The sequence below is a fragment of the Tinamus guttatus genome, unplaced genomic scaffold (genome assembly GCF_059628265.1).
Source record: "Tinamus guttatus ecotype Peru unplaced genomic scaffold, ASM5962826v1 Tinamus_guttatus_pri_ptg000451l, whole genome shotgun sequence".
NCBI lineage: Eukaryota > Metazoa > Chordata > Aves > Tinamiformes > Tinamidae > Tinamus > Tinamus guttatus.
The window spans coordinates 1487098-1631276 of NW_028288985.1; the positions used below are offsets into that span (position 1 = coordinate 1487098).

General features: G+C 37.5%; 3 protein-coding genes across 5 annotated transcripts; 1 reads left to right on the forward strand and 2 right to left on the reverse strand.

The window, feature by feature from the left end:
- Positions 1-8389: 8389 nt before the first annotated feature.
- CCDC66 (coiled-coil domain containing 66) lies at positions 8390-29330 on the forward strand. The gene is made up of 18 exons (XM_088532050.1): positions 8390-8433; positions 9078-9142; positions 10872-10894; positions 11661-12084; positions 12660-12798; positions 12969-13072; positions 13623-13747; positions 15235-15360; positions 18292-18545; positions 18903-18987; positions 19586-19747; positions 21228-21375; positions 21810-21932; positions 23130-23608; positions 24817-24854; positions 25093-25379; positions 25736-25863; positions 29192-29330. Exons 1-18 carry the CDS (start codon positions 8423-8425, stop codon positions 29273-29275), a joined length of 2805 nt encoding a protein of 934 aa, XP_088388176.1. The 5' UTR covers positions 8390-8422; the 3' UTR covers positions 29276-29330.
- A 1340-nt stretch (positions 29331-30670) lies between these two features.
- On the reverse strand, positions 30671-59843 carry TASOR (transcription activation suppressor). 3 transcript variants are annotated; one of them, XM_010218935.2, is made up of 24 exons: positions 59384-59840; positions 53024-53169; positions 51834-51926; positions 50861-50933; positions 49418-49509; positions 48919-49077; positions 47754-47881; positions 47150-47181; positions 46439-46544; positions 45866-45969; positions 45659-45762; positions 45348-45420; positions 45131-45205; positions 43919-44635; positions 41943-42388; positions 39388-39532; positions 37972-38028; positions 34762-35702; positions 34105-34227; positions 33420-33579; positions 32643-32751; positions 32301-32479; positions 32057-32215; positions 30671-31405 (listed from the first exon to the last, which is right to left on the reverse strand). In XM_010218935.2, the coding sequence occupies exons 1-24, from the start codon at positions 59769-59771 to the stop codon at positions 30861-30863; spliced, it is 5154 nt and encodes a 1717-aa protein (XP_010217237.2). In that variant the 5' UTR covers positions 59772-59840; the 3' UTR covers positions 30671-30860. The 3 variants fall into 3 exon arrangements, with proteins under 3 accessions (XP_010217237.2, XP_088388166.1, XP_088388167.1); XM_088532041.1 differs by lacking the exon at positions 30671-31405 and adding an exon at positions 31433-31684 and having other exon boundaries at positions 59384-59843; XM_088532040.1 differs by lacking the exon at positions 37972-38028.
- An 8137-nt stretch (positions 59844-67980) lies between these two features.
- Positions 67981-94950, reverse strand: ARHGEF3 (Rho guanine nucleotide exchange factor 3). The gene is made up of 10 exons (XM_010217017.2): positions 94709-94950; positions 83004-83111; positions 75946-76116; positions 74190-74252; positions 73767-73863; positions 73596-73672; positions 72139-72396; positions 70304-70474; positions 69261-69447; positions 67981-68603 (listed from the first exon to the last, which is right to left on the reverse strand). Exons 1-10 carry the CDS (start codon positions 94802-94804, stop codon positions 68257-68259), a joined length of 1575 nt encoding a protein of 524 aa, XP_010215319.2. The 5' UTR covers positions 94805-94950; the 3' UTR covers positions 67981-68256.
- Positions 94951-144179: the final 49229 nt, after the last annotated feature.

Sequence of the window (144179 nt, forward strand, 5' to 3'; positions counted from 1 at the left end):
AATATACATTCTGTGAAACTGAGATGGCACTTAGGAAATAATCTAACATATTTGAACAAAAATCCTATCAAATGCTTTAATAATACTGCCCTACTTTGTAAATGGAAAACTGAAGCAGGGAGGGAAAAGGTTACTTCTCTGCTATACTGGAACAGCAATGAGTGTATTTCAGCTTCTGGCCATATGGCTGTTTCACAGACCCTCTTTGGACTCTCTGAGCATTTCTGGCAGTGCATTAGTAGCATAACATCCATCTAGCTCTATATTTTAAATCCCTAAAACCAAGCCAAAAAGCAGATACATACACATATACTCGGCTAAGAATAATCATATAAAATACCAGAGGAAATATTTTTAACGCTGTTAGAAACAGAAAGAATCATTACCATGTAGTCTTTCCTTCTGCATCTTTAGCAATACTTCTTAGAAACTTTGATTGCTCTGGCAATGAACCCACTGAAACCAAGTTATTTGCTATTTAGTATGAATAGGGTGGCAGAATTTTCTCATACTACTATGATCCAATAATATGTTGTTCTAATATTACCATGTATTGTAAAAACAAACTTTAAAATGCTAGGTATGACATAATATTACAGAAGACCTTTTCAGAAACTTAGAATTTTTGATCACCTGCACAGATTTGCACACATACAAAGCAATATTTTGTACATATTGGATTTTTTTTCCAGAGTATAATAAAGTAATAAGGTAACAATATCAGATGAATATTTGCATTGCTGTAGTAAGAAAAACAATTCCATAAGAGTAGACTGGTTTAAGCCATAGTAAGCAACATAATGATTTGTTGTCATGCTTATCATTACAAGGTTATTCGCAGCCATAGTGTATTTGTCTTTGAAGCCTACAACATTTCTGAAAGCTATGACACATTTTTGTCTCCTTTTCTTCATAAAACTCCTTTGTCTGTTCACAAGGAATATCCTGAATTACTGTTGTTCCACTATGCTTCTATTTAAGCTTATCTAATTCAACAGCACCAAGCTTTCAGAACTAACAGGAAAAAAACATGGTATGTGTTTATGTATGTTTATGCATATATATACTTATGAACACGCCCCATATATTTTTATATATGGGTTTATACATATATATTTATATACATGTAAAGCTATAAAGGCAGAAACAAAAGAGTTGGCAAAGCTTATTCATGCAGTAGGATTTAATCATAAACCATTCAAATATAAAGCAAAGATTCATGCTGTTTTCCTAATTTTCTGCAAAATAATTTTTGCCAAATACAATGAATGCTTTTTTCAAAGATTAATAAGAACTATTTTAAAATGAATTTACAGCTTCAGAAATTCTAAAATATATTCAAAAATAGTAATACACAGCAAGTAGCATTTGTTGAGATCAAAGTTATTTTGAAAAAATATTCAAATCCAAACCCAAACTGCATTAAAATGCAAGTTACAGCTAAGGAGCTTTGCTCATAAAACTTGACAAAAGGGGGTATTTGTATGAAATATCAGAAAAAGCATTTCAACTATAGAGGACGTCATTTTCTTGTTTGTTAAATCTCCACTTGTTACATTGAACTTTCTGTGCTTCAGCTATACCGAGGAGCTTGAGAGGTTAAAGGAAGACAGATAAGGATGAAAACAAAACATTGCCATTCTAAAACCCTTTCTAAATTTCACAGAATTGCAGAATGGTTGAAGTTGGAAGGGACCTCTAGAGATCATCTAGTCCAACTCCCAAGCTCAAGCAGGGATACCTAGAGCACATGGCACAGGGTGGCATCCAGGCAGATTTTGAAGATCTCCAGAGAAGGAGACTCCACAACTTCTCTGGGCAGCCTGTTCCAGGGCTCTGTCACCCTCACAGTGAAGAAGTTCTTCCTCACATGAAAATGGAACTTCTGTGTTTTATTTTGTACCCATTACCCCTTGTACATATTGATTAGATCTCCTCTCAGTCTTCTCTTCTGCAGGCTAAACAGCCACTTAATCTTTCCTCATAAGATAGATGCTTCAGTCCCTTAATCATCTTTGTCGCTCTGTTGCACCCGCTCTAGAAGCTCCATGTCCCTCTTGTACTGGGGAGCCCAGAGCTAAACCCAGTACTCCACGTGTGGCCTTCACAGAGCTGCTGACCTGCTGGCAACACTCCTTCTGATGCAGGCCAAGATCCCCTTGGCCTTCTTAGCCATGAGGGCACATTGCTGGCTCAGAGTTAACTAGTTGTCAACCAGGACTCCCAAATCCCTCTCCACAGAGGTGCTTTCCAGCAGCTCCTAATCTGTACTGGTGCCTGGTTCCTCCCCAGGTGCAGGACCCTGCACTTGTCCTTGTTGAACCGCAGGAGGTTCCTCTCTGCCCAACTCTCCAACCTGTGTAGGTCCCTCTAAATGGCAGCACAGCCCTCTGAAGTGTCAGACACTCCATTCAGTTGGTATCATCTGCAAACTTGCTCAGGGTACACTCTGTGCCTTCATCCAAGTCATTGCTGAAAAAGCTGAATAGCACCAGGCCTAGTACTGATCTCTGGGGGACCGCTGGCCACAGGCCTCCAACTAGACTCAGCTCCAGTTATCACAACCCTCTGAGCTCGGCCAGCCAGTTCTCAACCCACCTCACTGTCAACTCACCTAACCCACACTTCTGGAGCTTCCTCATGAGGATGTTATGGGAGACTGTGTCGAAAGCCTTACTGAAGTCAAGGTAGACAACATCCACGGCTCTCCTATTGTCCATCCAGCCAGTCATCCCATCGTAGAAGGCTATCAGGTACACCAAATAGACCACACATGCCCTAAAGAACACAATAATATTTTAACTATTTTTTTCTGAGTCATGTCACAATTAAATTTTTTATTGTATCTTTGCTATGTGCCCACTGACTGTTTTAGGATATATAAAATTTCTACAGTTCTCCCTTTCCAAACAGAAACTTTTGGGAAAAAAAAAAGAAACACATGACATTAGGAAAAAATACATGACTATTTTGAAGAACAAGAGTTTTTTAACCTTTATCACTCTGTCATAAAAGAAAGCATGTCATAAAAGAAAACAAGGTCTTCCTAATACCACAAATGGATATACAACTTATAGCAAGATAAATGATAATCATCTCATCATCTGTTTGCATTTTGATTATTTTATTTGAGGGTAAAAATCAACCCATAGCTGTTTTCTCAAAGCCATACAGAATCTAGCCCTGATTCTGAATGTTGCTATTCAGAATTTGTGATACTTATTTAATGTCTCCTCATTTTCTGATATTACAGAGTTCCACTCCTTTGCTTCCCTTCCCAGGCTGAGGAAGCTTGCAACTCAATATTAAGCTTACTCTAAAATCCCTGAACATTTGGGTTTAAATCTTGAACACAGGAAAGCTCAGAAACTGGCATATACCTTTCACATTGCAGGTATGAGCCATTACAATATGAACATCTGCTTTTATTCCCTCTGCCTAAGACACAGAAATCAGTCTTAAAAGAAGTTGCGCTTCTATGTACATAGAAAATGAATAAAGGAGGGGAGATAGGTATTTGCCTAGCACTTCATCAAATGCTTGATCTCCTTTTGGTGTAGAAAAGAACTTCATTTTCTCCCATTCTCCACTGTTTGTTTTGGGCAGTCTGCTGCACACTGCAAATTTAAGATGACATTTTGAAGTTAAAGTTTTTAACAGTTTTACTTTATTAGTGTCTGATTTACTATAGCTGTTTCCTGCTTTATGATAATCATCCATCTTTGACAGCAAGTAAAAACAAACATCATTACTGTCTCAGTTGTTTGGTTATTATTTTCTGCTATTTCTTGTTAGGGTTTGGTGGTTTTACTTTGGCTTCCATTTCTATGTATCTAATTGCATATTGATTTATTTGATTTACTACTTCTGAGGACATTTTCTGCTGCTAGTTTTATATCTGCTGTGAGGCATTTATTTTATTATATAAATGCTTTTGCGATGCAGAAAAACCTGATTAGATCACTTGGGGCAGTTACTATGCATGCAGTTGAGGAATGCATCTGTGCCAATATTATGATAGCTCGATCCAAAAACAAGACTCCTTCAAAAAGAGTAATAAAAAACTTGACAGCCTACTGGATTTTTATCACATCAAAAAAGAAGGGGGGAAAAAAGAGTCAAGCTCATTAATTACAAATACATTAGACCTGGAGCAAGAAACTCCTAATTGTCAAAACATAGTCCCAAGATGCTTGCCTTATCTTAATTAAGCACAATGTAGACTAATATAAAGCAGAGCATCTACCTAAACTTCCTGCCACACAGTGAATTTCAGCCTAGGCATATAAAACTATTTGAAATTCTCTGCATCTTGCAAAATGTACTGAATAGTTGTCAGATTTCTGCATAAAGCATTTCAGACAAGGCTTGAGAAGTTAAGAGGCTCATTTGTAAGTATTTTGCAGAGGATGGGATACTTTGCTGACAGGAATGAAAGTGGAAATCTTTACTTTCACAGTATTATTTTAAACCATACCAAAACACACTTTTGACTTTCTTCTTGCCCCAACATTTGATAGGAAATATGTGAGAAATGAGCCTCACATCAATTTATCGTGTTTGGACAATCACTGTATATGACAGTATAGCATCAAGCTGTTGTTTCGTTGTAAGAAAGAATTTAGAAAGAAAACAGGGTAAAAGCCACAGGCACTTAGGTACTTTATCAAGGAAAAAAATGGATTATGAGTAATTTTTTGCCTTACTATGCAATACTTTCTATTTCTACACTTTGTATCTCTTCACCAGTAACAGTAACAATACTCCCTCTTTACTTAGAAAAACTTTCAAATAAGGTTTCTGAAGAAAAGATTATTGTAGGCTTCAATTTATATCAGTTTGGGTGGTTTACTCTTAAGTTTGTCTTCCCACTTCAATGTTATTTGGTAGTGCATTGGCAGTAAGAACATAACTTATATACATTCCTAATATGCTTCTAGATGTTATATATAGTATATATTTCAAAACTTAAAAGGACAAATCTTCCACATCATAATCATTTCAAGGCAATATGCTCTAAAAAGACCTAAAAATACCTCTTAAGCCAACTACAAGCATAATGGTCATTTAAAACCATAAACATGAAGGGACAAAGCATGTAGCAGCATGTATTATGAACAACAGTAAATGCAGTGTGCACATTTCTTGACAATAAAGACCCTTTTCAAATTTCAGGAAACTACATTCTTCTGCTACATATTCTAGAAATTTCCTACTATATGATTTTTTTTTTAATGTGTAGTAATCTATGATACCAGACATCAACTCCAGTTTATGGTCATCACATCAGCTCCTGTTTGCAATACTATTTTAAAAACAGAACAGGCAGCCTCAATTAGTCTGTTACTATTCTGCACTCTTGTCTTGAAAAATGATCATTTGATTTGAACAGTCTATTTGGCACATAGTTCATACCTTCACTTCATTAATTGTCAAGTGCACTAGCTAGGGATTAATACAATCTCATGCTGGCATTTGATTGCACAAAGTTGATGGTTATTCTTAAATCTTTTCCTACAAAGCAAAGCTTTTGTAGGAAGCAATAAAAAAAAAAAGTCTAAAACTTTGAATTGCAGGCAAGGCCAAAAATGTTTATATTCACATTTAACTTAGGATGATCTGAAATTTGTTTTTGAATCTGTCTGGTAGTACATGAGAAATCTTTATGATTTGAGTGCTGCAATTCTTAAGGAGTGATCATTGTCTTACTGCTGATCCGTAGAGCATTTAACACGTTTTTGCTGAATTTGCTCACATGTGCACATATTTCCTATAGTTGAAACTGCTAGATTTCATTCAGAATAATATACCTCAGGGACATTCCAGAGTTATTTTTCTAGATATCCCAGCAAGACTACAAATACTGAGAGGAAGGATGATGAAATCAGTCACTGTGAGGTAAAAGGATGCATTTGTCTTGAATGCTGCAGCCCACATTCTGAAAATGTTTGAGACTCCCTTCCCTCAAATTAAAAGGACCAAAGCACCACAAGTAGACAAACTCAAGCGACATTTGTAGTATATTCAATTTAGCCATTAAAAAAAAAAAAAGTCCCATCCAGCAACAGTGCCGTATATAAATCTTGCTACAATCCAAATGCACACCCAAAGGAAGCATATTATCAGGTGAAACTTTCGGCTTTATTTCTATTGTAATTACATTTTGCATCCCAGGCCCAAACTCAACCATTCTAGCTTCCAGAAGCTATCAGTAATTATGTTAAATTTAATCATTGTGCAAATCCATTTTCCCACCTAGACACCAATTACAATATTTGACTGGTATTTTCATGAGGACGTAAGTGATTGAAAAATCAATAGGACTTGTTCTCTTAAGTCACTTAAGACCAGCTATTAATGGCACTTCGGTGTCTAGAGATCAAGACAGACACAGATACCTGGTGGGACTTTCACAATACTCACCCCCCACTGAAATCTCATCCTCTTAACTTGCTTATCCAGGCTATTAGATAGTTTAATTAATGAGTGATGCAAGTGCTTTGTATGGTGTTTCATGATACTTAAGAAAGAGGCATGTACCCTGAAAGCACTTTTATTCAGGCCTCCCGAATGCTTTTGTTCATAGCAATTATTGCGACCTGCAGGGAGGCAAGAATTTTGAAAGAAAGTGAATTAAAAAGCCAGCTTAGGAGTAACGTGGCATACCAACAGCATCATCAGGCACGAGAGCTGGAGGATGAATTCAGGGAGGGCAAAAAGGTGACTTTGTTCTAGCCTCCTCAATTTGTGCTTTTATTCTTGAGGTTGTTAACAACAACAACAAGCTTTACTAAAGCATAGTTCTGCCAAACTGTTAACAAATACGATAAACTCAAATCTCCAAGAATGCTATGGAACTGATGGGCTCTAAATAAAAAAGTAATCACCTTTTGTTACTTCTAATTTTCTACACTCATCAAGACTGAGCAGTAATGAGGTAGTAGTATTATATTATAGCCTTCCCATAACATCCTGGTCTGTATGAATTCTCTTGTATCTCTCATGCGTATTCATTTAGAAATAGCATTAAATAACGAACTTGATAGAGAATGGATTTGTTCTATTACATTGAAAGAAACCTTAACCTCTGCCCTGCGGTGAGATCCTACAGCCAAAATTTTGATTTAAGAGCTGGAATTGCTTTATAGGAGCAATGTTCATTGCTTTTTTAGTTCTTCTTTAAAGACTTGTAATGAATTATCTATTCTGTGTAAAACGTACTTGTCAAACTTGTTTCATTCTGGAACTTCCAGTTGCACGTGTATATAGTACCATTTTTTTCTAGGTAACTTTGAACTGTAGACAAAGAATAGGGTAGCATAGTGTTCTCCAAGTCCTGAAACCACCATGATTTGCATGAAAAAGGCTATTTTGATAACATCCTGGACACTAGCAGGACGATTTGCTACAAGCTTACCAATTCTGTGGACATCTGATAAAGCAAGTTAGAGAACAGACTGTCAGGTACATACTTGAATTATTCATTTTAGGTGAAGTCTCAAACAGGGGCACTTAATCTGCTATATTTAGAAGTTTAGATTGACAGCCTGTTAAAAGAAACTATTTCTTTGCATTTGTCTAGTAAAACAGCTGGTTTATAAAATATTAAAATTAATAATCCAAAATGAAATTCATTGTTGTTCCTGAGGAAAAAAAAATCTGTATGACAATCTTTCTCAAATATGCTTGAAACTATATTGCCACCTACTGTCTCAAACAGAAACCCAAAGCAATTCTGTTTGACATTTTGTTAAAAATGATGTGAGCATCTTAAAATCATGAAGGATCAAGTAGGGTCAACTCTCTTTCAGTTTTGCTTGAGCAAAAAATGGCCCAGATGGAAAGAGATGAGCAAATAAGATGGAAATGGCTACTGAAGATGGCTTAGCTAGCCCCTTGCCCATGATGGGAGCCAACCTGTAGCAGCCCTTTGCACACAACCATGAGCTGGAAAGGGTTGGGATGGAATCACACACAACAGATTTATGACAGTGAATGTCAGTCATCCAAAGGCACTTATTACAGATGCAATGCTGAAAAATACTGTGAATGCTACAAGTTGACTTGGAAGAAGGAACGGTTCCCTCTTCGGCACCACTTCAGCCAAGAGGCAACTGCCTACAGGACAGCAGAACTCAGCCTCTCTACAGTTATGTTATGCTTCAATTAAATTATGCAGGGTGCTGAAAGAAGTGGACCACGTGGTTCAGTTTTATTAAACAAGTTATTTCTAGTATTTCGAGCCTAAGTAAAAACAACGTGAGCTAACGGCTTCGTGCACGGAGCTAGGGAAGCCCCCCCCGCCTCGGCCGCACTCCGCAGTGTGCGAGCAGCCCATTGGCCGGGCTCCGCCGCCGCGGGGAGCCTATCGGCGGCCGCGTCCTTGCGCGGGCAGCAACGGCCGTAGAGAACGCGGAGCGCCATGAACCTGGGGTAAGGCGGGAGGGCGCGGGCGGCGCCGCCGCGGGCCCCGCAGGCCCCGCGCCGGAAGGGTCGCGGGACGCGTGCCAAGGGCCGCCCCGGGAGGGAGCCCCCGGGGGCCGGGAAGCTGCGGCGCTGCCTTGGTGCCGCCTCCGGCCTTGGCTTCAGTGCACAAAGGAGACTTTTAATAAATAAATAATAGTAAATATAAAGGTGGACACTCGTTCCCTCAACTGCCTTGTGCCCTTTTAGCAGCTGGCATTAGTTTCCAGCACTGCTGCCATGTCAACGAGCAAGCTTTATGCAAATTGCATGGAAGTTTGAGATGGCTAAGGATGAAAACAAAATCAGAGGCAACCTGATTCGAGACATGCATTACTTTAAAAATCGCCAAGAGTGACGTTGTGAACTTACCAAATTAATGCATGGAATAAGGAAAGCCGTTTGATTATTTTACGCACATACCTAACTGCAAAATTTAAAGAAATCACAAATAACACTTCTGATTTTTTAAACCTTTACAGTAAAATTTGTTCTACTTAAAAGTAAACTATGATACTGTACAGTAAAACAGAATTTTGGTTTTACTATTAATGTGAGAATGTTATCATTAGCAGTCATTCAATAGTTCAGATTTTTCTTTCTTGTTTTTACAGAGATGGACTGAAGCTTGAAACTGAAATATTGGATGGAAAGCCTAGACTAATTTTAGCTTCTTACGGTATTTTTAAAATTATTTTATCAAGTAGTCTTTAAAGGTCTTTAACTTAAGATCTAAATCTTACAACTTGATTCTTTCCCCATCTTTGGTTTTTCTTTTGTGCCTAGAGAGACCATTATAGATCCTTATAGATGGGCATACATCATTTGAGGATATCAGTAACTTTGCTCTACTCTGCTTAATTTACAGAAAATTGCCTCTTATCAGTAGTTACACAGCTGCAAAACAATTCAGGTGATTAATAAATTCTAGATCTTTCATTTGCTATACGTATGCTTATATGCAAGCCTAAATCCCCTTTCCACCATTCTGCATACAAGTCGGGATGCAGAAATTCTCCATTTTGATGTGTTCTGAAATGCATGTCATTTCTGTGTGTTTACTAGATGCCTGTCCAGCATACGGGATATTTTAAGTCAATAAAAAAATACCAATGTACCAGAAACAAAACCTTACAACACTCCCATACAGGAGTGCCACAACTTTAACTGTAGCAAAGATCATTTGCAGGACAAGGCCAGTGCACATTCTAGGGTGCCTTTCTATTGTGTGATAAAGCATTAGCCTTGCGCCTTGGACAAGCAGTGTTCCCGAATAAAAAATTATGTTTATACAACTGATTTCAGGCAGTTACTTTAATAGGGTTTTATCAAAAATTCTTTCAAAATGCATTGCTTGTGAGTTTCCATTTTCTGCCATGCCAAATTCTGCACATGTTTTTAGGGGCTCAAGTAGGATTATTCTGTAGTAGCTTAAGCTGCGGTATATTTTTTCTTTTCAAGAGCAAAGAAAATAACCCATAAACATTACTTCGGAGCTCCCAGTGTTTAGATACCTCCACATTATCAAAGCAGTGGACCTGCTTATATTTATCCTTTCCACAGAGAGATGTGGTTCACATGCATTTGAATTCCACCTTAATTGAATTCTTAATTGGTAGAAAAAAGCCAAAAAGTGAATTACCTATTCAGATGAACATTGAATGCTTGAGAACCCGAGGAAAGAGCCCCAAAACACTTACTACTGAAACATCAAAATGGTGCAAGGTTTAATGCCTGTCTTCACAGGACAACAGTTAGCATAGCATACTTCCAAGTTAACTAGTGTTTATCTAAATAGCAAGTAAATGATAAATATTATTTAATGACTAGATTAGGTATTAGAATCGGTTTCAAAAGTACTTAATATCTTTGAGATTGTTACCTTTAGGTGTAATTTGGCTTGCAAGACTGAGGAGTTTAGGAAGTGGATAGAGGAAACAATAAGAGATGGAGTAATAATGCAAGTCCTGTTTCTTTAGCACTGGGGAACAAGTTACATTATATAATAGAACGGTGCTGGATGCAGGGACTATCCTGGAAGGATATGTCACAGAACAAAATCACAGTGAGAAAACAGTTAGAAATAAGCCCTTTGCACAGTGGTGGTGCTGAAAAGTGGAATGAATAGGAAGGCAGGATGACTGGCACAGTAGTTCAATTAGATCTGTATACAACTGTACACAGTTACTGGAATACATCTAGTTGTTTCTCAACATGCCTTTGAAGTAGGTATACTGAAATATATTTTAAATAGTATAAATAATAGAGAATAATTGGGGCAGATGTTATGGCAAAAAGTTTTTGTTGTACAAAAACAAATGTAACAGTTTATGAATTCCTCAAGATACATTTTTTCAGGAGGACATTATTAAACACTTCACTCATGTTCATGTTTGTTTCCCTAACAGGTACATCAAAACCCGCAGTGAAGGTAAATGGAAAAATAACTTCGTTGTTGAATCATACATAGTTAGACTAGTTAATTTATTCACACAGTTAAAAACACCTTTGAAGCATCTCAATATTTGCAATCAATGCTGTTTATGAAAAATTGATGTTTATTTCTCAGGTTCATAACAACTGTTAAAAAGAATAAATTCAAAGTTCTGTGAATTACTTTAGGAAAATGCTTTAGCTTAGCTTGTCAAGTTAATACAGGGGATCACTTAAATGATAAGTTTAAGAGCTCTCAGAGAAACTCTGAAAAAAACCAGAATATTAGAGTATATTCAAATGTCTACTCAGTTGTGCAGGTCATCCTTATCTGAGCAAATTGGAATGAAAGGAGTGAGGAGATAAAAAGCTGAAAAAGGTTTCAATACCTAGGAGATCATTACACATGTACAAAGAGGCCGCTGAGAAAGGTAACACCATTTAGGACAGGATGGAAGAATAGAGATTCCGTTAGTACGGACTGTATTGTGAAAATATAGCACATTTTCAGAAATACCAAAGAAAAGGAGTGAATGTTTGAATTTTTAACATTATGCTACATGAGACTAGTTTTCAAACTCCTGCCTCTAAATATTCCAGTATAGGTACCATCCTCATCTTAGTTATTTCATTTTTACTGAATTATTTTTTGTTGATATAACAAATAAAAAAAAAGTGACACTTACTTTAATTGTTGCTTCAGCACTGAGTTTGCTACCTTTGTGAAGTTATTAAGGTCTGGTGTAATGTTACTGTTTTAACAGATGGGTAATAAAGCCAGAGTCACTAAACATGCCTTGAGAATAAGGCACACCGAGCATGTTCCGAGGTCAACACAGAATGCCCTTATCCAGCATGAAAGCTTAACAAAACCAAGAAGCACATCAAGTTTATCCATGACAAGATGTGATAGACTGCTAGTTACTGCAAATAACTCCTCACATGAAGCCCCAACTAAAGATAACTCTTTGATTTTCCAAAGAGATAACAACAGCAGAATGCTTGATTCGGAAAATCTTGATGTTAAAAAAATCAAACAGAAAACTCAAAATGCACATACATCAGCTGAAGACCTAAGAAAAAGCTTAGTGTGTTTAACACAAGAGCAGCTTGAACAGATTTTGATGACTGTAAAAGAAGGAACTAGAAGTCTCTCTGAAGTTCATAATGAAAAGCAAGAGGAAATGGGTAAGATTCATCATCCTTCAAAAGTGAAATTTTCTTAAGATAGTTGAGGAAGTTTTATATCATGGAAAATGTGAAAACTTAACTTTGTGTTCATAATTTACAGCCTGTAGAGTTGTTACCCTACAATGATCTCAACAAAATACCATCTGCTGTAAAATTGCCTACTGTTTTTAGAAATCAAGTATTTAATAATTTTAACAGTAAAAAGTAAGCCTGAGAACTGCTAATGCGTCTTCTCACGTTGTATCCTTCCTCCTATTTCTGAACCAAGGGAAGTCTTTTCTTTGTCATCAAGAACAAGATACATTTCAATTACAATTACCAGAGTCACCAAACTCTCCGCTCTTAGCCAAGATTGTTTATTATCTGTAGTATTATAAAATATTCTGTGGTGTAGTCTATACACCTTAGGCATACAAGATAAATTGAAAATAGTTTTGCTAAATAGTGAGGAAATTGCAAGTTTCTGCTCTTACTATTTACTCAGTGCCAAAGAAAGTTTAGTAGACATTAATGAACCTATCATGTAGGCTGTCTACAATTTACTTAAAGACTAAATATAAATTCTGCTACAGCTACTGACAAGACATCAGAGGAAAACACTATCACAGTGCTCCAAAAAGCTGGTGAAGCTTCATCCGTTCCACATGAAGCAAGTTCCAATTCAAGCAGGAAACAAGAAGCATATCCACAACCAGGACAGAAAGCTGTTATGTATGTAGATCTCTACTGTTGATTATCTACAAAAAATGTGTCTGTACTAGAGATTCTTAATGTAATTTATAATCATAGTAAGAATCTCTTTAATTAGCAATTAAGAAATTGCATGTAAAATGAACAGATTGGCTTTTAAGATAAAATATTTTTTCTTCCCTGTTTTCCAGAAAGAATTCATGGAAACCTGCTGACATGTTTAGTACCTTGGGTGAAAGAGAAGGGGATAAAGCCTTATTAGAACTTAAAAAGACCCAGTGGAAGAAGGAATTAGGTACTTAAAAGTATAGAACACTTATTTCTGATCAATTTCTTATATTAAAGTAACAAAATGCCAAGAAACTTTGCATTCCCTAAACTTTTAAAAATCTACTTATATCACAGCCATTACTAATTGGAAAGCTATGTACTTTGTCAGGCTACAGACTGATTAAATTTGCTGAATTTGAAAATTCTACTCAGACAAGAACACTGATCACATCATCACGATAGTCCAAAGCTGATATAAAAACAGGAAGAATTTATTTACTTACTTGGTTATTTCTGATGGTTTTCTCTCTCTTCCTGGGTTATCTGTAAACCTTCACCATTTCTTAATCTTCACAGAGAGACTGCCCAATTACCAGGGACTAATCAGCCATCCTGTCTGAGAGCAAAATTATCTTTAGACTGCCTGGTCAGACAATTGTGACTTCCTTTTGTAATCAATTTTCCAATCAAAATTATAGACATGCATTGTTTTTTTCTGAAATGCTGTTACCTGTGTATACTGAAAAATTTTAATAGAGTTTTTGTTTGTTTGTTTAAAAAAAAAAAAAAAAAAGATGAGCAGGTAGCTCTGAAGAAGAAACTAAAAGAAACTTTGGAAGGAGAGGTGACTGATTTCTGGAAGAGACCTGGCAGTGATAAAACCTATATAGAGAAAATGGAAACAGCTGACCCAGATAAGGTAGGCTAGCAGTAAGCACAAAAAACAATCTCACTAATTCCTGGTTGTATAATTATTTCCATTGCTTATTGTTTTTCACCAATAACTCTGCTTGTTTACATTTTAATAAAGCATATCATTTGCTTTTTACTGTAACCAGCCTTTTTAAGTATGTCACTCTGAACTTGCTGTAAGCAAGATAAATATACTCAGATGAGAAGGCTTCTCCTACAAAATTGATTGCTATTGAACAGAGGTTTATGGTTGTAACTACTGTCAGTAACTGCAGTAAAAGCAAATTGCTTATGTGGCCTACTCAGCATTCCTAGAAATTTCCATTCTTGGCCCCATAAGAATTTGTCTCGCTCCACAGAAATACTAGATACCAGATTCATAGCTACAAGTTTTGGCTTAAGTTTTAATGAATAGCAGCTTTTACAAATATAATTTATTACATGTTAAAGGATATTCTATGCAAACAAAACAGGACAGCTAAATAAGTCTTAAACCACAGTGGTCACTATTTGCAGACAGTGTTTCCAGCTGATTCAATTACTACTATTGATGAAAACTGTAGAACTATTTTAAGCACAGAGGCTAATGAAGTTCCACTCAGTGTTTCAAGTGGTCCAGCTGGGCAGTGTTCATATTTCAGTTCTTCTGACTTACCAACTGTCAATTACACAGCACTTGTGTCCTAACACAAGATTTTAAATTGCGTGCAGTTTTTTTTTTTTTTTAATATATGATTTAACAGGCACGTATCTGCTGTAGTTCTTTTAAGCCAAAATAATTCAGTAGACTTGCCTTTTGATTCTCTGGAGTACTTTATCTAAATGAATTATCCTCAAAATAATGACACTGAAGAAAGCATTTTCAGGGCTGAGCTATAGCATTGGAGGTGTGAACTGCAGCGTTACATAGTTTTTAAGTGTAGATTAAAGAAATAGAGATATGGGAATATACTAGAAATAGAAGACTACTTTAAAATATATCAATTGCATACTATTCCAGATATAGTTTTCAATTATTTCTAGTAGATACTCCTAAGAGGCATGATTTTTGTCTGTTTGCATTGAAAACTGTCAGTGCCACTGGAGTATAAAGTTTTTAAGTAGTATAGATACATAAGTAGGAACAGAAGAAAGAAGATGGCATCTATCATATACTGGAAGCAGATCTCTACTAATTAGATAACAATGCTGATTCTGCCAACAGTGCAGACTGAGCTGTGAACTATAGCAAGAAGAGAAAAGTATTTTTATTCTGATTGTATATAATGAGGTATAGTTCAAGCTAGAATAATAGCTTGAACTTATTTAACAGCTTTGGTTAAACTGAAGCACTGTTTTAGAAGTGTCACAGTTACAAACTTACAGGCATTGCTTTCGTAAAATAGCAGCCAGGTTAGGCCTAGTAGTTGAAGACAAAACTTTCTGCCTTTTTGTGGCTATACAAGGCACTAACACTGTGATACAACTAAGTGACTTTTATCTATCTTACCCTAGGAAGCTGCACCACAGGAACAACCTTTAAGTGCTGTGAAGCATGAGCAACAGAAAGAGTGGATTGAAGAGTTAGAGAAAGAGAAGGAAGAAGTTAAGCTACAAAAAGAAAAACTAATTATATCAAAGGTACCTGCAGATTAGAATGATGTTTTGAAGTAAGAAGTCTTTACTACATCAGCTTTTCTGTCATTCTCCCCGCCCCTCCCCCCAGTCAAACCATATCTCTTACAGTCCTTATAAAAAGTCCACAAGATTTGTTTTTTTAATATAAAGTAACAAGAAGTGCCAGAACTCAGCCAGTTCAAACAACTTGCTGTCACTTTTTGAAAGAGGAGACATGAAAAAAAAGCAAGTTCATTGGCATTCAATGATGCGGACTAAGTAGGCTTCATTAGAAACACAGGCTCCAAGCTTATCCAGGTGATAATACTTGTAAGCAGTACAGCACAGCTGAGATTTTTCTTGATTACAAAAACTAGTTCTCTACTCTGAATAGTTTCTGAGAGGAAACTCACCTGTAACTGTCCAATGATTCAGTTGCCTATTCTATCTTCAGGTGCATCCCATATGTTTTTTTCAGGTCTCATTAACACCTCATTTGTTTTGTTGCCATCATAGCATCTGATTCAAATTGATTTTATTACCTCTGAGACACAAGGATAACATTTGAGGCCTAATCAAGTAGTGAAAAAAAAAAAAAAACCTGTAACACATCCAGGATTTCAGCATAAGCCTTTAGGACACTTTAACAAAGCAGTCAGCTAATAACTCTTCCAGTATTTGGAAGGCAAGGAACAGTCTGCCCTGTGTCTCATGTGCTGTTTAGGGAGCATGCTGCAGAGATAAAAGCTTGGTGGTGTAACCGTGCTTTATTGTTATTCTTTTTTGTTTTTTTTTCCTTCCTTAAGAGCTGGAAGCACTAACTTTTGAAGGGTGTGGTAGCAGTGCTGGCCAGACACTACTTTGTAAAAATAAATTTTTAGCAAATTAATAACATTATGATAGCCAAGAATGGTCAGTATACCTCTTACCCTGGAGGTTTTCATACAGAGGCTCATTTACCAAAGTTTACATGCTTAAATACAACGCACTGACAGAGTGAAGTCTGATCAGAAGGGCAGAGAGTGTCGATAGGACTAGACAGGAAATTTCTGACCCAGTTTCCTAATAGAATATTTTTCTCTAATCTAAAACATATCCATAAAACAAAGTTACTTTCCTTTTCTGTGACTTTGGATTACTATTACACTGATAGTAATCAATTTCCTTCCTTTTCATAATTAGACTGGTGTTCTTGGGGTGCTCCTTCAGGGGAGCATAGGGCTCATTTTATGTTTTTCACTCCCTGCTGTCCATCCCATCTATCATGTTCCACAATGTTGCTAGGCAAAAAGCTTGTTTACCAAAATTTGCCTGAAATGGACATTCACAACCTACAGTCTACTGAATTAAAGGCTGAGTTTTTTACTTCCAATTTAACAATTTACAAATCTTGATATAGCAGTTAATTTCTTGAGAAAGAAATACTTAATTTTAATTGCAGAATTTATCACACTAGAAGAGGGCTTCTTTCTCCATCCCCTCAAAAATCTTGGTGCCAAGATTGGTTACCTGTTTACACACAACATCAGTCCTCCCCAAGCTGCTGAAGGAAACAGATCTATTTTGCAAATGGAGTTTTATAGCTGTGAAAGGAGCTCAGGTGTGAAACATTTCATCATTAGCTGCCTTGTTTTCTAATTAGATCTCCTTGTTGTTGAGAGATGTTTACAGTCACCAATGAGCCACCATTGCAATTTCACTTCTAACCTTTTTTTTTAAAAAGGAATTTTTAAACATTTAATTACTTTTTCTTTGGTGTCCTCGTTTTTTTAATGTGTGTGTGTGTTGTTACACTCTTATCCCTTTTGCATATTATACCCCAGGATTACATAAGAATAAAATACATTTCCTCACAACGCTGATCTGGTCTTTCATAAAAAGCAGAGAAAAAACTCAAGGAACAGCAGGCAGAATCAACTGGATTCTTATTACTTTGGACCTTCATTTTCTTGTCTCTTTCAAAACAGATGTAAAGCTTTTTGACAATTTTGTTAAGAGGGGAATTATTCCCAAAACCTTCAAGTTAATGTGTTTGTTAGTTTCTATTTCACAGAAGGCAAATCTTGAAGGAATGGTCCCTCCAGAAAAAAAAAAAAAAAACAGTCTTTTTAGTCAGAAGAGAAAAATCTTCTCTATATGTATAGTAAAACCTTAGGTAAAATCTTAATATTTTTGATAGAGGTACCTTAGAATGCTCACATGCCAACACTGAACTAAGAAAGTCCAGGTGTAAAAGGAAGAAGGGAGATTTAAATCTGAGATGTCACTTCTGTGAAAATTCTATGAAAATTCTTCCATAAAATAGTTTTTTTGTGTGTGTTTATGTTTATTTGAAAATAATGGTTGGTGTGGATGGAAAAGATCCCGAAAAAGAACTTACTTTATAACAGGCAGGCTTGTCCACCTGAAAATATGAAATAGGAGAAATAGGAGCATCTCTGGTATAAAAGTAGGCCCAGAGTTAATACCTAAGATAAGACAGTAGTCCCGAATCACAATAATCCTGCTACTGTCCAGAATCAAAATTCAAGCCAAGATAAAAGATCTAATTTGTTTGTGTCACTAGAGAGAGAATATGAAATTGAATAATAATAGCTTGAATAATTGAATAGAAAAGCCTGAATTCAACTTCATTAAAATTTTGATTATTTAATTTTTGCACTTCCTAGTTGCTGGAAAAGTAGACGTTCTGATAATATAGTATTGACATGTTATTGCTGATAAAGTATATCGATCAGCAGTGTAATTTCTGATTTGATTTGTATTTTAACAACAAACTTAGTGACTTTGTTTTTTCTGTTCAGGGAATTAAATCCTGTGTGCGTTATAGCTCAATAATAGAGGTTTCAAATGTTCCAGTTGTACAAAATGTGTATTGTCTATTTTGTTAATCATACTTTACATAAACAGTGTAATTGAGTCCATTTCCGTGTTCTGTTGTTCATGTTTGTTTAGGCTGAAGAGCATGACAGATGGGCAATGCATTTTGATTCTTTAAAGAACCACCTCGATGCTAATGCACAACACCCCTTAAATGGAGCGTACAAAAAGCAGCCTGAAATTCTTTGCCCATCACCTGATCCTAAGGAGCTGACTGCTTTTATTCACCCTTTTTCAGCTGCAGCTTTAGGCAACCTCATGCCCTCAAAGGTGGAAAATGCCGAAAAAGCTGCTAAAAAGAGTCCTGTGGAACACAGTCAGAAAGTCAGGTGAGTGAGCTTTGTAAGAACAATCATCTTCTCAGTCAATTAATTTCGTGAATCTATCTCCTTGAAACTTAAAACATATTTGAAAAACATTCTGCAAATCTGTAAACGTTACTCTTAGGTAACATTTTTAGGTTTTGGTATTCAGAAAAACTTTTCGGTTTTAAGGAAGATACTGATGTTTCTATTGTTCACTAATAAAGTTTACTGCAGATAGTATTACTTTGTTCTTACTACAACTGATTTCATAATAGTAACTTTATAAAATCTGAGAGTCTGAATTTGAAAATACTGTTTGAAATTTGAAGGTTTGGGGATTTTTTTTTTAATTAAAAAATTCAAATGTTTCTTTGTTCATAGTTTCCTTCGTTCAATGACAGCTCTCCTAGATCCTGCCCAGATTGAAGAGAGAGACAGAAGGCGGCAGAAACAGTTAGAACACCAGGTAAACCTCTGTTTTAAACTCAAATGCTATTTTAATGAAAAGAATGGATGAAAAGTAGTGTTGTTGTATCTTTAGAGATGTAGTATCGTTAGAGCTGTAATGGGGTTTGTGCGCAGCTCTTCTGCAGTCTACTCTGATCGATAGGACTGATGTTCGGAGACATATAGTCTGTGACTTTCAAAATTTTACCTGTTTTACTGTCATATATATTACTCTACCGCACTCTAATTGTATGTAAATCTTCATTAAGATGTCTCTAGGGCAATGTAAAGAAGTCTTACAATCAAACTGTTACTCTTTCTAGATCAACGTATTAGCTTACAATACATAAGCTAAAAATCAGACCACCATTTCCTTACAAAAATACCATCACAGAAAGCTACTTCATTTGTATCTTAGCACGTCACCTCCCAACTGCTCTTGGGAGCTGGTGATTTTTTAATGGGAACAATAAGACAACTACTTAGCTTGTGAGAAATAGGAAAAAAAGGAGTATTTGAAATAAATTTTACTTAGTAGAATATCTAATTTGTACGTATTTAAATATGTATATGTGTGTGCGTGTGTTTTAATTTTACTTTTTTAATTATAATGCTAGAAAGCAATAATGGCTCAAGTAGAAGAAAAGCGGAAGAAGAAACAACTGGAGGAAGAGCACAGGAAATGGGAAGAGCAAGAGGAAGAACAGCGTCTAGCCCGGGAAAGAGAACTAATGCAGAAACAATTTGAAGAAGATATGCTGAAGCAAAAACAAAAGGAAGTGGGTTTTTGCATTTTGTTTAGTGCAAATAAATGGAAACTTACTGACTTGTCTGTACTTAGTAAAATTAGATATTGTGAATAGAGGTAAGACCCATGAGGTGATCACTGCTGAAATACTATTTTCATATACTATTTTTAACTGCTGTGAAAAGTGGCATCATATTTTGAAACTATGAAGGGGATTTTGCTATGTGTCCATTACAATTAATGCAATTATTATGAAGTAAGGAAAAATCTCCTTCAAAGTTTCAAAACGGTAATCAGACTTATAGAACTCTGTAATAAAGGTAGTTTCTGAGAAGAATGGTATAATTGTCAACTTGCACTTCAGAAATAGTATTTCTTCATCTTTTTGAAAATAAAAACTATTTGTACTTTAGATATTTGAAACAGAAATGTGTTTCCTCAGTCATTATACTTAAAATTACATACTAATTAAAGGCAGGTTTTTGGACAAGGCCTTTGTCCTTGTCTCCTTTTTAGGGAGAGAAATGGATTACAACAAGCAGAAATTCAGTTGTAATTTAAAATAATGCAGAAATGTGATTAATAATTTTAAGTACAAAAAATGACACATCCGAAAGTATGCAATGGAAGTACTTGAGTTGATGATTTTAAGATGCTTCAGTGCCAGAGCAGTAACTGACTGGGTGTGATTTTACTGTGGATTAAAGATTTTTTCAGAATATATTTTGGAAAAGTCAGAAAAAGCCCAGGCATGTTCTAAGGTTAACTTCACAAAGCTCTAGCTGCTCATTTTAAACTGACAGTAACCTTCTTGACCTGTGACTGCACATTTTGCTTTTTATTACCTTCTTGCTCCTTACAGACGGGCTCATCTGATGTTTTACTTTCCCTTTTGGCACAATAGCAGCTTTCAGTGTTTTTTTCCTTTCTAGAACAGTAGGAGAATTCTGTGTTGCTGAACAGCGATGCTCCCTCCCCTAGAACTGCAGCAGTACTGGATCAGTTTGTTTCTATGAATTTGCTGGAGGGAGAGATGTAGCCTCTGTCTGTAGATAGGAGAAGAAATGACTAAAAATTGGGGAAGTCGGTTTTCCCTGTAGCTCCTTCAAAATGCATCCTGCTCTCAACTGTTTTTCTTTCCACCTGCAAATGCAGTAGGGAGGTGGGATAAGATGATAGTGAAGTTTTTTTAGAGGAATAACTGCTGTGGAGAGAGAAAGTTTGGAAAGGAGGTTTTCCTTGGCCCAGACTCCTGAACCTTAAACCCATAGTTTAAAATGAGAAGCCTCAGATTAAGGGATATTTTGCCTTATTTTAGGGAGGCTTCTACTATCACCTTCCTGTGGACATAGGAGGAGGGAGATAGACATTTAATCCTGGCTTCTTTTATTTTATTTAAAGCACATTGTACAGGAAATAAGAATATATGTAAACCTGAGGGAGTATGTGGAGATTGTTTAGCCCTGTTTATTTTACTCTCAGAATAAATTATGGTATATTTTTTATTATAGGAACTCATGACCCTTAAAACAAATGAGCTCTATCAGACAATGCAGAAAGCTCAGGAATTAGCACAGAGATTAAAACAAGAACAGCGCATTCGAGACCTGGCGCAGAAAGGACATGACATTTCAAAACTCCAGAAGAGTCTTGGTGGTGGCAAGTACCAATTTTTTTATATTCAGTTTGCCTGTTCTTTGACATTGGCACAAGTGTTGTCTTTCTTGTTTGTTTGCTTTTGTTGACAGTTTTGTTTTTGCCAGTCACAAAGTCTGCATTCATATTAGGACCAGAAACTGCTCCTTTGCTTCAGGAACCAAGTTTCATTTCAGCTTATTTAAAGTTTTGCATGTTAACTGAGAATATGGTATGTTATTAAGCTTCAAGTGATACTTTTTGTAAGGAAGGGAAGGATATTATCAGAAATGCATATGGAATATTCAGACCTAAGTAATGTCAACTTGTTTTTCAACAAAACAAGAACAACAGTAGGAGCTGAATCATAGTTCTATCTTTGAGTTCAAAGACTACAATAACTTAATAACATGGTTTAAATATATATATATTTAATTTAGTCATGTGTTTATTTTTAGGTGATACTGTATTTGAAAATTATAATACTGTCATTTCACATCAAAGTCATAATTTTTCTAATGAAATTATCAGTAAAGTTGATCAGCAAACTTCTCCTCGGAAGGACACTGCTGTACAAACAGGTATGCAGCACTTTAATAAAATAAATAAAATAATAATTTTAAGAAAAAAGCATGTTTGTGTAACTTTAGTTATAGACCGCTGTCAGAGTGGAACAAAACTAGAAAGGAATGCTTGGATGCAGGCATATTAGATTATCACAAGTAAAATATTCTTGCAATTTCAGTTAATATTGTGATATAAATGTTGGCAAAGAGCTTTGTTTGGATTTCTGAAAAAATCCTGCACAGTGGCTTGCTATCGCTGATTATATTCTAAATACATGATGCATTTACGTAGTTGTTACTTAGCTGTTACAAATTAAAATCAGCCAGTCTCATTCTGCTTTCAGTCACAGCCACAAGTTATGTAGAACTAAAATTCTTAAGGCACTTTAGCATATATTGTAATATTCTTTAGTCACATGCTTAAGTAACATGCTCTGGTATCTAGCTGAGTTGCATTCCTAACGAATCCTTAGGTATATTAGAAGAAACGTTGTCAATAAATGTGAAATTAGAAAATAGAAAAGCCAAGACTTGACATTCAGACAGCTGTCTGCAGTTCCTGTTAAACAGCCCAAAATGCTGTGGGTGCATCTAAGTAGTCTGCCTTGCAGCCTTCCTCCTGGTGATGTATCACAGCACTAAGAAACCCAGATCAGTGTAATCTGGTAACGGGGTCTGTATCAGATGGGGTCTGTAAGAGCAGATTTAACACAAACATTCAGTCACTTTATGCCTTGTATTTAGAAGTGAAATGAATTTATTAACTTGTCATCACTTGAGAAGTGAAAGCTTTCTTTGATAGCTGTTGGCTTGAGCAAATTTCTTTTAACGGTGCTGATCGCTATTGGAAAACAAATAATGTGAAAATGAGTTATTCGCAGTACCGTTGTGAATATAACCAAAGCATTATTGCTAAATAATTAAATAGAAGTTGTGTTTTGTTCTTTATTGGCTACTGAGGCAGAAACCGAACTCTACATTTTAACATAATGTAGTTTCCTTCTACTTAAATTTTTGTTGCACTGATTTGATTTTGTTCTACTTTTTTGCTGTTTATTTTGTTTTCTGCTTCCACTTTGCAAATAATAAAAAACATTATAAGCTTGTAACAGTCATTTTTGAATATAATCCATAAGTAAGGATTGATGTGCAGACAGAAGTCAAAGAAGTCATTTGAATAGCTTATATAGAGTTAAAATACATTTTTTTTAGATGACTTTATTATGTCAACGTATGCTCAGTCAGCTGAGGAAAGAACCAAGTGTTGCGGATCACCTGATATTTCCATAGAATATAAAGACACATCTAACAGCAAAAAATGCCAAAAAGAAATGCTCTGTACAGTTAAAAAGAAAATTGCAGAAGAGGAGAATGATGGCATTTACAATGATCTGTATGAACAATTTGCAAGAAAAGAAAGACAAGTTAAATCTATGGAAAAATGTGGCAAAAGACCTGACTGGAACATAAACAAACCTAGAAAAAGATACATTCCAGCATCAGAAAGATATCCTAAACAGTTACAGAAACAAAGGGAAGAAAACAAAGTAAGACGACAAATGGAGCTGCTTCAGTTGGTAGAGAGAAATACCCCTGGGAATCTCTGCCAGAAGAAGGGCAGCCCTTCGGAGAGGTCTCCGTCACCTCAGCAGGACGTGAGCAGGAAGACTAAGGGACACGCAGGCCGCAAGGTAACTCTTTGTGCTGGACCCCAGTCGTGGGCGTTTTTGAGACTCACTCTGTTCCATCTGGACAGGATATTCAGTTATTACTGTGCTTTGGTAAAGAACAGTATTAGAGCAATGTTTGAACATCACGATTAAAAGACTGACTTATATTTTGATGTTATTTCAATCCTCCAAAGTGTTTATTCTCTTTAATTTATTTGTTATCATTGATTCATTATATAAAGTGGGATCATCGCTGAAAGCGATGCACAGGATAGACTGGTCTCACTGATTTGCCCATTTCTGTCCTGTAAATATTTTGCTCTGATGATAGTTAGGTCTAGCAATATGGTTATTTAAAAAAAAAAAAGTACTGAGGATGCACTGAACATGTAGCAGTGTAGCCTATGGCTGGATTAAAAAAAAAATACACTTAAACACTTAACAAATATATTTCTGACTGTGTGTGTCTGTGTATGTGTGTTTGTACACGGCCATACAGCACCTTGCGCTCTCACACTTTCCAATGAAAAGGTCTCATGTAGAGGTGGCCACTGTTCAGCCATTTTGTACTGGGCTACCTAAATATATTTTAGAAGCTGTTGGAATAAAAATCTATATGTGAACTGGGTGTTCATATAGATGTTTTTCAAGATGTGAAGAATTAATTTGTTAATTGTTGAAGAATTAATTTGTTATATGAGGTTATATATATGCTTTCCAGTTCTATTCTTGAAAGATACAAGAATTTTGTATGCCAGAGATGGCCAATAAGTTTTAAGCAGAACAGTAAGGTAATTAAAGATTGTCTTTTACTGTAAGAAGCGTGGGCTATGTTAATATTTTTTCACTTGCAAGCAAGAGCTGTCACCTACTTTACCTAGGGTAAGGACTTTCTCCTTAATAATTATTATCTTGGCCTGAACCTTTCAGGTCTAGAAATGCAGCTTTCTACAGACCTTGGGAAACAGATCAGATATGTTTGATTGTGCTTAGAGCTGTCATAGATATAGAAAATAAAAGCAAATTTTTAGCTCTCTGTAATTGGTTCCATTCAGTTCATAGACACTACAAATAAGTCTTAGTGCAATCTTTGATAAATGTCTTTATCCTGAGCTCAGGTCAAACAGCCTTTTGGAATTTCAAAACAAACTTTTCTGGAAAAATGAAAATGCTTAATATAAAACATGAATCTATTTGTTCTACTGTTGACTATTTTTATTTTCTTCTAGGAAGAACAATTACATAAGAATCATTTGAATGAAGAAAGGTAGGTTAATACCCTGCATCAATGAAATGCATCATCGATAGTGAAATTGATGTTCTTTTTTTCTATTCTGTTTTATTTTTTAAAGAACTTGGATGCACCTGACTGTCTGTTATTAGAAATACACAAGAATGTCTGGTCAAAAGTACAACCCTCTGAATACTCCTTGTCTCTATTGCTCAAGCAAATTAATGACGTTGCTTATGTATTTTTTCTTTTTGATGGAAATTCTTTCACACAGATCTGAATCACCACCTGTTCCAGCAGTTAAGAACAGATTACACCAAGGACAACAAAAACAGACACATACTTCTAATTTCCTGATGCTTAACAATAACAGTAGAAGAGACAAAAGTACCAACATGGACACACAGCAGAGGAGACCCCCTGCTCCACTCACCGACCCTGGGAGGCCTCCCTCTTCCCACTTTGTTCCCTACGTTCGAACAAACGAAGTGTATTGTCTTGATCCAGCTGCACCAGTGACTAGACCTTCGACACACGACCCACAGCATCAACAGTTTAATGGTATTGAAATGTATTGTCAACTGCTTCATGTAGAAGAGAAGAAAGGTTATGAATGTCACTTAGTTCTGAGTGCTACAATTTGCTCAACTTGGTATTTCTTTTTAGTAAACTCTACAGTAACGCAGGTGTGGCACAACAGCATAAAGAAAGTTTATGCATTATAAGTTTTATAGTCTGTATTAAAAATAATAATTAAAAAAACTCACAAAAATCACACCATCAAAAATCACTGTATTAGATTATAGTGTTTGTAATCTAATAAATGTATATTTTCACAAGCCATTATTACTACTTCCAAATTAAAACCAAATTGCTAATGAGTATTACTAATTTATTTGATATGTATTTACTTTTAGATTCTTACTCAACATCGCGGCAGATATTTAGCTCTGATCATGTTAGAGATCCTCTTCTGAATCCTGATGTGGTTAAAATCAGAGAGCGACAACAAGCAATTCTCAAGGGATTGTCAGAATTACGCCAGGTAAGTTACTGAACAAACATGAATGTTTTAACATACGTAAGTCAGAATGAACATTGCAAACTACTAGACGTGAGCATTAGCCTTCCATTCATTTCACATCATATTGGTAAGTTATGGCTCTTCTGTTTTTCCTTTTACCTTTAATTTTGTTTTTCGTGTGTTTTCGTGTGTTACGTCCAGCTTCAGACTCTCCTTAGCTACATATGAGACTGTGAAGCCCCTGAGAAAACTGATACCAAGAGGAATGGCTTTACTAGCCTCCGTGTATTGCTAATTAGAGTTGCTTATAATATGGATATTTAAATTTCAAGGGAAAAATAATTTTTTAACCTCATACTAGAGCTTTTGTTAATAAAAGTGTGCTTTACGAGAGCTCATCATACAGAGCTATGCAGCTGCTGCAGACTAGTTAAACAGGTGGTGCTCACACACCTATCCTGGAAAAATATTCTACTTCACACATTTGGAGTTTGAACATTTATAAAAATCTTTCTAAGATCGCTGTTCCTTTGTTCATGCTTTAAAATGTCTGTTTATGCTTAAAAATTCACGGCAGAGTGTGGCCCACAGCAGATTCAGATTGCAGACCTAAGTCTGCATACAGATTACAGGGACTGTTTCTTTTAATGCTGCTGTGGTCTGGGAGAGAATTGCGAGACAGAACAGAAAGGTTTTCTTTAAGCTTACATTTCTTTCTTGAGGAACATTCAAAAATCCAAACATGTCACTATCTTCTCTGTTTTTTTTGAATGGCTCCAAACCAAAAGCAGCGTTTTACTAGTAGTGCCATTCTTCTATGTCCCTAGGCAATAACTTGCATAAATGATGTAAATAAAAGGAATAAAGACTGACAGACTTTGGTGTAACAGAATAGCCAGTGATTAAGTGTCTTAGTTATACCTGCAGAGCTTTAGGAAGACCCAGTTCTGCTGTGCACACCAAATACCACAGGAATAGGGATGAAGGATTGTGGTACTCCTCAAGATGAAGTCATGAGGGGACACAGTGATGGCCTGGTTAAGCTGTAGGTCAAAAAAAATACAAGCACACTAAAAGATTGATAATTTCTAGTGGCTTCCATGTAGCTTGGACTGGATCTGATCTCTCCCAATGCTCATTAACACTCATGTTAATAAACCACAACCTTTAAGTGTTCTGTATCCAGGCTTCATGTGCAAAGGGCATGCTAGTTAAGAGTGAGGCAGCTTCAAAGCACAAAATCATCGTTGTTCTGGCTGGAATAAACAGAAGCCATGAACACTAATGAGCTCTAAGGAAGGTGCTAATATGCGCGTTCCCAAACTTGAGACACAAGCTTGGAGGCATTCTTGCTATATAATGTGTGTTCAGGGTTTATACTGGCTGAGAACTAACATTAGTCTTTCAAAGGACCTTGGTTCTAAGAATGAATTAATTTTAATCACATAACGTTCTTTTTCAAATTATCCTAGCAGCAGCAGAATGCATACAGGACATTAACTGTTGAACTCAGATACTCTTATTATATACTTCTGATGACAGCTGCTTTACATTAGTATTTCATTGTAAAAGGAAAAGTAATGCAGTGCTTTGAATGAAACATAATTTAGATAAAGAAGTCTTTTATTTTCAGGAACTCTGAAGTGATTTCTGAAATCCAAATAGGTGGGAGTGGTCCTTTTGGCTGGGGAAATTCGAAACGTATTTGACCATTTTTAGTCTTTGAAGTACACATTCAGAGTGACAGATAATACCACCAGGGTGGTCCAGTAACATCCTAGCTAGGCCATGCACACCATACAGTAAGAATGGACTATAGGTGACAAAAAAAGAGCCTCCACATTCTTGTCCTCCTTCGCCAAAGGGAGAGAGATGGTGTCAGCGCAGCAGCGAAGTCACCCTTTGTCTTGGCTGCTGCCCTGAAATCTTTTCCTGGGTTTGAGATGATAGCAGTAACAGGAACTACAACAGACTTATTTTCCTCATTTAAATGAAAGTAGTGGAATAAGCTCAAGTTTCCTCATGCAGGAAAAAGAAAAGCCAAAGCTTTATTTTGTAAAGTAGAGCATGTTTTAATAAGGAATGAGAACACTTGCGAGCAGCTTGCAGCCTGCAAGCTTGCAATCTCGCCAGCCACCCGCAGGCCAGCAACGTGCAAAGAAAGATCTTGCTGTTTGTCCCTGTCTATATTCTTTACCTTTCTTTTGTCTAGGCAGATTTTTATCACTTTTGCAAACCATGTGAGCAGAATTTGTTCTGGTTTTCATTTCATCTGGTTATTTGTTCCATCTGGTTACATTGCTGAATCATTTAATTTAAGACAAAATTTATTACCTGCATTTGTGTTGTATCTTGCTACTAATTTCGAAAAACACTTTAGAACAGTGTCAAAAGGACAGAACAAGTTCACTGATCCATTAACACAGTAAATAGCAGTTAATGTTGATAATCTAAGAAAGCAATTCATCCAGTCATTGAAAGTAAGCAGCTGGTGCACTTGGATTGACATAAAATGAAGTACCTCAGGCTTCTTTGCCAGTTTAAACCCAGTGGGCATAATCTCACTCCTTTTTTGTCTTACTGAAAATACTACGTCAAAGTTGTAGGAGCACCTGCAGGCTGCTTAAGAAAGGAGAAATACCATAGTAATTCTTACATTCTTCCTAGCAAACTGCTTTTGACTACCAAAATGGAGGGAGAGCAAGGGCCATACACCTGATCCTGTTAATTACAGAGAAGAGTCATAGAATTCTTAAGGTTGGAATAGGGGTTGGAGGGGGTTAGAGGGGTTGGATCCCCTCTGGGGATCATCTAGTCCGACCCCCCTGCACACGCAGGGTCACCTCCAGCACAAGGATCACCTCTCGCACAGCCAAGGATACAGTTCCATCTTAACATGAGGTTTAATCATTGCATTGTTTTTACAAGACCCATTAGTAAAGCAGAAAACTTTTGTATAGCAACGTCACAAAAATTTTGCTACTCTTAATAGTTTATCTGGTAATGCTACCCTTTATGAACTGCTGCTGTTTATGGGTTTAGGTTTGGCTTTTTTATTCAAAAAACACTTTATATCAGAACATGCTAACAGCTTCACAGAGCAGTTGGGATCTGCTCTACCACATTGCTCTCACTTATATCCCTGGAAACGTTAGCACAGGCTTCCACTTTGGAACACAGTTTTTTTGCAAAGACAGGAAATCTTCTGAATAGACTGTGTTGGATGACATAAATTGCATATTGAAAAAGCTGTGAGCCTAAGTGTTTTCAATGGGTGACACAGTGTCACTATTAGCTGCCGCTGTGAGAACAAGGCCGAACATTCATATTTACATTCCCTTTATTGCAGGGCCTCTTGCAGAAACAGAAGGAGTTGGAGACTAGCTTAATTCCAGCTATAGCACAAGAAGAGATCTTTATTTCCCCACTTTAAAAGGTATACACAAGTAGATTTTACTTTATGTAAAGGCAGAGTACGTTGTCTAATAATTTTTTTTGCTGTTTTAACTTATTACAGAAATTTTGACAGACTATAGGGTCATGTTGTGTTTCAGATTGACAATGTTTTAAACTAATGGTGGGTTCCCTTGTTGAGAATGGCCTTCAGGCTGACTGAAGATATCCATCCACTTAGGAAAAACCACTGTGATATGTCTGTTATTAATAAGAGTGAAAGTATTTGTATTTTGATAAATAAAAAGAATTAAGATGTGTTTTGAAGGGCTTGGCTAGTGTTTTTTGGTATTTTTACCGATATGTCATTGCTTCTACATTAATTATTCAGACAGCTTCTAGGCTTAGACAGTATGTCTATTAACTCAAGTAATCCTGGCTTCTAAGTCCACCAAAATGTGAATTAACTGAATCAAACTTTATTTTTCCTCTCAACTGAAGCAGTACAGCACCACTTACAGCACACTGCACTGGGCTGCAACCAAGGCAGTAGAACTCAGTTTAAGAAAGCTTACTTAAAAACAAGGTCTGGACAGGTCAGTGTTCAAATCTTCCAAACTCAGCTAAATGTTATTTTGGATTCAAAAGATGAGAGAACTCTACGTAAAAGCATTTCTCTTCTAGATAACTGCAGAAGACCCATAACCTGACATCATGTTAGCTGATCTGAGCTTCAGCGTATTTTAAAAATGCCACAGAGCTCCTCCTTCCCAGCAGCAGCTGCTTCTAGACATAGCCTGAACATGATGATAAATCACAAAACAAGAGTTTAATAAAGGTAAAACCTTCATCTCTAGGGTTTTTTTTTTTTTTTAAAGCTACCACACTACCACCTTCCCAATGGTATTTGTCCTAAATAAAAATGGCAACATACACGTTATAAGAATCATATTGGTTTTGTAATAAGCATGAAACATCAGATATTAAACACACAAGATTGCTGTTCCTGAAATAGTTTGTGTATACTTTATGTATTTGGAAAACAATATAAAAACACAGACAATGCAAATTGTTAACAAGTTCCTTGTGCATTAAGAGTTTATTTTGTAATGGAACTGCACCATTGGTTATTTTAATTGAGGTATTTAGCCAAAATCCAGTATATTTTCATTAAAATAACTACACTGCCTTATAGTATGTAAAAACACTTGTACAAAATTTGTGTCAAATGTCAAATAAATACATAAATTTTGATATTTATGTAAAGGGATTTGGATACTATTACAATTAAAAAAATTGCTGTTTCACATATTTTAGGCAAACATTCAACTTTACATTAGAACAGACTTCAAACTGAAGCCCAAGTACAAGAAAAATACAAATGTAGAAACTTAAAAGTGCCAACAAACAAGATAATTCAAGTACAATAAATGTTAAAAAATATATATTTATTTCAGTTTTCAGATGCTTTCAACAAGTACAGGCCATCATGATTTAAATAAGACAAGAAAACATTTGAGATAAAGGGAAAGAAACATTTTGTTCCAGAATAAAATAGAAATTGTTAATCCACCATTTTAGAAACAGAAAAGTCCACAGCAACTTATAAAAAGATACTTGTGAATTTATTTCTGTTTTGAATATGGCCTGGAAGAGTCCCAATTTCTATCCCAGCTACCAGGCAATGATGATTTTTCCATGTCCATGCTCTGACTGCAATCAGATAAGTAACTGCCCCCTTCTTGGCTTTGACTTGTAGAAATTGGGTATGTTGTTCCCAGAAAAGTCTGATGAGTGAGTACATTAAAGTGACTGAATTGATGGGACATGTTTAATTGTCTGCTATAAAATTGCAAGTTATTGAAAGGAACTTGTTCCACTGAATTGTGTTTTTCTCCTTCAGCAGAGCATATTGTAGAAACTGGTATAATTGGTAGTATCCCCTCCAAGTCAATTTTAGAAGTCTCTTCCACCAAACCAGTTTGTGCTTCAGGAGACACCTCTGTAACAGATATGCAGCTTCCTTTTGAAACTAGTCCCTTGGCCTCTCTCTGCAAAGCTTCAAAATGAGTATCATACTTAGAGGCATCATTGCAGATTTCTATTTGTGATGTTTCATCCCCTGAATCCAGAGACATGTCCTCATCCTTTTCATCGTTTGCTACAAGAACTACATTAGAAAAAGAGAGAAGTCCTATTCTACTGAAATACAAACTTTTATTAAAAAAGCTATACACTACTCACAGAGTGTTACGCTTCAGGTCTGTAAGTCCAATATCACTTAAGTCTTGGTCTTCTGCACTCTTGTTCACTTACTCAACATACACACTTAACCCTCTGTGTGAGTGTCCAGTTACTCCGATGCTAAAAGCTTCTGCGCACTGTGTTCATGTTTAGTGTTGGGAAATCCCAACTCCCAGCTCCAAAGGGGTTAATGTCAAAACAGCATCTAAAGTTATACAGTAGGTCAGTATTTGATCAGACAATTAAAGGACTACAATTACTGGCATTTCAGTCCTTAGTTTCTAAAACACTATGATTAAGCTTATCCCTTCCTGTAAACAGAACAGAATGCCACTTTGGCACTCGTCTACCTTCTCAGATACCATGTTAGACTGTAATTATGTATTTAAAATCTCTTTTGGCATTCCATCCCGGCTGCTTTCCCCATCACTTAAAATAGAAAAGAGTAGCTTGAGAGTTGGGTTTTCCTTGCCCTCTGTAGTGTTCTTTTACAGGAACAGCAAAGCCACAGTTTCAAAGACCTCCACCCCATACATCTAAATAGACAGGGAAAAAGCTTTATTGCTTGTAATATTACCTGATTGTCTTTCGTGAACATCAGAGGGAGGGAGGCTGTTTTCTTCAGTAACTGAGTTGTGATACCCAACAAGACTTCTAAAATTTTGCATTAAGTCATCCACAGTTGCAACTACTATTCCATTGTCAGCATAACTGGAAAGTGTTTTGAGGTTCTTTTCTAAATGCATAGAAGGAGATTTTATATTAGTGTGTGCCACTTGGCTTCCTTCCTGAATACCAAGTTTCTGTATTTTACTTTTTACCTGTTAAGAAGACAACATGTCTCTGTTGTATATTTTGAGCCTGGAGCCTGATAAGACAGTCTAATTCTGGAGCATTTCGAGTTTGAGAATCACAGTTATGGTAAGAAAGAATTTCAACCAAGTGCTTCTTTTGATAGGTATTCAAAAGTGTCAGGAGACTCAGGGCATTAGCATTCATTCTGAAATAGAAACCCATTATTGAAGAGGTACTTGATTTAAGGTCAGTCTTAAATGCAGACCAAGAGATGAACATAACATTGAGTTCTATTTTATTAGATTTTTTAGAACACAATTTAAAAACAGAATCATTTTATCTGCTGGTATTTGAAGAACACTGCTTACCTCCCCAGCTCTTTAAGTTTTTTATGTATTTTGCAGTGAACTTTCCACTGCCATTTTCCATCAGGAGTATTGAGATCCTCAAGAAACTTCAAGAACTGTTTTAGTTTATCTGTTTTGGAAATATTTGAAATAAAAGTTAAATTTTGTGGTACAAAAGTCAAAAAAACTATGTAAGTGCATACATAAAAAGCTATTCTTGCAGTTACTATCTTTAGTAGTTGCACAGACATGAACATTACCTCCAGTTCTTTAGGTTTTCTTCTTCCTAGCAGGTCAAGTTATTGACCATATTCCAAAACTGAGTCTTTTTTTTTTGGTAGGTCAGATCCATACCACTGGTGGCTACTTACATAAAAGTTGAGTTCTACCATGCATGATCTCTGTGGCTAATACCAGCTTCTTATAAATCATCACTCCATTTTAAAGTGTTTTTCCAGTATTTTTGGCTAGATTATTTATGGACAAAGAATAAAAGGTTGCTATGCAGAACTACACAGTCTTAACACAGAAAGGAAAGACCAGGTTGCTTAATAATTACCATAGTCTCCAAGTTCACATGTTCTCCAGAAATGTTCTCCAAAACAAAAGCCAATCAATGAGGTAAGAAAGACACTACACTAGCTCTGCAAAAAACGCTTGCAATAGTGTCTTTGATAACTATCTGATGGCAAAGTTAATTCTTTACTCCTCTGAACAGAGCCTCTTGGTCAAATGCTGAAATTGAAACTTAATAAGGCAAAGAAAGAAGACGACACGCACGCTGCCAGCCCTACTTACCTACTGTGATGGACTCTGGATTAAGGACAGATTCATCTGACACAATAAAACCCCCAGACACAAACAATTCATTGTAAGTGTGATTTTTCACATCATCCAAGCTATCGACACCCGCAAAGCTGACACAAGAAAGCCTCTTCAAAGTTACCAAGCCAGGTATCTGTTTAAGAATGTTTCAAATCACAGATGTGTAAGCAAGGAAAATAAAATAAATACATCATAAAAGAAAACGGAAAAATTTTTCTCTGCTACCTAAAATATCAAATACTAAGCATCAAACTTCAAAATACATTTTCTGAGTTACTATTTTGGACCTTCTGTCCAATATGTGCTCATAACCCACAGATGTCAGGAATACCTTGTCACTGGACAGCTGCCTTCACTTGCCACATGAGCATCACAGAACTAGAAGTAAAACTAATTCAGCCTCTATATGTATAAACTACACGTTGGCATAACTAGCAAGAATAAATATGCATTAAAACATGTATTTGGAAGCAGGTAACATTGTTTCATGATGTAGCAAGCAAGACTAGATACTGTTACCACCAGTTTTGTTTTTCACAAAGCAACTAAACATAGCTCTTTCTTTAAATGCTATGAGAAAATAATCTTATTCAAAATGAGTTCCCCTTACTGTATTTTAGCAGGCATTCTTTACAGCACTCCTTTATTTGTGAATTACCTTATGGATGAGGTTGGCAATGTCTTCATTTTGAATAATTATCAACAGTTTATCTAGCGCAGCTCTTCTTTTAAGGAACTGTTCTGGACAGCACTCTGTATTACCTAGTTTTGTCAGATACTCCTATACCAGAGAGGGGTTGGTGAAGAAGAAGCAAAAAGGTGGTTAGACCAAAACAATCCCACAATGGTTTTCCATTCAAATGCAACTCAGGGACTGCTTTTCTTGTCTTTCTGATATATTAACAAGAAATACATAGTGATATAAAAATAGGCTGCTTTAGCTAAAGTCCTTCTTACAGAATAGCACATTAAGGGGCCACTGACGGCCTACCAAACCTGCACAAGTTCTCAAATAAAAACAGAAATTACTATTATTTCACTTGTAACTTTAGTCTTATATAAAAGACAGCAACCTCAATAAATTACCAAAACTCTTAATTAGGAAAAATTAAGAGATATGTGCAAGCTAAGTAAGACTAGCTTGAAATCTCGAAAATGAAACAGGACAGCCTAGTTTGGCAATTCAATCAAAAATCTTCTTTTGAAGCAAATTTCTAACCATGTTCGCAAGTCCAATCTTGTGCATTCTCATTTGAAACACCCTGCATATCCTTATATTTTAACATGTACTTAGGATGCACTAGAAAGTATTTACCTTGATTTCTTTGCAGAGTGTGCTTTCCTCCTCTTCATGAATATAAAATTTCACAGTGTTCTTCTGTACATCTTTAATAATTTTGACCAAACTGTTAAATACTTCAGGTTTTAACTGGCTTATAAAATCAGAAAGGGCTGGTTGAGTTGAAATGCTTAAGTTCTCTGGGGATTTCTCAGTCTTTTCTGGTGGCTCTATCAGATCACCACTGGAAGATGTCTGATCAGATGTCAGCTCATCCTCTATTTTGGCATTCGCACGATCCAATTCCTCCTTTCCTAAGGGCAAGCTTGATGAACACTGCTTGCCAGTATCTGCATCCTTCACATTATTGCACAAAGGTTCTGATGATAACGCCGTGCCCAAGTCCCTGCCAGCCGGCAGGGCTTCTGATGGAAGAGTCAGGGCTGGGGCAGTAACCACATCTGCACTCTCAGGACTGGAATTCACTGGTGGGAGATGCCTGCTGCATGAAGAGGACAAAATAACACTGTTCAGCTTCTCACTCAGTCTCTCTATATATTCTTGGACAGAAATCTCTGAAGCCTGTAAACACAGGTATTCAGAAAGTCTCGTTATCCTCTCTTGAGCTGAGAAGACCGGTGTGGACATTCCACTGACATACGCAATATTCTTTTGCTGCAAAATTTCCTGAATCTTTCTTGCAAAGAGATTATATTCTTCTAATAGTGTAGTCTCTATTATTGCACTTATGGAATGCTTAGCAGTAAAAGGCTGATCCGATAGCCCACACTGATCGTCAAGTGTTTCCACTTGTCTTGTATGAAGTCCATCTTCTGCTGTCTCCTTTTGCGTGTCTTCAAAGTCAGAGTATGAAAACTGATAATCAGAACTTCTCTGTCTATTTATGACCCGGGGGTCATTAGGAAAAGCATCCTTTGGCTGTATATACACCGGTGATTCCTCTGGTGATTTCAGACCTATATAGAGAGAGTCAATCATTATCATCTCATATTTGAAAAACGGACAGTAATATGTGATTGATAAAAACATGGAAAGGCAGTTTTCAGATGGTATTAGTCCCACCCCCCACTCAATTTAAGTATACAAAACAAGTAGCTGAGAATCTAGAAAATCTCTCATACCATACAGCAACAAATTCAAAGTTTGCTCAGAAAAGCAGGATGCAAGCAATTCTTCCAGAGATGACATTAACCACAGCAGCAGGGTGACAAATTGAGATATTTCATTTAGCTGCCAGACAGTAATCCTGAGACTTCCAGAAAGTATATTTAGCCACACACCACCTTAGAGAATTAAACTGCAAATTTAAAATCCTGTATGTCCAACCTCACAAATCAGAAGCTTTTTGCATAAACGTTTGATACAAATCTTACGATACTTATTGATCTGCAGTATGCTGTAACCTCAGAGATCATTTCTGCCAGCCAGTTTACCACCTGCATTCAAAACTTTGTTAAATTTGCTTCAAAAAAAAAAAAAACATACTTCCTGATCTTCATACTGTGAAAGTTTTAAGACATATTCAGATATTTATATGTATTTCTGCATGTATGTGTTTCATAAATATTTTGCTAAAGGGAAAGCTAAAGGGAAAAAACCTGCCACTAAGAAGATGCCCTCTTGAGGGCCACAGTGGCAGCTTGTAGACATTTTATGCCATTAGAGAGAAACCAAAAATGTGGTTTCTCTTCTTTAATCAAGGAAACTAAGGGCTTTTCCTTCACCCTTCAAAACAGATTCATCAAATAAATTTTTAGGTTTCTTTAAAAGCAAAGATAAATCAGGTCATTCAAATTAGTTCTATTTATTTTACTTTGAACCTGGTTTTCTGTTGCTGTCCTTCATTGTTGACATTTGCATAGTCAAGTATTCTAGCTGTAAAAGACTTGAAAGTGTGTTCCAAATCATAATGTTAACAGAGTAAACTCAGTTTAACCTACCTTGAGACACAAGGTGCTAAAGAATAGATTGTTTCTCATTCTTCTTGATCTGCTTGACACTTACAAGCTATATCACTATTGTCTTCAAGAAATATTGTACTACTGTACTTAACAGAATAGAAAGTTCATCTATTAAAGCACAATGTATGGTTTTGAATACATCCTTCCTTAGTCATGCCTGGTGTAACCAGCTATGTCAGAGAAGTTAGAAAAATGACAACCTGAACACAATCTTGGAAAGAAAGGCTATTTCACAGCTGCCAAAGAAAGCTACTGTCCTTGCAGACATCTTCAAAGCTTTTAAATGAGGTCATTCTACAGTGACTCCAGAGAGAGACAGAGTTCTTGGGCATTTTTGTTTTGAAATCAGAAACTCAAATAATACCTGACAAGAAAGCTTAGAGCATTCTGTTTCTTAGTATGCAAGATCAATGTTCATCAAACTTATTACTGCATTAGTCTTCTCTTGCATGACAAGGAAGAACATGCAAGAACAAATTCTGGGCTGAATGTCTGAAGCCAAAAATCACTCCCATGCATTTGCTGGGACACACGGGCACAACCTACCTTTAGAAGCATAGCTCCGGTTTGCTTGCGATTGTCAGAAGTTTACATCATGTAAGCACGAAGCAACGAACAATGACATGGCACAGTAGCAGCCCCGAAGAGCTGAGGACCTACGACTAACTCTACTCGGACCTTTCCCGAGGCGTAATCAGGGCAGCAACAAGATAAGCTCCCCATCAAGCCAAAAGCTACAGAGAGTGAAGTTCTCAGAATAAGTTCAGCTGAATATGACCTCTGTGTTAGAAGTAGAACATATTTCTCTTTAAAAAAGATGAAAACGAGAGATTGCTAATTTGTGTAATTGTGTAAAGATGGAGAGGTAAGACTGATATTCTCAGAATTCCCTTCTACAGATACCCTGCTACAACCAAGAGGAACAGGCAAGTCACCAGATGTACAGAGCCAGAAAAGAACAGCAGCTTCCTCTAAATTAGACCACTGAATAGATCATAAATTCCTCGGGATGAAAACTCAAGGGCTCTTGATACAGGAAGAGATGCCAAATAAAATCGGGCACCAGTAGCCTAAAATTTTAAAGGCTCTTCTGACCCTCCTAGAGCCTTCTTGATGTAATTCAATAAAATGAATTCATTCCCTGAAGGCCATATTACTGATCTCATCCTAAGTGTTCTAAAGAGAATTCCACAGTAGGTGAGATATTAGCTGCTTGGTACTTTAGGCCATAATGACATATGCAAAAAACATCCACTCTTCTCACCTGTTTGCTTATCTTCATGCTTTTCCAGTTGATCCTCTTGACCTCTTCCTGCCCCTCCTGAAGGAGAGCAGCAGTTAGCATTTGTAGACTTTCTAGGTATTTATACAGTACCTTTTACATGATCATACTGCAGATACTAGTCAGTACTTATTGTAGTAAGAGCTAATTTGAAGAAGTGATCTCCTTAAGAAACTTAAGAAATCCAGCAATGCCCTAGTCTTTTACACCTCTGGAGAACAGCAGACTTTAAAGCAGACTTCAGAGAAAACTTTACTTTCTAGTAAGAATGGCAAAGTGCAAGCACCTCTCAGATGACTGTGCGAAGTGGCAACAGTCAAACCCTTGTGCTAACTCCTACATCCATGTGAATTTTTGAGCTGCGTAATCATCGCTTTGCTTGTTACTTCTGCCATCTTATGTTTGCAATTTCCTCCAAGAGCAAAAGAAACATATTCTACCCAAGCAACTTTACAGTCTTGATTACTTAGCAAAATGACAGAACAGATATTTATGTTCAACATGAAGAAGCTGCAGATGCGATCCAAAATTTCCCAACCATTTCTCTGAAAGCTCTATGAATACTATGGAGGGAAAGGTATTTCCCCTGCTCTCCTCCCCTCTCAGGCATGGAGGGAAAAAAAAAGAAAAAAGAAAAAGAAGAAACCTGCAGAACAACACAGCAGGATGGATATGAAAAGAGCATAAAAGAGATTCCAGTATTTCTAGAAGATTATCAGAAATTAGGCACTTTTTATTCAGTCTGTAAAGTTAAACCCTTCTATCTTGGATTGGTCATAAGAGGGCTTGATTTCCAGCTGCGAATTTAGAACTCCTGATGATTGCTCCTATCAACCAGTCTCCACACCATCCAAATACATCCTGTTAAGTCTTCCTAAGAATTGATTCTGTTGACTCATCAAGTAGTAGAGTAGCAGAACAGAAACTTTTTTATAATATTCAAGAAATAAAAGTTTACATAAAGACAAAGACCACATAGCACTTCTAAAAGAAGAACTTGATGCAGTAAGAAGTGGACTACTTTGTATATGGATAACACATGCTTTGCATATGGATGACTTTTTTCATGATTTTTCTAAATTAGTAGTTGAAATTATACTGAAAGGTCCAAGTTCAAACACCAAGTTCAGAACAGCTGCATACCTTGACTGATAAATACATAAGAATCAGCATTCCTGAATGGTCAATATGTACCCAAAACAAAACGTATCAACCAGTACCTGAAATGTTTTCATCCAGGACATTTCCAAGCTATTCGAATATTAGAAACAACTGCACAGTAGGTCATATACTTGTGTACCAAAACACGAGACCCAAGAATGGGACAAGAGATACAAACCTTTAGAAAACAATTTGTTGCACCATGTGCAGCAACGTAAGAGTTAATCACCCTCTTACCTGTAATGGGAATAAGTTTCCAGTGCATCCCAATTTCTCCTGTGCTATTTGAGTTGGAATGTTGCCTGCGATAACTATGTTCTATAGGTGTACTGGGGCAGGGACTGTATTCTTCAAAACTACTAACACTTCCAGTGCTTGCTTCCTAAAAAACAACAAAATTTCAGTTCAGAACTGGTTTTGCTTATTTAGTTATCAAGCTTACAAACACTAAACAGATGAACAATAAGAATGTGCCAGAGTTTACCAGTGTAATGGAAATCAGCCAAGTCAAGCCAGGTCAAAGACAGAAGTATTGAAATCAGGTTTCATTTTCCTATTCAATAGTTTGACATAGACATCTTTGCTGATCATCTATCAGTAAGTCCTAAGTCTTAGAGAACAGAATTGGAAGAGGAATAGAGAGAGGAGGGAAAGGTAGTGTAAGAAAACACTGAAGCTGCAGCTTAGCCTATTTTTTTTAGAGCTATCAAGCTATGAAACGGTGGTATTTTTGAGAAACTGCCTGTAACTACATCCTTGAACGATCCAATTTCATCTTGAATTCCAGATAGTTAAAAGTTCTCATAGCAAATAGCATCACTTACAGTGAAGGCAGAGTCTTTCCTGCTCAGTGACTTAGAAACTGGGCTTTAGGTAGAAGTACCACCCATAGAGACCATAAAATAACTCCTCTGTCACATGAATATCACCGAATAGCAGGGCAATGGGGAACTCTTGAGCCCTGAACTCAGGAGTTTTTTTTGAAAGGCGGGCCTCACAGTTCTATGAAACATGGTGAGCGTGCATGGAACACAGCTACCCCACAGTGCTCAACATCTACATCATCGTATCTACACAAGAAAGCCCTTCTGCTAGGCACATGCCAGCAATTCTTTCTCAGTCACACACTGAAACAAGCACATTATCTTTTCCTCAGCACACAGCCAAAAAATGCTCACTTTAGTGTTATGCAAGCGAATGCCACTTGCTAGCCCTGTGAAATGCCTGCTCCTTTGTGCTATGTCACAGAGAGTCTCCATTGTGGAGAGGCTGGGCCATGAGCAACTTCCAAAAACTGGAGCTGGGGCTGCAATCAGAGCAAATGTATGCTTGATGCTTAGGGTGGAAAATCATGAAGAATCACCCTTCAATACTGCTGACAGAAAAGGTCACTAACTTGCAAAGAGTTAAGACTAAGAAATTTAGGAGTGAACTGCTGCTAACCCACTCCACCACCTTTCTTAAATATGAGAGAGCTTATTTAGTTCCAAGGACAACTGACTGACTTTTGGCAATCTGCTCCCTCAAGACAAAGGACAGGTATTACTAAAAGGAAGCCCAACTCTCACTCTGCTTCTTTAGAACAACTGTTGCAAACCCGTGCAGAAGGATGTTTTAAGTCACCGCCAGGCAGCTCTAAACACCAAATACGGAATGCAGTTTCACCTCCTTCTCTTTCTTACTTGAGTGGAAAAAGGTCTCGAAAATACTCTGCCTGGGACTGATAAATTTATTTTTGATTTGTATTTTGCAGGAAGACGAGGAAGAATTCCAGACTTCTAAACTTGGAGAGAGATGATGTCAACTTAGCTCTGGCAGGAGCCTGGTCCCTAAAACAGTTCCAAACAACAGAAATAAGAAAATATGTCTTTTCTGTGACTTAAGATGGGACATAATCGTAACAGTAAGTCTGATGTAGCCAAATTGCCTCTGTATCGCCTCTGTAAAAAGACTAAGAGGGGAAATCCCAGAGGAACTGAATAATGATGAAGAGCACTGAACCATGCCACAGTTGTCATCCACCTGTCATCTTTTCAGTGGAGTGAGGTGTCAGAAATCACAACCAGCTAGTAACAGTCAACCGTGAATGGCCTGTCCCAGGACCACTACACCAAGAGGGCTCATGTGGAACAGCAGTTGCTTCCGCCTTCCACTGTCCAGAAAAATTACAGCAAAGCAACTAACTGCAGAAGATGCTCTCAAACGTCTCCTTACTTTGTTTCAGGTACAGGAATCCCCAACACTCTACCTAGATCAAGAATTAGCCCAAAGGATGGAAGAAGCCAGAAAGACAGGATGCAAACTCATTTATGGGTAATGCTGTAACTGCTTCATTAAACCACCTGGTAAGCAAGGCCAGAATATCTGATTTTCATGAGTTTAAAAAAAAAAAAAAAAAAAAACTTCAAGGCTTTGGTCTCAGCAAACATGTAAAGATTATGATATAGCACATTCAGTAACAGGTAAATTTTGTTGCCTGCTGCTACAGTACCAGGTATGATAGTTACCGAAAAGCTGTGTGAGGAAGACTGGCCAGTTTGCTTTGTATCTTTCTGGTATTCTCAGTTAAAGCTTCTTACAGAAAGAAGAGACATAAAGAACCAGGAATATCTTTCACAATAAAAAAAAAAAAAAAAGTATTTTCTGTATAAAACCCTGTCAAGCAAAATTATCATCACAAAAAATCAGTACTTATTGGTTTTTTGATGCAACAAAATAGAAGTTTTTTCATTCATTCTGATATCTATGAAAAATAGTACACTTGTTACTACCCACATGGCAGTTTCACTTACTTGCATACGTAGCATATGTTCAAGGCCTACTTCATTAGCTGGAAGCCGCAGATCAACATCAACAGGGTAGGGGAAACATGCTGCATCAGTGTCCAGTATCAGTGGGCTCTGTGGGTCCTTAAAGTTAACATTTTCAGCCTGAGCAGTATTAGGAAGCTCATGACCATCTTTGTCTTGTGCTGGAATGGATTCATATTCATATTTTTGTCTCGTATCCTCTTCAATGTCATCATCAGTGCTTAATCCTAAAGCTTGATTTACAGACTGTGCCAACGATGAATCCAAGCGTCCTGCACTAGCTAGTGTTTCTAATAGCACTTTAACGAGGCCATGTGTGTCAGTAACCGCAGGGTCAGATACATCTTGCAGCCTCAAGTCAGTATCATGTCCACCAAGACCAGTAATAACTGAGAAAACAGAGTGTGGCAATTCCGAGGTTCTGCCCCCTTGGGGTGGGGGAGAAGGGGAAAAATAATCCATTACTAAGTTTTAAGATAAAAGCAAAACCAAACCCCCGAACACCTACCACCATTTCACTTTTTCGTATCAGTTCATACAACACACATTATGCTCTTCATACCTATTTTCAGTGGGGAAGGTAAGAAGGCATTTTCTAGAGCTGAAAGTCTATCCCAGATTAAATAATTACATTCCTTCCAATCACTCAACACCACGCTATTTTGTATTTAATTTTGCACTCACATCCTATGAACTACATTTTTTACAGCAATTTTGGACAATAGTCCCTCACTTACGGCGAGAATAAGATTTGAACAAAATATTCACCTGTCTCCTCTATCATTATCACTCCAAAAGCTGCTGAGTAACTGAATGCTTAATCTCTCCAACTTGTTTTAGACTAAACATAACTATAAATCTTTACCATTACTTTTTAACACCAAACACAACCTAGAAACAGAGTTGTTATTCTTCTGCTAATCTCCTTTTCTTACCTTTTCTTATAAAATCAAGGTCATTTTCTTTGAAAGAGATAGGCCAAAGAATTACTTTAAATCTTTGATTAACCCCTAAATTCACGTATCAAATACAGAGTGATTTCAGTGCTGACTAATTAAAAAACTGCTTATGCATGTAAAAAACTGCATGTTACATAACCTCACAATACTTCAGGTAAATTTTTTTGCAGGACATTACTTTTAGGATTATACAAAAACATGGAAATTCAAACCCCATGGGTGGTGGTATTTTGGTTATTTGAAGGAGTTAAGTCATGGAGGCTTACTTCTAGTATCTTCTGAATTAAACACATGTACCACAACAGTATTGATATAAAGCCCTCTGCCTTCTTCCAGCTAATCTTCTCCATCATTTTCCCCCTTTATGAAGAAAACTTGAATCATTGCCCAAAAGAGGGGTTGGTCAGGGAAACAGAAATGAGGGTTTTTGGGAGATCTTAGGTATCAGATAATATCTTAGATAATTACATTTTGGATGCAGATCTCACGTACAAAATCAATTCCGTTCTAAAACTATTCGGTTGTTTCAACTGTTCTGCTACAAACATTATCATTTAATTCAAAACTTAACTGTGTACATGCTTAGAATTAAAATTTCATTTTCAGCCTAAATGTGCTAGGAGTTAATGTGGGGTTTTGGAGCCATTATTAGAGCAATGACAGAGGTTAAAGTCTGCAGAAGACATTTGATATCAGAAGTCTGCTGAACTGTGTAACTTTTCAAAAGCTTTCATAGAGTGCTAACAAATGTGGAATTCAGTCTTCTTCCCAAAGGGAGAAGACACAAACAGCTTCCATGACAACTGCTGTTTACTTGTCTTCTTGAACATGACAGCTTACATAAAAACAGAAACTACATCTGTACTGATAAAACTTGAGTCAATGTTTAAAAGAAGCAATCATACATTAAAATACCCATAATAAGGAAATCAGCTTATGAAGGCTGAATTTTAAAATGCTTTTAAGTAAAATAGTAAAGAGGAACTAAGTGTTTCTTACCTTCATACTGACAACTGTTTTCTATAGAGTCACTTATTTTGAAGTGTTTCCGCAATTTTTCAGACTGATTTTCTAGCTTCCGTTTTAGACCACTTCTGTTTCCAAGGTCTGCAGAATCAGACTCTCCATCTACATTTTTTTTCCTACACTGGATTAAGTTGATCAGCTCTTTGAGTCTATCAGGATCATAATCTCCTGGATGAGGGGCTTTGTGTTTGGCAGCAGAAGCTTCGCATTTTAAACCAATTCTTTTCCCAGATTTTGTATTTGCCAAATCAGCGTCGTCTTCTCCAGCTTCATAATCTGAGATGGGACTGAACTGTTGAAGTTTCTGTTTGCCCTCCATCAGTTCCTTCGCTCTTGAAACAGGCAGTTGATATGCCTCACGACCAAAAATATAGTTTTGCAAGGAGCTGTCAATATGAGATTTATTTTTTGGAGCACAATAAAGAAATTTTTTCTCATCCAACCGTGATTCATATGGATATAAAATAAATTCTCTGTATTTTCCATGGCTACTAGAGCATCTTTTCAAGTATTCATGTATATATTTTTCCACAATAGTATTGAAATCTGCAGTAGTGTCCTTACGAGACTGGACTAAAGCAAAGTGTAGAGACTGAACAAACTTCGTGAATTCCGGAACGATCTCCTTGTTTTCCTGCATCACCGTGGTAGCTGAATTTTTCTGTGCTCCAAAAGGAACATTTTTTTGCACTGCCACAGCAAGAAAGTTAAATTGTCATTAGGATGAAATCATAAATTTACAAATAAATTGTATCTAGTTAACAGTACTATAAATATTTAATAAAATAGTTTCAAAGGACTGTGAAGAGATAACCCATACCAAGAAAGGATTGTTTTGTGAAGTAATCAGCCTATCTAAGAGTCAATTTATGCACAGGCATGAAGAATTGCCTGATTTCATCATTTTGTAGTAAGCTGTATCCTAGATCCACACATGTAACTTCTAGTTTAAATTACTTCACTGGCTGTTCTAGAAGGAGGTCACTTGGAAGACTAAGGTCAACCAAGCACAGCCCATCTAACGGCAAGAAGCAGGGAAATGCAGCCCCTTTCCATGCAGTCCTGCCCCAGCCCGAGGCAAATTTCCGGGCTCTCTGAACCCTTCTGCAAGGGCATTCAGCTTTATTGCATACACCAGATTGAAGTGAGTGGGTACACGGTACTCTCAGCATTAAATGAACTTACTTGAGCTCCTTACTGCTCTTGGTTCTGGGAACAGAAACAATGCATGTAGCATGCGGGATCGTCCAGCTTGGTGCTCTAGCACATAAACACAAAATAAAAACTGTTAAGAATTAGAACCCCCCTGTACTTCAAAAGACAACATAGTATTCAAAAACCAAAGCTGCTGAAAAAGATAAAGAAAAAAAAAATCAAGCACAAAAAAGCTGACTGTGCATACCATAAGGTGATGTCATTTGCCAAGGAGAAAGAAGAAAAAGAAATCCTCTGTCCAGAAGCGGTTTAACAAGAACCTGTTTTTTAAGCAGAAAAATATTGTCTCAAGCAATCAAAGATCAAAACATTTGCTCACTAGCAGTATTCTTACTCCTCTAGGCTGAATTCCATAACTGACAAAGTGCTGCAGTGATGCAACATTCTAGAACATGTCAGCTAAGGAATTCTAGCAAGGTCCTTTTATATTCAGTATAGCTCAATTATTAATTAGTAAAATTATTTTGAGAAAGGAATAATTGAATCCGTGCCACTCACAAGTTTCTCTTTCTCCAGCTTTTGAAGTAAACTCTCCAAGTGAGTACCGGAACGAGACTTTTCCACAACTTCATAAAGACTACAGTACATTCCGTTCTTTAACACTGGCATGGTGAGAGGAAGAAAAAGAAAAAAAGAGAAACAAACTGCAGTTCAGAAAAGTTTTCAGAATTTCTGAATTTACCAAATAAAGTCAGAACTCTTTACCTTCTTTTGCTCCTACGTAAGTTTCCTTATAGAACAATGCTGGTGACATTTTTTTCTTCAACTGATCAATGCTCACAACTTTATCAATATCAAGCTTCTCAGGACTACAGACAAAGGTTGAAGGGGAAAGAGGGGAAAAAAAAAAAAAAAAAATCAAGAACTCTTTTTCCCGAAAGTCCTACCCTCATTTATCTGGTGAAAATTATCAAATGTGCGCTCTTAAAAATCTGTTCCTTGGGCTACCTTGTGAGCCAAGGATCTTTATACCCACAAAGATGGATGTCATTTAAACAGAGAGAAAGAAAAATCAAACTCTTCAAATAAAAAGAGACAAAGCTGACAGTGTCACAACTAACCATAACTAGTTTGTGTTTAGTACACAAACTAAAACAATCTCTGGACCCTCTTAAGTGACTCAAGAGTCCAGATTGGCACATTTGGAAAAAAAGGTCTAGCCAACATGTATGTTAGCCTTTCAAGCAAATATACAGTATCCACAATTCATCAGTCTTGAATAAGAAGAGTTCACACACCAATATTTTAAAATGTTATTCTTTAAACAATAATACTCACAGCTTGCATGGAAGCAGAGGACGTGTGGCTGACTTCAAAGAAACATGGCACAAAAGTTTTCCTTTATTCCAGAGCTGTCCCCTCCATAATGTATAGTTAGTTTTATCTAAATTAAGATTGAAACAGAAAGGAAAATAAGTTAAACCATGTTAGGAGAGACTGAAAGGAAATGGTAATATAGGCTGCCAATTCTCCAAAAGCAGTTTTAAGGACATAATATTAAGTTAAAAGAAAGGTGGTTTGCTATTCTATCTTCTTTTCACTTGCTGGTAAGTGACCTGTACCTATCTACATAAGCAGGTCCCCATTCCACAGATGCTGGCAGTTAACATCCTCTTTCCCTACTTCTATTGCCAACCACCTTCATACACGCATTTTGCTTGAATGAGGGTTTAAAGGAGGAGAAAATATCAGATCATGTGAAGCGCCTCTCAACAGAAGTAGGAATAGAAGGCAAGTTCTTACTATGCTCCAAGTAGAAGAGAACAGAAGAAAAAAAAATGCCCAGTTGTTCGCTAGCTAATAGAAAATAACACTTCAAGGTGATTGCTGGGATCAAGAAGATAACTCTACAATCAGTGTGGTACAGCATAAAAATTGAGTGAAGACAATTAAGCAGTGCAAATGAAACTACATGGGGAAAATTGTCTAATACATAAATATCTAATATTGCCTATATTACAGAAGTGAAACACTCCAATATATTCTCACCTGTACTTCTATCGGTGTTAAAGCTGTTGCATCTAGCAAAAACAAAAGACAAACACAATGACTAGCTGGACACAGAAGCTAAGCATTACATTAACTTTATTAGACTTGCAAACCCCAGTAATATGTTAACATCAAGTTATTTTTCCTGCAGCAACTTCCTTGATGCTAGGTATCTTGTATAGCTATTTTTAGTAGTTCAGTCCCCACATTTGGGTGTTTTCATATGAGTGCAGTTACCATTACCTCTGTAATTAACTGCCTATTTAGGTATTCTTATTCAGCTAGTAAGAAAATACTAGCAAAAAGTCCCCTGACAAAGTATATGAAACATTTTTTAGAATACCAAGATACTCCTGTGCATATTTTTATGTCTTCAGATTTCCTCTATTGAGCAAAATACACTGCCATGTAGTTTCCATGGGTGAGAAGAGCAGAAACATTTCCTGCAAGACAGGCCAGCTATACCTCTTGTTCTGAACTAGAAATATTTATGACCCTGTGACAAATCTGTGCATTTCAAAGCTGTTCATCAAGAACAATTCTAAGTCATTATCTAGAGTTATATGTGGAATGCCATTTTTCATAAATTCATTTCCTAGCTTACCTCGATGGGGGCAAGAATTTTGGTGCTTGCACCATTTCATCTTTGTAAGTAAATGAAACAACCGCATAAGGACAGACGTGTCTAGGTCTTCGTCTTATCTCGTCAAAGCCATATTCATAAAAATAGTACTAAAAAAGAAGTGAATGTGATGTTAAATTAGAAATCTGGTGAACTCCATTTTGCAACTAATGGTTCATGACCTTTCTTCCCTGAATCACACGCTCTTTGTTCCACAGGACTAGCTTACAGAATCTACCTCATGCTTAACTATTTGAATAAACCAAGTGAAACAGTTTAATATTTTGAAACATATTATGCCAAATATTAACTGATTTATATAAAAAAAGATATTGAAATAAAAAAAGTTTTTAAAGAAAGGTTTTGTCATGGAAGCAACTAAATACTATTGTGAATTTCTTCTTCAGCCACAAAGCTCCTGTATGAAAGAAAACTGTTAGTAAGGCAAGCCTTTTTTGGACAAAAACAAACAAAAACCACATTCATTTCCTAGATATCTGGCTTGGCAACAGCTCTGATTTATAGAAATCAATGGAAATTGTAATATTAAACAGAAAATCTTATAGTCGGTTGTCTGAAATCTATGGAGCTGAGGGACTACATCAACAGCAGGATATATAGACAAACACCGGAGTGATGGAATAAGTAAAGGACTGGGAGATTCAGATCTAATTCCATCCTTTTCTCCCTCACCATTTCCAAATCTAAGAACTCAGTAGGAATTCTTTCCTACCCAATGTTTACCCTCTTAGGAGTCTCATTCAGTGCCCAGGAGCTAGTTCTACTTCTGCACTTCAAACACCAGGTATGAGTCGTCTCCCCTCCCCAGTCTATATTCCAGTCCCATGTCCCTTGCCTAGCCGTTTTCCACTCCCACCTGTTTCCTGATCTGAAGGAGAACTTCTCCATAAGGTCCGAAAGGGAGCAGGCATACACCTGAGAAACAAGAGAGGCTGACATCTTGTTCTGTAATTCTTAATACAGGCTATGTGGGCAATAGCTGTGGGCTACTGTTCAACATGCACCAGCCTGCATCTTTAGGGAACGTGTTCAGCATTGGTTAAATGTTCAGGAAATTCAACAGTTTAGAAGATGTGTTTTTACAATTCTTATATAAGAAGTTAATGCATGCTCCATGTTTCTCTACCTGAGTAAGTTCATATGCTCGATAAGCCAACAAGGAAGTTACTTTGCTTGCATTTTTCGAAACATGACACTCGTGTTTTGGGGTTGGATCTAATGCACTCTTTATTGTTGATTCCATTGCTTTCACACCAATGTGGTCATATATGCTTTTCATTTTTCCCTGCAATAAAACACAAGAATTATAAAAGTCATCTTTTCCCTGAAGACTAACAAACTGATTCAAGTGCAAGAAAATGAAAGAGAAAGCAAAATAAAACTAGCCATAAAAAGTCATTTATGAAAGTAAGTTCTCTTCATGCTTTCAAAGAAAATGTATATTTGTGTTCTTCATAAACATCTACTATTCTTTACTTAAACTCAAAGCCAACACAGGATTCTAAACAGAGTAGTTTTTTTAGATTCTCTATAGCAAATAGTTGCATGAATGGAGGTAATAAGTAAGGTTAAAAGCGACCTTTATTATATTTATAGGCTTTCAAGAACAAGTAAGATAAATTTACCTTTATTATTTTAAAAATTATCACATCTCCAGTTGCTCCAGCTTCTAGTGGATTGGCTTGCAATAGATCAGCATACCTGGAGATATACACACCTGAGAGGCATATATATAAAAAAAATCATACTCCATTTTAAAATAATTTTAGTAAGTATCAGAAGCTCTACTGCATTAGAGCTCAATATCTTCCAGTCAATAAAGATAATAGTTTTTCCAGTAATATAATCAAATAAAGGTATAAGGACATGTTCACAACTCACAATTTAGAGATATCAGAAAAATTGTTTACTTGCACCAACTCTTTTATGACTGCACAAAATACCACAGCATAATATGGATGCTATCTCAGTTTGAAAGGAACATAGGTGCATTACTAGAAGTTTTGCAACCAAGCGAACAAGTCCTACCCAACAGTTCTACAGACATTGTTTTGAATTCTTTTAACAGCTGATGCCCCTTTGTGCAACATCCAATTGTGCAAGGTGGATGCAGTGCAAGGTGTGCAGTGCAATATTCTCTTAACTATTTGCTGAGAAATAAGGCGGAAATCACTGCCATCTCCACATTACACTGTTGACAGAAATTACACTGGTTTGTCACTGTGAGGTTACACTTGCATAGAGAAAATGGCAAAATGATTTGCTTTTAAAAACATTAAATTATTTTGCAGATCTTAAGACTTCAAATAAGCACTGCTATTTGTTGATCCGATTGAATGAATCAGATCAAGTAACTGTAATCTAATTCAAGTACTCAGAAAAGCATCCATTTTTTCTTAGATTTCTCTCATTCCAAGTCTGTATTTCACAGTTTTGATAAACTGTTTCAGTACCTTTTCTGTTTAAAACAGAGACCCATATTTTATGTATATATATATATATGCACACACACACAAAGATCTGTTTAAGCATTCATATTTTCACCTCTGTATAACGCTCCTCTGCACACACTCAGAGCACATACAGGACAATGAGGTTATTTCTCAGTTCCCTATCTGGAAAGCTTTGCACTTTCATTATGAGGCACTATTGCACATCTTGTAACAACACTCATGTCTCTCTCAACTGTCCAACATTATTTAATTACGTCTTCCTCATATTTGTGGATTCAACAATTTCACTTGTATCTGCATCAATGCTAAACATTCCCATTTGGTATATGCAAAACCCAGACAGCAATAGTTCTTAGGACTCTGAATTTACTAAGGAGAAACAATGTATTGTTTTGACTTGGAACAAAAGGTGAGCTACCTCTTCCTTTTGGGAAAGAAGTTCAGTAAGATTATCAAAAACAGAACAATGAAATAATGGCCTGAAGCTAATATTTTTTGCTAAAAACACCTAGCTGTGGTTTTCCTAGAGTAAGTGCAAAATGGTCAGAAAGGTTATGCAACTGCATCATTTGCCACAACAAATAATTTCAATGCATACAACCAGAAGATAGTTACCCATGGCAGGGCTGCCAAGAATTGTTATTTTGGAGTGGCCCACATGCAGCCCCTTTTCACAAATGCTTTGTACCTGAAGAGAACAGACATATTACTTTTGAAGCAAATTTATCCAGAAAGCCGGAATATGAACAGAACAGGAAGAAGCATTATTACAGAGTTCTGATTGACCTTAAAAAACAAAATCACCCGGAGCCAAAACTAATCTAAACTGCTATATAAACTGCTAGAATGTATGAGTCATGAACACTCAAGAATTTAGACAGACTTAACAGTATACAAAAACACAGCTTCTTTAGGCCTTAAGCATATTTTGAGCATTACTTGTTTTTAAATAAACAAAACAGAAGTGAACCTGCTGAAATCCTGTCCTTACTATGACAGAAAAACCACAAACCCTTTCTTTCCCAGATATTAATTGGAGGAAAAAAAGAAGAAAAAAAAGGTATATTTCCTAATATTAAGGCAGGTTTTGTAGGGCAAATGCATACTTAGGGGCACTCAAATCCACTAAAAAAGCACCTACGTAACCTCTCATTTATACAGTACAATTCTTGCCTAATGAACACGTCTCACGGGCATACACAAGAAAGAAGGAAGTGAACTATGGTTGTTTTCATGTTAAAAGTAGTTTTAAAAAGCGCTCTTTAAGGTACCTTCTTCTCAAAAAAAAAAAAAAAAAAGAAAAAAAAGGAAAAAATCCCCTCACCCCCATTCCATCTATAAATCACAGTCTAGAGAAGACAGTCTTGCACAGATATGCAATGTGGGTACCCTAAAATCACCGAGAATAAAGGATTTAAACCATGATATAATAACATACTTCCCTGTCTGCATCTATCTACATGTACTGCTGCTGAATTTTGAAGATATAACTTAAAGATTAGCAGTAAATGTAATAATAAAAACATTTGGCTTGAGAAAACACCTCTAGAATAAAAAGAAAGCATTTTTATATGTGATGTTTTCTTACCTGAGGTCGATCAACCATCAGAAATGCATAGGTTTCAGAAAGCTCTTTTTCTAGGTGACCATCAAATTTCAGCTCTCTGCGTTTTTCTGTGAACTGTTACCAGAGTGAGCTCTCAGCGTAAGCAAACAGAATATGGCTACTGCATTTAAGTTTCAGTACCACCTACTGTTTGAAGGCCCATGCAGATTCAAGCACAAGAAAATACACAAAAGGTAACCTGAATGATGTAACTGTGTACTAAAATTCAATCTAAAGATTTTATACAGATGAGAAATATCACTAGACTAATATGCCTAGATATTTTCTTAAGGAAGACATACATCGCTCGGAAACCTGTGTAGTAATGTTTAAATATTTTCTTTGTAGCATGACTAGCAATAAGTGGCATCCAGCTCAGTGCCTTCCATGTCACCTTTCAAATCTCATTCCAAAAACTGCCTTATTCTCTTTTTAAGAGAGAACAATCTCTCTTAAACAGTGCGCATACTTTGCAGTTACATGTCATTGCTACTGAACTAGTCTTCATTAGCTGCAATATCCCTAAACTATAACAATGTATCAACAAACCAATCACACATTCTGCAACTCCATCCTTAAAATTTTGTGACTCAGAGCTGAAAAAATAGCAAAATAATCTGTTTTACAGCAATGAAAATCAAAGCTGGATTTTTTTTTAGAGCTATCACATACAGTACAGCAGACGTGCTTCAACTTTAAAGCTAACTATACCTAAAGCTTACTAGTTCAAGATTATTTATGCAATGTTTCTCAGAAAATGACAAAGTTAAAGGGATCGCAGCACGGTATCAGGCAAAGCACTTCACATGATGCTTCTGGCATTTCAAGCATGACACCACCACCTCTTCTATAGGGCACTAAATATAAAATGCAAATGTTAAGATGAGGTCAAAAGCTCAGATTTTGAAAATAAAAAATGCACAGTTAACAGGTCCCTAACAGCTTTTTCTTTTAATCTTTTTCTGAGTATCTGGTCCAGAAAAGATTTTAACTCCACACAGTAATAAGACCTGCCTGAAAAAATAGAGGCTTACATGCTCTCAGATGCAGTTTTGCAATTACTTATCAAGTATATAACTTGAAATCAATACTCTCTGGATAAAATGAGGGGAAAAATAATTAAAATTCATTTGACTTGCACCTTGTTCACAAGGAGTCATAAATATACTCACTTCCTTTTCCAATAGCTCACTATGAACCAGGCTGGCTCTCTTGTAATTAAAATTGGCCACTGAACTTGGTTCCAGGTAAGATGAATGAAGAATTTTCAAGATATCTTCAAATTCTCGAGAGCCCATAGCAACTGGCTGAAAGAGTGCTATAAAAGAAGAAGAAATAAGACAATAAGCACCAGTTCATAAACCAAGAATTTCCAGGCAAGTTTTCCAGTTCATCTGAAGCTCATGCATGAAGTTGAATGGTTCATAGCTCATTTTAGATGTCTTGCACTGTATTAACCATTTTATAGAATTTAGGCTAGAAAGTTGAAATTAAAGTTGTTAAAAATCACAGGAACGTAAAAAAAAAAAAAATCTAGTCCTTGGATATTTACAAGAGTTATTTATTAAGTGAATTTGCCCTTTGAAGGCAGCTGATTCAGGCAGCTGTTCTCTAAACAACTTTTAATTTAAACAATTAGCCCTTTAAATTAAGAACCAGGAACAAATTATTTCACTAAAATCCCCAACAACATGCTTGTATCTTAGTCTTTCCTTAAAGCCTTTAAGGACTTTTTGCTTGTTTATGGTAAATAGTCTAAATGTGGACACATTTAAACCATCTTAAAACAAGAAGTCCAATAAACTATTATTAAAAAAAAAAAACACTGCCTGTATTTTAATTTTATGATCTTGTACTTCCTGAGTAAAGTATTCTTCTGACTTAAAGGACTAGGTAAGGCTGAAGTTCATCAACACTAGCTGTTTGTCCAGATTTCCTGCTTCCTTATCCATGAGGACTGCACCCCCCTTTTCCTTCCTTCCCCCTAGAAATGCACAATCCCAGCAGCTCATTTCCTATTGCTGAGCTCAGTGAGCAGAAAACTCTACAGGACTAACTAGAAAGAATGACCACAAAGCCCAATGTCTTTCCCACTTCCACACCCACGTCTAGGAAGAGGTAGGCTGCTACAAGAGGATGTTAGTACATGCCATCCTTTCAAATATAGTCAACTACATTTTAAAATATTGTTACCTATTTTCTCATTGCCCTTTTCTGCTTTGAGTACAGTTCTGAAGAGTGAATCAAGACAGACGTACCAGAGCACACCGAGGCTCCCTGTTCTTCCACTATAAAGAACCTATATAAAATACTATACAATCACTGGTCCTCAAGAGTTTCACCTAACCCATTTAACTACATTATAAAGTAAACGAGAGTTTTGAAAGTCAACACCAGCAATTAAGTAATTAAGTAACATTTCTGAAAATGGTAGATGGCATTTTTTGTTTGTCAATTTCTTAGAGGTGGACAGAAAGTAAGTTTTCCTGCTTTTGTTACTTATTATTCAAGAACATACTTTCTTGTACTTCACCAAATGTATGTATTATGTAAAACAAGCATACCAGATACTTGTGAGGCTAAAAGAAAAGCTGTTGCCCTCTTTATATGAAAGACAGATCTAAACCAAATTATTTTAAAGAACCTGGACATAGAGGACATGTAGGACACGAAAACAAAACTGATCTAATTTATCAGATCAGCCCAATAACAATAGCTCACATGCACCTTCCATTAAAAAAAAAAAAAGAGTCAGATGATCGGATGTTGTCCATCATTACATCAGCACAAAAAAAAAGAAGGAACATGAATAAGATTTCTGGAATGTGTAAACCTTATGTTCTAAGAACATTTCCAAAACCTACTGACAACTTTTCACAGATACTGGAGACAGACAATCTACACTTGGTTTGAAAACTACACAGCACCAACCAATTCAAATGGGAACTCTTAACAAAGAAAAAACAGCAACAACACTGTTTATGGACTTAAAAGACATTCTCATGGGTGGAAAAAAATTCAAATGCGTTTCCTGTTCAAGGGCAGCCTGCTAATTTTAAATGTCTTGCATTGTATTTCTCAGTTGCCACATGATGGAAGGAGAATGGAAAAATCTGCTGGCAATTGGATAAAGCATAATGAAAAAAGTAAAAATTAAGCCACTTGAAGCCTTCTGAATTTCAAGCCACCATGTTCAGCAGTGAAAAAGAATTCACTGAAGTTCATGCTGCAATCTAGTGTTTTTCTCCTCTAAGACTCCTTGAACACACTAATCATGTACTTCATCATAAAAAAGAAATCCCCCCATGCTGTTTTCCTAGGATTTTAGGCACAGCAGGCTTTGTAATGGCCTATCAATGTTAAGAGACTGTCACATCCTCCTGAACTCCAAAGCATTACTTAAAGTGGTAAATACTAAGGCAGCAGTTGTTGTCTAAGCATTGGCAGAAATGCTGACTACAGGCATCTCCAAAAAGCTCTTGGTCACTATGTAAGGTTTTGTACTTCATTTACAGAAGGATTTAGAAGCAGGAAAAATAATCAAAATCTCTAAACTAGAAAATCTGTAGCAGGCATAAAATCCTATCTTCATATCCAGTGGATGAGGTCATGAAGCTTATCTCTACTACCTAGGTTAACTTCGCAGACCAGGAGCACATGCCCATGCATTTTTTAGGCTCACTATATACTCATCTGACCCAAGCATACCCAAGAGCTTGGGTATGCTTTTTTATTGGTCTGTGCTCATCAGATATATATTCAAGCAAAGACTAATTTGTAGGATCTTTATAACATACACAAATGAACGACTGTGGTTTTTCACAGCTTCTTCACCGGAAGAAGCAGAAAAGTTTCATATTTAGTTTCTCGTTGTATTGAATTATTTTTAAAAAGTAGAAATTGGGTTTAACTAATATAATATTTAGTCTAGGGACCACTATTAGACTGCAAGTTTGGACATATGAAATTCTCTAAAGTCTGTAATATTTCTATTTTGGAGCCATTTGATGCTTCAAAACTTGTGAACACTGACCCTGGAGCTGACAGGGGGTTTGCTTCTTCTCAGCTATGTAGTTCTTTTGTTTTTAAGCCAGAACGTGAAGAGGGAATACAGTGACACTCTCTTTCAAAAGTCTTGGACTAACTGTTAAGCAAATATAAGCAAATTGTTTCTTTTATTACAAGTCAGTGGAACGTTAGTGATGTTCTTCAGAAACAAGCACTCCTATTTCACAAAGTCTGACAAAGGCATTTCCTTGAAGTCTTCATTTTTTAAGACCAAGACTGAGAGTCTGCAGTGTTAACGTAGCATCCTGCTGTACTTATTCAAATGATTTATTCAGCCTGGGATGTCTTTCATTCTCGCAGATTTTTAGTAGTTCCCAATTTCAAAGACAGCTTTACCAAATCCTTGGGGGTTAAAAGTAATCGGCAGATAGGTAACTCTATCAAGATACAGAAGACAGATGGCAAGCAAACAGATAAAGCTTAACAAAATATCAAAGTAAAAAAAAAAAAAAAAAAAAAAAGGCTATACTTCCAAGCAAAAGCTGCTGAAGCTTTTGCAGACAAAGGCAAGGCCTTTTTTCCACTTAGCCTAATGCAGGAAACTTCATTAATTCATGCTGAACTACTGAAACCAATGTCTAACCTTAACAAGCAGTCTCATAAGTCAATAGGGGCTATTTGAACCTATTTTTCAAACTGCCTTTGGGCATGAGGACCGGGATCCTAAAGAACTAACTCAGAAAGTCAAAGGACACTCTTCTGCTGCTTTAACTTCCAAAACCTTTTCCCCCCCACTCATCCTATTAAAGAAAAAGCACCACTGAAGCGCCAAGTAGATCGAGGCTGCTGGGAAGATGTGATGATCAAACTAGAACAGCTCACAACCACTGGTGATAGTACCACAATAAAAAACAGATAAGCAACACAAGAGACACAATAGTGCCCTGCTGTTATCTGCATTTATCAAGAAAAAAAAAAAAACTTTCAAGACTGGTTGTTTTTCAGCAGGAAAACAAATGCACATACACACAAAGACAAACAAAATAATAATAATAAAAATAAAATCTCATTTAGAAATAAGTTTCTAGAAATCTTCAACTAGCAAAAAAAATATAAAGTCAAAAGTAAGATTCTTCCTGATAATCAACCCCAGTTAGTTTTAAATGCATGTTTCTGCAAAAGATGCATTTCTTCACAACTGCACAGTTCTTTGTTGACCCTCATTCCTTTCATTTATCTCCAACTCTAGCTGAAGACTCCAAAAAGCCTGAATAAAGGGCTAAAATCTGTTTTCTGGATTTTTTCCCTTCATTTTCATTGTGCAGATTCAATTTTTAATTGCTTCAGAGTCAATACTTGTTCCCAAGAAACATTCTGGCGCTTTAAGGGGAAAAAGGAGAAGAAACAAGGATCTCGTGGATCTCGTGTTAACAGAGTTATTTCCTGTTGGATAGTTTTTATAGTCTGGAGATGGCAGAACAGCCTTTCACAATCAGGCAGCTGGCACCTCTCAAGATGGTACATCAAAGAATAAAATCAAGATTTAATAAACAGAACATGAGCAACTCCAGTAGAAGGACAGATGAGACTTGCATGTGTATTCCTTTATGTTGAAATTACGAATATGGCCAAGCAAGCTCTTTTGATAGGGACAGATATTATGCTACTATCTTATTTAGCAAGATGTATTTCAAAATTGGTATTAAATTCTCACTGTATGCCACTAATGTGTCATATTATTCATATATTGTTAAGAGGCTGATTTTTTTAAATTAGTTCCAGAATTAATTTCAATTTTCTTAAATATCAACAGCACTTTAGTTCTCCTAAAAGATCATGTTAGCAGTTTTTCTCCTAGCTCACTTTTGCTAGCCTTGCCTATACCATACTCCTAACGCTCTATCTCCTAACATGTTATCACATGGTAGCACCAACAACTGAAGAAGCCTCAGCAGTTATAAGCCTGCGAACAGTGATGACAGACTGCAGGAAGATCTGTCTTGATAATTCTGGAAACTAAGTGACAAGTGGGATTAAAGATAAATGCCCAAGAAGCTTTCTGTAAAGAAAAAGTAAGCCTGTAAGAACAGGTCAAACCACCTTGACTTTTGCCAAGTGGCTTCTAGAAATAGGGTAAGAATGGTTTCCCCTTGTAGAGATGTCCAGCGCCTGCATTTAAACATTTTACATATCATAAAGGATGGTTCTGCATAAGCAAAGAATGGAGCAGTTGATCTAAAAAGATATTTCAGATTTTCATTCATATCAGAACCAAGTACTAGACAAAAACTTCAAATGTCTTTGGTTAAGCACTAAGCACTTCAGAGTTATAGTTAAAAGGAATTCAAAGATAATCGCATTTGGCTTTGAGATACAGAACCAAGAAAGGCACTATGTTTCATCCAGACATTTTCCATCAGATGAATAGCAAGAGGCTATTTTTTCCTCCAAATCAACCCAGTCCTTTTTACGATGAACTTCTATCTGCTATCCCGCCTTGAATGGTGGGGAAGGGGAAGAGGGGGAGAAAAGGAAAAATTACTGCCAAAAACAGAAGAAAGAAAGGGTAAAGACTGGATAACAAAATAAACCTACCTTCATCTCTTCCTTACAGAGGAAAGCATTTCAAGAAGGTACATTTTGACTCTTCTCTGAAGAACTAGAAGCCTATGCAAACAGGTTTTTGGTGATCATTAGGTACCAAGCTACTGACCGCAACTTGCAAAAGGTTCTCAAGAACTGAGATAAGTTTCAGAGAGAAGGCAAGACGTGACCTCAAGGCCACTTAACAAATTAAGATAAGCAGAAGCCAACGCTGCCTCACAGAAAGCAAGAGCTATCACATGCTTTTAGAGGATGAGAGACTTGAAAAGCAGCATACGAAAGCCAGGGCACTTGGAAGAGAAACACTTCCAACACGAAGCACGTGAAAGTGCGGTGCCTGTTTCCTCCCTGGAAATGAGGAACTTTCACGAGGTAAGAAATAACTGTTTTCTGTGTATTGCTGAAGTGAGACTGTGCTCAGTGCTCGCAGGTTGCCCTGAGCAGGAACACACCCCCCTCCTATGGAGAAGGAACTGGGCAAGAGAAAAGCAAACCATCTTCTCAGCATGTCCGTGCGTGCGTCCCAGGGAACCATCTTCGCCATATCCAGCTGCACCTCCAGAAGCAGGAGCGAAGACCAACACTCTCAAGCCCACCCTAATTGCATCCAGCTTTTCCATCTTTATAAAGCAACCATCCAAAATTCAAGCCAAGTTTGGTTTTTGATGTTTTTTTCCTCCTTATGTAAAAATAATAATAAAAAAGAATAAAGGAAGGGGTGGAGAGAAAAAAGAATGTAAAAACCTCCCTGATGCTAAAAAACTCATCCCCAGCAGCCTCGCTAGTCTGAGCCATTCCACAGCCTCCTCCACACCCGCAGGGTTTAGCATGCAGCTGTGCGAGGTGCATAAAGAGCCTGCCTAATGAATAAGATGAAGAAAGGAGTGAGGGAGAGAAGGGAGGAAAAGGGAAGGAACAACCTTTCTTTTCTCTGCTCTTCCTGGGGATCTGAAAGTTCCTCCTAACAGGCAGGTCTTCTGGGGGCTTAGGGAGAGGGGGCGGCCCCCCCAACACATCGCTGGGCGGCGGCGGCGGCTGCTGCTGTTCGTGCGCCGTGGCGATGCTGCTCCTGCGCTGGCTGCTGCTAGTGATGCTGAGGTTTGGGGGGGCCTTGTTCCCTGCAGCCACAGCAGCCACCAGCAGCGCCTCCCCAGCGCCACTGCTCTCAGAGCGGCCGCCATTTTGTGTGGTGTCCTCGGCGGCTCCAGCGCTATCCGCGCCGGGGAGGCCCGCGCTGCTGCTCTTCTCCGTCCGCTCAAGCTGCTCCGGCTCCATCTCGCCGCCACTGAGGATCGCGACATCCGCCATGGATTCCTGTCGCCGCGCAGCGAGCGCTGCAGCCCGCGCCGGCTCTTCCGCCCCCACTCCGCCGCCCCGCGCCCCGCTCCATGCGCCGCCCGCCGCTAGCGCTCCCCCTCCGTCCGCTCGCTTTATGGCAGCCCCTCCTCCCCTTTCCCCGCAGCCCCGCTCCCTAACATGGCGGCGGCCCGGCGAGGGGCGGGGCCAGCGCACAGCTCCGCGCAGCCAATTGCCGCGCGACGCAAGTTATAAAGTAGAGGGGCGGCGCGGGGCGCGCAGCGCGGGCGGCGGCTCCTCGTGCGGGCCGGGTGCTCGCGGCCTCCCGCCGCCGTCGCGACCCAGCGGCTCCGCAGCCGCCTCGCTGCTCACCGGGCCCCAGGGAGCCTCCCGCGCGGAAAGGCGACGGCAGCGCCCGCCGGGGAAAGGCCCGCCCAGAGCTCCGCCGCTCTCCCGCCTGCGCTTCGGTCCCGTAGGGGCCCCGGGGCTGCAGCAGCCGGCGCAGCCTGCAGCTCGCCTCATCCTCGCCTCCACACAGGCCCTGCCGCATTTTATTTCATAATAATAGGCAAAACATTAATCATGCGGGATAAGCCACAATCCTTGCTAATACACTTACACTTCCTTGATAGAGTAATGGCAATGGGAGCAGCACCATAGTACATTTTTGGTAACATTTTGCCCTCCTAATTTTGGTGTTCATTAAACTTGGGATCATTATTTATACCTGGTTGATGGCGAAGAGATTAAGCAAACTGCCACACATTTCTGTCCTTGGACTACATCTCAAATGTGCAGAATAGCTCAGTTAAAGCAGTAATGAATTGTTTACACCAAGTTTCCGTGTAAGATAATTACCAATCAGCTAAAAAACATACTAACAAACTATGTTCCACTTCTTTTTTTTAGCACAATCTGAAACTGGTATAAGGCAAGTGTAGACAGGTGTGAATACTAATGCCTAAAAACCCAGTGCAGGTGAATGATTTGATGTAACTACTGATAGGGAGCAAGAAAAAGAAACATGGTAAGAGACAGCATAGATTTCTAAAATAGACAGTTTTTACCATGTGTTAAATATACAATTTATTCTGTAGTCTCACTCATTAACAGAATGAGTATGAGGCAAAGGCATTTGCATATTCAGAACATGCAAACAGTTCAGAATAGCTGAATCCTGTTATTTCACAAAAGAGTATCTTGCTAGTGTATGATACGAGCAGTAAAATGGTTAATTGTCTCATTTTAAAAATCCACACTGCTTAGCACTTCATAGCTAAGCAGGTCAATTAGCTTCTTGCTATGGCAGGAAAAAGCTAAGTGTTACAACCTCTCTACTTATCATCATAGAATCTGCTGTTCACACTCAGTCCAATATTTTTCTAGAAAAACTAATTCACAGATTTGCAATCATGTATCTATAATTTCACTTTGAGAAATTGTAAACAATGTAGTCTAAGAAAAAATAAGCTAAAGAGCCTTTCAGGTCTCCTGTGTGCTTACATGGTAGTTTTGTTTTTACTGAAGACAGCAAAGAGCTTTTTTTCTTGGCAGCTCTGAGGACTGCACTAAACCAAAAACTGCCTGCTGACAACCGCCTAGTCTTTCACTGCCTGGGAGATATGAATCCTTACTTTATAGTTTTATAAATAGCTAGTTAAACATTAGAAGTTCTCATAATTTGTATTTTTTAAAGCATACTAGTTCTGTAGTTGTTTAATAAATGCTTATATTCCTTAGTTATTTATACCAATAAAATTAAATCTTGTACTAAGCCAATTCATATTGTCATCTCCAAAACTATGAAGCTTAAATGCAGAGTTCTTCTCTATTCAAAGAATACTTTTATCAAACCCATTTATTGATTTTAATCTCTTTTTAGATTACTTAAGTCAGAAAATATAACTACCCCACATACAAATGGTCTGGTGCAATGGTATGCTCCAGGGTGTTAGAAGAAGATAAACTAATAATTATTAGTTTCTTCTTTCTCTCAAGGGACAGCCAAGTTTAAAAACAATAATTTGTCTATTGCTATAATTTACATAAATTACAGAAACATAGCAGCATTTATTTAATTGCAGAATGTAGTCGTCAATTGCCTAGAAGTAAAGCACACTGCATTTATGTGTTTTCCTCTACGAATAATTAGACTCCACAAGATTTTGATGTCCTGTCTCTAGACTACTCAAGGGTGCATGTTGGGAATGAGTCAATATATTACCAGAAAAATTGATTATTTTACCCAATTCAAATTGAATTTCCATCTACCGGAGAAATAAAAAATGAAGAATTTGAGGAAATTGAAGAATTGAAAAAAGAAAAAGAAAATACTAACCTAGTGTTACGAAGAACCATGTCTGTGATGATCCATTTTTACATCTCCAAACCTGTCAATCTCTTTTATTAAGCTTGAACTGGCAAAGCTGTTAAAATCACTTCTTTTCCAGAGTATGTACATCCTCATTGTAAAATTAGTTCAACTGATCACTATTTGGATTTGATTATTTCTGGTGGCCTGCACTCATGAGCAAACAGCAATACTACAGAGCTAAATTAGTGTCCTCGCTCATTTTAGATATACATTATATATGTAACACAAAATCAAGCAATATATTACGTTTTCATTTACCAAACAATAACATAGGAAGTTTTCCTTTTTCACCCGTTGCTTTAAAAAATAGTACTTTGCCATTGCACAGTGTTACCATATATATTAATATAAGGCTAATATTTTGTCTAAGAGATAATTACAAACATTGCTAAATTAGTAAAATTGCTACTTGACAAAATGATGCAACAGATCTGCATCACTATAGCACTATGACTCTTAAATCTTGATAGATATAAAATGATAGAAAAACAAGAATCCCAAATTCACGAAACAAAGCTACACTGAAAAATTACCAGGGAAAAAGATCAGTTGAGCACTTTGTAGTAAAAAGGAAGAACATAATAAAATCTGTCACCTTATAATTTTTCTAGTTCTGGTTTCTGTGGTTTATGATATTTGCCCAACATTCAACCATGACTCCTTGGCTTGTACCAAGTGGTTTCCCAAGCACAAAGCAGCTGCAGGTCTCCCCGATTCTGAAAACGGAGGATACGTAGTACATTAGTACTGCAGACGTAGACTGTAGTAACAGCCACAAACTACGAGACATTTGTATGCGAGGATTGCATAAAGCTCCATGCTCAAGGAGTCAGCTTGGGTACCAGCTCTAGCAAATGAAAAAATGCACAGCACTTGGTCTCAGCATACACACACATATATTGCATTCAAATAACTAGAAATTATTATTTTATTTTTCAGCAATGATTGATGAATTAATTTTTCTTCAATTTTCGAGGATTTTGAGCAAGGTATTCATGCTGACTAATTTTAGGTGCTGAGAGGTCAAACACAGGAGAATTGTATCATTAAACTTCTTTGATAGCCCAAGAACAGAGAGGCCCCGTCGGAAAAAAAAAAAACAGAGACAAAACCTAATTTACATACTCAGAGCTTTGGTATCTTTGATCTGCAACAGGGAAAATATCCCTAGGACCAAAAAAAGGTGGAACTACGGCAGCAGCCTAGATTGGTCTGCATCAAGCCAAGGATTAGTAGCAGAAATTCACCTAGTCTTCTTTCTGACAAATTTGCAATCCGAGGTGATATTCTGAACAGATCTCCGTAAGAATCTGAAAATATCTTATATTTTATGGAATTTCTTTTGTAGGTAATAACATATTTGAAGTATTTGAATATGTTAAGTAATCATAATCATCTCTAAAAATACTTCTATTATTTCCAGTAGATGGCAGCAATACTATGTCAAACAGATTAAGATATTACAGTTTGTCAAAAATTCATATTCATATAATCCATATTAAATATGAAAGCATTGGCCCTTCTGAAATGAAGCAAAATGCATTACAAGCTATTCACAAAAAATGTTCATCTTATGCAGGAAAGAATATGCACAAAAAGAGTTAGGAATGTCAAAATCCAACAAAGACACTTAAATATTTTTTGGATTCACTAGCTTTTGAAAAATATTTAATTCCTTGCAGTTTGGATGCTTTTTGCTTATTGAATAATTAGCAAACATATATAGCATTAGTATATAGAAAGGCTGTATATATTTTAGAAATATTAAAGCTGTGATAAGAAAATACTGTAAAGCTAAGCTTCCTGACAGTTGATCTTTCTCCTTAGCAGCCAAAAAGGTTGGCCTTAAGCAGCCTTTCCCCTCCCTCCAGCCCCCTTACTGGCCTAATTTCAATCTTATCTTTTGCTTTTCTAACTGCTTTCCTCCATCATAGTCAATTCCTTGTGTGAAAGATAGTTTCAAGCTGTGCTCAGCTTGCAATGACCTCAGAACTGTGGAAAAGAGATTCCAACCCAAAATATCCGTTTGCCAACACCCAGAACCTTATGGTCAGAGGAAGCGAGTTTTCCTTGATATGCAAAAACTCACAGTTTCTGGCTATTTTAGATTGTGGGACTCAGGATAGTCTGCTGAGTGCTGCCAGTTTCACCATAAAATATCACGTTTATCAAAAAGGTCAACCTATTAAATTTATTTATATTTACAACGTCTGCTGCATTTCTTTTAACCCCTAGATATTTCTGCAAAGGCTCAAGAGATCTGTTTCCCACCATTTCAGAGGTATTCCTAAAGCAGTAGTTCTTGTTCAGGTAGGCCACACTGAGTAAGAGTAATCAATAACCAATGTCTTCTCTACTTTGGAGCTCAACTTCAGACCTGTTTCTTGTAATCAACTCCCTGCTGCTGAGCCTCACAGACTAGGTGTTTTCAGCAGCTGAACTTACCATGTTCCAGAGCACAGGCCGTCTTCATCCTGATACTGTTCCTTTTAGTTCTGAAGACCAAATATAGGGAACCAAAGACCACAGAGAATATTTTCTTTTGCAGGTGGTGTGAAAGGCCCATAAATTCCAGAGACTTCAAGGAGATTGTTTTTGCTAACCTTTCTTCCTCAGGTTGCAGTCTGTCGTTTTTCTTTTCCCTCCTGGATCATCAGACCTTTCATAAACCAAGACTACCTTTGAATATCTATTCTCATCAGGAATAAAGAAAAAAAAAAAAAGAGGTTAAACCACCACAACAGATTTTTAGTTTTCTTTTCTTGAGACAAGAAAGACTCATTTTTCTCCCAAACTGTGACATCTGGAGTACCAGTAAATTTAGAGAGGCTGGAACTCGCACAGCCTCCTTGGTACTCACCTTATTTTATCATTCCCTTGGGGTGATCTTGGAAGCCCGTGACAGCTCTGGCTATTACACCCTACTTGTTCTCTCTCGCCTTCTGCCCATAGCACTGTTCTACCACCTGAGACAGGAGCGACCTAAGATCCCCTTACAGACCTAGTGTAAAAAGTTGCTACAGCATTCAAAGAACAAAAACAAAATCTAGCCAACCTGTTACTTTCCACTACATCTCTCCAAACATCTTCCAATTTTTGTTGTGTATAGTCCGTCCAAATCTGAGATACCTTCTCCAATCTATTGTGGTTCCTGTTAGAATCACTGTTCTTAAAGAACCACCTGGATTGTTTCCTGAGCATCTATGTAAAAAGCCCTACGGCAATGCAAAGAAACTGAAGCACTGCCTTTTTCATATAACTTGGTAAAAGTCTCCAGGGCCTGTCTCATCAGTGGCAGGTGGCGGGTAACGTGAAATCATAAGTAATTCTCTGCATAAGAGCCACACGGGAGCCTATGCTTCCTGAATGGCTGCCAAATGTATCTGGTCTATCAACACGGCTTCTCAGATTCCAGTCTGCTGACACTAAGGTTACTAATCACAGTGATTACTGGTCTCTTTTTCACATGTTTATTCATGCAGCTACTTTTCCTCTCTGCTTTTAAATGGGTATATTTTATTGTATCATACATCCCCCTTACCACCCCACCTTCTAAATGAAAAATCACTCAAGGACATATGCATCTTAAAAGTACTAAAAAATCAAAACAAGCCAACAAAATCCAAAATGGAATTGCTATTCTTCAACTGGAAGGCTTATTCCTGAAGATGACTTGGCAAGAAAATCTTTTAAGCTCTACTGGACAAAATCTGTAGCTGTGTGGATCTCAATGATAAAGCAAGAGCAAACCCATTAAACTACAGTATGTCGAATGTGATGCTCGGCAAGTTGTGAAATGAAGGTCAGTACACGGGAGTAAATTACATCTGTGAAGTTCACTGACTGGTTGTTGGCTTTCTGTAATATCCCCAAAATGCATCATTTTGATGTTTTAGAAAAATACATATTTAGCAAAGATTTGAAACACAAAGAATCAGGATAGAGAAGGTACTGATGGGATACTAATCTTTGATTTCAGCTTTTTGTTAAATTGAGTTTTTAACAATATAAAACTTTGGGGAAGGTGCTCCATTATTGAGTGCAATGACTTATTTCTGCATTACTGCTTTACTTACAGTGAACTACAGCCAAGTATTTAATATCTACACCAAAACCAAAGCATAGTCTGGTCACGACTGTTAAGTTTTATCGAGCTCACCATTGAAATCTTTTTGCAGTCTTGCACAAACAAGCAAACCAAATAAAAAAAAAATCAGCAGTTTTATGCGATTTATTAAAATGCTTCCAGAAAAGTTTAAGGCTATTATTTTTAAAAAGTCAATACATACATTCTTTCTTCCCTAGTTGAACACTTTACATGATCTTTTATCTTTTTAAAGATTTTGCTGAATGGGTTTTATGAAAATGTTTCATCACATAGTATGCTTTCCTACACCTTTTCTTCTGTAAAATTTTCCTCTCTCATCTTCACTTCACATACTCATTCAGTTCTAAAAACGAAGCAGTTGAAATAAATTACAAAGCTTGAAGCAGGAGGAAAAAAAAACAAAAAACAAAAACCACACCTTTTCTGAAAAACTATAAATACAGAAATATTTTCTATAGGGTAAAACCAACATTTTTTTTTTTGAAAAATAAAGAAATATAACTCACTTTATATTGTTTACTATGTTGTCACACTGATTTCTGTAACGCACATCAGAATATATAAGATACTTGACATTTACTATTTCCTGTAAACTCATAGAACACAAGAAATAAATGTTTTTGGCAATAACTTAACAGTTTTACGACTTGTGTTGTTACAAGTACTTTGCACAGGTTGTCCTGTTTAATATCAAGGATCAATTAAATTCATTACTATATCAGTTTCATAGCTTTCTAAATTAACATTCAGCAGACTGGTATTATTTCTTATACAAGAAATATTACCAAGAGATTTCTGCAAAGTGACAGGGTATTTAACTGAGTGTTTTAGACTGCATTTTTCAGCAACTCATCATAATGAGTAGATTAAGTCAGCCATAGGAAAACACAGTGACATTTTCAATTACACATGAGATCAAATGCAAAAAAAAAAAAAAAAAAAAAAACCTTTAAAGACATAATTCAACAAAAATTTAAGGGATGTAATATATCCCAAAGGAAATTCAGTTCCCTTTTTGTTGAAGTTTTCTCTACCTAATCCCATAGGGTATTCGTAGAGCACCATTTATAGAAAATTGTTTTAAAACCGTAACTGTAAACAGCCATTTACAGAAACTTAATTGTTTTAACATTACTTAAGTGGTATTAAAACCAGGAGTGGAGGTGAGTGGAGTGCAAAATGCTGAAGAGGGCCTATTCACAAGCAGAGGATTCCTTATTTCTTGTCCTTTTGGGGATAATAGAGATATATATGGCACTGAAAGAAAACTTAGCAACTCATTTACAAATACCCAGTATTTGCAGCATTTAATTAATTCAGTGCTGATGTGGCTTTTCAGTTATTATTTTTAGCATTACATACTTTGATGAGCAAACCAAAGTATTACGCCAACTACTTTAACTGAAGAGACTGTAATGTTGGTTGATGGATTTTGATAGTTCACTTCGAAAAATGAACCCTTACAGAGCCCATGGTTACATGGCCCACCATCTACATTTCTTGCTCATTTAATACCACAAGAGGTACATAGGTTACTGAAAGATGTTTTGCTTCCTCCCTGCCCCTCCCACAAAAAATTCTTGTAAGCCTTTGTGATTTTGATACCCATCCTGAAACCCCATCTTAAGTCCATCTTATCAGCTGCAACATTAAAGTGCAAATAAAGCACTTTACAAAACTACAAAAAAAAAAAAAAACAATGTTATGTAATGCACAAATAAACAGTAGTTTAGAGATTCTGTTTACAGTAGGACTTTGAGAATAACTGGTCAAGTACCTCTTTAATCCACCTTAGATGTTTATGTAATATAATCACAGGATATGAGTTGCAAGAGATTCCAGCTTACACAGATTGGCAGATACAGTACTACACTCATAGATACAAATACAAGGAGGACTGCGTTGACACTGTCACAAAGAATGTTTTAAAAGTGCTTCTCCAAAGGGTTCCATGTATGGAATGCAAATACTGTACAGGTAAGACACAGCTTTTCTTCCATGAGCTTTAATTTTTGTCAAACATCAGTTTCTAATTGTTTTTCACTTTCACAAGAGTTTGTCTGTTCCATGCGTTCACAGTCGATGTTGTTCTCACTAGTGTCCATACTACAGTCTGACTCGCTGCCCGATTGGTCCATTTGCTCAAGGCTGGTTTCTCCCTGGGATACTCTGCTTCCATTTGGTGACAAAAGAAAATGTGCTTCTGAGTTCAGCACCTTGGCTTTTCCTGCACACGTAACCTTCTCTTTGGCCTGTCGGATACAGTTAAGCCACTGCTGTTTGTTGAAGGAGTCATTGGCTTGTAGTGAGTGAGACTGGCTTTGCGATCCACATTTGAAGCTGACTCTGAAGAAATTTTTGACTGAAAGAAACAATACATATCAAAACGCTGAACATTTTGGCTGAATGAATTTTATAATAAATGAGTATATTAAAATAAGAGAATCTGCAAAATCTCTGACTTGCTGTATTTTTTTGCCAATACCATGTCTGACCAGTAAGAAGAGTTTGGTTATCTCTGTTCTCTAGAGCACAGAGACAATACTAACACTTCTAATAAATTACTTCTGCTGGATTAAATAATTTTGAACCCGCCAAGTACAAACTACCTCATAGAGCCTCAGGTGAATCATAATGATTAAAACTCCTCCCAAACTCCTCTTGCTTCACTGCAAAGCAGATTTCCAGAGTCTCCAGTGATCACTGTTCCCTGTGCCAGCTGGAGGTTGCCTTATCTCTTCCAGTAAGTTCATTATAAAGCTTTTCACACAAAACTCTTAAGTTTTCACAACACTATAGTTATGTGGAGTACTGCCACTATCAATATAATGAAGGCTTTGAGAAACAATATAAATGAAGCAAGTTACTACATAATATAGCAGTATGAATTATGAATCAAGATTCTGTATTTAGATAATGCTGTTTCTAGAGAAAACATTGAGATCTCACTGGCAAGTGTCTCAAGGTTATATGATTTCAAAAGCACACAGGAAAAATAAATGCAAAGGTGCAGACATACTCCTCTCATTGTTGCTAAATGCGCCACGGATGGATCCACCCACTCGCACCTCTCCATCTTGCAAATCTTCTAGCACAAGATCCCTCACTGGAATTGGCTGCCGATAGAGCTGGTAGCAGAGCTGTTCATTATGGGTGATAGCTCGAGTAATTACCAACACTTCTTGAAAGAGGAAGACATGTAGTTTCTGTTGCAAGTAATAAATAATAAAGCATTATTCACTTTTTAGATCATTAAATTTATGTCAACTAACATGTTATCTAAAGTTGCTTGGTTTTCTTCCCACCGCTTATAAGGTAAACCCAACAGCATATAAGGTAAACCAGAAATCAGCCTCTACTTCATCTTTCAGCATCAGTCATATGGCAAAACATGATCCATCTATACACTATCTAAGAACACGCTACTCATATAAGGACTCTCAAGTACTGAGAAAACCATTTAGAATTCTGGTATCTTGAGGGGTTCCTTTAGCTCTTCTGAGGTCAATTAATGAAAAATACATATTTTTTCATTTTTTATTCATTCCAAGCTTTATTTTTTAATTTGAACTAGAAAAAATATCTGAATTGCTGACTTCTAGTTTATTAATACCTCCTAAACCACATTTTTTTCCTTTGAAAATGGAAAAATCTTACAATACTTATCAATACTAAAAAGTTCTAGAGCCTGGAATTCATAGTACTTTTCTCTGATCAATAAATTCACTTGGAACCTGCATCAAATAAGCAACTAAACCATACTTATTAACCACAGCCTCTGACAAACCTAGAATTTGTTAGTGGATTTTTGCATATTATTTATAGACATTACAATCATTTCCCTAAGACCAGAGATATGCATGTTAAGAGACAGATACATATAAGTTTAATATCTCCAAATAGAGCTACTAGACTGCTGGCAAAAAAAATGTTGTAACAGTTAACATTTAATATTCAGCAACTCCCTATAGAGATGATGATGTCTTTGTATATTACAACAACTTGCAATTTCTCACAAATCATGACAAGCAAAATGAAGATGACGAAATATTTGTTGCTTACCACTCCCCTGTTATTCTTCAGTTCACCATGGCAGCACACAACACGCGAATTATCAATCAATGAGTCCCTTTGGCCTTCTTCAAGATAAATAAGTCTTTCTTTGTAGTACTGGCATTCGGATTCACCGGTTTTTATATTGATTTCAGCCACTATACCCTGGATTATATTTATCTGTGGAAAAGCAATATCAAAAATGCACAAGCTTTAATTCAATTGTCCATTCAGAGCTATTATTTCCTAACTTAAACTGCAGCTGCAATAAAATTAATTTTAATTTATAGGCTATGTTTAATGAATTCTATGAAGGCTCCATCTGTAACCATATTAATATTAGCAACAGAATAAAAGCACTACAGCATCATACATATACATAGGCTACATATACAGGCATTTTGGTTTCATCAGCATCTGTAACTATTGCTTGAAAAGCAGGTATTTACCTCTTAATTCTGTGTATTTAGGTTTGGCATATAAAGATATGCAAGAAATACTATCAGAGATGCATTTTTGTCAGCTGAAATGCATCAATAAATTCACAGGACAAATAACTTGTCTTAATGTATTTATTTAGTATAGATCACTAATGATCTGAAAGTTGCTACATTGTATCTAAGAATGAGAAGAACCACAATCAAGATCCACATTCTGCAAAGTATGCAACTAGATCCAAATATTAAACAAGTTTTTTCAATAGAGAATTTCTCTATTAAATAAGGTGGTGGGCAGACAGGCTGAGACATAGTTAAGGCTGTCCAGCCAAATAAATAACGATTCAAGACCTACTGAACCAAGGAGATGTGCATCAGGGAGCAGCTTGGCCTGATACGTTTACGGCACGTTGCCAGGCAGGAAGACAAGAGGGCTTTATAAACCTAAAACACTGCTCGGAGATAACCACATATAGTAACTTCTGCTTTCTAATTCAACTTGGCAAATGTACAATTTATGAAATACATCACTTGAAAGATAAACAGAGCTCTGCTGAAACAGAATATCACAAAGCTACATAAGGGTATGGAAATATCAAGAAAAATATCCTGATTGTATTTTTTAAACAATTACCAAATACAAGTAAGTGTTAGAAGAAAACATTTTAAGTATATTTTTAAAGTTCTTAGCAGAAATTCTGTAGAAAAACCTCAGAAATAAGCAGAAGAATTAAGATATTTAGAGATTTTGTTTAGGCTTTTAGGCATTTGTTTCAAAAAAATATTTACAGGGAAAAATTTATTTGTAAAAGTACAGATTACACACATACACACACACAATGCATTACTGGATTATATGAATGGAAAAGGAAACAGAAATCTTGGAATATCTGAATCAGGTCTTTCTCCACTCATAAAGAAATTTTAAAAGCTTGGAATTTTTCTTTCGTTTTACTTCAGACTGCAAAAGATTATTTAGAATAAGAAATAGACTTAAGTCCAACTTCAGCAACACTTCTGCAGAAGATATTACATCTAGATTCTGAGATTCGGTAAGGATTCAAACCAGAGAGTAAAACTCATCTAAACCATCTGAACGCTCAAAGTAAATCTGCATGTTAGCCAATTTAGATTATAACGAAAAATGACACTGACAGATAAATACAAGACATACAAGGATTAGATAAGAATTTATAGAAAAATACTACTACTATCACCCATTTTTGGTGTAACTTTGCTACTGAAATAGGATTCAACTGGGGGAGGGAAGCTGGGGGAGAGCAGTTCCATGCATAAGTTTCAACTGTTCATAAATGTATTCACATTTCCATAGTCTATACAGTGTTCCTGAATTTATTAATCAGCATAATTTATGTGCTGTAAATCTCATAAAAAGCAGAAACTCACAGCTTCTTCAAGGTGTTGTTGATCTGGATGATCATTTGGTGTATGTCTCAAAATCTCTCGGAGCAGTAAGGGGTATTTAACCAAACGGCTTCTTGGGATGTCAAGGAAATTCCAGAGGTCCAGCTTGCGACTGAAAGGAGACTCTAAGCAGCGCTGCAGGAAATCTTGCACTCTGTGATCTTGTTTCTTGTGATCCAGTAAAGCTTTGGCTGCTACTTGATTGCTGCAGTAGCTATCGTAGGAATTTAAGCAAGGAAGCTGAGGAAAAGAATAAATTATTCTGCAACTGAAACAAAGCTTTTTTGCTTCAATAGAATGTTTCAAGATTCAAGATGTTAGAACTTCTGTTAAAAGTCTACCTTTTGGAAAATTACCTGCAACTTATTGATAATAACGTTTTCAAACTATGCTGAAAGGTTTACAAAGGTATAACTTTTGTCCAGATCAAATAGACCATCCTGTTAAATTAGAATTTAACATAACAGCATTTCCATACAATCAGATTTATTGTATAAAATAGCATACATGTCTTCCAGCTTCCATGCAGAATTAAGCAGAAAAAATTGCCATTAAAACATATTTAAAGTGGGATTTTAAACATACTTTGTGCAAATCCTAAGAATACAACAGTTGTATGCTGCAATAAGCAGTTATTCCTACTATCTTTTCTTGCTTCAGGTAACCAGAACAGTTAACTGAATGGCTGATATCTTATTGAAGCTGACCCTGTCATCCTCACTTTGCCAAATTTCCATGTTTCTCTCAAAAAACTTGACCAAACAAAGACAGAAGAACCTTAAGTGTGAAAAACATGCTAGCTTGTATGTTGACTGGAACAACATACTTCTTTACAAGAACTCCTATACTTAAAAGTATATGTAAAATCTTCTAGAGAATAAATTGGTCTCAGGCATATTTGAACCAAGAGAAGTTAATTTGTGTTCAAACACACTAGAAAATATTCAAAATTATTTTTTATGCAATGAAAATGGGAGATAATTATCATATTTACCAGCTATCATTAACTATATGCATTATGTACTAGCAGTCATGTTGTAAAGTCTTTCCTTTACAATAGTGTTTTTCACACACAGTTTCTAAATATATCACCTAATCCCTTTAAAAATTGTAAGCCTGATTTCTCGTGTTAAATTTAATTATTTACATATTCCACAGAATAAACTTTTCATACTTCTAAATCCTCCAGAAAGTGCCTATTCTTTCATGCAATGAGTAGTTTTATTAATGAACAAACTAAATCTGGTTTTCAGTGTTTATGTTGCTGGTTGCTTCTAAAGTATGAACTTTGCTACTAAATGGCTGCTTTTTACTTTAAAAAAACACTTTGAAAATATATTTTTGAAATGTTATGTTAAATGTGGAATGAATATTGCCTGAATAAACACAAAAGCTATGTTACAAATCAAAACTAAAAATGATTAGAAAATCTGCCTTACCCAACCCACAAGAATATGGCCAACATGTTCTGTTGATCCATCAGACTTCCTGACTTCTTGAAGCCGCCTTAGAAGATCTAATGATGATTAGAAAAGAAGACAAACTTGACTTCCCATACTAGATGTATATAAAACCATATTGCATAAAGCAGAAAAAGAAGAGAATTTTACCTTCATGTAGAGGTATTAGAGAGTCCAATGTTCCAAAAATTTGGTTCAACTCTTGCTCTGTCATTATGGAAAGTTTAAGCATAGGGTCATGATATGCCTGCCAAGAAAAGAAATCAAGAGTTCCACAATTAAAATAATAATGGTAGCTGAAAAATCAGAAATAATATTTAAAGCTCTCCATAAATAAAATCATAAAAATGGTTAAGAACTTTCAGAAAGCGTATCCTACGTTTTCTAGTTAGTATCTTTTTAAAAAAATAAGTATCAGAATTATACGCTTCAGAAAGAGCTGGGAAAAAAATATATGTATTTTTCTCTTCCTATCTTTGCAATTATAAAAAGAAATGGCTATTTTAAAAGTGATATACTGAATACTGAGGATGGGTAGGTTAGGGGTTAGTTTGTTTGCTTTTAAACACAGACCTTTTTTGCTAACTTCAGATCTTCTATCAAGTCTTCTTCTCCCTGAGAAAGCTCAAAGATAGCCTGTAAAAAGACACAAGTATTATAAAATATTTTTATTTAAGTAGCACTCAACTTTAAAAGTGGGTATTGTATTCCAAACAGCTTTCTTAATACTGCTTGGCAGAATTTAGTTTTAATTTCAGTTAAAACTAATTGCAGGGATAAAGCAAGACTTATTTTGATAGATACAGTCCTGTGCAGTACCTTTAAAAACATGGCCCTACCACATTGCTCACAAAATATTTACCAGAATCATCCAAAATTACTTTTTTTTTTCAGACTGATGCAGAGCAGGGAGCTCCACAATGCAGAGCAGGGATTTCCAGAGCAGGGAGCTATCTTTAGCATTATATTTTGATTTGACTACATCTTAACTACTTTAGTTTAAATAAATAAATAAAGGTTTATACATTTGCATTGAATCTTGTTATGTTTTGTTTTAAAGCCTGTGCAACATGCTCTGTGTGACCCTGCTTGAGCAGGGGAGTTGGACTAGATCTCTAGAGGTCCCTTCCAACCTCAACCATTCTGAAACTCTGTGAACACAGTGACAAAGTTTCCAGGTTGTTTAAAAGGTCAAAAGACAGATCGTTATTAGAATACTTGTTTGGTAGGAATCACAGTTATCTTGGCACCATTTCATTTTGCTATGACTGCAAACCTCTGCTGAACCTTCTGCGAGTGTGAGCTACTTCTCTTGAAGAATATTTAAGACATTAAATCTGATGGATTAAAACTAAACATACCCTAATACACTATTTTATCAAAATAGAATTTTATTTATTTACTGCATGATTTCATTCTGAAGTAGAGACACATGCTAGAACATTTTGCTCAGTTAGATATATTAATGCTACCATCAAGGCTTTAAACTTTCACACATCATGGCAGGACATCTAAAGATGGTGCAAATTCTCTTAATTCAATAACATGCATACATGGAAAGCTTGCCATAGTGAGCTAATGAACAGCAACCACAGAGCCACCATGGCAGCCATGAAGTTGAACTAATACCAGTTGTGTAGTTTCAGTGCTGTTCCCTATGCATGCAGGGTGTTCCTTTCCTGTTCTGGTTTGATCTCGGTATCTATTCCCTAAGCCTGAAGGCTACACTCACTTCACAGCTGGACTATAACAATGCAATATATTTGGCCATATGACCACCAATGCTTAAGACTTTCCAACTATCTTCCAGTAATTTAAGAGCACTTGGTAAAATTTGGTATTGCAAACACATTGAAATAATGCTGTGGTTGCTACAATGACCTTAAAAATGTGCAAAATATACTTAAATTCTTCAGCTAGCCTCTCAGAAAGTTCCAGGCTTGCCTTTAATGTACTCTGTGGCCTGAACTCCTGGTATCTTAAAGATAAATTTTACGTAAGTTAGAGTGAAGATTACGATCAACAATTTCTTTGGTGAAACAGTAACTTCCACAATATGCTGATCTACGCTGAAAAAACATTCCAGAGGACTGCTCAAGATCACGAATGAACTCAAACCACCACCATGTATGTTGAAGAACAGAGTACTAGTTCTTTTAGCATAAAAGTTATAATGACCAGGGACGGAATCCTAGTCCTAGAGGAGGTGATGATGTTCTCTTGGATTTCAGGGAAGTTTCAGTGCTGTCCTAATGGCTACTCACATTACTCAGCTTCACAGTTCAAAGGTGACTTTCAAAAGTTAATTTTGTAGTAAATAAAACCATACCTCTTGACGCTTGATTTCTTTAGATGTAAGCATGTGATTGACACAAACGTCAAAGGTCTCACTCCACAGTTTGCTGTCTCTTCGCTTGGTGTTAGCTGGAGGCATATTTCGAGACCATGGTCGTGGACTCAACAGATCCGGGCGACTCTCACTACGGAAACTGATAGAGCGCTAATAAGATAAAAATTGTATTGTTAGAAAAGTTTCACGTAACATTTCCAAAAGTGTTATACGTATACATAAGTATGATGAACTAACATCTATTTAGCTCTTACTGTGCTACTATAGCCATGTTTAGTACTGGGAATGTAGGAAAAGTTATTTTAACACATCTTTCTGAAAGGCCACTACTTTCATTCCTGCAGTGACCCATGTCTATGTCCTGTTCTCAATGTATGTAAAACTAGACCATCCATATACCATGCAACAAACATGATCTATTAGGATAATGGCAGAATGGTAAGAAACATCAACATAATTGAGCAAAGAAACCAAGTTTCTGTTGGTAAAAAGTCAGACAGGAATAAGTCATGCAGAGTACATACACACTTAAATATATTCCTAATATGTAACACTAAAATTTAATACAAGATTTAGAGGCAAAAATCAGTATAAACAATTTTGGCTCATTCACAGAGGATTCATTTACTACATTAAAAAAAAGCCACTATAGCAAAATTTGACAGATAAACTCATCTTGTGTTCAAGTGTAGATTCCAATGTGTACTGTTATCAGAGTAGCAAAAGATTTTTTGTACATTGGAAAGGGAAGTAAGTGTTCAGAGAATCCTACACAGTAGGTCCTGTCTTAAGGATATCAGATGAAAAGATGAATTACCCAAAACATATTAGCAGCCTTATTAAAAAAAGGCTTCCTCAGTTGGGCAGAAAGAGTGTTCATAGAGGGAAACGGCCCCTCGAAACCACCTCTCCTCTTAACTTTTCAGTGTCTTGCTACCTGATAGTAGAGTAGCAAGGTTTTTTACTTAAGCTTTTAGAATCCTGAGAGATTCAAACAGTATTGCTATTCCAGATAAAACAATAACCAGGATGAAATTTTACGCACTTTAACGTTGTGTCCGACCAAACTATTTTTATACTTCAAGAAACTCTTTCAATCAATAACTTCCTGCCTCTTCAGATGCATTTTAAGAGCAAGAAACTAATATATATGGAAATGTGTAAAATGGATATCGCTGAAGAGAGAAGCACGATCACATTATCTTTCAAAAGACCTATCCCACAATTCGGTTTTTAAGGTTTATAAGAAGCCATATTCATTTTGCACCACTTTGTTGGCACTTAAAGAATACACATTAAACATAATTAGCGTCAGCAGGTAACAAATGACAAAATACTAATATGGAAATTATTGCTGTACATTGATGAATATTTCTGCAGCTTCTGAACTGAGATGACGTGTACCAACATTTCTATGTCTTTTATGTGACTTTTACTTAAAATAGGACTTTTTACTGAAATTTAAGTAGACTTTTGAGAATTGCCACTTCTATCTGCCTGTAGACTCTCAGCAAGTGTCCAGGCTGAAGATGGACACTTCATGCTCTCATCATAATATTCTTAAAAGATTTTGTTTAGCCTCATTCAAATCAAGTGGCTGCTTTCTCAGATCCTACCTCTTAAATGCCTGAGGCACTCCAGATTGTTGAAATACTCTACGTTTTTGTTCTTATTTAAAACCTATCTTACATAGCAGTCATCTTTCATTTGCCTTAGGCAAAAGCATTTAAAACATAATTTCTCTGCATTTCCAGGTTGAAATCAGTGTGTACAAAGCAAAATAGTTGAAATTCTCCTCCAAAGATAAGAATTCATGAAATGCAAATAATGTTTATAAATGCAGAGTTTTTAAATTGTCATACTACATAAACAAAATTAGTCCTTTTTAAACAAAATGCATCTTCAGCCCTCATTAGTAGTTACCAAACACTTAAAATGTATATAGAGACATACCCCTAAAATGTATATAAATAACAAACATACATACACAAATACACACACACATATATATATACACACACACACACCAACCTTTAAAAACTCACACACACACCAACCTTTAAAAACTTTGCATATCAGGTGCTAGCTTTCCTTCAAAGATTTAGAAAGATAAAGAAACACGCATGAAATCATATGCTTAATTTGTGCTTGTTATAACAGATGAATCATGAAATCGATTATTTTCCCATGCAAATGGACAGAGTTGAGGAGAAGAGGCGGCAAGCGTGTTGTATCCACAAACCACCATGTAGAAGAATGCAGCCAAGCAAAACAGTTGTCACTCCATGACCCAAGGTGGAAACTCCCTTCCATGCATGCCCACAAACACCCCCAATTTCCAGCTTTTTTTTCTTTCCTTTTTTTTTTTTAAAAAAAAAAAATGGGGGAATGCTTCATGTTGAATGAAGATACTGCTTGTGAATGCATCAGATAGACCTATCTTTAAAGTAAATATCTTGATCTTGAAACCTGTTAAGAAAAAGTCATGTATCATGTTACAAAATGACATGCATCCATATGCACGGTGCAATAACAAGCTGAAACTACCTACAGTACGCTCAGAGCGGTAAGTTTTCATGCCAGCTGATAGCAATAACCTAAACTCCTCTGCACTGCATCAAAAAGCCTCATACTCTTCTCTACAGCCCTGTATTGTCTACTGCAGCACAAAAGGGACACAAAAAAGCCAACAGACTCAAAACGAAACCAAACTCACCCAAATCGTGCTTGCTTCCTTAGTAACTCTGTTTTCTAGACTATTGTTTTATTTATTTATTTTATAGTGCAGCCTTTTGGTTATCAAACAGAATATGCCTTGTCTAAAATTAGCAAGCAATGCTGTGTTAATATTTATAATTAATTGCATTAGAAAATATACCTCCAGGAGAAAAACAGAAAAGCTGTGAGGAGCTATTGAATGTTTGGAACAAAGCTCACTTCAAGAGTGAGTGGTTTGTCTTGTTCCCTTGCTCCAAACAATGGCACAGAAAAAGCAAAGCAGTTACTAACCTCATCTGATGTACTGAAATGTAACTAGGAAAGGAATCATGCACTTCAGTGTGAAATTCAAACTTATATTAGCATAATTGCTTTCCCCTTTTGCCTTTAAGTTCTGCAAATTGGCTTGTCAGAAGGGACCAACTAATGCATCACCAGAAAATAACTAGTTATCACTAACATGAATACTTGGCCATCACTTGAGTCAAGTAAACTTGAATCTGTAATGCTGTAACCACCAGAATGTCAGAAGCATAAACCCTAAATAAAAGCATTCATTAAATGCTCTGATAATCTAGGATAAATTTATAACATCCTTGTAACCATCTCAATTCTCAAGTTCAACTCATTTCCCAGTTTATGTTCTGATGGCGACTTTTAAGAACAAGTTTAAACATACTCTGATGCCACCCTTCCTTGGCACTTGCCCCATAGAAGAAATCATTGGTGTGATAGAAGTCTATTGAGGATGTGTAGAAATGGCAAAATAGTATCTCTATATTTTCAGTCTCAAAAATGTTTATTAGTTATCGTCTGCTTAAAACACATGCACAGGAGACTGGTTTAAAAAAAAAAAAAAGTATCCCTTAAAATTCAGGGTTATTTTCACACAGTTTCAAAAATTAGAGGGACTAGAGGAGAATCAGGCTACAAGCCCTGCCTTTTGGTTGCTATATTTATTGGGCTGCAGTAATTTCCACAGGCTGATACAGGACTGTTACTATGAAGGGTCCATCTGTAATTGGTATTAGATCGTGCAATAAACCAACTGTAATTTCAGCTGCAGTAGAGCAAACAAATTTACTTTCTGGAAGAATGGACCTATACATCGAAGTCCCAGCACTCAGAATAGATGTTAAAAAAAAAAAAGTTTTTCTTAAGAATTTTGTGGTGTCCTAAAAAGGATAAAAATAATTCAGACTCTGTATTTAAACTCAAGATACATTAACAAGAACTGACATTGCACTGAAAGGTAGCAAGACATAAATTCCTGCCTTCAGACAGACTTCATATATTTTGTTTATATTTTTTGTGGAAAGAACTGACTGTAAATTGACAAACACTAAAAAGATAAGTGTTAAGATGCACAAAAAATCTAATACCTCTATAATCAATAAAACATGCAAAACTGGCAGTCATAAAGCATTTCAAACAAAACACTACATAGATCTCAGGTATTTCCTCCTGGGCCTGCATGCAGAAGGACCATTAATATCAAATGGACATGACATTTACAAAGCTAAGGGAAATTATGCACAAAAAGCTTTTTCTTTTTCTACACATATCTTTCATTCAACAAGAATTGTATAATGTTTGTATATAATCCCACAAAAGATGACCAGTATTTTCTAAAACTTTTTATCAATGCTTTTGTATTGGTCTTCTGGGTTGTACATTCTGTAGGGTAGGGGTGTTTCCCTCTCTATACGCCCTCACCCAGGAAAGAGGAAGAGGTTATTTGGGATTTTGTGTTGACAGCAGTTTTCTTCATTTTACGGATGAAGAAAATTCAGTAGCAATCTATGAACAGACATGCTTTTTGAATGAAGTGTCTTAACAATAGAGACATACTGAAAAGTCGCCCAATGAGAAAAATTAATACTTAGTTTTCTTTTTAATTTGAAAGTACTAGAAAACAAAGAGGAAAAAAAAAAAAACACACACACACACACACTCTATATTGTTCCACAGGGCACCATGACAGTCATGTCAATACATAATAAATTTAAAAAAAAAAATTCAAGCAAAGCATTTCCATAGAGAGGCAGTACGGACTGACAAAATGTTTTAAAGAATTTCAAAGGGAACACCTGAGCACAGTTGACAAGACAATTCATTTTCCCTGTGTTATTACTGTTGACAACAATAAGTCAATTTCATACAGCCACAGAGGCACTTTTGAGAGACAGGAGCAGCAGTCAGCACTTAGCAGTGGATTCAGACCTCGCACTCAGAGATCATTCAGGCTGATTTCTCACCACAACTCCTTCCCGCACATAGTTACTTAGAGGTATGGTATGAATACTTAAATGGTATGAACAACATCACTGCCTAGTCTGCCTAGAAGCAGACAGTTGGTTAAAACATATTCTTAAAATCAACAGGAACAATGAGAGTGAGATAGAAATACTCCAAACAGGAGGGCTGGGAACACAAGCACCCTTCTCACCTAGATTTTGTCAAAATTTGCAAATGCATCTCGTAACTCACTAAATTTTAGAGAGGCAGTTAGTGCAGGAAAGCATAGCTTGTTTCGGATAGAATATCATGCTGCTACAGAAGGGCAGAGGCCCGTAAACGAGCAGAGCAGCTGTTGAAGGCCGTGGAGGGGAAGTGCTGTGCTCAGAAGCAGTTGAGCCAAGAATTAATTCGCTTTCCGCACTCCTCACAACTGGAACTAATACAGTTCATCTTTCAGAGCTGGGCCAATTTTTGCTTTCAGGCAGACTGCGGAGGAGATTGATCCACCCCAGGGAGCGCAGGCCTCTCAGCCGCAGTCACGCTACCATGTACCTCCTGGATGGAAGGCCTCGAGCGCGCCCAGCCAGCTCGCCCTCCCCCAGGCCCTCAACTGCCCTTCCGTGAGCGGACGACTGCGCTTGCAAAACCGAGGGATAGAACACAGGAAACAACATGTTAAACTCTGCAATATCTGCTTGCTAGGTAAACTCCCTGTGCTGAATACCTTTCCATGCCTTTATAGGTACTTTGCACAAGATTTCTAGTTCTAAAGCAGCGATTTTTTTTCTCTCTCTGATTAACGATAACATTACTAATGCTCTGATTGAGCTAATTTTGGTTAAGTAACCTTCTTCATAGATTCAAGATATTTTTGTATGTCCTCTCTTCAAAGCAAATAACCTGGTTGCATAATTCTCCTCAGATTTTACACAAGTCTTTTACTTGCATTGTTTCAAACAGGAAACAGTGAAATGTTTCAGAGCTCTCTAGGCCAGGCCCACAGCAGCATTTGAGCCCTCCTTCACACTCCTCAGAAACAACAGGAGATCAAGCCCACACATATCTTGAAGTTCCTAGGCCTCAACATATGAAATGCTTTACAAATTCAAGTCCCATTAATCTCTAAGTATATTAAATACTATGCACTTAATATGGAAATTGAAACTACAAAACGATTTCATTTCTAAATTGCATTTCATATTTGCTTCCTCTTAATTATTTTTATAATCAGCTTTAGAAAATGGCTTTTTACAATTGGTCATTAAACCTTTTGTTTAAAGAAGGTCAAAGTTAACAATACAGAAAGAAATTTAGGAGTGCTATAATACTATGTCATAAATAACAAAGAAACTGAACAAAATTTAGAGAACATACATAAGAAAAAAAACTGTTCTTCATTAAAATTCACACAGAAACTGGCAACTGTCATACTCCTTTCATAAAATAACTTCTATATGATATCGTGTAATGTTTTCTTCCTGGTAATTACAAAGCATGATTTATCTGGACAGAGAAGTGTCTTTTGAACACTCACTGTGAAGCGAGGCTTAAGCTGAAAGTTGATAGACTCCATAGCACTAAGTTATCTAACCTGTTCCTTGCATTAGAGTAGTGAGTGAGGCTATGTGTATTTGAAATATATCTATAAATTACATTTCAGCTACAAAAAATAATAAAGATGGATGGATTTTTTAGAAGCCTGCTGATCCTAACTGAATTCTGACAGTTATAATACTGAATATGCAACTATTTAGTACAGAATAAGAAATATAAACCACCTCATGACAATTATGGCAATTACACAGTTTTAGCAGCAGCACTTGCATTTGTCGATACATGCCCTCACACACCTTTTATTGCATCTTTTGTTGCAAGAGGGTATGGGGATTCCTTTTTGTTGTTTAAACAGACAATATATAAAACATCAGTGATGCACGCTGCGTTTGTGCACTCACAACCCATATATGAATATACAGGCAGAATGATTTTAAAACAATAACTCTAGAATAAACTGTGAATATTCATGCACTCCTCTTGTTGAAATATGATTTAAAACAGCCAACACTGAGTGTTATTACCTGAAGTGTCTGGCTGAAGCGCTTCAGTGGAGTGGTCCGTACAGGAGGAATGAGGCTTGCTAGTGATGTAACTCTGGAAAGAGGCTTGACCCGTTTGGTACTCGGCTCCTGTATTAGGGGGAGAAATATCAGGCAGTGGAGGGAGGAAGAGAAGAGGAGGGGGGAGGAAAAAAAAAAAAAAAGAAGGGGGGTAAGCATAACCAGATAAACAGTGCTGCCAGTTTTGCTGCTTTTTGTGAGGAAACATTATAAAAAGCAAGCTAGTAAGTCTGGTTTAATTAGAGTAGTAAAATAAACAATAACAGTTTTTAATGCTGACAATGAGGAACGACTTATGGTTGGTACATAAAGATCTTGGAAATTCTGGAAATATCACGTATTCAGGGAGCAATAGATATGGTCGGAGCAGGGGAAGACAGAAGGGTACAAAAAGACAACACCACATTGTAATACTAACTCAATTTTAAAATAGATTTTCAGCAGTGCTCTGCTGCTATGATCATCTTGGCACTGGAAGGAGTGCTTAAGAAGAATTCATTATGTTTCTTTGCTTTCTAGCACTGTCAGCACATGCTTCTATATTTAGCTAGCTGTATTTCATTCTAGCAAATACAATTTAGACAAAACATCTGCTACAGAATAAGTATCCTTTGAACGCTCCTATGGAACATACCTATACATAAAGGTAAATGAATATATTAATGACATGCTTACACACATTTTGATTTAGCACAATAGCAAAATTGAAACAAACAAAAATCTACCATATAACATTTGCTTTTCATGAAGACTTAACTGCTATCATGCCTCCTTTTAGCAATACATAATCACTTTAACATAATACAACAATATGCCAATTGTTTTGCAGATAAGAACAATATAAATATCATAGTACAAAAAAAAAGTTATTGTAAGTACATAAAAATAGAACAGTTACCCTTGGCTTCCCAACCTCCATTTGACATTTAACAGATCTTGAACAGCACATGCAAAAGGCAACTTTTGACAGAGAAAGAGCCAAACCTTCCAAGAGACATTAAAAAAATCCATCCAACATCATATTTCAAGGACATCCTAAAGCAGTTCATCTTTCTTTTTCAGCCATGTTTATAAAGTTTGTGTAGGCTTCCTATGCCTCTGATTTCCTAAAGACATCTTTAAGGAAATGCATCTCATCTATTATCCTCTTGTTCAGAGATCTGAATCCTTCTGTAAATAATGCAGGTTTGTCATCTGTTCTGGCACCAATAAAAAAAAGGAAGAAAAAAAAAAAAAAGGCAAGCCAGCAGCAGCAATGATGGTGATCTGCATTACTGGCAAGAAAAATTCTGTCCCATTAGTACAGCACAGGGAAGGTGAGAAGCAGCCACAAATTTAATTGACTTCCCAGCAGGCTGATTAGAAACTCTCCAAATGTCTTCTGAAATGAGGGACTAAGTGTTAAAGCCTGTAGCAAAAATATTGTATTCTTCCACACAGAAAACCTAGTATTAAGGCAGTTTTGCAGCCTAAGTCTGGCCGCACCCTTCTCTTCCACATGGCACTGCAATCCATATTCCTTCCTTTTCAGTAACCATCTCTTCGACACAGGTTTTGATGGAGCATTTTCTCTACGTCACTGCAGCACCACTGCACGCTTCTCTCGGCCTCCCTAGGCAAAGCCCTTAAGCTCCCGCTGTAACTGGCTGGGCACCGACTGCTGTCTTCGTTGTGGCTCTCGAGCACGTCACTCCTGCCGCTCCGGCGGCACCGGGGCTGCGCCTGCTCCGTCTCCATCCCGCTGCACTGCGGGGAGCGGACACGGGCGCCAGCGAGCGCTGCCAGCACCGCGGCTCTCGCTGGCAACTTTTGCTCTGCATTAGCAGCAAAGCTTATTTGGGCATGACTTATCTCCAGCATGACTAAAGTAAAACCTGGGATTCAAGGCTATACAAACCTTCCTGAGAACAGGGGGAAGTGGATCATAAGAAAGAATTTCCTGCTTTATTGCTGTAGCCCTTCTGTTATCTTGTTACTTTGCTGTTATGCATATGGCCTGTGGCTAAAAGACAAAACTGATTTAAAGAAGTACAACCTGGTCTATACTTCATGGCTGTATCTTGTTTGAAAGTTAAAAACTCCTCCATCTGAAAGACCTTTCACACCAACGCTGTGATCTATTCACAGTTGTGCACAGTCATTCCACCCAACTCTTAGCCTGGCGGTCCAGAAATATGTGAAATCTATTAACAAGTGAAATTATGAAAAAATATACATCCATAGGTCACTGCATCTCTGCAGCTTTTTGTTCAAGTGCACTGCAAAACGCTCACATGAACCAAAGCGCAAACAGCACCAGCTGTGAAAGGAGCCTGTCCCCACTCCAATACTTCCACAGTCTGCATGTGCCTGCAGTTGAGTTTATTAATGCCTGCATGAAACCTGCAATCTAAGACCTCAGAGCAGGACCTAATTTGCTCTGCTATGTGGGGCACATAAACCTCCAGCAGCTGTGAAAATTGATGCACAGCATCAAATAACCCTGGAGAAGATTAGCCCAAGTCAAAAGAAGGGAAGTCATTTTTTTTTTTTTCCCCCTTGAGAGAGGAGGAAGCGAAAAGAGGTATGATTTTCCCTTTTTCTTCAGAGATAGCCCAAGGTGTCCCTAGAGCATGCATATGAACAACTCTGCTGTACCCTAGGTCCTGGACAGAATCTGCACTTGCACATTAGGCCAGTAAGGTCAGAGGATCGCATTCCAGGAGCTGCTTCCCAAATCTCCTAAAAACAAACAAGCAACAAACCTGCTTGTGGTTAGGAGTTTTACACATATGTTCCTTATTTTACTGCGATATTCTCTGAAAAATCTCTGGTCTTCTGGTTAACTCTTAATCCCACAGTCATAAAACCTCATGGGGAGCAGATCTAAGCACATGGGACTGAGAAGAGCTGTGCAATACCAGTGTCCAGCATGAGGAGGCTCCAGGAAGAACAAACATTGGACTCAAGACTGGCACCTCTGACTGGGCGCAAAGGAGGCCGAGGCAGCCCCAGGCCCTGATCCTCCCTCCCTCCTTCCCACCCTTCCCCACCAGTTCAGGGAGCTTAGATGCAGACAGCACTCAGGGATTTAGAGGCTGGATCCATTTGCAACAAGTTATTACCTATCCAAGTCTGGGATGTGATCCAGGTTATGACAGAGAAAATTCAGGAGTTACAATGGTTTGCCTGACCTTTTAAACTTGTTATTGGTATTAAAAAAAGAAAAAAGGCATTTCAGAGTTTTGAAATAAGAGTTTCCTGAAACAGTAAGGGAAGCAAGTCAGAAAACAAAAAGATCCAGCCTACAGTTGGGCAAAGTTTCCAAAATGTGGTGCTGGAATATATGAACAAGTGATGTTAATCTCACAGTACTTCAAATTTGATATAAGGCTAAATAAAGCTGGCGGAAACATGAGTGCAGAAACTTCAAAGGCTAAACAGTCAAGAGAAGTCAAATTAATACCTGACTACACTCGAACAAGGAGCACATGGCTTTTGGAGGGAGTTGTATATTTGAACTCAGGATGACTTCAGTGAGATTTGCATATTTGAATTTAGTGAAGTGAAAATAAAAGCTGGAAAAGATTGTGCATGCACACACACCTTCAGAAAGAACTCTTGGAACTGGAAAAAAAAATAGGAAAACAAGTCATTGTGTCCAAAATCTGGATAGTTCTGGAAAATACACAGTGGACATTTCAAAGAGCTGCTATGTCCTTCTGACAGAGTATATTTATATCACATACTTTTCTGGGGAATTCACAGGAAGGCAGATTAGCATAACCACAGTGCCATAATCAGCCAAAATCACAGAACTGAGAAAGGAAACTCTTAGCTAAGAAGCAAGTTTAAAGATGTCATGGCACGTCACTCTTCCAATTTGGCACGGAGGATGCAGTTCTCTAGAACTGCTTCTACTATAATTTATTTTGTGGATCCTATTTCTGTTTGCATTTGTATTTCTCATATCTTTTATGTATTAAACTCAAACCTTAATTACCTAAACCACTGAATAAGAAAGGAAGCTCTAGCTTTTAAAGCATATTACAAATATATATTTTATATATATATATATATATATATATATATTACATATAAGTCATTTCTTTTCCCTGGGCAACTGAATTTAAGTGCTGCTTTCTAAAATTGTGACAAGATCATTTCAAAACCACAGCATCTTCACAAGAAGATAATTTTGATACCCTTTTTTTTTCATCTCTAACACACAGAGACTATGATTTAAAAGCCTGAATTTCAGCATTCAGCAGCTGTTCCTGGAGCAGGAACATTCACCATGCACTGAAGCATGTTAAAGCAGAAGACCCTTCAAAGGAGCAGGCACTTCCATTAGCTGCAATTTACTGACAACTGATTTTTTTTTTCTTGTCATCAATGAAACCAGAACCTAACAGGATATATTAGATCCAATAACATACAACACAGACAGAAAAAGCTAGGAGGAATCAAAGGGAAAAGGCTAAGACTTTTCACGCTCTTCATGCACAAAGCAAATTGACTCTTTCAGTAGTGTATATAGAAATGGAAATTCCCCAAAGCTCCAAGCGCTTTGCTGTCAGAACAAGTTAAAACCATTTAATAATATTGATTAGTTTTCTATACAGTGTCACTTCACAAGACCACCCACAGCTTTATCATCACAGTTTGATGGCTAAATTATCCTAGCAAGAGATTGATTTTAATTTTCTAATGTACAAAACTAAAGGAAACAAAAAGAACTAGACCAGATTCCCTTTGGAGTATCTGCAAAGAACCAATGACCTGGATAACACGTGCTGAAGGCCACAGCAGCAGTCTTGGTGCCACATAATAGGTCTTCCATTGCTCTAGTGCCTCCTGTCAAAGCGCTTTCAGCCTCTGCTTTTGACCAGCTGAGCCACTGATTTCCTCCCAGAGAACAGTAAAATCAAGTCTACGTCCACCACTGGTTAACCTTTTTTTCCACCTGACTATCCCATCTCTTATCACCAACAGGCGACAAGTCAGAGAAGTGGTGCCGAATTTGACAAACAAGGGAAACTATTTTCCCAGAGGGATCATTACACTTTTGTCTCCTGCCAGTGCACAGCACTCCTGTTGTGTTCACTCTTCTGATTATATTGAAAAAATAAATCCAACGAAAGAGGCTTCCAGCGATTATAAGTCGATCCATAAAACAAGCGGTACCCGAAACCTTTCACAAGAACTTACTGTGTTATAATATTAAAAGTCATCCTAAATACCTTCAAAAGTGATGAAAATTCCCCCAATACATACAAAATAGCTGGTGTTGGCAATGCTTGCTGAAACCTTTTATTTAGGGTCCACCTTACAATTTCACATGTTAAAAATTTCACATAGCCAACACATTTTGAAATAATTATTTATGGTAATAATTCTCTATCTCCAGCCACTATTTTTCTTCAATTTTAATCACAAATACACTGGTTATTCTTTCCTTTTAGTATTCTGTCTATCTGGGAACCTAGAAACCAAAGACTTAATTCTGTTCCATGCAAATATTCATCAGTGAAAGATGTTTTAATTGAAACTAGACTCTAAAGAGTCAACAGTGTAAGAAACGGAAGATCCTGAAACTGCACAGTAATCTGTGTTTCAAACATAATCCACACAGAAAAACCAACACAGAACCACTCTGTTTCTGACCTCACATTACTGGCAAAATTTCCATGCTCCTATACTTTCAAAGTTACTAGTCTTTAGCCAGCTTTATATGAGTAAGTCAACATTTGTAATGGCAGGAAGCCCAACATTATTATTTTTATTAGACTGCTACTTGTTACATTGGCCTAGGATTAAAGGGTTCTAATAAGCCCCAAAACTTGGGGTTTAATTAATAAAAATAATAATAATAGAAAAAAAGCATTTAAACTCTGTTCCACAGGATGTTATCAATAGTTAACCTCCAGCAGGACACAAAAAAAAGAGAGAACAAAACACAAACAAGGAAAAGGTTATATCATCCACAAAAAAAAGTCTATCAAAGTCTAAATGCTGGGAGAGACATCCCACTATGACAAGCAAAAAATTATAAGTAACTGTAGAATACTGATACGTAAATGCAAATTGATCAAGCAATGAGCATGGGTAATTAGGGATCAAACTTCTGGACTTTCTGACAAAGCCACAAATTCCACCACTTGAGCCTTCTGGAGGGGCAAAGAAGAGGTCTGTTACCCCACTTCACAAGTCTCCACAAAAACATCCCGCAAACAAAGCAAACCCCAGAGACACTTTGCTTGAATTGTACTATTCTAAGTGGATCCAAAGCTGCAGCTGAATACAAGGAAAAGCCATATAGAGAAGTGGTGAAGTCTCCTCAGGTGTAGAAGTTGAGCTGAAGTTTGCACCACATCAGTGCATTACGCGTCTCATCAGGGACTGGCTGCTTCCCGCAGGGGCCACCAGCATCGGTGTCGCCCTGAGGAGCTTGGGTTTGGCTACAACACACAGGATGGAACTACCAAAGCATCAGGAGCGAAAGGACAAGGTGCCTCTAGCCATCGTGCCAGAAAACTCATTTGTCTGCAACATCCAGAAATCAGTAACTCTATCAGCAGTTAGGAAATGAAGGCAAATTAGAGAAAAAACCTACAGAGTAAGGTGAATTAACAGGAGTAACAGAAACTCTGAGAAATCCAGACAACTAATGGAAAGCTAATTAAATTCTCAATTTCCTCTCATTAAAAGCTGCCTTACAGGCTACCTCTAAAAGCTCTTCCATTCTGGAAGAAGCCAGACACAAAGTCAGCACAGCAGTGAGCAAGTAGACAACATAAATGGACTTACTGAAAGGCAAAATGAAAGCAAGCTGCTTGTTCCACGTGGTTGGCAGAACGGATAGGCAATTCCAAGCGTGGCATTTGCCATGTTTCATTGCAATTCTACAGCACATGAGAATACATCTGCCTGGAACACACCACAACTTCAACTCCCTAATATCTCACTATAAACGGAAAAAAAGCAACAACGTATACTTTGAGGAAGATTAAGGAACATTCATGACCTGCAGTTTATCACATCTTCTCTTGGCCCCCCTCCCTCTGGCCCCATGCCCATTTCCCATTGGCAACGGGTACCCTGGTCCATAGGCCTTGGGTTGGCCTCCTTGGGCTTTGCTGCCACGTGCCAAATTAAACACGGTACCAAGCACGAGGCATCCCAGACATTCCCCTGTAGTCAGGGTATTAGGAGACAAGGACAGGAATTAGAGCTGTTTGCAGTCTAGGTCTAACATTTCTGCACGGCACAAGACGTAAGGAGACACTGAATAAACTATACTGCTCGCTGCTCACTGCCCCGCAGAGAAACAGCTATCTCGTTTTACCACAGGATCTCATTGTCTTTGCACAAAATTGTACAGGGGGAAGAACTGGAGGTTTAAGAAGGAACATCTTTTTCTAGCATGAGTACTGAGCAGCTTTGGATAGCTAAGCAAAGCTCTCTCCTCTCCTTGCTTGTGGTTACAAAAACACTTGTGTTCAAATGAGAAAACTAATTGCAATCCTAAATGTCTTTTCTCTGCAAGCCTACAAGTCTTAAGGGATATTATATTTATTACAAGCTAAAGACAGACCTATAGACATATAGACACCTAGACAGACAATACAGCTTGAACTTCTTCAGCAGCTCTTGAACTTCTGTTTTTTTTTCAGTCCTCGACCACAAGCACCATTTACTTGGATGTTGCTCAAGACACACAAGAGTTTCCATGGCACTATCGCGTTAAGTTGCAACTTAACCATGCTGATCTTTTCATAATAACTGATACTATTTCAAATAAACTGTTTCACAATTATTTTTTCAAGTGTCCTGAAGTACACTAATTGCATCTTAAAACTTTTTTCCCCCCTACATGTAACAAATTAAGAATTCACAAGGATGAAAAGTTCAATACTTCAAAGACTTCTGCTATGTTATATTTCTGGATTTCTTGTGATCAATCAAATGTCAAAGTGGTTCAACCAGAAGTGGTTGAAACAGTTGTCATGTCTGTACTTGGTCAGCATAGATTTTTAATTTGCTTTCTCAGGCTGCCCAGAGTTACCAACATGGAATTCTCTTAGAACCATATTATACCAGATTAGACCTACCTGACGTCTACTTCACTTAGCTCTTTATTCAGTAGAGAAACCTATAAAGGCATGTCAATGAAAAGTGTGCAATGAGGCAAGATTTACAACAGTATTTGACATACAACTTCAGTCTGAAAATCACAGACTACACTGCAAAGCTTTACAAGCTTCCAAGTCTCCATGTCAAATAACTTCCTGACTTATATAACTTGTTTTTATATAAATCAGCAGGCTCAAACCTTGTTATAATGATTTTTATTTCTCTAAGAATAAAAGGAAATCAGATAAGATTGTTCATACTGAACAACTAAAGCTTTGCAGGCAACAAAGGCCCTATGATTAGAAACCTGCATGTCTCATCTACAGAACATCAGCTGTATCGCCACTATGCCAGTCTTTATCCCAGCAGACTGTGTTCTCATGGAAAAGCATCAGACCTTAACCAATTCTCAGTACTACATGAGGCTTCATAATGGGCCACTACTGGATTACCATCTGCTTTTAGGCTCATTCTCAAGCACAATATCAGATTTCACATGTTACTAAGAACATACAGATTGTTTTTTTCTTTAAGTTCATAGATACTAATTAGGTTATTTTCATACTGACAATGTGATGGGTAGAATCTCTCCTTAACTACATCTCTCTAGCTACGCTGGGGTGAAACTGAGGAAGCTCTGCTGTTTCCTCCCTTTGGCTCTGTGCCTCAGGGCCTTGCCACTATACGCTCGGTTTGCAAATTTTATACAGTAAACTGGTTCATTGCTGCCATTGAACACCATGCTAAGCATATAATGGTCCATTTTATGGTCAGCATATAATGGGACCAATTCAAATACAATGTGGATTGGGCATCCAGTGATAAGGAACATTGCAACAAACCCTGCCCAGATCCGAGAAATTTGACTGATTTTATCTCATATCCCAACAACAAGAGATAGCATTTAATTGCACTTAGAAATAACTGTGATGACTGTATTTTGGTCGCATATACACCATCCTTTTTTTAGATTCAACATTTGTAGAATTAACATGCATTTTACATGTTTTATTTGTCATTATTTTGTGTCTGTGTTGCTTTCAGAGACTCTCTTACCAGGGAAACTGCAGTGCTGCTTACACAACAGCCTGCAAGCCTCTGCTCTAACATTGCTAAGCACTGACTTGTTCCTCCAAACCACACCAGTGGTTTTAACTTGTGGTCTTCAGACTAAGTATAGAAATAACCAAGGACAAGACTGTAGCCAGTAAGCTTCGCTTTGCTGCCTAGAGGTGTCCACCTGAAAATTGGGGAAAACTAACAAAATGCACACAAAGTTGGAAACTTACAGCCTGGTTATTTAGCCTCTCCTAATATCAGTTCCCATACTTCTAACGCATTGATAAAATATTAATAAAAATAATGGTTTTGCAGTTAAGAGATTTCAAAAGTGAGTACACCCATTTGAGTAGACAACTTAATAGCACGTGAAATGCTCTCCTAACCTTGTTAAGCATACACACTCCTGCTCATCTCTGTTAAAATCAGCACTGTTAAGATAGGCACATGCTTGAGGTTTTTGCTGAATTTCATCCCATGTAAGAACCACTGTACCTGTACCAGACCGCACTAGAATATTATTTAACATGATCAGAGGAAATAATAGTCACGCATTGTGCCTTTAAAAAACATACATGCATCACTATAACAGAAAACCTATTTCAAACATGACAAAAAATATGGAAAAAAAAAAGTTATTACTCAAAGCATCTAGGTTCACACACGGATAAGTAAAACTGAACTCAGGTTTTCCTAGCCAAAAAGGCACACACAGCAAGCTAGCTTTCTGGTGTAGTAACACAAAATTGTGGTAGAAGGCGCCCAATAGCTTTATTTAGACCTGTAGGTACTACAGAGTGGAAAAAGTAAGAGCATGAGAAAGGGTTTTTCCTCCCCACCCCCAGTACTGACAGACTTCAAAGGAACCAGCCCCATACAACTATCCTTACAATGCTCTTCCCAAAAGGAGTTTTTCTTTCTTTTTTTTTTTTTTTTTTTCCCCCTCTGGTACTTCCGCTTCCTTAGTCATTTTTTGAGTGGCAGATGATCCCTCCTGCCCTATTAAGACAAACTGAAGATTACTTAAAAACTTATTTTTCAAAACGCTGGAAATCTCCCGTGCGCTCAGAAGACAGCATTTTTCAGCCTGAAAGCTGAGAGTGAATTATCTCATTTGTATAAAATATAGCAGGAAAGATGATAAATCCAAAACAACTGTCCTAAGCAAAACATTTGTACTTTATAATTTTGATTGATCACAGCTGCTGTTCAATACTTCCTCATGCTCTAGGCTTTCACTGAGTTTAGATTTTCTTTGACATTTGACTAGAACTAAGCTGCTCTTCCTAACTGCAAGGGAACAACAACCCGGCTTTGACAATTTGCCAATTCTATTCACTGACATCCACACAAGAGAATCTACGAGCACTAAACAGGCTAAAAATATATTTCTTTAAATACTATATTTAATAAAACAAATTCCCTTAGTTTAGTGTTTAACATTTTGTGTTTAACAGCATGCATATTGCACATATGCACAGGAGACTCCAATTTTAAACATAGAGCTGAAAGAATTGCAGTCTTTTAACTGGAATAATTAAATTATTGTATATAGAAGTACCCTGAAAACAGAAGTACAGTATGTCATGTTCTTTATCTATACACCACGATTAAACAAGGACACTTGGCTTGGGTTTCTTTTACTTTGGATCCATTCAGCTGCTGGAGATAATTAATCTTTGATGAGTTTTTCTAAATGCACCCAATTCAATAAGTTATCTTCTAGTTACTCAACACACAAAACTAATGAAAATGCTAAATATATAATATAGAAATGATAAAAACTTTCAGGGAAAAATGTTATCCCTCCTCCAGTGCAGCCAGACCAAATACGTGAGGTCACTGTTTTCTTTCCAAAAAGCACACAAAGCAGACTAAACATTAACTTAAAGTATCAAATATTTAAGTATTCCATGAACACAGCACCTAAAAGGTTTGAACATTTAGGGGAATAGGTCTGCTTTTGATAAATTAATACATTTTTAATGTCATATTAAAGGATTTCATGCATTTTAAGAAACTGTTGAGCAGTTAAGCTGCGGTTATGGCAGAGCTGTGAGTTAACTGTGTTAACAGATTAATTCTTTGGTTTATTCCTGATGGAGAGAAGACACTAACAATGCTTTAAAATACCTTTCTCCAGATTCCCTCCCACCCTCACCAAAGCCCATAACCACCAGATCTAACATTTTTAAGTAAAGGTTAGCACTAATTTACTATAAATTTAAAACTACTTATCTAGAAAGGGCTTGTCTCACTTAGCCAGTGAAAAAAATAAGTATTAATTCCTTAAAATGATAGCTGACAAAACCTATGCTCCTCATTATTTGCTAATTCCAAACCCAACTTCAACAGCTAAAGGCCGCAATAAAAAATGCTCGTAACAAAGCAGGTACCTAATTTTAAAGCAAAATAATTTTCCCTGAACAAGGCAGACCAGGCTGCAAAGACAAATCAAGTTGCCAGCACCGTATCACAAGCAGATTAAGTACCTCCGTCTCTTTAGCTGGACTGGCCACTGCCTGCGCTTCCAGGGCACAGTTTGCCCTCTTGGCCGTCAGGTAAAAGGGATAATCCTTGGCCACCATGGTGGCTGCAGGAGGGGTAGTTTCGGATGTCACAGCTGATGTTGTTCGAGTCCAAAGTAAGAGGACAAAGCTGAGCCCGCTGCCCCGCACTCAGCGCTTCTGCCAGCCAAGTGTCCCAGGCCAGGTGTGCGAGATCATGACCCGCGAGCTCCTGCGCTCGACTGCGGTAGGAAGGAGCCGGCTCCTGGTGTCAGCAAGTGTAATGTGACGCGGCTCTCGCTGCTGAAATCCTCCCACAGGCAGCACGGGGCGGAGAAGTGGCGGAAAGCTCAGCTGAACCAGCGGAAAGGAGCAAGTTACCCACAGAAACGCATGCTGTGCTAGCGGAAACGACATCTCCTCTCTCCTCAGCAGCTCTGCTCCCTTAGTGCTCACAAAGCACTACCACCATATATTGCAACTCGAGAGCCAAATCGAGCATTCCTGTTTGCTCTTCACAGCATAACTGCTGCTCAATTACTACACTTTCCAGGCAGCTAAATATCTGGCAGAGATGCAGACCTTGATGGCAAGTGACAAAAGGTCCAAAGCAGCACAGTCCCTGTGCATTCCCGTGCATGGCTGCGGCACTTGCAGCCTGTTGCAGTGCCCTTGCCCAGCAGCACAGACTGCTGCATCATGTCGTGTGGCCACCTCACAGAGCAGATTTCTTCCTTACACTCGCCACCACTTCCCTTTATTTATTTATTTATTTATTTACTCCCCTTTTCATACATATTTGTTGCTTTTTCCTGCCTGGCAGGAGCAACCGGTTGCTCCTTGGGCTTTTCCAGTGAGCTCTGGGTTTCAGTTCCTTAGGCAGAGCCCTCCCCCATCTGCACCTTTCACTGCACCACGCTGAGAAAGGGGAAAATCCCTCTTCCTGCCCTGGTGCGCACTGCATTTGGCTGTCTGCACAGCCCAGCACACTCTGCTTGATTTTACCTTACAGCAAAGGCAGGGAAAATTTCCGGAAAAGAGGAAGTTGTCTGCAACAGGAGGCAGGGAGGAAAAGGCTGTATGGGAGACAAGGAAATGTAAACTGCAACTAGGAAGCTGCACAGGGGAGCAGAAAAGGAGACATTTCTAAACATTTGCAGCCAAGGAACAGGAACACAGCAAGAATAACTTTACTGTTTGATAAAGTTAACTTTGCTTTTAAAAGCAGATTGTAGAACGGATGTTCCTTTATAAGCACTAATTTTCCTAAAGGTTGTTAATCAGATAATAATGCCTTTAGAATAAGTTCATTCAAATTCCAGTCTTCGTTCTCCCTTGAAGATTTTCTTAAGATTTCACCTATATCCCAAACATATGTAATGCCTCACAGTTTCATTGTTCCAGTCCTTTAAAGAGCAATTGCTGTAAAGCCAAGAGTTGGCATCCTCCATGTTTTGGCCTAGTGCACTCATTAGAAACAAACAAAAAACCAAGAAAATGCCAATTCTTGGAAGAAATCTGGAATAAAATTAGCAGTACTTCAGGATGCTTGCCTTTTCTAAAAGCAGAAGTGAAATCAACCCTCTTTGAGGATTGATTGAGGGTTGAGGCTATACGTAGGAGATCTCCTCTGTCACCAGAAGGACGTAGTGGGATTGGGCAAGGTTCCCGAAGAGCAGAAGTTCTAACAAGAGACACGGAAGAGCTTCCCCATGACAAATAACTAATCAGACAGGATATTTCAGACAGGAAGGCAGACAAATCAGAGCAGAAACAACAGATCTGCAAGCCATGACCGACACGGAGAAAGCAAAGAGGGAAGGACTGCTATGGTCTTCACTTTGAAGAAAAATGAAGTATATGTTAAGATTTAGAGAGGCTCAAAAGCAACAGAATAAATTCACAGGTGAAAAACGGACACATCAAGGAACAAAATCATCTCCCCAAGTTTCTCAGACACAGGTTCTTGGATATCGGGACAGTACTTAGGGAAAACATGACACGTTGTTTTGTCCTCTTCCCTTGGGCACATACTGTTGACCAACACTGGAGATGTGAATTTAAGCAAGAGAAAAGTTTCATGTGGCCCTCTTTCTTTCTTGTATTTAAAAAAACAAAAGTAGTACTTCATTCAAAGACTACCCATTGTGAACATTTGGGGAGCTACTAATTATCATTTTATTCTTACGAGTCTGCATTCGTTTTTCCAAATACTCTATTTTTTTTTTTTTTTTAAAAAAAAAACACTTTCAGCATCTCACTGAAAAGATTTTTTTTTTTTTTTTTTATCTCCTCTGAGCAGTTTGAAGACACTGGACACTTTCTGATTACACTCAGGCACAAACCCAGGACATATAAATGGTCAAGAACTCACCCGAAACCACTGCAGCTGCCATGTTACCAGGTGAACCCAAGAAGCATGGATTTTGAATACCATCTGTGTACGTTCGTGTATGAGCATCTGTGCTAAAACCATTTTAAAATCAGCTTCATTTAAATCAATGAGACAAAACGCCTCTGGGCTGCCCTCAAAGTGCAGTGCTCTAATCCTGTGACATGCTTCAAAGCACGAGCAGCACTTCCCACAGGACAGGAGTGTACTGGTTCAGAGACTGAAATAATGAACTTGGGTTCATACTTGCAAAAAAATGTGCCAAGAGAGGGATTCCGTCTTGTCTCCATTAATCTGACCAGCAGACTTCAGCTTAACAAAGCATCCTTGAAAACCAAGGGAGGAAAAAAAAAAAAAAAAAAGAAATCTATGTTAAGCAGAACATAATTCTTCAGCTGCTAAAATAGGCAGGCCCTTCATATCAGTAAGTTCCAGAACAGTTTGCGCATAGAAGATACCAACCAACACGTAAAACAGGATTTATTAGACTCTTGGTTGTCTGTCTCTTGTAGCAGAATTTAAATACTGTTTTAGAGTTGAAATCTGTACTTAAAATGCAATGAGGAGCAGCACCTTATTTTATAGGGTCACCTTATCTGATGAAATAGCACAAGGGTGTCATTCCAAACCATTCTCTGGAAGAGAGGAACAAACATGTCCACTGCATGCTGTGCACATTTCATAAGCAAAAACAAGCCAATTTATCCATGGCATTGAGTGCCATCTGTGCTGTGTACCAACATGCAACACTGCAGTCCATTCTGAAATCACTTCTGATTAAGTTGTGGAAACCTAAAACTTAAATATGTAAAGACACATGCAATTCATTTTTGGTGACCCTTAGCATGGAAAGTGATTGCCCATCAGTAGTAGTCACTGTATCATGTGTATGCTTGCATGCCTAACCAGAGCCAAAGAGCAGTTCATAACATGTGTCTTGAAGACTCGCTGGAAAACTGCTGTTACCTATCCCAAGAAAGGAAGGACCCAGGGACCCTAGCACTGTTTTAGTCATGCTGAAGCCAGCGATTCCAAAAGTCAGACTTGGAATGCAAAGCTACTTAAACTTAAGTCCGAATGGCAAATCACTTGAAAAAAAAGTTAAACAAACAGAAACAACCAAACCAAAACAAACAAACAACTCACACAATTCTACCGACTAAATTGCCCAGTAGACTAGTGCATCTGCTTTGCTGTTTCGGTAATGTTTTTCTACTTAGGCCAAAAGGTACAATTTAGCTCGAGTTGAAACCAGGGAGAGGTACCTAAAGGCTCTGGTAACTCGCACATCCTGGCTCAGGAGAGGCCACCTGCCCTTGTTCATATGGTTCAGGGCTGAGGTTCACTAGCAAAGGAGATTGGTGGTCATCTTGCTGAGACCAAAGCATTTAGACACTAGTTTCTGCACATATTCAAAACTGAATAGTAAAGCAATAACCCCAAAAGCAATGACCTGTCTGGGTGCCAATGTCTGATGAAACATGCAAGTTTTAGAAGCTTTTAAGAGATGTAGCCAGAATTCCTTATGTTAATCTTGAAGATTTAAATAGGTTTTCATGAAGGAATCAAAGATGGCAAAGAGTAAAATAAAAACAATACATTTAAAAAATATTTAGAAGCCCTGATGCTACTCAGTGGAACAGGGGACAGAAATATTTAACTTGAACACATAAAGACAGAAAAAATTTCTTCAAAAAGAGTGAAGACTCTTCAACTACCAGGAGAAGTTCACTGTTGTTCAAAGATTTGGGCTGGTGTTTTTGTTGCTAAGTTTTAATGCAATCTTTGCCAACACATTCCATCTGCCTTTGGGCAGAAACACAGAATCTGTCATTAAACAGAAATAGTTTGAGAAGTCTACACCCAGAACTTGATTACTGCCTTGATACACTAATATGACTACTTTCTCCCATTAAAAGCCAAAATCTGGTTTGCAAAGCTATTAAAAACAATTACTAATACAATTATTTTTCTGTAAACAAGTGACATGCAACTCTTCCATAGTTATCTACAGAAACTATATTTTGATAACAATAAAGGACTGAAAGTCTGTTTGCCTGGCCTTGCCACTCCTCCTTCACTCAATTTAAAACAAATCTCTAAAAATTTGCCTAGCCCTAGCTGCAAAGATCCAGCATAATCTTTTTTAATTACAACTACCAAAGCAAATAAAATAAAATTAAATTAAATTAACTTCATGCTACTTTTGATGATTACAGAAGGCACCATGCAGTTAATTGATGCCCCCTATCAATTGCATTGGCACTGAGACACAAGTGTGCCCTTCCCAAATGCAGGTTTTATCCCTAGGCAGAAGATAAGCAGCCCCTTTTAAGGCTGCCTTCAAGCGATGCAGAAAAGCTGCTCCGCCGATGGGCCACCTGCAGCTCCAGACTAGGGAGGGCTGCTGAGGGAAGCGCCTTGGGACTGGGGCTTCCCCACCCCACAACCCGCCCTGCGCTGCACACCAGGCGCTGGCGCAGGCCGAGCGGCGGGAGGCGCGAGAGGAGCCCCGGCCTTGGCGAGAGGCCGTGGCGCCGCCCGGGCTGCTCCCCCCGCTCATCGGTCATTCCTCTCCAGTTGTGCTCAGGGCAAAACAGTGACCCGAAATCTAAGTGCTCTTTCCCAAAATTTCATACTGGAAGATCCACTACATGGACAGGAAGTTACTGGAAACTGCCTGTATGATGCTTAAATGAGATTAAATGTAATGAAAATAAGTTTAAATTGCAGCCAGTCTAGGAGCAGGAATCTCTCCATAGAGCCCTACTGCTGCCTGCAGACTTAAGCTACAAATTTCTGGTTAGGAAATCATTGTCTCTAAGGCAAAGCGTTTATCAAGACATCACAGTAGCAGTAGTGGTTTATGTTTTGATTAAATCTTGTTATAATAACATTTATATCACAGGAACAGCTTCATGACATTTACCTCCAGGGTAGGCAGTGCTTTGGATTCTTTTGTGGTCACTGTGTGCGTGTGCAGGCTTTGGTATGCACGAGTGGGAAAAAAAAAATGAAAAAGGGATTAGAAAATAAATCATCTTCTACTTGTGCTGCTACCGAGTACGAGTTTTCCTCAGATTGCACTCCATAAGACAAAGCTTGGGGTTCCCTAGGCCCTTCCCACTACTTGAAAATTGAAGAGCACAAAATGACAAAACATCTGTCAAGAACTAGATTTGTTATAGCTCAAGTGGCTCGGCATCAATTTAATAAAGAAACATTTCATGTTTTTTGTTAGGTTGAGGAACAGTGTGAAAAAGTATATTTTGTTTTTGTTAGATTTTATACCTATAGTAGCAGCAGTATTACTCTCCGGTTCCCATATACTTTCCTTATTTCACATATAATAATATAAATAATCAGTAGAAAAGTACAAGCGAAGTACCAAACAAATAGGAGAAAACACAAGACTGAAAGTGGAGTCCTGCCAACATATTGCAACAATGTGTAAAAATGCTAATCCCTATGTTCCACTTCTGGCACATGCTCTGGAGCAGCTCGGAGTTATCTGCAAGCTCTTCATGCACCTGGTGCACTGCTCTGTCCTTCTTTTAATTTGAGGACAGGAAGGAAGAGAATAGACTGGATTTTCAAGACAATGCAAGGGAGTTGCAATGAAAATTTACAATGAAAGACAATGAAGTTTAAATCCTATGAAATGTCCAGGCATTGCACTGTTGAATCAGAAATGAAGGATTGAAAAGACAGCTTCATAAAAACATAGCTGTATAATAAAGATTGGAATGTCCTTCATATCTGGAAGAGAAAAGCAGGTATATTATTACATACTATTCTCTGGAATTTGCTGGGTTTGTTTTTGTGCAAACATTTGAAGATTACCTGCTTCTCCTCATAACTGCTCCATCTAAGTACGGAATTTGCACTGAATTAAGGATCTCTATCCTCCTCAAATGACTGCATTTTACCACTGTAAGAATCTGTCAGCTTTGAGAGATCAGGTAGTTAAATTTCTTTTAGACCACGATACGTAACTGCAGCTGTGCACTAAAATGTGTTGGTGCAGGATATATTAACCACATCACTGCAATAAGCCAACAGCTGAAAGGAGTTAGAGACCTTCTAGAAAAAAGAGCAGTCTCCCTGCTCCCTGTGAACTGAAATCACCTGTCTGATAATACTAACACACATGGGAAAGAGCCAAGCATCAGCCAAAAGATCTACTCATACTCTACTTAACAGGTGTACTTGTTTTGCAGCTCAGGACTACTGCTTTAGACTTGTTTCCTCTAGGCATTAACAATAACTACCACTGTTAGCAAGAATCAAATAGCTCATTTGTCATGGCAAGAACAAATAAAACTCAAAAACCTTGCAGCATTCACCAGTGATTCAAATAAAAAGTGCTACATAAAATACTCCTACAAGATATTTACAGTTTTTAAGATTGTGATATAAGTGTTTTAAGTTTTTTTTATATGTGAATAAATTATGGATATTAAGATTAGTGTTTATTTCCTTCTATATTCAGTTCCTTATAGGATGTGGATCATGTCTTGTTTGTGAAACTGGGTGGAAGTTTTTAATGGTGCTTTTCAGGAAGCATGCGTCTGTTTTTTAAACCTGTTCCTTCCTAAACCTGCTAGAGTTGGCCCCAAAAATATATCAGGAAATAACTGGAGGATGAGGGCAGGAGGGGGGAAGGGAAGAAACTTTCAAGACACCTTGTCTTAATTAAATCTAAAAGTGTTACTTCTTCCTGTTCTACTTGGTCACGAATGGCTTTAGCAAATTGCACCTGACTGGGGGCAGGGAGGCTTCAGGTTTCAGCTGCCGCCAGGAACTGGGAGCCTGGAATTAATGAGGTGGAGGCAGCACGTGCTTGAACACAGCAGACAATCAAACATGCCAAACAGTATGGAAAAAATAAAACTGTTTCCATCAGCACTCCTTTACTGATACAAAATGGAGCAAGATAAGAGAGAAACATCAAACCCAACTAAAAGGAATGAGCAATGCGTACAGCAAGCTGTTGCTCGGGGGAGAAGGAGGTGTGTCTCAGTGGCTGCTCCGTGACCACCTGCACAAAGCAGTACACTAAGGTTAGCCAGCCAGCCAGCTTCATAAAGAATCGTCGCTGGGATTTTTTCAGTCTTTTTTGGTCTTGCAATTATTTTCCATAGTCTGGCTAAAGCCCTAAATTCCATGTGTTTGGTGGAAATATTCTCAGCTGGAAACCTCTCAGTGAGCAGCATCAACGTTTCACCTAACTCTGCTGGAAAGTTCTGGGCACTCAGTGACTCATCACAGCAGTGTCACCTCTTCTCCATCACACTTGGTGTTCAGCTCTAGCCATCTTCCCCTAGATGAGGCCAGATATTTATCTGTCGTCAGTGCAACTCCACAAACTCAGTGGAAAGGGATTTACCTTCTCAGAAGTTTAATAAGCATCATGAACAGTATATTCATGGTCTCCTATCCCGGCTAGGGTACACATGTTGCTCTACATGGGAGCCCTTAAGACTGCACACTTGAAGAGAAAATATGCAAAGTGCATCTAACACGGAGTCTAAAATCTAACATCTCTCCTAAAATACAATTAAAAAATAGATTTTGTTTTATTGCTCCCATCTGCAAGTGAATTCCTTCACAAAATACACATCAAAATCAGCACAAATTGATTCTGTAAAGTTTTTGCTACACCATAGCTACCAGAAACTAGGAATGACAGTCCCTGGTGCTTAAACTGCACCCTGAGCAGATGTGGAGCTCCACAGAATTGACTTGTTTCAGCTGTGTTCTCCATACACCTTTTCAAGCAGGTATTAATAATGCCATTAGAGGAGAACGATGACATCTAAGCATTTATGAGTTGCTGTTGGACTAAAATCACAAGAGCAAGGTTTACTGGCTAAACCTATTTCTGTATTAGGAAACATCAGTACAAGAAACAGTTCCTTCATTAGCTTTGATAATGCCCAAGGATAAGTCTAGTTTTTCATACAGAACCAAGAGCTATAAAGCTTTGGCTTTTCTGACAGTCCTTTAACACAAAAAAGATAGATGTTGCTGTTAATGATTCCATCCTCCTCCCATTTCCTATTTCTTTGCTCATTCAGAAGTTTAAACCCACATTTTTCAAGCTACTTCTAAGACCTTGTAAATCGTGCGTGCTATACTAAAGCACAGCATTGGTTCCTTGCCTGCAAACCAAAACGTATTGATCCAGGAGCAGCTTTACAAGCGCTCTGAAACCCTCCCTTCTCAGCACCAAGTAAGACGGCTTCTCAGAATGATCCCATGCACCAGGTTAAAGGGCAAAAAAACGCAATGATGCAGAATGTGCCAATTCTTTGATTCTCAAACTAAGGTCACTAAGAGGAAACTGGAGGGCAAGAGCTTTACCAGTAAATCCATCTAGCACTTGTGTATTTAAAATTTTGTGGTCTGGTTAATGCTAAAAGATGCTGTTTGAGTTGCCCTCATCCGCATCTCAAAGTCGTATAGGTTTTTTTTTTTTAGCCCAGTTAAGATAGCGAACAACATGAAGAGGAAGTTACTTCTAAAGAGCACCGAAAGTCAAAAATGTGAACAAATATCTAACAAAAGCTTAACTAATGGCTGAAAATTACTAATAAAAACATGGACACTATGTACATTTTTTGCTAGCGCAGACCACTGAAGGACAGATGGTGATGGTAACAGCTAGTATAGCTACACTCTATACTATTAAAGAAATTATTATGGCAACACAGCATCTCATTTCAAGGACAGGGATGGCTCTTGTTTTCTATTCCCAGACATACAAAAAAGTAAAGAAAATGTCTCCCTCCCAGGAAGCCTTTACAGAGCAAGAGACATATTAAATTCCTGAGAAATTAGGCAAAAACTACCAGTTATATATTTAATCCCATTCATGACCCAAGAACCAAATGGATATCCTATTACAAGTGGTCTTCAATTACAATTACCTTTAAGCAACGAGGAAATAGAAGCAATGTGCATATTAAATCTATGTAAGCTAGAGGAATCACGCCTGACCAACGCCTACCTGAGGTCTAGCTATATTATCCTCAGCTACCTCTCTGCATAATTAATGTATTCCAGAACTTCTATAAAGGTAAGATAAAGTGTGCTTATTTAACATGACACTTCAAAGCCTACATGCAGCAAAGATCAAGTTAGAATTTGATTCAAGTACTGGCTAACAAACAAATGTCCTGACAGACATCAATATCAATGTCCACCATTAATTCCATGGTGCAGGGTCCTTGTCCATCATTTCCTCCATTGTATAGCAGAGCACGGTGCTGCATTGACTTCACGCAGTAAACTGATTTTAGCAAATTTATTCTACAGTACTTCCTGGCACTGGCTTTAATTTGCTTCCTTCACAGCTACACTTCCTGCCCTAAAAAACTATCACAGCCATTGCAGGTCTTGAAATTGGGCAAGAACTCAAAAACACAGTGAACAAACAACATCACAATAGTTCCCATTTTAATAACAGTTTTAGTAGCCCCTTAAATTCTGATGAACCAACTTTTTTAGTCTTAGTGTGGAACAATTAGAGCATCACCATTTTACAGGCAGCAACAACAACCCACAGAACTGGTAGCGGACACATCTAGTTCATCTGATAAAACATGCACCACAAGCACAAGTCTCCAAACCACACACAGCCGCACCGGCACCCACCAGAGCAGCTCTCTGGCCAACCTCACACAGTCAGCAAATCCATTATTTACAAACCAGGGACAAATTCAAGGAGGAGAAGAGGGCATAAAAAGCTGCTATTCCTTTTAAGAATGTTTAACAACATAAATGCCTTTAAATATAAAAAATACACTAGCTGTCTGAATTCAAAACGAAGTTTACACCATGCACAGGAAGTCATTGCGTTTTGCTAAGTCAGAGTTGTCAGAGAACCAACAAAATAGAAATCAAATAACACAAGGACTGTAACAATTAACGTTTCAGAAGTAACTGAAAAACAAGCAATAGTACACAAGAACTCCCACATAAAAAACACAATGAATACAACTACAAGCAACTACAGACCTCTCATAAAAGAGAAACTTAACTCAGGTAGGCTATATGACATAACAACACATTCCAAACTTAAAATTAAACCCTTAAAATAGTTAAGGGGCATATAGCGAATACTTGCACATACTTTTCCGATCTCACAAAGGGTCTAGTCACACAGTTGGCCCCTTTCCAAGTGCCATCCTGTTTAGCATCAGGTACGTATTGCAGCCCAATTTTTAGACCCAGCAGAATGTAAACACTGACAGATCCAACCATGAGTAATGATGTACATAATGTCATTTATGCTATAATATGCTACAGGCTACAGGCTCTTGTCCTACAAATACTAAAATTAAGTTTGCTTTAAAACACATAAAAATGACATTTTTTCACTTCTGACAAACATAGCAAATTATAGGACCATAATTTAAAATGTTAAAATGTCAAATAACAACAGTTTTATTACCTACTAGACAAAAATTTATAAAGGCTTTTCATCTACACGCTTAAGAAAATAGACTGGTGAAGTATGTCATCTTCTGAATTACATTTTTAGAAAAGCAAATGAAAATTCAATTACATTCTAACAGTGCGTTGCCATTGAGAACAGCCACTAAGGACACAGAAGCCAATATTTAAGTGTATTAAGTTACGTGCAGGCATACTTGGAAATGAAATGCTTCAGCACTTTTGAAAATCCTATGCAAATACCTGCACCTACCAGTATCTGAGCATCATCAGCAACAGGCCTGCAGTTCCAAATAATGCAAGCAAGGGTCCTAGGCAGCCATGCTGGACCCTTTCCAGGAAGGATGGCATTAAAAATATTGCAGTTCACTCCCGGGTCTGTCAAATGTTCACTAAAGGCAGCAGGTCACTGAGGTAAACAGAGCTTATCCCTCCTTCTCTGTGAAGGGATTAAACTCTTGAGAGCAAAGAGAATTCGAAGGGCAATCTTTAACACCAGTGCAAAGCAAAGACATTTGGATTAAAAAGCATGTGCCACAAAAGGAAAAAAAAATATGTATAATATATGTATATGTATCAGCTGAGAGACTTAGCATTTCCTAAGATGCATGCAAAGTCTTGCGGTACTGGTTCCTTGTGAATGATTGCCAAAACCATCAGCTAAATTGTATACCAGTACCATTGCTTTCAGTATCTATTTACAGATTAATTAAAATAATTGACCTTTTAACCCAACTAATGACTGGTTTCGCAGATCAGACAGAAGTTATTAGTAATTACAATGATCCTTTTACACAGTGGTAGATTTCAATCCAACCTTACAAATTTAGAACTAGAACCTGACTTTCATTCTGGACTTCAGTAAACACAGGAATATGCTGTAAGGCTCAAACATTTCCATCAGTTATATGAAGAATAATTGAAGAATCCTTTCCTTCATGAAGGGGATTATAGTAAGTAGATTCTTTTAATCAAAAGAATTACAAAGGGCTCAGAACATTAATCTATCTGACTAAAGGACATATTCCAGTGCATATTCCACATAGTCTTAATTTTTCTTTACAAATTCTCTCATCATATTATGTATGTAATATAAAATACAATTACAAATGACAATGTTCAAAATTTAATTTTTAAAACATATTGGATTATATAGTTTTCATTCTTATAGATCTAACATCAGTCTTTCTCTTGACCTCCAAGGACCCTGCCACTACAGTACAGTAACTCTGCTTTCTTGATTCAATTTCATTATGAAAATGTAACTACATCTCCTCTGCAGAACCGCATCAAGCCAATAAACACGCGCACAATTCATTTCTTAGCAGATACCTAACTTCGTAGCTGTCAATAACATCTGGCTAATTTCTTTTTGCCAATGCTCCTGATTTTGTCATGTTGAAAATGAGCATATGTCAAGCCCAATTCTGTAACCTGAAAGTAATTTAAATTGAATTCAAACTTCAATTGCCGGTTTCCATTACAAAGAGTATCATAAAGAAGAACAGCATCATTTAAGAAAAGAACAATTAATTTACCAAATTACTACACTGAGATATGAACATACACTTAATAACTGGAAACTACTGCACTGCTGACCATCATCTGCTTATATATTCTGAAGACATCACAGGATATAAAAGATATTAAAGGAAGTTCATCAAAAATTCACTTCCAGTTTCTGTAGACACATGCAAAATGGCTTATCTGCCTCCAACACAAGCAGTGTAATTCACTGGCTTAGAGCTTAGTACAAGTTGCAGTGCTGATTTGGGACCCTCGGGTAATAACCCAGCAGCCAGACTGAAGCAAGCCTAATGTATGTTACTATCCAAACTAATTATTTTCAACTTACCTCTGATGTATGTATGGTACTTTGGACTGAATCAGAGATCTAAATAAGATGCTATTTGTAGGTAGTCTAAAAATAGCCATTCCTTTTTATTTCTTTAAAACTTTTATATTCTCCACAGTCTCATACATCCGCTGCTGGTTTACAGCAAAGCATGTAGACTGAACAAGCCTTTTCAATGAAATATTTCCAATTTGGGGACAAAACTTTAGTTCATTTTTCTCTGCTCTGTCACTAGAATTAATAGGAAAAAAAAAAGTGTGACCACAGTTTATCTCAAAAGCTATTAAAACCAATAATTACAATAAACCCAATAATTACAGAATTGCAAAATGATTTGAGTTGGAAGGGACCTCTAGAGATCACCTAGTCCAAGCCCCCTGCTCAAGCAGGGGCACCTAGAGCACGTGGCACTGCGTGGCGTTCAGGCGAATTTTGAAGACCTCCAGAGAGGAGGTCATCAAAATTGCTATAAGCTGTTTTAAATTGAATATCAGAAGCCCTCCATAGGACTTGCTCATGATTCAACATGTTATCAACAAAAAGTACAACCAATAGCATTGCACCATCTAAAAAGCATCCTTAGGGTCTTGTATGAGATTTCACAAATGCCTGTTTCTGCACCACAATTATGCATATTTTAAATTTATGATATAAAATGTACCTCATCAGAAGAATTTAACATTAAAAGAAAAACTACTATCTATGAAAGAATTATTTTCTTCATCACAAAAGCTTGTTTGATTTCCTGCAATGAGATTGTAGTGAATGTCTAATTTAATGACAAGGATTGCACACACAGAAATTCAAAGGAGAGGAAGGCATGCACAATAAGTCATATTTATCTTTCTTTTCTTTACCACACAGATATTTCTATTTCATTTTTATTGTGTTTATTTTATCTTTGTGCACATATCTGAATTATGTTTAGCTCTTGAATGTGTTTTACCATTTCTGCTCTTCTGTGACATGCCTTGATAGTACAATAACTTGTTTAGTCTAACTCTGCCTTTTTTTTTTTTTTTTTTTTTTTTTTTTTTTTTTTTTTGGGTCAAGCTCATAAATACGAAGTGGACATGTATCCTTTTGTTTCCCCTCAAAGATATACCTCCTAATAATGCATCTTCTGATTTTTCCAAGATTTTGCAAGATGCATGGAATATGAGGGCTGAAAATGCTTTCCAGCATCAGTTTCGTAAATAAAGATGGCAACAAGATGCAGGCAGAGTTGCACTACGTTAAACATGTTAACTGGTCAAAATATTTATTTCTCCATGTCTAGTTCCAGGAAATAAAAAAGCAAAACAGAATAAATTTCCTTGAAGAGATATGGGCAATTAAGGCTGCTGTATCCAGATTGTCTTGTACATTAATCGAAATAACAGCACACAAATAGCTATTGGTTAGTAACCCACAAGGAGATATTTTAATATAAATTTGCCTCAATGAAAGGTAGTTTTAATGATTATTCTTCATTCATTTTAGATAAGCCTTACTTTCAAGAATCCAGGTGAATTCACACAACAAGAGACCATTTTTGTATTCAGTTCCCAGATGCACAAGTATACTTTGAAATAGTGTGGCGCATTTCACAGGATTTGGGCCATTTGCACAAACGGATTTGTACCAAGATGTCCAGCTTCAGCACACATATGCTATCTTCATCAGAATATTCTGCAAGACCTACTGGACAACTGACCAAATTCTGACAAGTTATTTTGATAAATAAAAGAGTAACGAACTTTCAGTGTCGCAAAGAAGCCTGGGAACATTGCAGAGTGAGCAAAACAGCTGCAGCACGGCCAGCATGTAAGGTATTTTCCAGCAGAGCATTTGCAGGCTTTGGTTATTGAGAAAAAGGAGGGAGTAACAGAACATGGCTTGGAGAGAAAGAGCATTACACTGCCCACATACCAAGAGCGTCTATCCTGAAACAATCATATTATGCATTAATAACAGATTAAGAACAGTCACCTTAAAGTAATAACCCAGATGGAGCACTGACCTCCTATATGATATGGCCCTATTAAAAAGTCATGCATAATGCACGGATATTGTATACATCTTATGGGCAAGCTGAATGCCTTTTATACTAAGAACATGCAGCACAAGAGAGTTTAATGGAACTAAAAGACCCAGATACAATATATATTTTAATTAACTCAACTCTGATAAGTTGATACAGAAGTAATCCCCCTTAAGCTTTTCAAAGCCAACTTGCCATACCTTAGCAATCAAATATTATTGAGTTTATAATTAAGTTTAATTAGGTCAAAGAATATTTAAGCTATCCTGCCTCTCAAATACTTAACAAATGCTTATTCAGCACTAGAAGCAATCAAAATTAATGAATCCTGATCTAGTGTGTGTGCAAATCGCACTTAAATTTGGGTTACTTGTTGTTCGTATTTTATTAACTTTCAAGATGGCAAATCAATGAGGCAAATCAACAGTAAGATTTCTGCAGTTCAAAATGCACTAATAACATACCCTTTGGTAGTAACGATACAATTTACTTTTAATAATGATAATATATATACGTAACCAAAATAACATGTCTAATGCTTTGCATACAGACTTCCATCTCCTTTACGAAATGCCTTTACTTGCCTAGTTCCTGATGCATCTGCTTTATGCTCCCTCACTTCACCATGATATATTAAGGCAGAAGCAAATGCCATGAACATAGAGCATGTATACGGCATCCAACAGATAGCAGATAAAAGCAGCACACCATCACCCTTCTTCTAAGCAGAGTTTAGGTTAAATAGGCACAATTTAATTTGGAAAAAAAGGGGGGGGGGGGGGGAAGGGCTACATGCAAGTTTGATAGGAGGTTTTACTACTGCTCTGGATACCTCCTGAGGCACCAGCAGCTGCATGGGGCTGAGCCTCATCAGGCACAGGGCACAATCTGTCACCATCACCTGATTCCAACTACTTTGCCCATTTTGCTTTGAACTTATGTAACATCTATCACTGCTTGGTTAGTATTTGAATACTCAGAAACCACTTGGTAGAGAAACTAGGCAGCCATCCTGCAGAAAGCTGCAGAGGATAGGAAAAGAATTAGCTACTGGGCCCTAACTGAGAAGCATGAATCCTGCAGTGACCGAGAGGGCAGATGTCTTCTACCAGCAAGGGAGCGGCCGCAGGACGAAGTGCCATGGACAGCAGGCCCGCGTTTCAAAGGGTGTCCCCAAAAGGAAAAAAACCTACTACCTGCACAGGGAGAACAGAGCAATAGAGCACTGCAGGAGCTGTGGCATTTTAAACAAAAAGCTACTTAACCCCCTCTATAACCATGAGAAATACAACAATAGAGCAGAAAGTTATTTCTCCATTTCAATTCTTCAAGCTATAAAAGGAAACCTATCGAATCTAAAGTCTGGGTAATCCATGTTAACATACAACATCTGTAAATTGATACGCAAATCCCTGCACAGTATATATTTTAAAAGCATGGGCATGGGACATGCTACATGCAGAGTTATCCACACTGACTGAATACACTGTAAGCCTTCCTTCTCCAGGCAACACTATCAAAAGCATGTTGTACAATGTGCACATTTTCCCTTACATACAGACTTCCGACTGCCATGGCCTCATATACTCATGGCCTCAATTGCTCTCATAATCTGCTGGCCCCATCTGTCACAAATGATCACAAACTATTTGACATAAAGGGTATTTGCAAAAGTACTTCTCAAGCTGGCAATAAAATGAGCCAATACCAAGCAGTCAGTTTAATGTGCCAGTTGATCAGCTCCTGAAGCACCAGTACCAGTCCAGATCACTACACAAACATAAAGAGGAGACGACGTGCTCAAGTTACCCGTCCGCGTGCTGAGTCAGCAAAGCCCCAAGCATGTTTCCTGTGCAAGGAAGCTCTGGCTTTAGGACTGATTCCCCTTGAAAGGACAGGTGGGCTGGCAGTGGTCAGCCAGGGAAAAAAAGAAAAACAATTTTTATAAAAGTCTGTAGATGGATAATGACGTCAACTAGCAGGACACCCAGCCATCTGCACACACACGCTGCTATCCACAGCATGCAACAGCTCCTGCCTTTAATAGTTAATACCCTTTCTTTCCCATCTCTCAGTCACCCCTGGACATAGGCAGCGAAGGGACAAATTTATGCAGCTTGGAAACCTAAGATCTTTCCATTAGCAAGTACCAAAGCCAAGCAAAATCAAAATAAATAAATAAAACACTTTGCAAATAGGGAGACAGCCCCAAGCTGCTGCAGCATGAGGCAGTACCAGAAGCGCCTCAGTAACTGCACCGTGTAATTGCGGGCGCTTCGTTACCTCCGCAGCTCAGTGGGCTGGAAGAGCTGCATGGAAATCATTCACCTAATTATATAAACCAGGAAGTATGCTGTACAGGAAAATCCAATATGTTTATTTGTTAAATACATATACTATTTAATAACAAAAAATAATTAGCTTTATTACTGGCCCTGAGAGATTTACTTTCTGTAAAACTTTAATAATACATAATTACACCAGTTAGAATCTAAATTCATAATAGGGAACACAGCATTCAATTTCGATGTCCTTAGCCACTGCGTGGAAAATGAATGCTCTCATTAAGGACACACACATAAGCAATTTTGCAAAAGCCTTTTCAAAGGTATAACTGAGTCACCAGACAAAAGACCTTGTTGTAAAAAAATATTTTCTTAGTTGCATTAAGCTACCACCCAAAGGCTCCAGGTAACTGTAGGGCCCTCAGCATCTCAGGTTGAAACCAGCACTGCTTAGAATAACAGACCAATAAAAGGCAAAGTAAAGGACTAATTGAGGTCATATCAGAACAGCCACATTTGCACAGGCTAAGGATGGATCTCGTAGTCCAGTAACATGTCTCTTCCAGAAGCCAAAGCTCAAATCCCTAGGGAAGTGTGTGTCAGCAGAGTAAATTCCTCGTCACACCCACAGCTTACTCCCCCAGTTTCTAGAAGTATGCAGTTTAGGGAGTTCCTCATGTGGCTGTCTAATAGCTCTTGCTGGATTTTTTCTTCGGAAATTTGTCCTCATGAAACTTGTTGCATGAATTTCATGAGGATAAATTCCCAGAGAAAAAAATCCATGTGTAATCTTACATTGATTATATTTTATAGACATCAGTTATATGTCCTCACCTTTTCTCCTCTCTTCCTCTCTGCCCAACACCTTCCAGTACATTTCAGTGCATCTCGTCTATGTCTTGTGCAGAACAATGCAACAGGGCAAGGTTTCTTTGCATAATATCAGCACAGTTAGTGAGGTACAAATCGATTCTTTGTAAAATTTACCTTCACAAATGTGACAACAAAGATGACAGTAAAATCTCTGCTCTGACAAAATACTTAATTACTTGCAACATTCGTTATGGCTCAAAACTGTCAAAATCCTGTCAAAATAAAAGATTAAGTCTTGTATGTTCACAATGAGCGTTTATCCTGATGCTTATTTACTAATAAGACATCTACTGCTTTACAAATATCTGTCATCCTGACTTTTCATTTCTTCAACTATTATACTGTAAAAACAGGAAAAAGCATAGCATAGCTAATATAAAGCGAGAAGTAGATGAGTTTTTCATGTTATGTATAAAAACACTACTGCTGAAAGGATGAACTGGTTTGGTTCAGAACACACAATATCCATATAGTATTGCATAAGGATAAAACAAAAACGAAATGAAAAAATTACTCACATTTGTGTCCAAGCTACAGATACTGATTGTATCTTCATCCTGAGTACTCTGTTTCCGCTTTTTCTATAAAACAAAATGAAAATTAAAGGTCATTTTTGATGAACCAGACCAGCTTTCCACCAGTATGATTTTGAAACAGGAATTCGTAATGACATCACATGCATACGTACCATCTATAGTTAATACTTTTCCCATAATTATGAGTCATTACAGTCATAATGCAAGTCAATTAGCTGTACTTAGTAGTACAAATCCTGCTTGTAGCACATTAGTAAATTAAATGCTGTTCCTTTTTTTTTTTTTTTTTTTTTTTTTTTTTTACACTCATAGTGAGTAAGGTTCACTTAAATTTGGCAAACTTCTATTTCTAATGAAAAACATGAGTCACTTGCATATTGTTTATTTTGTTTTGGTACTTGGTATGCATTTCCCAGTGAAGTTGTCAGGAGGAGGAGAAACTGGTGCTTTGTGTTGAGAACCAGATTTTTCAAAATATACACTGAGCAGCTAGGTACTACACCCAGACAGCAAATATTTCATTGGGGGGATAACTGATGAAATATATTATAGGAATTAAATAATACATTTGTTTTTCAAAATCCATGTCAGTGATTCAACATCCATGTCAGTGAACATATTCCGCCCTGCATTTGCGAGGGGGTAGATGCAGAGGAGATCAGCCCTCCCCTGTGAGCCCTCCCCAGGCTCATGACGAGATTCATCTTCATGCTCCTCAAATAAAAAGTATGGAAAATTAATTTAACAGAGCTCTACATTTTCTACCATGCCAGGAAGATTTAGGAAACATGAGAAGTCACAGAACACATGATCCTCATTTATCCAGCTGCGCTGCCTTCCACTGTCAAGTACAGATAAGCACTCAGAGACATCTACAGAAGTCCATGATAAGCAAATAAATATGAAGAAAAAACAATCAAAAATTCACAGATGATGTACTGAGCCCAATCTTACATCATGACGAAAATGCAGCTAAAAGTCAGGACCTGCATAAAGTGCAGGTAAAAGTGTATATTTTCTGTATCTCACAGAAATACTAAAGAAATGTTAAAGACGAAAAAAAAAAAAAAAAAAAAAAAAAAAAAAGGGAGGTGGGGAACAAAGACATATAGAAAAATTGTATGAATACACCTCACCTATGAACTAGTAGCCTAGTAGCCTACTCAAAATTTAACTTCAGAAATATCACACAAATGAAAAAAAAGGTAGATAACAAATGTAAATCAAGACAAAAAACAACACACATCCCACATGCTAGCAGCAACTGCCACCCACTCTTCTGATGCGCAGTTTTAATCCATTCAGCCAGTAAAACCAACATTATGTCCGTGAGGTGAAGAATAAGGCAACAGGATTTTAAAAAGGGAGAAATGCTTCTTCAATGAACTAAGATTAAGACTATTTTTTTTTTTTTAAACTTAATGCTATTATTAAAACTGTAGGTGTTGAAAATTTTTATACTGCCTCACTATGTTTAGACTTGGACTTGCCTAATTATATTTAGCTTAGCTCTCATTTTCTGTGGTTTTGGGATGATGATTTCAAAGTCATGACCGATGCAATTTTAACAGTTCCATTATTTCTTGATATAGAAACAGAGACTACATCATAAGTTCTCCCACACATTATACAGTGATAATTTTTTTCTAAAAACCTTAAATCCCACTAGCTGTTATATTGCAGATTTTTACCAACAAGTTAAAAGGACAGAACCAGACCACCCTAAGCAACAGATAGGAAGAGCTGAAATACTACTCTGCCTATTAGTTTATCCTGCAGCAGTATTTTATATGTGTATATATTTTATATACTTCCATGACATAAACTAATCTGAATTATTATTTGAGGGACAGCTAATGGGAAAAAAACAAAGTAGAAAGAACTCAATAGGGTTTGGGCTTTGTCCATAGGGTAGGGTTTCCTAAGATGCTAGATAGTGTGCTGTAGAATAGTCCTCAAAACCCATAAGAATTCTGTATTTACACATATTCCCCCTATCCCTTCATTAAAAAAAAAAAAAAGTATGCACTGATGTGCGTAGGTCTGCACCACGCCTTTGACAAACAATAATTTGCAAAAGTAAAAGGTATATTGTGAAAACTTGGTAAAATTGTGCCTCAAAATAAATATTAAGTTTTTTAGAACCGTCACAAATATCTTCTCAAATGGAATAGGTGCAATGTCATTGTTAACACAGTGGCAAATGATGACACATCAAGCAAAAGGGTCTACTCAGTTAAATAACCGAGTGAGAGACTTACTCATGGTCCCGTGGATAGAGATTAACAAAGCATGAGGCATTTCCAACACAGGCTGAGTTCTAATGAAAGCTGATCGAGGTTATGAAGTACTTAAAGATGAAGCACAAGCATATTAGCAAGGCTAAAGCATTAAAGTGAACTTGAAGGAGACAGGGCAAACTGTTACTGCAGCAGGAAGGTTATCCAAGTGCAGCTCTGGGTAAGCCTTCAGCTATTCCGTTTAATGGGTGAACATTTATTCAAAACACAGAGATCTTGTGGACAAGGCAGTTAAACTACTCAGGAAAGTAAGCAGAAAACATAGTAATAATTTATAAATATTAACAAGGTTGAATCTTATTTGTAGACATTTCATTGATTAAATTCTAAGAAGCTCACCAGAAATAAATCAGTATTAACCATGGTATACAAGCTCAAAGAGATGAAAATTCGAGTTGTATTAAGAAAACATATTGATCAATGTGATCAATAGGCCAGTGATGGCCTTCACAAAGTACCAGATTGCCATACCTTAAAATTTATTGTGGGGATCCTCTCTCCCCACTTTAATTTAGCTTTTCTACCTTTCTGAAAGTTAACAACAGCAAAAAAATCTGTCTAACAAGATGTATGCTACAATATATCAACTAGAAGTTTGCAAGTATTATACTAAATATATTAAATGTTTTATCTGCAAGTTTGTCCTAGTGGCTTTATTAGACAGCCATTTCACACAAAAATTGTTAAATATAACCAACTACAGGCAAAGACTAATGTTCTAATCTGAGAGTTTCAAGGACCACTATCATCATATCCAAGAGAGAAATTCACAACAGCAAAATTTATTCCAATAATTAAGCTAGTGCATACATTTCTTTGCCCATAATAACTGGATTAGAAGCAAAGATTGCAGTAGATACTGTTCAGGGAGCATAAAATGCTCATTAAATTAATGCCTGCTCTTTGCAAATACCTTTTCCCCCCCAGGAGCTGCAATTCAGGTCTCAGCCGCCATGGCCCAATGCAGCTGACCTCCGAAATTGCTCACGTTCCAGAGTTACCCCTCAAGTGCTGCTCTCCTTTTTGTGTTTTAAATCACACGACACACCTAGTAATACACATTTCACTCTGTTTTTATCTCAAAAAAGATCTGCCTGCTTTTGACACAAGACCTTAGATATGGAGCCTATTAGATTTGAGGTGAATGCAGATATTAGGTGATTAAGCGCTGTATGTATTGCATACATTCAAAGCTTCACTCTTATTCACATAAGTTTCATTGCAGATCCAAGGATCTTCAATCATACAATTAATGCATAGGCAGGCCAAGTACTGAAATCAGGTAAGTGGTCTAAGAATGAAAAAGTTGAATTTCCTATGAGAATTTAAGTAACAAGTACCCTTGGTAAGTTAAACTATCCATTGCATGTCCTGCCTGAACAACAAGTAATACTGTCAAAAGAAAAAATAAATTGCGTCGTATCATAGTATGATGCAACTTTCATATCATTTTATATTGTCACACAATACAATGTAAAACCAAAATTGACAGGGTGAAAATCTTCATTCAACGTGTCTGAATACGTGTACTGATATTATAAAGAACAAATTTTACTACCTTACGCATGAAGCATCCGTAGTTCTAGGGATTAGTTAATATTATTTACACTTATCCATGACAGTAACAATCATCAGATTTAATAATAATCAATAGCTTTTTGAGGACTTTAGAGAACAGAGAAACATGTGAAGTAGAGAGAATGAAAGCCCAAGCCAGTGTGCTATATTGAACCAACATGCACTTGTATCTGTAAATCTACCTATAGGGAGACCTTACAACAAACTGCAGAAGATTTAAAAACAAACATGTCACAACATAGAAGAGATAAGGCTTTTATGGGTGCTTAAGCATGCACAAATTGCACATGAAATCCTAAATTGAACTGAAATTTTGGTAAGAGGTTCATATGTGTGTGCATGAAAGGAGTAATACCTTTAACACAGTACCCGTTCTGAACAGAGAAGCATCTGCATGTTCTGACTGATCACACAGATGCAATAAACACATCTGAAAAGCATACATCCAGGCAAGGACATTTGCTATCACATAGTCAGTTGATAGCTTGTTTTTTAAATACATAAAAGACTAAATCACCAGACCACAACAACTGAGTGTGTAAGTGTGAATCTTTAGCTGTCTGTGATGCTGTTAACTGGAGGGCTGTGGCTACATCCATAGCTACAGGGGCAGAGGGCTTGTGTTCTTAACATAGCAGGAAATAATTATTCTCTATTATCTCATATGAGAGGAAAAAGTAAGAAGAAAAACATATATGTGTATATTAAAGCAATGATTTAATTAAAGGAATTAGAGCAATAAGATATTGCTATAGGATGGCTGGATTAACATCCGCTCTCCGTCACAGGGATTTAGTTATCTATATTGGAGACTATATTGACCACCTGAGAGAAGAAATACAAAGATGCACATAAATACTTTGATTAAAGAAACATCCTGTGACAGGGAAGTAAATGCTTGTCGGAAAGAAACACTGACTTTTGTTAAATCATCTGTGCTTTCTAATTTCTTAGAAGTATGTGTGCACACAGAAATGCAGTCTTAAGCTTGAGAAAAAGCCAGGAGAGATCTCCCTAGACCATCTGAAAAAAAAAAGGACCCAGGAGGATTCTGTATCAAATCAAGAAAATTCCACCAAATCAGATGTATTCTCACTTTATTGCAGAAAGGTAGCTAAAACCTAGTGTCAACCATCAAACCCACTATTTAAAACTGCCTTGAGCTATTTGTACTCAGCTGTTGAGAACCTTAGGAAGAGGCGCTGGGCAGAAGGGGAGAGGCAAGGCAGAGGAGTTAGGACGAGCAACTGATCAGTTAAAAGTTATTTATTAACCCACAAAAAAACATCTGAAGGAATCAGTTATAATCAAAAAGAATCTCTAAGTGATTAATGAGCAAGGAGGGTAGAAAATGAACCAAATGCTTCATAAAAAAAAAAAAAAAAACAGGCATCATAGGCCTGTAATGGCAGAAGAGGTTCTAGCAATACTCCCAAGGAACGGCTATGCCCACAGGACAAGCAGTTCTATTAAATACAAGCTTTTATTTTTAAACAAGTAATCACTATCTCCTCAGGTAGTCGGCAGCTCACACAGTCCACACTGACCCTTCACATGGAAAGGGTCACGATGACCTTGCACATCCCTGCAATTGTTCAAGCAGGGGGAATAAGGCTGGGTCTTATCCTAACAGTAGGCAGCAAATCACAGTACTAATCCCAACTTCCATACGAATTTCTGCTCATACTGTTTTTATGTCGCATTCCTTCAGAAAATCCAGTTGGCCTATAAATTCTTTTGTTACATAAATCATTTTTATCAGCAAAATATACATGTGCACATGCACAGTCAAATATATTAATGGTCTAAGCAATGGAAATTTCCTACTCCTAAACACCTTTTTTAACATGTCCACAACCAAGTTCAGGAAAACATACAGATACTAGAACGGCCTCATCTTTTGTCTTTGTAATTTGTTAGTCCACACTTATTCCTAACATGATTAGCCCTCCACCAAAACGTAACAAAAACAACCTGAGAATTCACTCTCCAGGACCAAAAGTAGCCTTTTAATCACTCTCAAAACTCCAGGCGCTGTCACTTGTGTGCTCCTTCTCTGCCATCAGATCCACTCTACATTTTCTGTGTGCTTCCATTTCAAATCACATTCAAGTTACCCGAGAGGTCTCTGTCTCCTGGTTATAAGCCACCAGAGTCTGAGGGTTCACAGAGTCAGGACACAGGCCATGAGGAGACCTAACCAGCACAGAACAGATGCAACAAGGTAGGTGAGAAGAACTGGGATAGGGTGAAAAAATTAATGACAAACTGAACTGGAAACAAAATAGATATTTGAAAACCTTAGAACAATTGTATTTCTGGAAATTTTACAGAGGTCACTGCCAGAAAATAAAAAAGTTACTCTTTCGGATTAGGAGGTAAACAGTACCATCTTCCTAAAGTGACAGGGGGACATTCTGACCAAAGATGATTCAACAGGATTCTCACCTGTGGTTATCATTCACTCAACAAAGCTTAAACTGGATATAAAGTTACTTGACAAAGATTAATAACCTTCTATCATAGGGTTAGCTGAATAATCACAAATTCAATGTTTCCTGTCACAGGCATATAACATCCCCAAGTGATCTGGAAGCGGCAGCAGCAGTGTCATATTACCCAGCTTAGAGCCAGAATACACACGACTCCAAATCAAGAATAAGCATCACACAGGATGCTTATTTTCCATCTTATCACATTACTGCTGCAGCACCATTCAAGTTTAAGACTAATGCAGATGTCAAAAAAAGTTCAGTGGAACGCAGAGTTCTTAGAAGTCTGTACCAAGGAAGACTATACCAAATCATATTAGCAATAACGTCATAACCAACTAGATACCTCTGAATTGTCTTTCTGTTGAAGACAGTCTTCCTCCTCTCCAAGTTAGGTTTGGAGCTAACCAAGTACAATGTGACAAACCAGCAACAATTCATTCCCTAGTTTGAGCTCTCTCAAAGAGATTAATCTCGGCATTTTCATCTTTTTCGGACATCTTTCTGTTTATTTTATGCAATCCAATCTCACTTTCATGATGCTCTCTCACTCCCTGGTTGTTTGCATTCTCAGTTTCTTGGCTGCACCACTGAAAAGAGTCTGAAGCCATAATACTACCACAGGATCCTAAAACAAATATTTCCAAAACACAGTACCACAGTACCACTTTCAGCATCATACCTGCTTCTGGGATGTAACTTCAGAACACTGAATTTTAACACAATTTAAAAAAAAAAAAATAACTATTTCTCAGGGTTCCTGTGCCACACTGTCAAAAAAACTTCCCTAATTCTAAAGGGAACCAAAATCCCTAAAAGTTTCAGAATAAGATCAGTTTCTGTGTATATTCCCGCTGCCCTCTGCTGTTTGGAATATCCAGGACGTGAGTTTTCCTGTTGTCAGAAATAAGAAAAACCTAAACAGCAGCTTTATTCCTCTTCGGGTAAGAGATTTCAGAGATAACCTGTTTGCTCACAGAGATGCACTACATTTTGGTGGGGTTTTAATTCCCACTCTGCATATTTTCCAGCTAACAGAATATTTATACATCAGGATTAACAACAGAATTTGTGCTTGATGTTGCCAACAAGTAACAGCAAACAACAGAAAACGCACTACACAGAAAACACACTACATGGACTCTGCTCCAAGTCTGTTAAAACCCAGCAGAAAACTTTTCAATGCATGTTATTGATGGCACTTAGGACTTAAGTATCTAAATCCTTCTGAAGAATCACGCACATCTCTGCCAAACAAAATGGCAGTTCCTATCCAGCTTCCTCAGAGCACAAAGTTTTATTTCTACGTTGCCTATTGTGATGGATTTGAGCTTTTCCGGTCAATGTAACATAAAGCGAATGCTGAAGTGAACAATGAAATGAAAGTTATATTCAATGTGTGTAACATTAACAACAGGAAATGGGTGTGCATGTACGGGATGCTGTAAGGACAAGGATCAGCAAAGCTTTGTTTGAGGACTGGTATTTATTCTGTCTTTATTTAACCTCCTTCCTTTTCCCCTTTGGAAGACAAGGGATGGTATCAGCCACTGGAATCTAACAGAGAGTTAAACATGCTGGAACTTTTTCCACAAGTTGCTATTAAGTCTGAATCAAATGAAGATAAATAAGTTAGAAACACTTATTTTCCCTTAAGGGTTATTTATTATTTCAATGAATAGCAACTATTACTACAGGATCTTTTTTCAGTCAAGATTTCAAGACATTTTTGCTATATAAATTCTTTTAACTAATGCTTTAAATCGATGCCTAGGGATTCTGAACTCACCCAGACATAATTTAAAAACAGGCCACTAGCCATTTAGATTCATCCCCCATTGTCTTACAAGCGCTGCTGCTACTCGGCCACATTCGCTTCTCTCTTCTCTCAAGCGATGCAACAATCAGCATGCAAATAATTCCCAATGCTTTTACCTTCGGAAAGCTGACCTGATATAACCGTACTTCCTGGCCTTGCATGTTTGGGTTTATTATAGCTGTAGCACTGAAAGCTTAAATCATCAAAACAAATACTGTTTTAAAGCTCTATTTTTAAAGGCTTTGTGCTCTTAAACACATGGAGACTTCCTCTATCTGGAATTGCATTTGCTGCTGTTCACCATTTAATCATAGGCATCAACCATCATCTGTGGTTCCAAAATATACTGCTCCTTCCTGTGAGAAAGAAGTATAAATTGGGTAGGTTTTCTTGGAACAAATTCACCACACAACTTCCCATTTCAAAAGCAGGCTCATTCAAACAAAGGATTTTTCCTTTGGGGTTGTTTTATGTTTTGCAGAATTTAAGAATCCACTGGACCTTCTCATTGCAGAAGACGTAACTGCTGATGCTCAGCAGAGCACCAGAATCACAGCAGAAAAAAACAATTCCCATAAGGCAGGTTTCCATGGCACATTTTACTGGCTTCCATTTTAATAAGTTGCAGTCACCCCTTATCATTCTAATACTCTATTGCTGGTCTGCTTTCCCTCACCATTGCACATTCAGCATCATCATGCTGATGTACCTTGAAAATCACCATCAGGTACCTGGATATGGTTTTGGATCTGAAGGGCTTCACATCAAAAGGATAAAATGGATTTTTCTGCATAAAATAATAATAATTAAAAAACACTTCCACTAAAGTTCAATGCTGTTCTGTCTATGGTGAGGTGTTGAATACACATACACACTTCAGCTTCACTTCTCAAACATCTGATACTGATTGATACTTTGTGACTCCGTTTCTTTTTTAGATTTTTTGTTTGTTTGTTTGTTTGTTTTTTTATAGGTTGTGGACCAGTTTTAACCAAAATTGATAGAGGTAAAAACTCCCAACCAGTGTGGAGAGTAAAAAAAAAAAAAAAAGAGAGACAGACAGAATTTGGCCTACCAGAGAGAATTGGTAAGATTTTTGTCAGACAGACACACATCTCCCCGCTATTCCATGAAAATTATGAAAATTAAATTCCTTCTGCTACAAATTTTTAGATAACTGATGTGTAAAATACCCATCCATGGCAAATACATCCAAAAAACCACCAATCTTACAGTATAGCCATTAGCAAGCAGCTGGCTATTTTTAAGCTATTTAATATAAAGATGGAGAATTCTTTCCCATTATATCTATTAAAATGAGATCATGATTTCTCCAACCATCTTAGAATGCTTCCTCTGAGACTATTCCAATTTAATCTTTGTACTATTTGTATCTTTGTAAATACGGTTCAAGTCAGAACTGCATAAAGCAGTCCGGCTGACATGTTAAAGAGATTCTGTGCAGTGATTTTAGCACAAATAAACAATCCAATCTTAAGCTTCAAGACACTTCAGCTACACTTCTTCACAGCACATCCTAGAGGATACAGACCTTGAACAGAGAACTTACTATCCTCACACTACTTTTTCTCACCTTTTCGTCACATTTCTAGGAACTTCCAAGAAAGGTGTATTCAATACGCATGCAGACATTAAAAAAGTTGCTTCTTAAATGCAAGCAGGCTACCTACTTTCCCAAACGGTGGGAAGATGCTACAATCTAGGACTAGAGCTGCAAAGCAAGAGAGATCAGATCTGATCCAAATCTACCACTCTTACCACAAGCAATTGTCCAAATTGGAAGTCACACACAAGTCATTAAGAACAGTCAAGGATTAAATACTAATCACTGAAACATGCAACACATGCAAAATTTAAACACCTGTCACTGTGGTTGATACAGCTCTTTCTAAACTAGGCTGAAAAGTTGCAAATGATAGATTTTAAAATACACTTAGCCTGTTCCACTGCTTGATTAACACTACAATTAGGAAGACCAATTTCCCCGAATATTTATCCTAAATCTCCCTTGCTCACTCATTCCCATGCTCCCCTTAGCAACACAAGGAATAAGTGCCACACACTTTCCCATACACTCAGAGACCAAGTACCCTTCTATCTTGCTCAATTTTTTTTTTCCTTCAAACATACAATTATCCCCACATTTTAAAACCTTTGCTATAGGCTGTATTTTCTGTGTTTATCATTGATCCTGCTACTTTTCTGTCCACACTTCTCCAAATGCAATGTCTAAAACTGCACCCAGATCTCCAGGTGATGCCTCATACCTAAGCTGCATAGCTGTATAGTTTTCTACTGTAAATAGAATCTACAACTTTCACATAGACAATGTATAGACTTAGAGCTACAAATGTTCCTGTCTAAACTTGAGTATCAGCCAATATTATGATTTTCACATTAGGCAGAGATGTTTACACAGGTAAGTTAAAAAAAAAAAAAAAGAAAACACACACACACACACAATAGTAAGTAAAGGCATTGCACACTGCCATGAAGTACCAACACACCGATAAAAAAACCATTTTCCATGTCATTGGCAATATGAGAACATATTACTTAAAAGTTTAAGAATCGTTAGCTCCTTACAGGAGGAAAGGCTCTCAGCTAGTCAGCATTTCAGCTGTGTTAGTAACTAATTCCAAAGCCTGGAAGAAATACCTATATAATTCCTTTTCACTACTACACCGCGCACGCACACAACAAACACCAATACAGTCCCTCACTTACACCTACCTGCTGATGCACAGAAAGGCAACACCACACCATGAGGTACTTTGTATTGCACTCAGATTTCAGGAGGTTTCTTTATCTTCAATGTGATATTGAAAATTCTGCTACAAAGAAGTCCCTACGTCTCCTTCGGTGTTCGGCAGGAACTCCTCCCTGCGCGGCCGCACGGTTTCTCTCGCTTCCTGTCATGCAGCAGGCTCGAAGTGTCAGAAGCCGAGCGATGTGGATCGGCAGCTCTAGCTATCTCTTGTGGTTTCTCTCAGGGGCTGCTTTATATAATATTTTAAGCAGACAGAAGTATTTTTGAATTTGCGAACACGCATAAGGCTATGGTACTAGGATAAAGGCATCGCTAGCATTTATTTTTAAGTAATAGGCAAGTCTTTGTGGACTTTGAGGCTGCATAGCTTTAAGGGTGGAGAAAGGGGGGAGAAAAACATGTACCACCTCCTGCACACATAGTTCTCAATTTTCAACAGCAGCAATGGGCTTTAAGTCTGAAAACAGACAATATCTCCAAGTGCACATGCCTTGGTCACTAAACAAAACAGCTGGGAGATGCTGGGTGGAGCTTTGAAACATTAGGTCACAGGAAAGCTTCACTATTTCAGAAACGAAGGGAGCTGCTCAGCAGACACACTTAAACCAACAGAGATAAGAGAAAAAAACATCACTACATGTTTACAATCTGCAAATACAAGGGCCAAAGATGAGTTTTGGCAGAGCACCCAAATTCTACATGGAAAGCACTGAATGAAGGCGAAGCACAAGCCAATTCCTTTGGGGGATCCATATAACTGATGAAAGAAGCTCAATTTCTGCTCATTTTTCCCTACTCTATGTAGGCAAACCTTCAGCAACTGCCTTCAAAGGGATGTACTGAATCTTCGCTACAGTTAGGAAAGTTATATACCTTAAGCATCAAGAAAACATTCTAATTAAATCTACTGCTACCTTAAAAATTTGAAATTCAACCATTGCTACTTCAACTACAAATTTTCAGCTTGGCCTGAAAGTTCCAACTGAGGAACCCATTCTTCAAGATCTCTTGCACACATACACGCTGGCCCGTCATTTGACTGAATTTAGAGTTAGTATGTTTATGGGCTTACATTCCAATCTCATAAACCAAACAGCAGAATATACTGCTTCCTTGAGAGCCTTTTTATTCACATGCCAAAATAATTTAATTATTGAGAAGGGAGGGGAGAGAGTAAAGACTATTCAATAACAGACTATCACCCACACCGTGACTAGTACTAGCATGCATTTGCCATTACTGTACTCAGAAAATTGCCTTACTTGGCCATCATATTAAATTATATCATCTCAAGTTAAGAAAAACTAAAATAGCATAAGATGCTTATCTGCAATTTATCAAAATGCTTAAGCTTTTACATATTAGCTGAAAACTTAGATTTGCATATGATTCATACATACAAGTTTCCATGTGCATTGGAGCAGCCCTCTTCAGAATCTAGACATATGTAGCTGTAAAGTTTCCTCACCCAGTTTAGAGACAGGAAACAATTTAAATTAAATAGAATCCCCTATCATCACACATGACTAACGTAGCGCTCCATAAAGCGAGCAAACGAGTGATGGCTTTCCATTATCTTCCCAGCCTCACAAACTGCATCGACTCTTCTGGACAAGACAAACCTATTCTCAAAAACTAGTCAAACAGAACTATAAGAATTTTTTTTTTCCTTTTAAAAGCACAGTGGTCAGTTCCATGAGTACTAACCTTAGAAAACACATTGTATACATTTATAGGAAAATAGTGCATCCTTACATTTAGAAAACATATTGATCAGTCAAGCAGTAGAGGACTGAAAATGTTTCTAACTCATACTCAAAAAAGACAACTCTTCTTTCAGTAGAAGCATGCTACTTAAACCATTGAAACCTTGATTTGTTAACATTAGTAATATAAGAATACAAATTATGTGATATGACTAGAAATTTTTTAAACTACTTAGGTGATCCATAACTTGACAACTCTTTTTAGCCTGGTTTCAAATAATAATTGCCTGATACACAGTTACCTTGTTCTGCTTTAATGCATGATTCATCAAGAGAGACAAAGTCTGTGTTCTAACACTTTCAGTATTACACAATTTCTATTTCTGTGCTTAAAAGTAGATTCAAGGTGCAAAAATAAAAATCAGAAGTGAAAAAAATCACAAATAGATAACTATTACTTAATGAAATATGGTGTTTCCTTCCAGTGAAGATATTCAACAACATTTCAAGCACTAAAACACATGAGACAAATCACTTGGATCTAATTCAGGTTTTTAGCTGCTGGAATGTGATACAACTCCACTTCTAAGCCCACATAACTTTCAATGCTCATATCACTTATCTCCATTTTAAGAGAAAGTTCATTTTGAATGAGTCATTTACAGGAAAATTCATAGTTTTTAAAACATAAGGTTAATAGCTCATCCTGTTGTAAATAAAGAAAAACAATGCAAAAAAATTACATCCAAGTATTCAGTAAGTAATAGTTCAGTATTTTTAAATAATGCCTTATCCTACAGCTTACCTCTAATACATACACATACATCCCCTACGTCCTTACACAGCACTCTTGAATCCTCCATATCCTGTACAGTCTTTTGCAACTTGCTCAGACCAACAGATACTGGTTTGTTTCACAAAACTCTGCCTACTTCCAAGAGGGAAGAATGTCAAGGCAAACCTGAATTTGGCTAGCAAGCAAAAAAAAGAGTACAGCAGCTTTTCAGTGAACTGGCACACTCTTTTCAGTTCGAAGGTAAATTAACATAAAATGTTTCTGCTGAATTTGGAGAAGACAAAAGGTGAAAATGATATCAGTCAGCAGACAATCCCTTCGGACAAACAAAGCCCATCACGTCTATGCAGATGGAAAATATTAAAATGTAAAGAAGTTTCAGGAGACAAACATTCTAAACCAACCTTACCAAAAATTAGTCAAGTACTTCCCTTTTGAGGTATTGTAAAGGCTGAGATCTGTTTTCCCTGCCTAAAGGGAAATAAATCCAAATTTAGTGCTATTTATCAGACCCTTTCAACTGAACACAGTTCATCTTTCTAAGAAAATCCCTGTAAATTCTACACAGAGACATGGAATTTTTTTCTGAACAAGATTTCTTGAAGGATTCTTTCCAAATTGCCATTAGACCCAAGTTATTGCTTACACATTCTTTTACCACAGCATAGGAAACACTAATCCGTCACCAGTGGAATTTGATGCTCCCTCACCTAGGCTCAAGTACCTGTTCTTAAAATTAACAGGTTTAGAAAGCTCTGAATAAGATCCAGAAACTCCCTAAGTGGCATTAAGCAGTAGTTAAGTTCTGAACTCCATTCCTGGAAATTTTACCTTACCTGTTGTATAAGTCTAGATGTGCCCAGATTGCATATACAGCTCATGTTCTTACCTTTCCCCTGCCCTGAGTTCTGATTTTGCTCACAACCACCTCAGCTTTCACCAGAGCTAATCAATGATTATTTCATACCTATTCCCAATTTAGATTCAGAAACTAGGGCAGTTCTGGCAGGAAAGGTGCAACACATACCTACAGGATCAAGCTTCAGCTAGATACATGATAGTGGTTTCTCCTCTTACACAACACAGCACTCATCAAGACACTGCAGAAGCCTGATAGGCTTGAGATCTAACTTTCCATGGAAGCTGCACTAAAATCAAAGACGTTGTTAGTATTTCTTCATCACTACTGCCATGATCAGGCTGTTTACATAAAGGAGCGGGATGTTCACTGGCATCTCCTCTCTTGTTTTACAGGGAAAGATTTGGGCCTTGTATCATTAATCAAAAAGACTACAGGACAGTCGTTCCAGAGAAGTTCTCTGTTTCTCCCCAAGGGGAGGGACATATGAGATCCGTCGGCTCCACTGGCCCATGTTTTGCCTTGGGCCTATTGTTCTTACACATGGCTTATCATAATGGAAAGGAAAATCTCACCACCTCGAACCACGTTTTGAAGAGAAATACTTCCTTGGTGTACGTATAAAAGCTGATTCAAAAGGAAAATGTGAAACTTTGCAGATGCCAGAGAAATAAAAGAGAGTGTATTCCTTTAGTACAGGTTCATGCAAACAGCAGCTTTCAAATTCTGACTGTTATTTGCAGCAGGGGGAGGAACTCTGTTCTGTGAGGCACTAGAAGTGCCATTACCTTTTTCAACGTCACTGAACAGAACAAAAAAGAATGTAAATCCAAAATGCCATCAGTGCAAAACTAAAGAAAATATTAAAATATCCAGATGTTATGTAAGCAAACACTTTAATTCTCATAAATGTGACCATGATTGACACATTTGAGGAAAAAGTACAATTTTCCTGTGATGGGGAGTACTCAATTATTGTATTCTCCATGTTGCTGTGTATGTTTATGACCATTAAGGCTTGTCTTTGAGACAGAAAATATAATAATTTTTTAAGAATAGGAAAACTGATTAAAATATTGGTGCAAATCTAGGAGCGTTAAGTTGTAACAAAGACTAAGCAAGCATTTTAAAATCAGATTTCCTGGTAACATTCAGATTTCCTTATTCCACTTCCTGGAGACTAGAACATGTAAACACTTAAACTTGGTATGTTTCCTTATACGCTGATTTCATACTGATAAAAAATATTCTTAATTACCACACATATTTTATAACTTGCTTCATAAAGAACTAGCAGTGAAGGTTAAAAGGGGAACTCGTGATAGTAGAACAAACCAGACAGATTATGCAGCATTAGTTCTGAGTTCTATGCTAAGGCATGATACATCATTCAGACTTTAAGAGGTATGGAATAAGAGTATATTTTTTCAGCACTGAAATACAAATTATTCAAGGCTGGGGATAGCAGGAGTCTAAAGCAAGAATTACTATATGTAGAGTAAGAAAAATGCTTTTGAGAGCTTGGTTTTTTTTTAAAAAAAAAAAAAAAAAAAAAAAAAAAAAAACCTTGTATTATCAGCTTCCAAAGAAGCTTGAGGAAAATTTGAACATGTAGTCTAGTGTTTGTATCTTGAAATTTCACCAAGGAAGCTACTGTAATAAAGAACAGAATCAAACAGTTGAACCTTGCTTTAGTGTTAGTCACATTGCATATTCACGAAAGGCAAGTGGACACGTAAAAAAGGCAAAGGGAGGCCTCAGTCCATGGACGCTGGCCTCCAAGATATCCGGCTCAATGTAAATTGACAAACCATTTTTGAGTAAATCAAGAGTTACATTTGTTTTTCTTGCAGCTTTCTATCATTCACCTCCAATGTTCTATGTACCTTGCTGACAGCAGCAACAATAGCATTCACTTGAAAGCAAGTGCAGCTAGAGCTCGTTTATGTTGTAAATGCCCATACATGCAACAAGGAAGGAGATGGGAGGAATAGGATCTAAATTCTGGACAGCAGCTGCCCCAAGATATTGGGATCAATAGGCCATAAAGGACAAACTCAAGATACATGTACATAGATCAAAAGCAATGAACCCTCAGTATTAACGACTCTAAACAAAAACAGATTCTGGCACGCACAGACATGTCGACTCTCTTGCCTTGATTCTCTTACTTGTAAAAATATCCAGAGAACAGGGATGATGTAAAGTTAAAGCCTGTCAAATGTTTGTAAGAAAAGAACAAAATAAAAATAAAACAACACACACACAAATAAATGAACAAGTACTGATACTATGCAGTCAATTTCCAAGTACCTTCTGCTAGCCTGATCTTGCCAAAATGCTAGCAAAGGGCAAGCAAAAATGCTTAAGCGCTTCCACATTTGCTTTATTCTCTCCAGCTCTCAATACTAAGGAATTTAAAAAAAAATATTCCTTCAGGGCAGTATCCTGCTACTCTGGGACTGAAGGGAACAAACATCTGAAGCAGTGCTGAAGTTAAGACATGAAATGCTTCCTTTCCCCTTCCCAGGAGCCCATGGAAGCTGGTGTCTGGGCAACTCCCAGAAACACCCTCCCTCCCTCTGCAGAAGCAGAGCTGCAAGAGGGTTGACTTCAAACCCCCATCCTTCATTTTACCTGTCGGTAATAAGTGAAAGGCTCCAGAAGTTTGGAATTTGCACGTTTACTATTGGCTATTAAATTATCATCCGAAATATTATTAAAAAATTTAGCCACTCAGACCAAAGAAAGATGCCAGCCAACTTAAATGTTTTTTTCCCCTTAAAACACTGAAGCTTTAATCTATTTCAATAGGTGACAGATATAAAGCAAGCAAATTATTTGAACAGTAAAACTAAAAGGGAGCTCAATCCTGAACAAAGCTGCTGTGCAAACAACAGAGGTTTTGCATTACGATCAACAGCACAGCATGGCGAGACAATCAAAAGTCAACACAACAGGGTTGCAAGGGAATGTGCGATACCGGGCTCGGCAGCGATCCCCAAGAGATGACGTGCTGATCCGAGCCCCATCTTTGGTTCGTGTGACAAGAAACTTCAGTGCACATAGCAGCTCACTTTTTGGATTGTCTTTGACTATTTTATCATTCAAACTGATATTCCTGATAGGTTATGTGTATTTGAACATGGGCCCCTACCGAACAAGCACGTGCTAGAAGAGGTCTGGTTGCAATATCTTATTCCCTAATTCTCTAACTCTTATCTAGTAGAGACGCAGAAGCTCAGTCTGTCTCATGTAAGAGATGGGAGAGACGTTCACTGGCAGCCCATGCTCTGCAAGACTTAGGAATTTGTTTATCCCAACTTCCATAATATGAACTAGCTCAAGGTTGTCAGTTGTGACCATACACCAAGAGATAATCATTTGGAGAACTCTTGAGAGGTTGCTTCTTCTAGTGTCAAAGACAGTCAAGAACATGTAGAAATACAGGAGTTATTGAGAGGATTTTTATTATTTTATGACCTGAGCAGGCAAGATATTCTCACAGAACTGCACCAATAGACACCTAGGTCCTGCAAGGTCCTACACCTGGGGATAAATAACCCCAGACACCAGTACAGGCTGGGGACTGACCTTCTGGAGAGCAGCTCTGCAGAGAGGGACCTGGGCGCCGTGGTGGACGACAAGGCGACCATGAGGCAGCAGTGTGCCCTCATGGCCAAGAAGGCCAATGAGATCCTGGGGTGCATTAAGAAGAGCGTGTCCAGCAGGTCGAGGGAGGTGATCCTGCCCCTCTACTCAGCCCCGATGAGGCCACATCTGGAGTATTGTGTCCAGTTCTGGGCTCCACAGTACAAGAGGGATGTGGAGCTGCTGGAGAGAGTCCAGCGCAGGGCCACAAGGATGATCAGGGGCCTGGAACATCTGCCCTGTGAGGAGAGACTGAGGGAGCTGGGCCTGTTCAGCCTGGAGAAGAGAAGGCTGAGAGGGGACCTGATTAGTGTCTATAAGTACCTCAAGGGAGGCAGTGAGGAGGATGGTGCTGGCCTCTTTTCATTGGTAGCCACCGACAGAACTAGAAGAAACAGCCAGAAACTGAAGCACCAAAAGTTCCACAGCAACGTAAGGAAAAATTTTTTAACAGTGAGGGTGACAGAGCACTGGAACAGGCTGCCCAGAGAGGTTGTGGAGTCTCCTTCTCTGGAGATCTTCAAACCCGCTTGGACACAGTCCTGTGCCACGTGCTCTAGGTGACCCTGAGTGTGCAGGGGGTTGGACTAGATGACCTCTAGAGATCCCTTCCAACCTTAAGCATTCTATGATTCTGTGATTCTATGACACTGTCCAACAAATCACCCTCTGCAAAAAGCTCTGTGAAAGTTCTTAAGCAGCAGAGCCTTCCAAGACGGTACAAGGCTGCTATGGTCACCCTGTGACCTTTCTGCAAGGCTGCATATTCTCATTGCAATGCAAGCGTCCAAGGGGACAGAGGGCTTGTTGAAACCTGCACTATTGCTCCTGGAGGGACTGCAGGTGGTGAAACAGTTTCCAAATTCAGAGGAGAGCCTGCTGGCACATGGACAGACTAAAATAGTTCTCATTGTACATGAAGTGTTTTAAGGATGACAAACTTGACTTAAGAACACTACGATTAATCACAATCTAGTCAGCAGTAGTATGTTCTGAATATTAAAAAAGGAAAAATTAAGGAAAACATTTTTAAGAGTGAGGGTGACAGAGCACTGGAACAGGCTGCCCAGAGAGGTTGTGGAGTCTCCTTCTCTGGAGATCTTCAAACCCGCTTGGATGCAGTCCTGTGCCACGTGCTCTAGGTGACCCTGCGGGTGCAGGGGGGTTGGACTAGATGACCTCTAGAGGTCCCTTCCAACCTTAAGCATTCTATGATTCTATGAATCAATGTTTTTGAAAGTGTATTTAAAAAGTTACAGAATGTATAAAAACCACATTAGGATCATATTATATGTAATGCTTAGTAAATGTTGAATTAGGATTTACTATCCCATTTCAAAATAAGTAGCAGATCCCAGGAATTATGAAGACTGTCATAATGATAGGAAACTTAAATTCCTATTATTCCTATATATTCCTATATATATATATTTTTATATATACATTCCTATATAGCTTCAGTACATCTGAATTTTCTTTAAGAATTGAATTTACAAATATTTAACAAATATTCTGGTATATTCTTATAAGAGAGTTTAAATTGGAAATTCTTTAGATAAAAAATAGTTTATTATGTTGACATAGTGTCCAGCAAAATGAAGTTCTTGTTTTCTGGTTGCTACTGTAATAATAAAATTTCTTTCCAGACTGCTATAAATAAAACAATATTGCTATATATTGCTCTTATTCTACATTTGTGTCAGATTTAAAAAGATCATATATTTTTACTTGCTGGGAGACTCCTAGCCACAGAAAATAGCATTAGCTTTCAAGAACCACCTTGTCCTTAGGTTTAGCTTTAAACATCTCAGAGTGAACCTGGCTATGGAAGTACTTCTATGCTTGGGAAGAAGATTAGTCCTCATGAAGAGAGCCAGAGTTAATCACAATGCTGCTTGCAACTGAAAACCTACTGAGGGAACTGAAATTTCCTCTTCCTTTTCTACCCCTCCCTGAGCACTGTTTCTAAGCTCCTTCAGAAGTTGTCCTTTAGGCTTTCCTCGTGTCCTGATCCTTAAAAGATTTTGTTCAGCTTTCTGTCACTTACACACCTTGACAGCCTAAACCAAAAGCGGTGGGGACTATAGGTGGAGAGTCAGATACTTGACCATTACCTCCATTACAGCACTGGAGGATTCCCCCCCCCCCTTTTTTTTTTTTCTGTAAATGATGCATTTGCAGCTATTGAAACACATATCCCATGCTAAATAAAGACATTCTATTTGCTTACTGTACTGTTTTAAACAGTACTATGTAAGCACTGTCAAATCAGACACTTCTGTAATAAAATGGCAGTATTTACAGCATGAGTGCTGAGAAATTGGATACCAGTGATTCACAATCATTTGGTAAAAAGGGAAAGGAAGATGACAGTAACACCTCTTTGTAACGGGTTCAAATAACACTAAGTTCTGGAGGAAAAGCAAACAAAACATTTTAAAGTCCATGAGTGCCACTCCTTTTGTCCACTAGTTCAAAATTGTTTCTAAAAAGCTGGTTTCGCAGATCAAGAGTCAGGGAGTTCAGCTGTACAACAGGGCCCCACTATTAACCCTTCCAAAGCAATTTTCTGACACCAACATGAACTGCACATCACGTTGTCTCCAGGAGCAGCCCTTGGGGCAGGGGGTGGCGTGGAAATTAAAGCTCAAGAAATAAGCAGAGCTCAGCTTTGGATTAAATTGAAGAGAGGTCAAGTTCATCTGCTGTTAAACAAAGAAAACAGCAGTAATGACAGCAGGAGCACAAGGTAACACCCAATCTATGATTACAGACAGGAAACCTGCTATATAACAGTACATCAAACTTAGCTTTAGAAAATGACAATTGGATCTATCTGCTTCATCACATGGTGCATCTAGAGCTCAGTATTGTTTGCATGTGCAAAACAGCCAGTATGACAGGTTTATAGCATACAGAGAATATTTCTGCTATAAATAACAAACCACACCCTGAACAAAAATAAACTAGTTACAAAGCACTTAGAAATATCCATTAAAAAAAAAAACTCAGAAATGTTGGAGTAGTTCCATACACTATGCTTCAAGAAAGTACTTGTTAAAAGAACAGATAAAGTGAAATTACAAAATCCTTTCTAACACTATTATCATTACACTATTTCACTATACACTATTTTCATTATTAAATAACAAAAATAGAATTACCATGATTTAACAAGCAGGATGCCTATCCCTTACACCTGCAAGATTTTTACTTCATCATTTTATTGCAGAAGCTCAGGAGACTTTTCATTTCAAAAATCCATTAGCCAAAGTATTCCATAACTACTCCTTCAAACTATTGCCCAAGGAACATACAATCTAAAATGTCTTAGATATAACCTAGCATATAATTAATCTGAAAATGGCCCTGTAAGATAGGTTTCTGGAAGTATTTAATGGTTCACTACTTAACTTTCAGATGCCTTTAGGTGTAAAAACTTTGCACTTATTTTAAAAAAAATGATTGAGTTAATGAAAACACTGCAAAATCTGAATCTTTACAGAATTTTCTGGATAGCCTAAATAACAACCCATAAAACATGCACAGATTTTCTACTGGACAGTCAACCTACTAGAACACCATAACACCTACTAGGCGCCATCCACACCACTGCGTGCAGACGGCTCGTATCCCGAATTGCTCCAGCAATGAGACAAGCCGTGTAATTTCACTACACTTTGATCCTATAGAAGGATACAGAATTTATCACAGACCTAACCAGTAACATACCTGCAAATGATGTTTCCGTTGTGTTTCAAATAAGATGTTCTGACATAACTGTCTCCATACATGTTGAAGATAGAACCGGGTTAACATGATAGTTAAACCTTGCCCAATCAGGGAATCAGTCTGGAAGAAAACAAGCCATTTGTTCTTCAACACTGTCCAACTCATTGCCCTGAACTGCTCTTTAAATTCAGCGTATACATTAAGCATACAACAATTCTGATGTGTGCTTTGGAACTGCACATGGAATTGACTGTTATCCAATTACGCAAGTGCCACACAATGAATTCCTGATAGCATCTTCATTTGTTTGCCAACATAAACCTTGTAGTTCCAAGAGAAATTAGTCTTGTGACTAATCAACAACAGTTCTAATGGTTTGTTCAAAAATAAAACCAATAATAAGCTAAAACATTTCAAACTCCTTCCATAGATGAAGCAAGGGGGCATCAAAACCAGCTTTTACAAATAAAGATGAGTGTCTGGACTGTCTACTTGCCGAAAATAATGAGTTCTAGTCTTCCAAGTTATAAATTGTATGTCACGCAAAGCAATTGTTAACACTCCTATATTTCCCTGTGTGGCTTCTATCAACAGACTAAAGTAAAGTTTCACCCTTGGCTACACAGAAATTCAGGTTCTATTCAACCTCATCTGCACTGCTTAGGATCCATCTCCCAATACATTAATCCAGAACAATTTAGAGAATTGCTAATACAACTTTTCAGAGACCTTCTGGTCCAAAAAAGCTCAATGCTGGACAGAGACATTAGAGCACTTCCACGAAGACAAGGTAAGAGCCTGAACAGGATGGATAAGAGAGGAGGAAATTCTGGGGCAACTCAGCTGTGAAACAGGGCTGGAAACCCATGGGAAGGAGCAGGAAAGCTAAGAGGAGAAAGCAGAGCACAGGAATACATCAGCTACTGGAAAAGGGGTGGGGAGGGCAGGGAAGGGAAGGAGGAAGGAATGGAATTTGCATTCCCTTTCAAAGAGAAAAAGAGAAAGGGGAGAGATTAGGATTCAACAATCCACCTACCACCTTTTTAATCAGTTGCAAGAGAGCATGAAAAATATCACAATAAACTGTCCACAGAGGGAAAGGAAGAAGCAAACAGCAACAGACCCAGCCTGCAACCCCGGGAATGCCAGCAGGACTCCCCCTCGCGGAGGGACCTGCCATTACACATACATGAATAGATAAATGAATAAAGTGTCCCTCCAGAAAGTTTGGTGCTACTACTTCACTGAGAGCTATAACGTTAACTAGGCGAAATAAACTTTTTTCCACCTCCCAAGTAAAAGCCTATTGAAACTGTGCACACAAATACTAGATACTTTGAAATAACAATAAATGATGCATGCATTTTCATGTATATAATAATGTGTGTTTTCAAATCCTATTGGAGTTACATTGGTCCTTGTTAGATAATGGTATTTAAACACATTTGATCAAAAAATCAGTATAATTTTGCATCAACAAGTATGAATAACGATACCACTGTCTAATATCCCTTCTAATGAGCCTCTGGCATCACACTCCTGCCTAAACAAATCCAGGAGAGACAAACTGCTGCCTTTTCCTTTTTTTCCTCCTGGTAATGTCCTTTCATAAAATTAACCAGCAAGCTGTGAGCAAAGAAAAACTTTTGGCAACTTTTACCTTGTTTAGATTGGCATACCTGACAGGAATACCAACACAAAACAAATGAATCCTTTTGTAAATACTGCTCTCAGTAAGTGGGGAATTCCTCCCCCTCGGGCTGAAGGACCCATTCCCTGTGCCCCCCACTGCAGATGGACAGACACACACACACACACACACACACACGAAGCAAAGCTGACACAGAAACCACATATGCATCTCCAAGTTATCTTCAGCATGTTTAGCACCTTTGTGTGGCAGGCTTCTGATAAATTAGATCAGCCTTTCTCACAAGTGACCACATCTGCGGCTTGGGTATTTAAATTCTTTTGCAAAGCTAAAAAGGAAATGAGAAAAGGAGGAAGTAGAAAGAAGCCAGTTGCAGTAAATTGTCCTCTATCTTCAGAAAACTGCACACCAAGCATGTGCCAATAAAATATTTCAACCAGAAAAGTTGATATAGATTTTACCATTCATTTATTTAATTTTAGCACTTTAGTTCTTCTACCAGGTTGAGTAAGTAGGAAAACAAGAAAAACCACGACAGTTTAATAGCCCCAGATGTTTATTTAAAATATGGAGGAAATGATATCAGCTCTTCGGTGGAAAGAATGGAGAACTGTGTCAGTGATAAGAAGAGAAGAAACCTATATCCTCTTCCAACATCTTCATTAACCAGGTTACCATTATGATTTTGATTTTCTGCTGGTTTCTCCACAGCCATCTTAAATGTCATCATGTCAACAGTAGTATTGTTGTATGCTTGCCAACATACTTCAATATATCATTAGGAGGAGAAAAAAAAATCATTTAAAGTCTTCCAAGCTCACCATTCGTCTAATTGAAGACAATCTAGAAATTTATCTGGCAAGTGGAAATAAAAAATGGTTGATTTTGATGAGTCAAGTGGAGATGGAAAAAAACTGAAATCTGAAACTACTCAGACTACTTAGGAGATATTTTTTTGTCTGCATGGATTCAAAAGTTCCTTACAAATAAGCTTTTCCGATCACAGTTAGTATGAAAAAAATATCACAGAAGCATGTAACTGAAGTTTGCATCTTAGCTAGCAAACAACCATTCTGGCATCTTCTAACTGTAACTGCAAGACTGCACAAGCTTCTCTGAGATGCATTTTATTAAACGAAACTGAATTTCACACACTACACGGTGATTTAACACATTGTTTACATAAACTGACCTGTAGATGCACTAGGAACAGCACATGAAACTGGTGTCTCTGATACATGAGGAACAGAGCCTATTACCAGGGAAAGTCTCCTTACTTGCGTATTTTGAAGGAAGGGTTGCACAGGACAACCAGGAACAAGAGCAGAACCAGCATTAACGTCCTCTGTCCTAAGATCTATGACACTACTTAAATTACTGACCTGCCACTGAGTTGCACCATCCCATCAGATATTCACACCCCTCCTTACGAAGGCCTGCCCCAAATATCCACATGACATTCTTATTTTCCAATTCAACATTAGCAGTCAACAAGATATCTTCCAGCCAGCTTGTCCAAAAGCTGAGCTGACATACTTGCACTGCTTTATAAAAGACTTGGTCTCTCTCCTTTTCATTTCCACATCTCTGCTTTCACACCCAATAGTTTTCCTCCTTCTCTCTACTTCATCCCTCTTGACACTTTTTCTCCATCAACTTCCAGTGTTTTTAATTTCTGCCATCCTGACAGCTCTTCTTCCCAAGCTTTTTCTCCTCGTAGTTCTCCAACTCTATATACCTCTTATCTCCCTCAGCTGCCTTCTTCTTTCAGCTTACCAATCCCATCTGCTCCATAACCTCTCATGTTCTGACTTTTCCCTTACACCACCCCTCCGCCTCCTGTTATTTTTCTCTGCCTCTACAGATTCTGTTTCCTACTCTCCAAAATTACAATTAGGATAATAATTATTGCCCTCAAGTCCTCTTCTGCTTGACAAGCACTTCACCTTAAAGATCCCCTCAAAAATTAAGCTGAAGCCTGATGTGTAAATGCAGGATCCACTTATAGCGTAGAGCTGGCCTTACTTGGTAACAAGCCTAAACTTCATCTAACACAGGATTTATTTCCCCCCATTAAATCAATACGCTTTTTTTCTTCCACTGATTCCTGGAATTTTGCCCCCAGATCACAAAAGAATTGCTACTATTACTGTTACCTGAGAAGGACAGCACTGGTAGAAAAAAAGTAAATAATATCTTGACCATGAGGCTTTTTGTTTCTCCAGTGGTACCTACACGCCGACGTACACACCATAAAAATGCACAGCTCACCTTTACTAATACTGCATAACTGTTAGGTACATGGAAATCCCCAGGGGGAAAATATGGTCTCTAACCAAGAGACTCAAAAGAACTGCTCAGCATGGAGAGAGGAGGGAAAAAAAAATTCTGATCAAATAAAGTTTTCTAAGTAACAAGAAAGAAGTAGAAGTGCAGAGGAGTTTCCTTTGTATATGGGCCTTCCTTATCTTACCTTGGGGTTTATGTTAGTCTATGTTGACTGATGCTTTAACAAGCCAACAAGCAACTTCATCAGCAGGAGATACAGACAGACACTTTAAACACAGTGAACTGACTGCAAAGTGAGAACTTACAATAAAACACAACATATCAATTTAGTCATGTTTATAGCTCTGAACAAACCAGTTCAAAGGTTTTGTCCGTTATACTCAAGGGTGGCAGCACCCAATTCATTCACAGTCCCACCATGAACACTGACTTAGTTCTTTTACCCAATGTGGTTTTACTCCCACCTGAAATGAAACACCACTAACCTTTTCATATTCATCATGTGACCCAAAATCTGTGTGATCTGAACTCTCCTCACTGGGATTTTCACAACACACTTTTTCCATCCACCAAAAAAGGGCTGATGATGACACATTGCAAGTGCCAATAGAAACTTGGTTCTGTCTCTGTATTTAGTATCTAAACTGTTCCAGTGCACAACTGATAGAGGTACTTACTTGAGGCAGTAGCAGTTTATTCCAAAACAATTAATACCTGGTAATGCAACTGCAGATTGCTATACATTTCATAAAATACTACAACACTCAACTAGCTGTTAGCAATTTACAAGTTTCCTTAAAAATGAAGTGTTATGCATTTCCAACATATTTTATAAATACATAAATTAAACATACAATCTTCGTAAATGCTCTGCTGAACTAAACCAAATTCTTCAGATGTAATATAAGTCAGTTCACATGAAAGTTTAAACTTTCATTCTACAATTATCATCCCATGTTTTTAGTACTTACTTGCTATTTTTGACTACAACAGTCACCTGCAACAGGTGAAGCTGAGGAGAATGTTATAGAGGATATAATCAAAACAGCACCAAACTTACCCCTCTGAAATTCCAGCCCTTAGTAGAAGGAAACAAGGAAAAATTGTTTTGTTGCTGTTGCTTTGGCCTGCAAGATGAGACAAGGAGAAATGCTTACAATTAACATTTTTAGCTGTCATATTTTCTATATTAATAATGGAGAAAGACAGAGGGAGGAAAAACAAACATGCTTCAACCTTAGATTTTCTTGGCTGTTCTCCTGACAGGTTTCTCTCTTTGTTTTAATAATAGAGTTTTAATTTAGAATGAGAGCCAAGGAACATGGCTGCCTTACAAGTCTTCAGAGCTCCATTGCACTGACACGTGGTGAGAACCTCTCATTATTTCTACCACTTTTCAGCAAGTGGAGACAACCTGGCCCTGAACAGCATGGCTCTATGAAGCTGCTTAGTGGCATGGGACACACGCCGGTGCTCTGCGCCAGCTGTACCAACTGGGGAAACCCCATAGGCTTCAATCCTAACTTTGGAGCTACGCTAAGCATAGATATTAATCCAGTTCAGTTACACCTTTGTGCCATGCTAAAAGCCACACAGAAACTGCTTTCCCAGCTTTCATTCATTCTAAAATGCTTCTCCCACCCTGCAATTACCCCTGCACAATTACTTCTGCAAAGCAAAAGTAATTTTTACTTTTTACTCTGCAAAGTGCTTTCCTGTGATAAGTCATTTTCATCAGTAAAGTCTTAAACCAGTTTGTTTAAGGTAGGCAAGCACTGTTGCCATTTTACACACACAGTAAGACCCAAGTTTGAGAGAACCTGGTCCTCTCAGCAAACTCTTTGCTAGTTACACAGCACAGTCATTGCAACCAAACAATTGCATAGATCACAAACGATCACAAATAATAACAGAAATAAAACAACAACAAAAATTAAGCAGGACTACTGTTTTGCAGTTCAAGATTGTGTCAAAGAAGGTTGCATAACATTTCAAACATTTATGTTTGACTTATCAAGCTCTAGCTCTTCAGACATGAGTTGAAGTCCCCAAAGAGTCAACTCAGACATGTGAAAAAGATCAACAAGATCGGACACGTGCTAACCTGAGAGAGGAAAAATAAATCCACCATAAGTGGAAAGAAAAAAAAAAAAAACAAAAAAAAAAGAGAGAAAAAAAAAAGAAAAAAAAACCAGGCCTGAACATTTTTTATTGTTCTACTATAAAAACTTGAGGGTGAAACATGGTAAGGATGAAAGCTAGCTCTGTGAATCTGGATGCGTGCAGCCAAAAGCCTCCATCCCTGAGGAGGAGATTCACCAGGGAGTTGTCCCACACCTACTCTTTTCCCAAGTTGTCGTCACATTTGTTTATACAATGAATAAAAGCACAAAGTGTAAAATATCCCATCACTACTAAAACCCAAGGAAGCTACATAGCACCTTTCATATCTACATTCAATTACTTTCATGTAAAATTAGGTCCATTTTATGGAGTGGAAAAAAATGAGGATTAAGCAAAATTCTACCTTTTGATCTAAAAATAAGAGATTACTCCTGATGTAATATTTCAGCTTCTAAAGAAATACAGGCTTAATTTAAAACTTGAAACATATTTTCCTTTTAATTTTTAACTGCAGGACAAGGTAATCAATTGTGCTTGATGTCAACCACTGTAAAAGCACCCTCAGGAAGGAGATGAACCATATTCATGAACCAATTGGAAAGAGCTGCCTACTGGCCAAGAGATGGCCACAAGCATTTCTGCAGTTGGACAGGCATAGCTGCATTTATGTCAATGAAGACTGGAAAAGTCTCCTATAATATTTTTCTGCAAAAATAGAGCACTTCACAAATATTTCACAAATATTGCAGAAGACCACATTAGTAAGATTATTAGTTGGCTAGCTTTGAGTGAGCAGCTTAAAATTATTCATATAGTATTTCAAAAATACTAAAAGCAGGCAGCATGTTCATTAATTTATTAGTTTCTACATAATCCCATGGCTGTATCACAGATATATGCTGAATTCTTCACAAGGAAAGCAACAACTCATCATAAAAAAAAAAAAAAAAAAGTTTGCCTATCACCACCCTGCAGTCAGCTGTACAGATAAGATCCTCAGGTCCATGGGAAAAGAGATCTGATGGCAACGCGTAAACGGGCCCCATCATGAGAGCGCCAGGGAAACCAAGACTCCAGACAAAGAGTCACAACAATATTTGTGTTCAAGGAAACACTAGAAACTTATTCCATTTTGTTTTCAAAACAGGAGCAACTTCTTATCAAGAGCTTAATGCCGGGAAATCCACTTCATTTAGCAAGTTTGGACATTACCACTTAGAGAGAAAAAGAAATATTCACCATGAGAAAACAGACAAGATATTTCTACCTGCCTGTGAAATCCAACCAAACAATATTAACCTTTGTTTGTAGAGAAGCTACAAACACCCTTGAAGTGATCATTCAGATGCCATCAAGGCACAGTCCTGATAATGAAAATTAGTATTTTCTGAAAACTCTTTTTGTTTGGATTCATTGTCACGTGGGCCTGGTTTTAGAGGTAAACATGAATTCCCACAAAGTGACGCTTCTTTAACAGATGCTGTTAAAAGGTCAGAAGCACGGAATAAAGAGAGCAACAGTATTTAAAACAAACACCATCGGGACAAGTCAATACAATAAAGGATTTTAAAAGAACTGATCAGTTTTCTTATTCCCTCATTTGGACCTTTCTTCTTTTCTTCTATTTCAACATGAAGGAACCAAAACATACGTCCACAGCAGAAAATTCCAAATAAGACTTTAAGTCTATGGTCAACTCAGAGCATGCTGTAGGCTGAAAAGGGAAAAGGACTCCCGCACCGTTTTTAAATAAACACTATATGGTATTTTTCACACCTGCCTCTGAAACGCAGCATTAAGTCAGTCAAGGAAGGAAACTGCTTTAATAGAATGCAACCAATTAACTTGCAACTTTCAAAATATGTTCTTATTAAGGCCTGCACAAAGCAATGTTTCAAAAGAAGGGGTGTGCTTTGGAGCGAGTGACAAGAATCACCCCTGCAAGGTCTCTGCAAACACTGGTTGCTTGATTTTGTGATCCTAACAGGGCTGTCACCAAGAGAGCTAATAAACTGACTTTCCCCAGTGTGCAACATGCCAGCCACTTAACTTCCATGGGCAGTAATCATTCCTTGAAAAGTTGAATGTATAATTTCGTATCTATACTAGAGCTACTGTTGTTGGCCATGGGAGTGATAGAAACATAGGGTAAAAATTTCTGCTTATTTTAAATATTGTGAGCACTGAAATTAATTATGCTGTGAAACATGCTATTGTAGTCAAGCTGCTGAATTTTTTTTCCCTATAGCTTATGCTACCTCTCTTGACTAATAAAATGCCACCTTGCCTTCTGTAAAGCATTTTTCACTTTGAAGGTTTCCAAATGCATCATAAACTGGTATCAAAGGAGTTCACTCCATCCAGTGCTCTCCCCACTTCCAATAGAGCAGTTGTTTGCTCTAAATGCATTAAATATTTAATAGTGTACCAATATCAGACCATATTTTAGAACAGGGTGTCAAGCACAGCCCTCACTGAGGCTAAAGTAAAAGAAACAGAAGGGGAAAAAAAACACCAGAGGTAAATTATGACAGTTACTAGTTATACTGATATTGGGCTCACATGTTAAGGGGCTGAAACACTAATTGAAATACTATAGCTTGATGCAAACTGCTTGTTCTGTTTACCAACATCTTTTCAGCATTATTTACCAGAGTACCTTAGAGTCCTACAACGCGAACAAATGTACCATAATTCCCTCCACATATCCTTTCAGGCAAAGGGGGTACAGATAAAGCGTTTGACCTTTGCTCAAAGCCACACCAAGAAAAAGAAAAAAAGTACACAAAGTGCAACATTAGTATCCATATCTCATGATTTCTCCCCCCCCCTTTTTTTTTTTTTTTGCACAAGACCATACCATATTCCTCACTTCGGTAAGATACTTCCTAACCTTGCTATTTGTGCCCGCACCTTACTCATATTGCATTAAAAAAATTCTCCAAGACTATCTGCTGCAAGATTCAGTGACTGCGTTGTTGGGCTAGCAGTTGCAAGAGACAAATCTTGTCAGCTTGACAACCCCAGACCAAGGAAGAACAAGCATGTCTCAAGTTGATGAGTCAGTCTCTCAGGAAAAGTGATGTAACCTTCGATGTGGAGCTCAACCTCGCAAGCCTGACACACTCAACTATGGGCTCTGTGTTAAGGGTAAATATTAATCCTAAGAAGCTGCTTTCTCATTCTTAAGAGAGCCAGGTGGTATTGGAATTAAGTGAAGAAGTGGCCTCAGGTTACACACATT

What these genes read in the sequence shown, in the direction of transcription:
- ARHGEF3 (XM_010217017.2), bottom strand. Translation starts at nt 94,804, where the DNA reads ATGGTGGCCAAGGATTATCCCTTTTACCTGACGGCCAAGAGGGCAAAC. An exon ending in TCTAATACCTCTACATGAAG is followed by an intron (nt 73,673 to 73,766) that starts GTAAAATTCTCT and finishes AATCATCATTAG; the next exon opens with ATCTTCTAAGGCGGCTTCAA. An exon ending in GCCATATTCTTGTGGGTTGG is followed by an intron (nt 72,397 to 73,595) that starts GTAAGGCAGATT and finishes TCTTTTCCTCAG; the next exon opens with CTTCCTTGCTTAAATTCCTA.
- CCDC66 (XM_088532050.1), top strand. An exon ending in GAACACAGTCAGAAAGTCAG is followed by an intron (nt 18,546 to 18,902) that starts GTGAGTGAGCTT and finishes CTTTGTTCATAG; the next exon opens with TTTCCTTCGTTCAATGACAG. An exon ending in AATCATTTGAATGAAGAAAG is followed by an intron (nt 24,855 to 25,092) that starts GTAGGTTAATAC and finishes TCTTTCACACAG; the next exon opens with ATCTGAATCACCACCTGTTC.
- TASOR (XM_010218935.2), bottom strand. Translation starts at nt 59,771, where the DNA reads ATGGCGGATGTCGCGATCCTCAGTGGCGGCGAGATGGAGCCGGAGCAG. An exon ending in AAATTCTTGCCCCCATCGAG is followed by an intron (nt 47,182 to 47,753) that starts GTAAGCTAGGAA and finishes TGTTTTTGCTAG; the next exon opens with ATGCAACAGCTTTAACACCG. An exon ending in AAACAGTTGTCAGTATGAAG is followed by an intron (nt 42,389 to 43,918) that starts GTAAGAAACACT and finishes CCCCACCCCAAG; the next exon opens with GGGGCAGAACCTCGGAATTG.